A 144,179-nucleotide genomic window follows, 5' to 3' on the forward strand; every position below is an offset into this window, starting at 1 on the left:
CCACTCCAAAACTACTAGAACAAATATCTGAATTCAGCAAAGTTGCAGGATACAAAATTAATACACCGAAAACTGTTGTTTTACTATACACTAACGATGAACTAGCAGAAAGAGAAATCAGGAAAATAATTCCATTCACAATTGCATCAGGAAGAATAAAATACCTAGGAATAAACCTAACCAAGGAAGTGAAAGACCTATACCCTGAAAACTATAAGACACTCTTAAGAGAAATTAAAGAGGACACTCACAAATGGAAACTCATCCCATGCTCTTGGCTAGGAAGAATTAATATTGTCAAAATGGCCATCCTGCCTAAGGCAATCTACAGATTCAATGCAATCCCTGTCAAAATACCATCAGCATTCTTCAATGAACTGGAACAAATAGTTCTAAAATTCAAATGGAACCACAAAAGACCCTAAATAGCCAATGCAATCCTGAGAAGGAAGAATAAAGCAGGAGGGAATCACACTCCCTGCCTTCAAGCTCTACTTCAAAGCCACAGTAATCAACACAATTTGGTACTGGCACAAGAACAGTGCCACCAACCAGTCGAACAGAATAGAGAGTCCAGATATTAACCCAAACATATATGGTCAATTAATATACAAGAAAGATTCCATGGATATACAATGGGGAAATGACAGCCTCTTCAGTAGCTGGTGTTGGCAAAACTGGACAGCTACATGTAAGAGAATGAAATTGGATTGTTGTCTAACCCCGTACACAAAAGTAAACTCAAAATGGATCAAAGACCTGAATGTAAGTCATGAAACCATAAAACTCTTAGAAAAAAACATAGGCAAAAAATCTCTTGGACATCCACATGAGCAACTTCTTCATGAATATATCTCCCCGGCAAGGGAAGCAAAAGCAAAAATGAACAACAAGTGGGACTACATCAAAGTAAAAAGCTTCTGTACAAAAAAGGATACCATCAGCAGAACAAAAAGACACCCTAAAGTATGGGAGAATATATTCATAAATGACAGGTCCGATAAAGGACTGACATCCAAAATATATAAGGAGCTCATGTACCTCAATAAACAAAAAGTAAATGATCCAATAAAAAAATGGGCACAGCATCTGAACAGACACTTCTCTAAAAAAGAGATTCAGATGGCCAACAGACACATGAGAAGATGCTCCACATAGGTAATCATCAGGGAAATGCAAATTAAAACCACAATGAGATATCACCTCACACCAGTTAGGATGGTCAGCATCCAAAAGACAAACAACAAATGCTGGCGAGGATGTGGAGAAAGGGGAGCCCTCCTACACTGCTGGTGGGAATGTAAACTAGTTCAACCATTGTGGAAAGCAATAGGGAGGTTCTCAAAAAACTCAAAATAGAAATACCATTTGACCCAGGAATTCCACTCCTAGGAATTTACCCTAAGAATACAGCAGCCCAGTTTGAAAAAGACAGATGCACCCCTATGTTTATCACAGCACTATTTACCATAGCCAAGAAATGGAAGCACCCTAAGTGTCCATCAGTAGATGAGTGGATAAAGAAGATGTGGTACATATACACAGTGGAGTATTATTCAGCCATAAGAAGAAAACAAATCCTACCATTTGCAACAACATGGATGGAGCTAGAGGGTATTATGCTCAGTGAAATAAGCCAGGCAGAGAAAGACAAGTATCAAATGACTTCACTCATCTGTGGAGTATAAGAACAAAGAAAAAACAGCAGCTGTCTCACAGAACCCAAGAATGGACTAACAGTTACCAAAGGGAAAGGGACAGGGAAGGGAGGGATAAGGGGAGAAAGGGGCATTACCATTAGCACACATAATGTAGGGGGGTGGGGACATAGGGAAGCCAGTATATACAGAGAAGACAAGTAATGATTCTATAGCATCTTACTATGCTGATGAACAGTGACTATAATGGGGTAATTGGAGGAGGGGTCTTGATAATAGGGGGAGTCTAGTAACCATAATGTTGTTCAAGTAATTGTACAATAACAATATCAAAAAAAGAAAAAGTGTTAGGAAGAAAAAATTGATACAGTAAACATTACATATTATGTATACTCCTTTGCCTTTGGCCAGTATCTACATAAATGAGCAATTTCAAATCTCTGGTCCATGGATGAAACTTGATAAATAATTTTAGGCTGTGCAATACAATTCCAATCAAACAACTCATTTCCTTCACATTTCTTATGATGTACCAGAGAAATGGAATCTGGTCCATTTGGTACAATATTAAAATGACATTTAATGTTTACTCTTAATGCCTTAATTTTTTAATAAAATAGGTAATGAAGCATGCTATTTAATAAAAGCATTTATTGTGAACATTGTACACTGTAGTTTCTTAATTTTATTTATGTTACAAGGAATTTAAAACACAATGTACCTGGCCATTACTTCCTTTATAATTAATTAAATTATATGATTAAATGTCTCATGTGTAGTACTAATTATTTGTTGAGTCTATTACACCCTTTGGCTATATTTTTGCATTTGAAACAAATTGCATTACCCTCCTACTTGTCAAATGTTGATGGATTTAAATCCTACAGGGATTTAAAAGCCACTGTAATGTTTAAATTGTATTACAGATTGCAAAATGTATATGTACTGTGTATGAGTATGAATTTCTACTTAGGCTTAATATCAGACTTGTAACAATAATTATAACAATATAATAATCAGCAGCAGCAATAAGGCCTAACAAAAATATGGATATAAATATGGATATGGGAATTTATATAAATATAGTGGTTAAAGAGAGAAACAGATAATAATGCTTGCACTAGGTGTACTACTTTACACCTACACAAAACAAAAACCACACCAAAAAAATTCTCCAGAATTACTGGATGTTGAGAAAACAAGGACAAATTATAGGCTACCACATTAAGCCCTGAATAGCATTTATTGAGAATCATTCATGGAAATGTAACCAAACACATGGTTTCCCTCTTACCCATCATATACTAGAATATTTCATAGAAATCTAAAAGAACCAAATATTATACTCTAGACTTCAGGGGATATATACATAACAGAAAGGATGTTGTCAAGGCCCACCTTTGACCTTTTCATATGTAATATCTGCATTACAAGAATGGTCTGTTTCAAGAAATAACAAATGTTGGCAAGGATATGGAGGAAGGCAAACCCTCATGCACTGTTGGTGAGAATATAAGTTGGTGCAGCCATGATGAAAAAGAGTATGGAGGTTTCTCAAAGAGTTAAAAATAGAAATATCATATGACCCAGTAATTCCATTTCTGGAAATTTACTCAAAAACAACAAAAACACTAATTTGAAAAGATATATGCATCACTATGTTCATCATAACATTATTTACAATAGTCAAGATGTGGAAGCAACCTAAGTATCCATCAATAAATGAATGAAGAAAGAAGACATGGTATTCATAAACAAGGGAATACTACTCAGCCATAAAAAATAATTAAATCTTGCCATTTGTAACAACCTGGATGGACCCAGAGAGTATTATGCTGGTCAGACAGGGAAGACAAATACCATATGATTTTACTTATATGTGGAATCTGAAACAACAAAACAAATTGACAAACAAAACAAACAGACTCAAATACAGACTCAAATAGAGAACAAAAGAGTGGCTGCCATGGCAAGGGGGAAGGAAAAAATAGGTGAATGAGATAATTTCCATTTATAAAAATAATAAATAAATCATAGAGATTAAAACTATGGTATAGGGAATATAGTCTATAATGTAATATGTACAGTGACAGTTGGTAATTACACTTAACATGGTGAGCATTTTGTTATGTACGTACCTGTTAAATCACTATGTTGTATATCTAACACCAATATACTGTATGTCAACTATATGTCAATAAATAATAAATAAAAGAATGGTTTGTTTTTGTCTTAAGGCACTTGGTTTAAGACAAACCTCATTCTGTGGTTTCAGGGAGAAGTAAAATGATAATCTTTCCTCTTAACTTCTTTAACCAGTTGGAATCTCTGGAAACAGGTACTGAGTTGGAATAGAAATGCAAATTCTTTATTGGGAAGTAACACGTATTAAAAGGAAGCAGAATTGGGCTGGGGTTGTCGTCCCATTGCAATTCAAACCTGACAAACTCTTTGCCAACTCAATGGGAAGCTTATTAGCAGAATTCCACCTTGCTCAGTCATGGATTTTGGTTCAATCTCAGACAGAAAACCATCCCCTCAGTTTGAAAGCTGAGGCAAACAATCAATGGCCTCACAGACTATCACAGGGGCTATCAGCTAACCAATGGTCCTTTCGGGTTGGCAGCACATACTTTCCTGAAGGGAGATCTAAGCAGCACAATTCCATGTCTGCCACATTTCTCAGTAAAATCTTAATGAGATGCATTCCTAGTTCAGGATTCAAAACCTTTTGGTTTCAATTCCATGATGTGTCAGGGCTGCAGATTCGCTTCTTTCCATAACCCTCTTCAAAACAGATTTCAAGGAGGTTCTCCCCATACCTCCACATGCTATGTAGTACACATCCCGCCAGCCCCACTTGCCAACCTGGAGGAGGGCTTTTCCTAACAAACAATACTTCCTGTACCCAACAGCTTTTTTTTCTTTTTTTTTTTCAAAGAGGAAAAGGTCACTTTCCTTTTTTTCACAAGATTTACAAGAGATTGTATCCCATTGATTCCTCCTGTGTCATACAATTAAACATGTCTGCCATGCCCTAAGTAGCCAAACCTTTGCAGTCATACACATTTTACCAATTTCATGATATCTGTAGAAATACAGACATTTGAATCCCTTCCTATGAATCACACAGATGGGTGAGAGCATTGCATTACTAGCCTCAGGACTTTGTTGGGGTTGATAGGAGATCCTTGTTTGTTTAAAGTTAATTACGTCTATCTTCCATAATTTTCTTATATTTCTCAATGCCACCTGGGAAAATAAACTTAATTTCCTATATTTGAGGGTTTCATATAAACAACAAGTAGAAGAAAAACCATGTTAGTGGTTTAATATTTGGCTCTGAAAGCTCTTACTACTCCTCTGTACCCAGAGTTCCTGAATTCGAGTGTCTTACAGAACAAATTTCTATACAGTTGTGTAAGCTGGGTCCTGCCCTTGGGCACTGAATGCACAGTGGGCACAGTTACATGCAGGGATTCTGATGGGTCCTCCTTCTCCTAGGGCAGCTTATTTGAATTCTCTAGGCCTTGTTATTTTTTTTTTTCTTTTCTCTCTCTCTCTTTGTGGAACTGTGATAATAATTTTATCCATTTCATAGAATAATTGTAAGGCTCAAGTGAAGTAGTTCCTGTAAAGGATCAGCACTCACCCAACACAGTAAACACAATGTTAAATACCATTGGTACTATCAGGATATCAACTGTACAAGAACAAAACAGTTCAGGCTTTTTTACATTATGATGTTCAGATTACAAGGAATTCCATGGCATGACCCATCCAATGGAGGCAATAAACTCAGTATGTACAATTCATATATTTATGAATAATCTAAGAATAGTGATCCCACTTGTGTGTCATAACCTCTGATACTAATGATAGTGGTAAAAACAATAGTTTAAATGATTTTTAAGTCTATATTTATCAATCTGAATTATCTATTATCCACCATTATTAACTCAGACCCCTAGAGATCACACTCTTTTTCATTTGTTTAGTAATTGGCTATATGAGTTTTGATTCTTCTACAACCATTATATTGCCATCGTTTTGGTCTCTGGGAATATAATTTAATCTTCTATTATGGGTAAATAGAATGTTTTATCTTATTTCCTGTCTAGAAAGAGGAAACATACAAGGACATTAAAATAAAATATCTAACTATTTGTATTGGCACTGGAGGGAGACATAATTTTCATTAACAATTTTCCTCTACTTTGTCCATCCTCTTTTTACCAAAACATTAAATAAAATACTCAATTGTGCAGGACAAAAGATGGTGTGTATCTTTGTGCATGTATGTATATGCATTCATGTGTGGCATTTACTTTCTCAGAACAGCAGTTACAAAGAAAGTACAGCATGTTTTAAATCACAAATTTAAAAACTAAGTGAATAATGCACTTAATATGATCTCTTTCCAGAAAAACAATTTACATTTACAAAATGAATCTAGTTATTACAATATGAATCAAGAATAGGGTGAGGATATTTTTATCTCTGGAGAAGAATGTATATATTAAATTCATGAGAGCTAGTTTAATTGTTTACTAATAAAATTATGTGCTTGCCAATTTTTGAAACTGGTATCACATGTAAAAATATATAGTTTACACATAGGACTCTTGCTGAATTTTTAACACATACAAATATAAAAAGATAGCATGAAAATCATATACAAATACATGGGGTTATCTAGATACCTATTAAATATCTTCAATTTTCTGAGCCAGTTTGGGTGCTTGGAAATACAAAGATGAATTATTTTTTAAAACCTTTCACTTAAGAAATACACATTATTGACAGCTACATATATTTTATGAATTGTTCAACAAAATATTTGGGCAGATTTTAATAAAATATAATTTATATATATAAATATATATATTAGTATCAATTAGAACACAACATTAAGAGCAGGTGGTAGGAGACTGTGCAGAGCTTGAAATGGTAGCAGCAAAGATAGATTACAAAAGTGTCACTCAGGCTCAAGAGGTTTATAAACGAATGAACAAGTTCTAAATTAGAAGCTGAAGTCCTAACTGGCAAAATCAAACATAAAATCCAATTGGTTCCTTAATTATAATTGTTCTTGATTATCTATATTATTTTACATATAATCACATTCTAGCTCTAAGCCAGCCTTAGATGTAAGTTCCTTGAAACTACTAGAAAACCACAAGGAAAGTAGTAAGCTGAAAAGAACAAAGAGAACACAAACCAAAAAAAGGACAAAATATTTTGAAATTCAAACAACAAGGAAAAGAACCGTCTATTTCTAGCTCAAACCAAATTTGCTTCTAAGAAATGGGAGGGCAAGGCTTCTAACACCACCCTTGATCTCATCACTGCCTTCTTTATTTGAATAGAGTTTGGCCTTGGCATTCTTTAAATGAAACATCTTGCTAGAGATTCAGGTCTGGATTAATGACTAAAAGAAGGATACCTAATCATGAATCTGCCCTCATCTGGCCACATGAGTTTGGATGATCTGATTCACCTTTACAAGATAAAGGTTCCTCACATGTAAAATGAGAGAAAGAGGTTCAATAGCCTTGAAAAGAAAGTACTTTAGACTCCAACAACTTACAAGTCTATTATTCTGATAGAGCTTCCGCTTTTTAAGTTCAGAATGGTACATAGAGAATACAATAAGAAACACACCAGAAATTCTCAAGTGGGTTTGCTATACAACTCTTGGCCAAATGGTATAGAGTTGTTAGCTAAAAAGTTTACCCTCTAGCAAAGCAGTATCAAATAGATTTATCAACACTTCTAATTTTCACCTTCTTGCAAAAGCATCTTTGTTCTCTGCACTTAAAAGAAATTGTTCCTATTAAATTGTTCCAAAGCTTAAGCAATAAATCAATTGTTGGTTTTTCAATTAATGCTATAATCATTAGTTATATTTTTTAAATAATGTCATCAGAAGGACCATCATAAATGACCTAACTACCTAGGAAAGTTCATAAGCAAATGGGAACATTACAAAAAATAAAAACACTAGATACAGTATATCATTTTGCTATCTCTCCAAGTTGTTCTTCAGCAAATAGAAGACCTGTTATTTCCTACTCTTCCTAAAAGAAAAAGACAGAGAGATAAAAAGAAATCATCTGTTAAATTGTAATTCTGCCTTTGATATCTTTTATTCTGGGAAGCCCCTCATACTATATGCCACCCATGCCGATAGTTACTTCCCTTGCAGACATAGGACAAAGATTAAAACATTCTTTTTAAGAGTCTTTTCTTATTATTACCTTTCCACATGTAGAGAGGATGACTTAATTTCTGGAAATGCCATATGTATAAGCTTTACGAGAAAGAATGTTGTTTGGGGGAAAGAGAGGCATTCGCACTTGGAACGGTGCTTACTAATTTTTGACTGAGAATCCCTGAAAATCCCTAAAACACTTCATCTTTGTCCCTTTTGAGAAAGGATAGACCACAAACTTAAAAAAAATTGCTTTCCAGACATAAATTATCACCCAAAGCCACCAAAGTGTTAACACATTTATAAGCAATAATATGGGAATGTTACTCACTGAAAGAAATCAATCCTCTCTCTAGATTCTGAGTGATTACTTATTAAGAGATTTCCTTTAGATAAAATACTTAACAAGCCTTGGTTATAAAATGGGGATGACAATTATTATTAGGCTAAAATGAAAAGATAAGATAAACTTTCAAAGCTCTGACTAGTTTTAAGATAAAGGATATTATTCCTCAAGATATCCAATGTTGTTAACAGCAAACCATTCTTGGGGGAGTTGATGAAACAACTGGACAAAATAAGTAAGAATAGAGAATATTTTAATAACATAATTAATCAAATTGACCTAGTTGATGTTAATAGAACACTATACCAACAACTGTTGAATATACCTTCTTTTCAAAAAGACCTATGTGCAAAATAAGCCATAGTCTAAGACATATGTGAAACTTCAATAAATTTCAAAGAATTTTTAAAATATAGCCTATCTCTGAGAACTTGGAATTGAATTATAAATCAAACAAAGATACCCAAAACAAACAAATATTTCATAATTAAGGAGAACTTTACTTAAAATGAAAGAAAATTAAAGATGATGAAAACACAACATATCAAAATGGATGGGATGTAGCTGATGCAATCTGTAGAGGGGAATTTATTGCTTTAATTCCTCTAACAGAAAATAAGAAAAAAGTCAATAATACTCTTCAGATTTCTTGTATGTGCCTAGTTAAAGAAGAGCAAATCAAACTAAGGTAAGTAGCATAGCAAATAACAGAGATAAGAGAATAAATCAATGAAGTACATCACATAGAAAAATAAATATTGGTTCTATAGAAATACAAATAAACTTGATAAACTCCTAGAGATATTATGAAAAGAAAAAAGAAAAAAAACATAAATTGGTAATAACAGAAATGAAGAAATTGCTATATATCCTAAAAACATCAAAGGATAAAAAGAACACGTTTATACCAGTAAATCAAACAATTTATATAAAACTGACAAAGTTCCTGAAAAACAACTTACCAAACTTACAACAGATGAAAAAGGAAGCATGAATAACTTTATAGCTGCTAACATGAGGTATACAGTACTTTAATAATGAGATATTCAAATGAACAATTGGGACATACAAAGAAGCTCAACCATATAAATTATCAAGAAAATTAAAACCAGATGCTATCACTATAAATCACTAGAATTGTTAGAATTAGAAAGACAGACCACTTTTCAGTGATATGGAGCTCCCAGAACTCTCGTGCATTGCCATTGGATATAAAATGCTATGATTTCTTTGGAAATAATTATTCAGTGTTTTATGAAGTTACACAAGCCTTTACTATATAAACCATTCATTCTATTCTCAAGCATTTACACAAGAGAAATAAAAATATGTGTGTACGTAAGAACGGGTACAAGAAAGTTTACAGAACTTTTAATTATAATAGTTCCAAGTTGGAACAAACTTAAATTTTCATCCACAGGTGAACCAAAAAACTATATTCATGCAATAAAATTGTATTTATAAATTAAAAAGAATAATTTATTTGAATATATACAACTACATTAATGAGTAGAATACACTGATTTCATTAACATGAAATTCTAGAAGAGGCCAAGGTAATCTACACAAAAGAGAGCAGATCAGCGGTTAATGGGGCAGGACCTGTGGGGCACTGGCTGCAGAGGGAGCACGAGGGAATATTCTGAGATGATTAAAAAGTTCTGCATCTTGATTTTGGTGGTGGCCTCATGCCTGCTTATATTTGTTAAAACTCTTCAAACTGCATACTTACAATCATCACATTTTATCGAAATTTTACCTCAAAATAACTGAATAAACACATTGAAGTATACACAAATAATACTTTAAAGGTAACTTTGCAAAACATAAGTACTCAGAATGAACAGTGATATTTTTACTCTTGCTCTTTTTACCATTGAAGGATTGGAAAGACAAAATGTCTCACTGGCTAAAGATGGAGACTAGAAACCTGAAGACTACGTATTCTGAATAAGGATATCAGGGGAATGACTCTATGAGTCACTAAGAAACTACTTTCAATCTCTCCAACTCTGGGTTTGCAATGGCTACCAGACTCACCATGTAGTAAGCACTTGTTTTAATATTAAGCAGAATCTCAAACCTAAGAGAGGTAAAAGTATAAAATTGTATAAATCTCTGAGATAAATGTGTTTCCCATACTGCATTTTTTAATTAGTTTTATTTTGGTATCATTAATCTACAATTACATGAAGGACATTATGTTTACCAGGCTCCCCCCTTCACCAAGTCCCCCCCACATACATGTAAACAGTCACTGTCCATCAACATAGTATGATGCTGTAAAATCACTACTTGTCTCCTCTGTGTTGCACAGCCCTCACTGTGCCCCCCCCACACTATACATGCTAATTGTAATGCCCCCTTTCTTTTTTCCCACCCTTATCCCCCACGACCCAACCATCCTCCCCAGTCCCTTTCCCTTTGGTACCTGTTAGTCCATTCTTGGGTTCTCTGAGTCTGCTGCTGTTTTGTTACTTCAGTTTTCTTTTGTTTTTATACTCCACATATGAGTGAAATCATTTGGTACTTGTCTTTCTCCGCCTGGCTTATTTCACTGAGCATAATACCCTCTACCTCCATCCATGTTGTTGCAAATGGTGGGATCTGTTTTTTTCTTATAGCTGAGTAATATTCCATTGCGTATATGTACCACATCTTCTTTATCCATTCATCTACTGACGGACATTTAGGTTGCTTCCATATCTTGGCTATTGTAAATAGTGCAGCGATAAACATAGGGGTGCATCTGTCTTTTTCAAACTGGAGTGCTGCATTCTTGGCATAAATTCCTAGAAGTGGAATTCCTGGGTCAAATGGTATTTCTATTGTAAGCATTTTGAGGAAACTTCACACCGCTTTCCACAATGGTTGAACTAATTTACATTCCCACAAGCAGTGTAGGAGGGTTCCCCTTTCTCCACAACCTCACCAAAATTTGTTGTTGTTTGTCTCTTGGATGGTAGCCATCCTTACTGGTGTGAGATGATATCTCATTGTGGTTTTAATTTGCATTTCTCTGATGACAAGCGATGTGGAGCATCTTTTCATGTGTCTGTTGGCCATCTGAATTTCATCTTTAGAGAACTGTCCACTCAGCTCCTCTGCCCATTTTTTAATTGGATTACTTGCTTTTTGTTTGTTGATGTGTGTGAGCTCTTTCTATATTTTGGATGTCAAACCTTTATCGGATCTGCCATTTATGAATATATTCTCCCATACTGTAGGAAACCTTTCTGTTCTACATACTGTAGGATACCTTTCTGTTCTATTGATGGTATCCTTTGCTGTACAGAAGCTTTTCAGCTTGATATACTCCCATTTGTTCATTTTTGTGTTTGTTTCCCTTGCCAAGGGAGATATGTTCAAGAAGAGGTCACTCATGTTTATGTCTAAGAGATTTTTGCCTATTTTTTTTCTAAGAGTTTTATGGTTTCATGACTTACATTCAAGTCTTTGATCCATTTCGATGCTTACAAGAATATTTTGTGTATGGGGTTAGACAGTGATCCAGTTTCATTCTCTTACATGTAGCTGTCCAGTTTTGCCAGCACCAGCTGTTGAAGAGACTGTGATTTCTCCATTGTATGTCCATGGCCCCTTTATCGAATATTAGTTGACCATATATGTTTGGGTTAATGTGTGGAGTCTCTATTCTGTTCCATTGGTCTGTGGCTCTGTTCTTGTGCCAGTACCAAATTGTCTTGATTACTGTGGCTTTGTAGTAGAGCTTGAAGTTGGGGAGTGAGATACCCCCCACTTTATTCTTCCTTCTCAGGATTGCTTTAGCTATTCGGGGTGTTTGGTGTCTCCATATGAATTTTTGAACTATTTGTTCCAGTTCATTGAAGAATGCTGTTGGTAGTTTGATAAGGGATTGCATCAAATCTGTATATTGCTTTGGGCAGGATGGCCATTTTGACGATATTAATTCTTCCTAGCCAGGAGCATGGGATGAGTTTCTATTTGTTAGAGACCTCTTTAATCTCTCTTAGGAGTGTCTTATAGTTTAAAGGGTACAGGTCTTTTACTTCCTTGGTTAGGTTTATTCCTAGGTATTTTATTCTTTTTGATGCTATTGTGAATGGAATTGTCTTCCTGATTTCTCTTTCTATTAGTTTATTGTTAGTGTATAGGAAAGCCACATATTTCTGTGTGTTAATTTTGTATCCTGCAACTTTGCTGAATTGCAATACTAGCTCTAGTAGTTGTGGAGTGGAGTCTTTAGGGTTTTTTATGTACAATATCATGTCATCTGCAAATAGTGACAGTTTGACTTCTTCTTTAGCAATTTGGATTCCTTGTATTTCTTTGTTTTGTCTAATTGCCATGGCTAGAACCTCCAATACTATGTTGAATAACAGTGGGGAGAGTGGGCATCCCTGTCTTGTTCCTGATCGCAGAGGAAAAGCTTTCAGCTCCTCACTATTCAGTAGGATGTTGGCTGTGGGTTTATCATATATGGCCTTTATTATGTTGAGGTACTTGCCCTCTATACCCATTTTCTTGAGAGTTTTTCTCATTAATGGATGTTGAATTTTGTCAAATGCTCTTTCAGCATCTATGGAGATGACCACGGGGTTTTTGTCTTTCTTTTTGTTGATATGGTGGATGATATTGATCAATTTTCGAATGTTGTACCATCCTTGCATCCCTGGGATGAATCCCACTTGGTCATGGTGTATGATCCTTTTGATGCCTTTTTGAATTCGGTTTGCTAATATTTTGTTGAGTATTTTTGCATCTACGTTCATCAGGGATATTGGTCTGTAGTTTTCTTTTTTGGTGGGGTCATTGCCTGGTTTTGGTATTAGGGTGATGTTGGCTTCATACAATGAGTTTGGGAGTATTCCCTCCTCTTCTATTTTTTGGAAAACTTTAAGGAGAATGGGTATTATGTCTTCTCTGTATGTCTGATAAAATTCCGAGGTAAATCCAACTTGCCCGGGGGTTTTGTTCTTTGGTAGTTTTTTGATTACCGCTTCAATTTTGTTGCTGGTAATAGGTCTGCTTAGATTTTCTGTTTCTTTCTGGGTCAGTCTTGGAAGGTTGTATTTTTCTAAGAAGTTGTCCATTTCTCCTAGGTTTCCCAGCTTGTTAGCATATAGGTTTTCATAGTACTCTCTAATAATTCTTTGTATTTCTGTGGGGTTCGTTGTGATTTTTCCTTTCTTGTTTCTGATTCTGTTGATGTGTGTTGACTCTCTTTTCCTCTTAGTAAGTCTTGCTAGAAGCTTATCTATTTTGTTTATTTTCTCGAAAAACCAGCTCTTGGTTTCACTGATCTTTGCTATTATTTTATGCTTCTCAATTTTATTTATTTCTTCTCTGATCTTTATTATATCCCTCCTTCTGCTGACCTTATGCCTCATTTGTTCTTCTTTTTCCAATTTCGATAATTGTGACATTAGACCATTAATTTGGGATTGTTCTTCCTTCTTTAAATATGCCTGGATTGCTATATATTTTTCTCTTAAGACTGCTTTCGCTGCGTCCCAGTGTAGTTGGAGCTTTGTGTTGTTGTTGTCATTTGTTTCCATATATTGCTGGATCTCCATTTTAATTTGGTCACTGATCCATTGATTATTTAGGAGCATGTTGTTAAGCCTCCATGTGTTTGTGAGTCTTTTTGCTTTCTTTGTACAATTTATTTCTAGTTTTATGCCTTGGTGGTCTGAAAAGTTGGTTGGTAGGATTTCAATCTTTTGGAATTTACTGACGCTCTTTTTGTGGCCTAGTATGTGTCTCTTCTGGAGAATGTTCCATGTGCACTTGAGAAGAATGTTTATCCTGTTGCTTTTGGATGTAGAGTTCTGTAGATGTCTATTAGGTCCATCTGTTCTAGTGTGTTGTTCAGTGCCTCTGTGTCCTTACTTATTTTCTGTCTGTTGGATCTGTCCTTTGGAGTGAGTGGTGTGTTGAAGTCTCCCAAAATGAATGCATTGCATTCTATTTCCTCCTTTAATTCTGTTAGTATTTGTTTCACATATGTTGGTGCTCCAGTATTGGGTGCATATATATATTTATAATGGTTATATCCTCTTGTTGGACTGAGCCCTTTACCATTATGTAATGTCCTTCTTTATCTTTTGTTACGTTCTTTATTTTGAAGTCCATTTTGTCTGATACTAGTATTGCAACACCTGCTTTTTTCTCTCTGTTCTTTGCATGAAATATGTTTTTCCATCCCTTGACTTTTAGTCTGTGCATGTCTTTGGGTTTGAGGTGAGTCTCTTGTAAGCAGCATATGGATGGGTCTTGCTTTTTTATCCATTCTATTACTCTGTGTCTTTTGATTGGTGCATTCAGTCCATTTACATTTAGGGTGATTATTGAAAGGTATGTACTTATTGCCATTGCAGGCTTTAAGTTTGTGGTTACCAAAGGTTCAAGTTTAGCTTCTTTACTATCTTACTGTCTAACTTAACTCGCTTATTGAGCTATTATAAACACGGTCTGATGATTCTTTATTTCTCTCCCTTCTTATTCCTTCTCCTCCCTTCTTCATATGTTCGGTTTTTGTTCTGTGCTCTTTTTAGGAGTGCTCCCATCTAGCGCAGTCCCTGTAAGATGCCCTGTAGAGGTGGTTTGTGGGAGGCAAATTCCCTCAACTTTTGCTTGTCTGGGAATTGTTTATTCCCTCTTTCATATTTAAATGATAATCGTGCTGGATACAGTATTCTTGTTTCGAGGCCCTTCTGTTTCATTGCATTAAATATATCATGTCATTCTCTTCTGGCCTTTAGGATTTCTGTTGAGAAGTCTGATGATAGCCTGATGGGTTTTCCTTTGTAGGTGACCTTTTTTTCTCTCTGGCTGCCTTTAATACTTTGTCCCTGTCTTTGACCTTTGCTAGTTTAATTATTATGTGTCTTGGTGTTGCCCTCCTTGGATCCCTTGTCATGGGAGTTCTGTGTACCTCTGTGTTCTGAGAGGCCATTTCCTCCCCTAGTTTGGGGAAGTTTTCAGCAATTATTTCTTCAAAGACACTTTCTATCCCTTTTTCTCTCTTCTTCTTCTTCTGGTACCCCTATAATGCGGATATTGTGCAGTTTTGATTGGTCACACAGTTCTCTTAATATTATTTCATTCCTGGAGGTCCTTTTATCTCTCTCTGCATCAGCTTCTCTGTGTTCCTGTTCTCTGTTTTCTAGTCCATTAACGATCTCTTGCATCTCGTCCATTCAGCTTTGAAGTCCTTCCAGAGATTGTTTTATTTCTGTATTCTCCCTCCTTAGTTCTTGCATATTTCTCTGCAAGTCCATCAGCATGGTTATGACTTTTGTTTTGAATTCTTTTTCAGGAAGACTGGTTAAATCTATCTCCCCAGGTTCCTTCTCCGGGGATGATGTAGAAGATGTCAAAACTGTCTGGGTTAGTCCTGTCTGGATCAAATTTTTTTGCCTTTTCATGTTGATAGGTGCATTGGTGTGCTATTGACGCGTCTGTCCACTGGGAGAGTCAAGACTCTTTCCACTTGGCTCCTGGCCTTTCTTTACTGGGACCACTGGGACCCCTAGTGGCTTGTGTTGGGCAATTGCATGTAGTTTGGGTCTCTGTATCTTGCCCAGCTGGTATTGAGGAAGCTCCCTTGCTGTGGGCGTGACCAGCCTCAGGCTGCTGCTCTGCTATGGCAGGGCCCCGGAGGAGTAATGGATGGGGGATGCTGTTTGGCTGTTTACCTCCATAAGGGTTCTCAGAGCTGTTGCCCAGGGGGTTAGTGTGCCCGGAGTTCCCTGGAATTTCCAGAGGCTGGACTATGACCCGGGATGCCTCCATCCAGCTATGGGGTCCCTTCCCTTTAAAACTTTCAAAAAGCACTCGCTTTTCTTTATCACAGGGGCGCCGGCTTTGGGACCCACTCACAGGTCTTACTGTCCTCTTTCCCTTAGTATCCAAGAGCCCACGCATACACTGTGTGTGTGCTCTGGTGCGGATGGCTGGGGCCCGGTGTTTAGCAGTCCTGGGCTCCCTCTCCCTCCCCGCTCCGACTCCTCTCCTCCTGCTGGGAGCTGGGGTGAGGGGCCTCAGGTCCCGCCAGGCTGCGGCTTGTATCTTACACCTTTCACCAGGTGCTGGTTTCTCACAGGTGTGGATGTAGTCTGGCTGTTGTCTTGTGTCTTCTGATCTCTCTTTTAGTGATAGTTGTATTTGTTGTATTTTCAAAAACTTATATGTTTTTGGGAGGAGATTCCCACTGCCCTACTCACGCCGCCATCTTGACTCCGCCCTCTCCCATAATGCATTTTTTATAACTAAGACATTTTTACAAATAAAACACATAAGTCTTTCCCTTACCAGCCCTCAGAGAAGATGCCAAGCCTTTTCTCTAGAAAAGCCAGTTCCCTTTTTAGTGACCAGACTTGATATACTGTTTGAAAAGTAATATTCTACCATTAGGGAAAATAGGCAGGTCCTATCCTCTACACTATATAACTAACATCTTTCTCTGCTCTAACAAATTACCCAAAATGTGGGGAATTAAAAACAACACATATTTGTTGTTTTTTACTTCTCTATATTAGAAGTTGGAAATGGATCTCACTTGGTTAAAATCAGGATGTTAGCAGCAATGTATTCCTTCTGCAAGGTATAAGGGGAATCTATTTCCTTGATGTTCTCAAATAGTAATGACACTCCCTTCCATTTTCAAAGCCAGCAATGGCTGGTGGAGTCTTTTTTAAATTATATCCCATTATTATTGACTATTCTGCCTCCCTCTTTCACTTTTAAGGGTTCTTGTGATTATATTGGACCCATCCAGGTAATACAGAATAATCTTCTGATTTCAAGGTAATCTCATTAACAACCTTAGTTCTATCTGCAACTTTAATTCCCCCTTACCATGTACTACAACATATTTAGAGGTTCTAGAGATTAGGATGCAGACACATTTGGAGGAGGGGCATTATTCTGCCTACTATACACACTAAGGTTTTAAAAACACAAATAACTCTGAGTGATATGGAAAGACAAGGCCTCTAATGCTCTTGTACTAAGAATCTTGCCAAGTGTCATTCAGATGTAGCTGGAGATGAGAGACAGGACACACAAGACATAGAGAACAATTTTACTTGTTTCTTCCTTCCAGGCAAATGTATAGACAGAAAGCAGATTGGTGTTTATCTTGTACTGAGGATGGGGGTGGGGTTAACTGTAAGCAGGCATGAGAGAATTTTGGAGGGGGGGTAGTATGATTGTTCTAAAATGGGGTGTGGGGTGATCATAGATCTTTATAAATTTGATAAAAACTAGTGAACTCTGAATCTTACAGTATGTAAACAATACCTCAATAAGGATATTAAAATTTCCACTTTGCCTTCTTATACATACATTTTATTAAAATTATAAGAAAACTATCTGCTGAATAAAATACCTAGGAATAAACCTAACCAAGGAAGTGAAAGACCTATACTCTTAAAACTACAAAACACCAATGAGAGAAGTTAAAGAAGACATCAATAAATGGAAACACATCCCATGCTCATTGGTAGGAAGAATTAATGTCAAAATGGCCATCCTACCTAAAGCAATCTACAGATTCAATGCAATCCCTATCAAAATACCTCCAGCATTCTTTAGTGAACTAGAGCAAATAGTTCTAAAATTCATATGGAATCACAAAAGACCCCAAATAGCCAAAGTAATCCTGAGAAGGAAGAATAAAGCAAGGGGAATTACACTCTCTGACTTCAAGCTCTACCACAAACCCACAGTAATCAAGACAATTTGGTACTGGCACAAGAACAGATCCACAGACCAGTGGAACAGAGTAGGGAGTCAAGACACTAACCCAAGCATATATGGTCAATTAATATATGATAAAGGAGCCATGGATGCACAATGGGGAAATTACAGCCTCTTGAACAGCTCGTGTTGGCAAAACTGGACAGCTACATGTAAGAGAATGAAACTGGATTATTGTCTAAACCCATACACAAAAAAGTAAACTCAAAATGGATCAAAGACCTGAATGTAAATCATGAAACCAGAAAATTCTTTCCTGAACGCATCTCCTCGGGCAAGGTAAACAAAATAAAAAATGAATAAATGGGACTACATCATGCTAAAAAGCTTCTGCCCAGCAAAGGACACTATCAGCAGAATAAAAAGGCATCCTACAGTATGGGAGAATATGTTTGTAAATGACATATCTGAAAAGCGGTTAACATCCAAAATATATAAAGAACTCATATGCCTCAACACCCAAAAAGTAAATGACCCAATTAAAAAATGGGCAGATGATTTGAACAGACAATTCTCCAAAGAAATTCAGATGGCCAACAGACACATTAAAAGATGCTTCACATCACTAATTATCAGGGAAATGTAAATTAAAACCACAATGAGATATCATCTCATGCCCATTAGGATGGCCAACATAGAAAAGACTAGGAACAACAAATGCTGCTGAGGATGCGGACAAAGGGGAATCCTCCTACACAGCTGGTGGGAATGTAAGCTATTTCAACCACTGTGGAAAGAAAGCAGTATGGAGGTTCCTCAAAAAAATCATAATAGAAATATCATTTGACCCAGGAATTCCACTCCTAGGAATTTACCCTAAGAATATGGAAGCCCAGTTTTAAAAAGACAGATGCACCCCTATGTTTATCACAGACTTAAATATTAAATATTTACAATAGTCAAGAAATGGAAGCAACCTAAGTGTCCATCAGTAAATGAATGGATAAAGAAGATGTGGTCCATATACACAATGGAATATTATTCAGCTATAAGAAGAAAACAAATCCTACCATTTGCAACAACATGGATGGAGCTAGAGGGTATTATGCTCAGTGAAATAAGCCAGGCAGAGAAATACAAGTACCAAATGATTTCACTCATCTGTGGAGTATAAAAGAACAAAGCAAAAAATGAAGGAACAAAACAGCAGCAGATTCACAGAACCCAAGAATGGACTAACAGTTGCCAAAGAGAAAGGGACTGGGTGTGGGGGGATGGATGGGAAGGGAGAGAGAAGGGGAATAAGGGGCATTATGATTAGCACACATAATGTAGCTGGGTGGGCACGGGGAAGGCAGTATAGCACAGAGAAGACAAGTAGTGATTCTATAGCATCTTACTACGTTGATGGACAGTGACTGTAATGGGGTATGTGGTGGGGACTTGATAATGGGGGGAATCTAGTAATCACAATGTTGCTCATACTTCTATGTTAATAATACCAAAATAAAAAAATTTTTTAGTAAAAAAAAATATATATATATAAATAAATAAATGAAAACTACTTGATGTAGCTGAATATCTAAAAGGCATGAGACAGAGGTACTCCCTTTTTGAGCTTTTTTAAATTTGTCCATTTCTTCTACTTTTGCTAAAAAATACACTTTTTCCTCAGACTTAAATATTAAAGAGACAAATAAGCATTAATCTTCAAAGAATTTGTGCATGTTTTCAGATTTGAGGAATTTCCTACAGGTCTCCTTGGCAGCAGAAAACCATGTGAAATCACAGCTCTCTGGGAAATGACCCAAGGGTATCACCTTGCTAACATCCTTCAAGAGTACTTACTGAGTGTCATTTTTCAAGGACTCAAATGAGCCACCATACATGTAGACTTTTGCTGATACCCTTTTCTCTTCACACCAGGTGATCGCGTCTTGCCAAAGTCATAGGGCTACAAGAGTGAAGTGGAAATCCTTGCTGACTACGTTCTCTAAATGTGATCAGGAATGGCACCAAATAAAAGTTCTTTCTTTTTCCTCCTTTTCCCACCATTCCATTCACAAATAAACTATGCTAAAGATATGACCAGAGAGCAGAGTTTTGAGAATGCATGACCTGAAGAGGAGGCACAGAGCTACTCACACACCCTCCCAACATGCAGCAGGCTAATATGGCATTGAGCTGCAACACAGATCAGGCAGGAAGCCTTCACTAATGTTCTATATGCCTGGAATAACACACTCCATCCTCTCTTCTCTGGTCATTCATGTATTTCCAGTTTCTGCTAAAAAGTTACTTATTTAGAAAGCTCTTCATCTGTTATTCTGCCAGTCATTATCTTTGTCACATATTAAAGTTATGTGCTCATTTGTATGATTAGACTGTCTGCATTCATCACCTTGTACATTATCATATATATAACATTTCACATACAGCCTGCAACACAGAATATGTTACATAAGTATTTACTGATTAAATGAATAGATATGGAAATGATTGAAATTACAGTGTCAGAAGACATGATGTGCCATTTATTAGATATTGATTATAGGGCAAACCACTTAACATTGCTTCAGGTTCCTCATCTCTAAAATGGGAAAATAACTTCTTTTGCTTTTATTAAAGAGTTACATGAAGTACTTCCATTTAAAAAATAAAAAATGAATTAATTAAAATTTTTAAAAACCTAGAGACAAATATGAGGAGCAGATGTTCTTGATAGCAAATTATCAATAAAATTATGTTAAGGACTTTTTTTTAAGTTAACTTTGGAAACATCTAAACCCCACAGAAAGACAAGAAATATACATCCTATCAAGAAACACAGTAGATAAGTTAACCCACAGGAAGTAATGAATTGCTAATTTTTGCTATTAACCTATATTTACTAAGTCAAAGAAAATAACCCATAAGAACTTTATATATAGATCCAAACTATGGACAGAGAAGTTTCAGTGCCTCAGCATCTCTTTTCCTTTGATATATGGTTTATCCAGCAGTGTGGATGTATTGAATTAGCAAAGTTTTAAGTTTTACTCCATCCCAGGCTTTCCTGCTCGTGCTATAACTCAGCAGGTGGTGAAATGCTCAGGTGCCCTCTTAGAGCAAACGTGGCTGAGGGAAGTTGCAACCAGATCAACATTCCCAGTATTTAATAAGTGACATCCAGAATATTATCCCAGGTGTCACAACTGCAAGCCTTGAAATTAGTCATATGCCCTGAAAGAATGTTGTATAACTAGGCAATTCCATCAAAACTAACTTTTATCTACTGAGTGGTAGATAATACAGGGAGACAGAATCTTTTGGATTATTGATTTCATATAGAATTGCAAATCAAAGCATCACTGATTCATTTTCTTTTAATATCTTCAACTCTCAACCATGCATTTCTCTGAATTTAATCATAGCCTGTTGGTAAATAAAACTGCAGGATAATTTCAGAAATGGTGGGTGTCAATTGTGGAAGGTAGTGGCAGTTCAGGAAAATGATATCTGTGAGAATTGCAATTACATAATTCTTACCTTAGCTATATTCCATAGCTCTATCATTCGTCTTTCTTTCTGCTACCCACAGGTTCATTACCTAGAGGAATAAAAATAAAGAAATACAGAGTCTTTGGTTAAGGTCTCTGAAACAATTCTTCAGTGATTCAAACTAAGGCTATCTTTCTCACTTAATGCTTAATAAAAGTCACAGGTAATGTATACTTCAATTGCTGCATAAGTGCAGTATAAGTTGTTCTCAAGAAAGCAAATATTTAACCCATCGAGAGGAAAACATTCAAAAAACTATCTTAGCTAACATTTTTACTCCTCGGTATATCTCTCTAATACATATCTAATTTGACTTGTGTGCAATTTGATCAGCTTTGTCCAGAATTCTACCTCTTTGTTGTTTTATAGGTAATCCAGGGGTTTGACACCCTTATTTACCCAAGGTTGGTCTTAACCTTAAGAATACTACTTCGACAGTCATCTGTTACAATCTTATTAAAGGATTTTTGGAAATTACTAAAAGTCTCTCCAAATTTTCTCTCAGCTAGCCAAATTCCAATGTAAGTGGTTCATTCTTTGCCTGAGATTAGTTGCACTAACAAGTTTGATACCTGAAATTAATTATAAGCTAGTAGTATCTTAATTTATCTAATCACTTCCTGTCAGGAAACACAGTGGAGAAGTTAATCATAAGGGAGTGATAAAATGCTTATAAGATATTCAATAACTAACAGCTATCAAACACTCCATTCCAGCCACTATATGAGGCACTTAAATGAAATACAATGCTAAACAATATTATATCCAAACCAAAGGGCCCTGTTACAATGAAATGACTTAATTAGAGGTCTCTGAGGACACCAATGAATGAACTAGGAAACCAGTTATCTGATTTTCACTTGGTAAACTTTATCATCAGATTTGCAAGAGTCTACTTATAGAAGTACCCAAAATTCAAATAATAAAACTTCAAGGTTCTCTATGGCAGCTGAAATTCATGCACTATTCCAAAAAGAAATGTATCTGCTCTATTCTTTTTCCTACAGATACAACTGTCATAGATTTGATGCTGATTCATAATTTGTCCCTTTATTGCTTATTTTGAAACTTTCACTTGACTTGAATCTGGATTATAACAAAGAATTTGGCTTTTCAGTAAACTGCCTATTTGAAACACTGGGAGAAACAGATAAATCACATCCCTTTTATAGGTCACATCAGAATTATGCCCAATAACATTGGTGCTAAGTAATAAATTTGGCAGTTTCAATGTTTTCAAGATGTGATGATTGTCATGTAAGTATGTGCTAATTGGATTCATTTTCTCAAGCTATCTCTAAAATGTATGTATGGTTTGAATATAGTGTTTAAATAATAAAAGTATACATAAATAATTAAAAGTATATTTATGCATGTTTCTATATGTTACATGACTTCACCCTCCCAACTCTTGAAAATTTGAAACAATTTTAATTTTTACTGTGGAAAGCTTCAAAAAACATTTAAAAATCATTTCATAGTCAATATTGCTTCATTAACATCTCCAACCAGGGGATATTTCATATTCAAGTTTGCTTCTGAATAATTTCGCCATGACCCTAGCAGAAGCCTTTGATAAGTCTCTTACTATCTGATATGATAATATGTTCCAGGATTACCTTGTACATTTTTTTGCATCCTGACCCAGAAAAAAAAAAAACATTTCTCCAAGGAGCACTATTCCTTTTATTGGAAAATGCTATATAGACACTACATCTTAAGAGGCTAAAGATTCCTAGTGGTTGGTCATTGTTTTCTAGCTTTTTTCAGTGAACAAAGATGAATAAATACTAATTTTAAACAGCAAAATACATGTCACTCCCAATTAAATTAAAAACTACAGGATTTTACTTAATCCTTTCAATTTTACAAGGGTATCAAACTTTTTCCCATGCTTAAAATCCTATCCTCAACACCAACATAAATACTTGCTTTATTGCACAATACACACACACACAAAGTGTACCTAATATATATAACAAATATATATACAGCAGTCTTAGAATAGCAATAGCAATACTTCAACTAACACCAGGATTGCTAAAACAGTGTCATGTATTTTTGCCTTCTTATGATCTTATTGAATACTCCACTAGGCAAGCATAGATAAATTACTGGATTTAAAACCACCTCAAGTAATCCCTCCCTGGATGGTAAAACTCTGAATTGATACATGGGGTCATTCATTTAATTTAGCTTTCAATTTTATGTGTTGCTTTTATTTAAATTCATCTTATAATTATTAAAAAAGTAGCATGGTTCCCAAGTTAAGGGTAAAGAAAAGATATTTAGACAAGCACAGCTACTTTATCTCTTCCAGCTTCTTTCTTTCCTAATAGTACCCATTGTTTTTAGTTTTTTTTCTTCCATTTTCAAAAATATAAATATATTACACACACACACAAATCCCTTTAGATAACGGTAGCATACATTTTTCCATCTTTCTTTTTATAGTTAAAGATATATACTAGAGATCACACTTATAATGAATACTAATACTAATTCCTGCATGGTATTAAGTTATTATATGGTTATACCATAGTTGATTTAACTAGTCCTTAACTGATGAACATTTGTTTCCAGAATGCTCTTTTAAAAACTGCTGTAATGGACAGCCTTGCATATGTATCTTTTTATAATTCTTCTACATGCCAGAGATTTCTATAAGTGAAATTTCTGGATCAAGGGGTGACTGTTTACGTCACATTGCTAGAAATTTTGAAGTTATGCACAGAAATACTGTACCATTTCATATTCTTACCAGAAATTTACAAATCAATCAGCTTTTTTTATTTATATGGAAACTGATATTCAAAAATTTAAATGAATTTAGAAAACTCATTCTTTTACCAGTCTTTTTATAGTCTGTCACAAAAGTGTCCATTTGGAGATACTGTACATCCTGCTTAAAATACCAGCTCAAGAAATGTAAACTAAAAAATAGGGCCAGAAATACTGTAATGTGGCATGACAATATATGTCTTGTGAGCACTTCTTCCTAGAGTTTTGTAGCAGCCACTGAATGGCATTAAGAAATGAAGTGACCTGACTAGATTCATAGTTAGAAAAATATTTCTACAAATAACTCAGATATTTCAGGTTGCAATGTAAAGAATGAATTCATCTGGTAGAGAGAGAATGTGGATTTTAATAAAAGATGAAAGGCTGGTAAGTTGCAGAAATGAAAAGATAAATGATTACGATAGAGTGAATTATGCAACACTGTCCACCCATCCCTACCCTGGCCCTGCCAATTCTGTATTGAGGTCCTAACCTTCAATGTGACTGTATTTGGAGATTGGGCTTTCAGGACATAATTAAGATTAAATGAGGTCTGAGGGTAGGATTCCAATCTGATAGGTCTGGTGACCTTAAAAGATCTCCCCAGCCCTCTCTGCACACATGGAGGAAAGGCCATATAAGGACATAGAGAGAAGGCAGCCATCTACAAACCAAGAAGAAAGCTCTCATTAGAAACCAAGAAGAAAGCTCTCATAGAAACCAGATATGCTGGCACCTTGATCTTAAGACTTCCCAGCTTCTAGAAATGTGAAAAATAAACATCTGTTGTTCAAGACACCAAGTCCATGGTATTTTATTATAAGAGCTCAAGCCAACTAATACAAGGGTCAAATGGACTAGATTAAATAGTAGCAACACTTCTCTCATTCTAGGGGAGACAGTGTATTAATCAGGAGAAAAAGGTACTTCTATATGTGCAGTCCCTTCAAATGTCTCCTTTCCACTGAGAAAGAGTTTAGAATAATTTCTGGAGTGTTTCACAATTTCAGGTGTCCCACACCACCATTTATCAGTTATCATGTTGTCTCTTGGTTTTCAGATTATTGGGGTTTATTAATTCATTTAAAAATATTTATTATACATCTCATATCTTCCAGAGACTGTACCATCTGTTGAATAAGGCAGATACAACCTACACCCTTTTAAAAGAAAAAAATCTGCTTATTGCTCCTAGCTCAATTAAATGTATATAATTTTGGTGCTTCTAGGTTTTTCAGATATTTTGTTGCTTAAATTGGGGAGGACATACAGAAAAGGGGTAATATAATGTAGTATTTTCTTTCATTTATAACACAAACAGAGTGAACTCTGAACTATAGCTATAATATTCTAAAATCCTTTTTTCTCAATAAGGTAAGTCCACAAAATCCCATTTATTTCCTCCTTGACACTGGAGCATGAGTATAGAAGTATGCCTAAAAAAGAAAATACTAAATTAAATGTGATTTTTATTACTAGAAAATTGGTATTTGAATGATAATATTCAAACAGACTGAGGAAATTCACTAATAAGGTAGCAATAAATCAATTCTTAGTGGATAACATGTTAATTTGATTTTTAAAACCTTCAATTCTCAATCAGCATACATTCAGACGAGAGATCAATGTGCGTTTGTGGATTAGGCATCCCTTGTTCTTCCATAAAAAGGCTGAACCAGCATGCCCTATCATTAACTGTGAGAAAAAAATGGCCTTTCATGAGATTTGATACTTGGAAGACAGGAATAGACTGTGTTTAAAAATATAAATATTTGCTTTTATCATCTAATGAACATCTAGGAGTACCATATTCTCAGCTCTTTCTAAAAGACAAAAACATTGTCCGTGCAAGTTATATTTCACTTTGTGTTTCCAGTGTGTTTCTATCCAACAAGTGAAAACAACACATTTAAATAATAGGAGATAAACCTGTTTTCTGATCAGAGAGAGAGAGATAAAAACACTGGCTGGTGCTACCTCTGAGTGGTGATGATACTGTGATATGACCACCTGAGGGGAAAATCAGGTAATAAGGAAAGGGAGATAAGCTGCTGAGTTACAGTGAGTGTAAGATGGAGACACCACTCAGAACGGCTCTTGACATGACACAAGCACCAAGATAGCAAAATAAATACACAGTGAGGAGTCACAGTGTCTCATATGAGTTCACCTTTGCCCTTTTTGCTTTCACTTTCCAAATGGTTTCGGGTTGGGTAATAAATTACACAGAACTCAAGCAATGTATAGTCATGTAAAAAAGGAATTTGACACAGCTAATTATAACCCAGTAGGTCTGATTTTTTTAATACTTAAAACCTTATTCCTAGGGAGGAAAGAAACTCTTTAGAAAGTATTGGATTGAGTTTTGCCCTCTGACACTGCCATTGTCCCTGATTTTGAATTTTTCCAAACAAGGAAGCCCAAATTGTTTTCTCTTCTTCCTCCAATAAAACTCTTTAAGAATCCCATTCTATTCCTGTTTCAGGTCACATATTCACTTTCCTGTAGTTAAATTTCTTGACATAATGCTTGGAAAAGAAGCTCAATTAACTTCTGGCCTTTAGTCTGTTGTGAATGGATCAGATATAAACAACCAAACAGGTCATTAATATTTGATAAGGTATATAAGAACTTCTCTTGTTAAACAAGGGAAAGCCCTTTGGGGAAACATCCTGTGTTCATAATCAAATGATTCTTTGTTACAGTCACAGCTCTGCTGTCACCAACAACAGAACTCTGTTCAATTTCATTAACATGTGTAAGCCTCAGTTTCCTCATTGGTACAAAAAAGAAAAGGAAAAATATGCTAATTCTTATCTTACATGGAAATATTTTTTTGAGTATGAAAAGAAATGACTATGCCACATGGAGAAGCTTACTAAATTTCTATTATTTGGAGGTGAATCTGTTTCTATCAGTTTTTATATAATGGACATGTTGTACATTAAAGTATATGGCAAGTTCTATTATCCCCTCCAATTATTTGATGACACTGGACAGGGTTGGGCAAGGGGAGTACAGTTAGTGGAAATAAGAAAGCATCATTGCTGAATTCTCCTAATGTTGAATCTCAGAATACAGGAGCTTGGGTCCGACTTCCGTGAACTCAGTTAGCCTCAGATCAGTCAATATCCATTAGAATTGTTGTCAAACATTAGAATTGCAAGTGTGCCCTTTAACTGATGAGGAGCTAATAAGTTATTACTACTAACACCAACATGAACTAAATAGTTGTATTTATAGATGCAGTCAATTCTCTTTTGATAAGCAAACACAGTCTCCCCCAGCAGTACAGTAAATTGGGCAATCTCCATAGGCCCCATCTTCAGCCCTGGTTGGAAACTCAGGAAGAACCATGGAGGAGGAAAAAGGAATCACCATTTAGAGCTAAATAATCCTGAAGAGGTCCATGAGGCAAAACCCTGCATTAAAAATCCAAACAACCAAAAACTGGCATCAATACCCTGACCAACTCATTTATTTATTATTGAACAGGTAGTTACTGAGTCACTAATTTGTTATGACCAGTCCTGTATGCCTTAGGATACAATGTTAACCAAGATAAACAACAGTCCTGCTTTGTGGCATTTCCAGTGGAGTGGGGAAGAGGAACAGGTAAACAGATTTCATAGAGTAAGTGCTATGTGGGAGATAAAGCAGAATTAGAGACAGAGTGAAAGAAATTGGGACAAACATGTTCTATTTCAAAGAGACTGAGGAAGAACAAGTCTTTTAGGGAATCAATATTTGGGTAGAACCTTGGAAGATACAGATGAACTAGCCATGGTGATACCTGGAGGTTTGCAAGGCAGAAGTTAAAGATATAGAGCATTTTGTTAATGGCAATTTGTGAGTTTCAGGTGGCACACTGAAGCCTTTGAAATGCTCTGGAAGACTGGAAGAGTGAATTAGACCAGGGACCTCATCATTTAAAGAAGCAATATTATTAAACTTTTTATCCCAAGTTGAAATTTTACACATCAGCAAAATGATACTTAATGAAAAGTGGCATTATGGAAGTACCTTTGACATAGTGTTATATAGGATGAAGCAGGATACAAAATTTTGTGTGTGTGTGCACATGTGCATGTTTGTTCAGTATGAGAAATGCTCCTCTATGTATGGAAACCTTTTGGAGAGAACATACAACAATGAAAACAGTTATGCTAAGGTGTGGAATTATTTAACTTTTCCTCTATTTTTAATCTGCAAAATTTAAAGTCAATATTCTATCTTCAATTAATTGTCCCCACCATGTTAAATAACTTTATTGTAAACAACTCTTTTAAAGGGCACATACATTCAAAAGATAATACTCACTTTTTATAACAGACATAAAATGAGGGAAATTGACACATCCTGTTACAGTTATAAAAACTTCACCATATGATAAGTTGATTCTCCAAAGTGACTAGTGAACTAACTAGTAACTATTTTGTTACTACTAACAAAATAGAAATAGAAACAAGGTAAAAAGATGTCTAAACTAAAAGAAATGTCTAAAATAAATAACCCAACTCTAGTTTTCTCAGCCACTCTTCCTACCTAATGATTACTTACAGATCATTATTGTCTCCTCTCTAAAATGGAATGGGAATCTATATTAATAACATCCCAGAAATATCATATGAACAATAACTGATTTTTAAACATAACATTATCAATTCAGAATTATCACTCATGATTGTCATCATTATCTATAGCATTAAGAAAATTCACTTGTTTCTAAGACTTACTTTGTCCACATGAAACGATTTATTTTGTATTTCAAAAAATACAGAAATGCAAAATGCAAAAACAACTTGCCTTTAACTAGAGAGAATAAAATTTAATTTCAACTAAAAAATTCTAAATGTTTCACTTCAACACACACTGCATTATAAATGTATTGTTTGTTTGCATATTAAAAAATTACATCCAAACCAAATTGGTAGTGATTTTGCTAGTGATGCTCAAGGTTGAGGCTAGAGATCTGAGATTAATATCCTAGATACTAATCTAATGAAGAAAACCCACAAACTCCAAGATTTGTCAGTTTGATTTATTTGCAAACTCATGCTCATTTAGCAAGACTTGTCTAACACATTTTCATTTTATGGAATATAATTAATTGGCTCTTGCCCAAAATAATAAACACTTTTTTATTTTTGTGGTGTGGGATGGAGCACACTTCATGAAATGCTGACTCACTTCCAGTACAGTATCTGGAACAAGAAAGGCTTTGGTATGTACTCTGGATAGTAAAGTGAGATTATTGAAGCCTGTCTCTATAGAGCACCAGGATGTGGATTAAATGCAAATTGTAAGAAATGTTTTATGTTTACTATATTGATTAAAGCAACCAGGTATTTCAAATCATTACCTGGAATTGTTTTAAAAAATGTGCAGGTGCTTCCCAGATTTTAGACTGTAAATTTCTTTAAGGCCTCTAGTGATGTATTGAGAAATTTGAACCTCATTTTATCCAGTATTTTAATTCATTCTAAATAGCACTACAAACCAATATTTGTTAAATTCCATATTCTATACTCCAACACAGAAACATTAGGTCTATTATATATACCTTTTCAGACTCTACTGTACAACCTCAGGACCAGAATAGAAATAACATAAGCAGAAATAATTGAAAAATCTATTATTATTGTTCAGCACTGTATTAGTTTCTGATTACTATTGTAGCAAATTAATACAAAACGGTGGTTTAACATAACAGATTTATTCCCTTGCAGTTCTGAAAATCATAGTCTAAACTAGGAGCATGGCTGTGCTCTTTTGGGAGGGCTCTAGGGAAAAAAATCTGTTACCTTGCCTTTTCTGGCTTCTGAAGGCCATCTACGTTTGTTGGTTGATAAGCTCCTCCTCTGTCTTCAATACTAGCAGTATAGCATCTTCCAATCTCTGTCTCTGAACTCCACTTCCAGTGTGGAATCTTCCCTATGGTTCTCCTTCTTTCCTTATGATTACATTGAGCTCACCAAGATAATCTCTTTTCCAAGATCCTTAATCATGTTGCATATAAAGTAACATATTTCACAGATTCTGAGGATTAGGATATAGACATATTTGAGAGGCTATTGTTTAGCCAACAGAAGTGCACAAAGATATGGTATTTTTCACCAAGAAAGACATGGTACCTTTTATATGTGAATAGCTGGTTTGACCTGGCTTAACTGCTATAAAATTCAAAAAAGTAAAAGTAATTTCTTACCCAAGATAGGCCATCTTTTTAGTAATTGTTGGTAATTACTTGTGCTTATAAATTGTTTTAGGCACTACGCCTTTCCCATACAGAACAATCAATGCCATAATATAGTAATCATTAAATAATGAAATATTTAATCACGTGCAAACACTTTAACTTGAAACTTCTAGAAAACACAGATACAATAACATCAATTAATCAGTATATATTTCTTTGGACAATGGCTATTGTTCCATGTACATTTCAAATTTGGGTATTTTGTTTCTAATAATAACAGCTATTCTTTAGTTAACACATGATACAGTCACACCACCATCTGTCCTGATATTCAGATCAATAATAGCTTTTCTTAAATTTTCTAGCAAAATACAAAAATGTATATATTTTGAAGATAAAATTGTTTATTAAATGCTTTAACCAGTTCACAAATCTGACTAAGTATACTTTCACTTTTGGTCCTTGAAATTATCTCAGAGACAATGTTTTGGGTAATACATTTTATTATGAAAGATTTAGAAAACTTTAATAAACCAAAATTCTCACTAAATGCAAATAGGCTTTCTGACCAGCCTTAGCTTACCTTCCTACAAACCTGAACAAGTAACATTCCATGATGAGTTGGGATTGAAGCTGGTGACTGCAGATACAGATGAACAAAATGTCCAATTCTCTTCATAATTTACCATATCCCTAAAGGAATGTTTGTAAATTCCATGTCTTCTAAAATATGGCAATAAGTCTTCTGGCAAATACCATTTTGCATTTTAAGCAGTAGACATTATAGCACTTTCAATACCAATTATTTAATCAGACAGTCTTGATAACTAAACCTTTCCCAAGGTACCTTCTCAGAATACCTACTGTCATTGCATAAACACAATGTTCCTTTTTCTACATGTTGGGCTGTCACTTCAAGAAAACTAGAACTGTTTGAAACCTTTACAATTATTATATTCCTTTTGCTCATGCTCTAGAGCAAATAATATTCTGCCATTACAAATTGCCTTCAAATAATCCACATTTTCATTATATTTTAAGAAAGAGGAATGTTTATTGATGACTTCTGGGAAGATATTGGTATGAGCAAATATTCCAGGAATTCCATATTTTATATTTCCATTAAAATATGCATTGATGATAAGAGTCTCCACTTCTTAAAACATAGTATGTAGGAAGTACTGTGATAGATACAACATATTTTAACATATTTAATTCTCACAACAAACCTCTGAAAGGATAAAACTGAAACACTGGGAGATAAATTGCTCAAAGTTACTTAGCTACAAAATGGCAGAGCTAAGATTTTGGCTCAAATCTATCTGATATCAAAGCCTAATTGCTTAAAGTACACACCTAGGAAAAATCTTCCCCTGAAAGCCAGTATCAAGTATAAACCATATTCAATGTCAACTTTCCATGTATAATAAAGATATAAATGAAAACAGAAATTGTTAAAATGCAGATTATATCTATATTTTTAAAATTAAAATACTGAGCAATATATATATATATATATATATATAAGAACACTTATTGTATTTGAAAAGTTTAACTCTGGAGAAACATAAATAATAAAGTGGACATCACCCTCAGGGGCAATACCTATACTTCTATTGTACTGAAACATACATCTGAGGTGTTAAAATTCTCTTCTCTAAAAATGATTTGTTAAACTATTTAGAAATAAATAATTCCAGGTAACACCTGAAATCATATCTCCGAGTTTAGGGTCAAGAAATCCACATTGAGTATGTACAGCAAACTACCATTCCAGAAGTGCTAAAAAATATTTATAAAATTGATAGCTTTTTCTTTTATATTTGCCTGGACATTAGGGATCCACAATTAAGTAAGTTGTTTCATCGAACTTTATTTTTTACAAATAAAGAAGGAGAATGGCACTTCACAAACTATGTGCAACAAATAACTATAACCTTCAATACATAATATAAGGTCTACCAGCATTTCAGTCCTGCAATCACTTCACACCTTCCAGCAGCTCAGTCAGTCAGTGCAGCTTGAAGATCAAAGGAAAATTCTGCACAAACTCAAGCTTACACAGAAATGCACTCCTTCTGCTAAAATACATCTTTCAAATGTATTGATTACCTGAAGAGATGAGATGAAAACTGCATCCATTTTTCCAGCTGGAACAAGCAAATTAAGAAAGACAACACTACGTCTAGCTTGTTTTTCACAAAACCAGGTGTGCTCAGTGTTACATCAATTCACAGTTCTGTATGTGAGAAAACTGAGCTCCTAGTTTTATCAGATTCATCAGGGGAAAATATTTTCTTTCCCTTTAAGAATGAATATTTTACAAATCTATTAAATTACGAGTTTAGCTACAGGTTATTTTGATTGAAATAGGAAGATAAATAGTCCAGTTTACTTCCATTTTCAAATGGCCATTTAAAAGAATTTCAACTATTGAAGACAAATGGGGAAAGAGGCCCAAGGACATAAAAGCCTGTGATCAAAACTTCCCAGCACAGTAGATACTAGAAACTGGTCTAGGTTATTGGAAAATATATTTCACTGATAGCTTAAAATCATACTTTAATGAACCAAACATTTATAGAACCTTCTTAATAATACAGCACTTCCTAATCTTTACTGCCTAATTAGTTATGCAGAATGGTTAGGATCATTTCTGCATTATTAGGCAGAATTAAATACCTAATATACCAATTCATAGTGCCAGCAACTCAGCATTTTAACTCAAAGAACTGTTTTAAAATTTTTTTAATTTAAATTTAATCTCTAAAACATGTTTCATGTTTTTAATACAGTTGATGAACAGCCAACACATAAATCCAAAACATACAACATCCCTTGACAATATAGTCACAATATAACCATATATTCTCAGTTACTGATCTTATGACACACTGTTCTTTTGTTATTAACGAAAAAATTAATTTACATTTAAAAAAACTATGTGACATACTGGCAAATATGAGAGTCCTCAAAGAAACAATCCCAGCAATATGCCAGAATAAACTAGTATAAAAGGATAATCCTGTTGCTAAAGCAAATAAAAACACTGAACAAAACATGTGTTATTAACAATAAATTCATCACCCTGCTCTGTCGGTCCTTTCCCTGCTTCTGACCCACAGACAAAGGAGAAGATGCGATGAGATATGGAAGACCTGAAAGAGCCACCATGGGACTCAAGGCATAACAGCGCAAGAGTGGTGCTGAGAGGGCACCCTTCATATTTATTGAGCAAATACATGTTAACAACAATAGAATTCTGTGTGGGGGACTTAATAGATAACCATTAACTAACTCTAAACTTAATCCTCAGCAGTCTCCTGGGGCGCGACATCTTACATAGTATTGAAACAATAGCAAGGGCAATTAGGTCACAGAAACTGTTTTGGTCTTGTTTGTTCTGTTCCTGATCACTTATCAGGAATTACAGGAAAAATAATCAAGTCATATATGATTATACATTTGATTTCTATACTTGATTTATATATTAATCCCACACTGCTCAAAAGAAATAAACTCAAAAACAAATCCCATGTGCTAGAACCAAAAAAGAAAACTGAAAGTAAGAATTGTAAGCAGTAGTCAAAATTAAGGCCTCTGCCAGGACAATAGGACCTCACATAGGACTGAGGAATGGGTGTTAAAGCCCAAACTTGGACAGGTGTGGCCTTAGGCCTGAAGTAGATAAGGTGTTAGATTTGAACCATACAGAAAACACAGCACTTCCAAGATATGTGAAGTCTATAAATATTACAGCAGACATGGTAAGGAGTCAATGGGCAATGTGTAGGGAAGGAAAATTAAAATGTTGAAGACATAAAATTATAAATCATATACAAAAGCAGCCTAACATTAGAGTTAACTGATAAAATGATAGAATTAGAGAATTAGCACCTTTAAGAACCTGTAAAACTAAAACCATCTTATAGCAATCATAAATAAGAAAATTAAAAAGTAAAACCTAATTAGAGATGAGAAGGAATAAACACCATGAAGAAAAGAATTGTTAAAAAATGTAACATGCTGGTTTGAAAAGCAAATAATTTTTTCAAATACAGCTACTGAAAATTCAAAGTATAAAGTAAACAGCTGGTTAAATGTAATTGGAAAGGAAGTTAGTACATTTGAAGACAGTTTAGAAATGCAAAGCCCCAAAAGAGTTGAAAGTGTTTTTAGATTAGAGATACATAATACAGAGGGTACAAGAGTATACATTTAAAAGCAGTCTTAGAAAAAAAAGAATGAAGAAAATTAGAGGCAGTCTTTATTTGCAAAAATCATGATTATGATTATTTCTGAACTGAAAATATGAACCCACAATTTTAAAGAGCACAAAAAGACCAAAGTTGAATATATTTAAATAAATCTGTGTTTAAATACATGGCGGGAAAATTCTGAATACTGCACAAAAGGGAAAACCTTAGAAGTAACTAGAGAGAAAAGGCAGATTTCCAATAAACAGATTGACACAATACTCTCTTCTGCAGAAAGACTACGAGAAGACTGTAGGCAGTAAAAAATACTAGACTATATTTTAAGCCTTCAAGATAAAAAATTTAGTAAATGATTCCAAAAAATAATAATTTTATAAAGTCTGTATAAATCACAGATCTTCACCAAAAGAAGACCATGGCAGGCAGAATAATGGCTTCCAAAAACATCCACATCCTAATCGTCAAAACCTGTGACTATGCTAACTTCCATGGTAAAGGGACTTTGCAGATGACAGTAAATTAAGGATCTTGAGTTGGGGAGATTATCTGGGTTATTTGAAAGGATCTAATGTAATCACAAGAGCCCTCAAAAGGGTCAGAAAAAGGAGCTGTGACAACCATAGCAGAGGTTGGAGTGATTCATTTGATCGCTGTGAAGACAGAGGAAGCCTCCACGAGGCAAGGAATTCAGGCAGACTCTAGATGGCAAAAAAAGCAAGGGAGTAAATTCTGCCCTACAGACTGCAGAATGAGCACAGCCCTGCTAACAACTTGGTTTTAGCATACAGAAACAAACACCAGACTTTTGACCTTCAGAACTGTGAGATTATCAGGTTATACTCTTTTAAGCCACTAAATTCATGGTGATTTGTTATAGCAGCAATGGGAAACTGACAGTTACATATAACACATATTCTTCCAAAAAATATGGAAATTGAACTATATATATGTATACATACTGTGTATATATAGTATAAATTTGTGTGTGGGGGTATATAGTACACAGACAGTATACAGATAGTCGAGAGATGGAGACAGAGAGACTGAGCATCATGTATATATGGTACTCAAAGTTAAGGTATTGTCTTGGAAGAGAATAAATGATTAATTTTATGTTGTATTAAAGAGAGTATACACTTAAAGATTTAAAAGTAACTTCTAAAATAACAGTAAAAAATATAATTTTGAAACAAGTACAGGAGGCAATATAAGAACAAATAATTACTTTAGTAAGTGCATAAAAGGGAAATAAAAACTAAACAAAAAATGCAGAAAAAGCATGATAAACAGAAAACACAAATCAAAATGATAAGAGTAATTCCAGATATGTTAGTTTCATAACAAGAAAAATGAACTAAACTCACCAATTGCCATGGGGTTGGCTAAGGCCTTCCATGAGATTCTACTGCAACCAAACATGGTATGAGATAGCAGCCAATTATTAAAACTTTCACTGGTGGTAAACTGGAATTCTTCCTTCTAGCAAATGTATCAGGTACTTAGGAAGTTTCAGAAAAATACTAATCATAAGGACAAAGGAATTGGAGAGCTGTTGCTAAACACAATTGACACCTTGGCAAAAAAGAAAACATAAGGCTGGGACTGGTGATGTAATGAAAAGCCATCTATGAAAGCCAAAAAGTCCCCTAAGTAAGAGCATATAAAAAGGTTCTTATCCCCATCAATGTGAGAGCAGAAAAGGTCACATGCAACCTCAAGACTTAATGTACAGAATGACAGAGGAACAAAGAAGGCACAATTCTCAGCCTCGATGCCAAACTCAAGGTCTTTGTTGGAAAAGAATGGGATCCTGAGACCAAGTTGTGAACTTCTGAATTGATGCACAATTTGCACAAATTTCTTTAAAAATGTAGTCAACACATAATTTAAATAATCCAAGGGGATGTTGGACTATTTTGGATGCCTAATACCTCTCCAACACTATAAAGCAATTCCCAAGAGGAAGTTTATTAAATTAAATATTACCTGTCAATATCTTGTGGTCAGCACTGAGCTGGCAATGCAGAAGAACTGAACTGATCACGTTCAATGGTCTATCATCATAGAGTTCAAGGCTTTAAAATAAAGGGATAGGACTTAAACAGGGTAGTAAGAGAAGTGAGACAGACACCTCTTCTGAAAACCACATATAATATAAAAATACAGCAAATACAACTAATCCTGAAAGAGTGACTGGAAAAAAGATTGCCACTGCCTACATATGGAGAAAAGAAACCTCACAGAAAAGAATAAAGTAGCAAAGCCACAAGCCAGCAGGACCCAAGCAATCCCCCCAATCCAGCTCACTGGAGAGAGGAAGAGAAAAGGAGCAGGGAGAGGGTACAAGTCCAGGACTGCTGAACACCCAGCCCAGGAGATCTGCTCCAGGAGCAGAAACCCATGTTATATGGTGCTATGGAGATTAGTGGGGAGGGAAAGCAAAGACAGGCAGAATACTCAGAGAGACTGAGATTCCAGCACTTGTGGAGAAAAGGTAACCTGAGCTGGCGTTGCTGGACAAAAGAAAGTGGGCACTTTGAAAGACTTCCAAAGAGTGAGAGGGCTGCTAAAGGGGCAAGTATTACAGAGAGCTTACCACTCAGGAGAAATGACAGGTGCACAAAATCATCCCAACACACTCAGCCCAGCAAGTTGGGAACTCTCAGGAGCTTCAGGGGCTCCATCCCCTAGACTAGAGATGCGTGCTGAAGTGCCCCACTATGATAAACAGCCTGCTGCTACTTCCGCCTGCTCCACACTGGTTCACAAATCTGCTGCCCCCGCCATTGTGCCAGGCCAGCCGGAAGGCTACTTTGCCTACAGCAGCTACAGGGGCATAAGGCAGAGGCTCCTCTATGCACACTTGACCCACTGGCCCCAGCAATGAAGACAGACACTATAACCAAGAAGCAGAAAAGAGTTCTTTCCACCTGACAGGAATGGGCATCGCTCACCTGTGTTCCACGTCATTGCTCCAGGGACTAGGCAGCTTCAGAAAGCAGAGCTTCTGGGCACTAGAGGCAAAGACTACACAAAGTTATTATTTGAGAGAAATCAATACAAAAACAAATATGAAATAGCAAAAGAGCCTGGTACAAATCAAAATCCCACAAACACCAGAAAGAGGGCCAATTGAAACTAAAATCACCAATGTTCCTGATAAAGATTTCAAAATAAAAATCATTAACATGCTCATGGAGCTACAGAAAAATCATTAAGACCTCAGGACGAACTCAGGAAAGAGACAGAAACTTTGAAAAATACAGTATTTGAAATGAAACACACATTGGAGGGATTTAAAAGCTGATCTGTTGAGGTAGAGGAGATGATAAATGAAACAGCAATTAGAGAACAGGAATACAAAGAAGCTGAGGCACAGAGAGATAAAAGGATCTCAAGGAATGAAACATTAATGAGAGAACTATGTGGCCAATCTAAATGGAATAATATTCACACTATAGGGGTATCAGAAGGAGAGGAGAGGGAAAAAGGGATAGAAAGTGTCTTTGAGGAACTAATTGCCAAAAATTTCCCCAATTTGGGAAATGATATAGTCTCTCAGACCATGGAAGTCCACAGATCTCCCAACACAAGGGACCCAAGAAAGACAACACCAACACATAAAATAATTAAAATTGCAAAGATCAAGGACAAGGACAGAGTATTAAAAGCAGCCACAGAGAGAAAAATGACCACCTACAAAGGAATACCCATGCAGTTATCATCAGACTTCTCAGTAGAGACATTACAGGCCAGAAGGGAGTGGCATGATATGTTTAATGCAATGAAACTGAAGGGCCTCAAACCAAGAATACTCTACCGAGCAAGGTTGTAATTTGAGTTTGAAGGAGGGATTAAACTATTCCCAGATAAGCAAGAGTTGAGGGAAGTTACCTCCCACAAACCATCTCTACAATGTATTTTAAAGGGACTGCTCTAGATGAAAGAGCTCCTAAGGCTAAATAGCTGTCACCAGAGAAAATAAAACCATAGTAAAGGAAGTAGACCAATTAATTACTAAACAAATGCAAAATTAAATCAGCTACACAAAGTTAGTTAAGGGATACCCAAAGAGTACAGAGTATAACACCTAATATATAAAGAGAGGAAGAGAAAGAGAAGGGAGGGAAAAAAACCCATGTTTAAAACAGCATGATAAAAAGGTCACTTTGAATGTTACATAGTAAAGAAGCTACTCTTGAAACATTGGTAACCATGAAACCAAAGCCTGAAATGGCAATAAGTACATAACTATCAAATAATCACACTAAAGGGACTGAATGCACCAAACAAAACACACAGTTATTGAATGAATAAAAAACACAAATCATGTCTATATGCTGCCTACAAGAGACTCACTTCAAACCCAAAGACATACACAGACTAAAAGTGAAGGGATGGAAAAAGATATTTCATGCAACTAACAGGGAGAAAACAGCAGGAGTTGCAGTACTTGTAACAGACAAAATAGACTTCAAAACAAAGAAAGTAATAAAAGACAAAGAAGGACATTACATAATGATAAAGGGGACAGTCCAGCAAGAGGATATAACCATTATAAATATCTATGCATCCAACACAGGAGCACCTATGTATATGAAACAAATACTAACAGAATTGAGAGGGGAAATAGAATGCAATTCATTCATTTTAGGGGACTTCAACATACCACTCACTCCAAAGGACAGATCCATCAGACAGAAAATAAGTAAGGACACAGAGGCACTGAACAACACATTAGAACACATGGAACTAACAGATATCTACAGAACACTTCACCCAAAAGCACCAGGATACACATTCTTCTCAAATGCACATAGAAAAATTTCCAGAATAGATCACATACTAGTACACAATAAGAGAATCAGTAAATTCATAAGGACTGAAATTGCACCAACCAGCTTCTCAGACCACAAAGGTATGAAGCTAGAAATAAATTATGCAAAGAAAGCAAAAACCCCACAAACACATGGAGGCTTAACAACATGCTCCAAAATAATCAATGGATTAATGACCAAACTAAAACAGAGACCAAGCAATATATGGAGACAAATGAAAACAGTTCAGTGCAACACCTACTGTGGGATGCAGGTAAAGGCAGTTCTAAGAGGAGAGTAGATAGCAATATAGGCCTATCTCAAGAAAGAAGAACACTCCCAAATGAACAGTTTAAATTCACAATTAATGAAACAAGAAAAAGAAGAAGAAATGAGGCCCAAAGACAGCAGAAGGAGGTCCATAATAAAGACCACAGCAGAAACAAATAAAATGGGAAGAATAAAACAATAGAAACAATCAGTGAAACCAGGAGCTGGTACTTCAAGAAAATAAATTAAACAAACCACTAGGCAGACCTATCAATAAAAAAATTGAGTGTACACACATAAACAGAATCAGAAATGAGAAAGGAAAAATCACTATGGACATCACCAAAATACAAAGAATTATTAGAGAATATTATGAAAAATCACATGCTAACAAATTGGATAACCTGGAAGAAATGGATGATTTTCTAGAAAAATACAACCTTCCAAGACTGACCCAGGAAAGAAACACAAAATCTGAACAGACATTACAGGAATGAAATTGAATTGGTAAACAAAAAACTACCTAAGAAAAAAAATCACTGGACCAGATGGCTTCACCACTGAATTTTCTCAAGCATTTAGAGAAGACCTAATACCCATCCTCTTTAAAGTTTTCCAAAAAGAAGAAGAGGAGGAGGTATTTCCATACTCATTCTATGAGGACAACATCACTGTAATACTAAAACTAGGCAAAGACACCACAAAAAAAGGAAAATTACAGACCAATATCCCTGATGAACATAGATACAAAAATACCCAACAAAATATTAGCAAACTGAATTTAAAAATACATCAAAAAGATCACCATCATGATCAAGTAGGATTTATTCCAGGAATGCAAGGATGGTACAATATTCAAAAATCCATCAATATCACATAGCACATCAACAAAAAGAAGGACAAAAATCACATGATTATCTCCATAGATGCTGAAAAAGCATTTGACAAAATCTAACATCCCTTCATAAAAACTCTCAACAAAATGGGTATAGAGCACAAGTACCTCAACATAATAAAGGCCATATATGACAAACTCATAGCCAACATCATACTTAACAGTGAAAAGCTGAAATCTTTTCCTCTAAGATTGGGAAAAAGACAAGAATGCCCACTCTTCTCCCTTTTATTCAACATAGTACTGGAGGGCCTAGCCATGGCAATCAGACAATACAAAGAAATAAAAGGCATTCAGATTGGTAAGGAAGAAGTTCAACAGTCACTCTTTGCAGATGACATGATATTGTACATAAAAAAACTAATAATACATCCAAAAACTACTAGAACTAATAACTGAATTCAGCAAAGTTTCAGGATACAAAATTAATAAACATAAATCTCTTGCATTCCTATATACCAAAGATGAACTAGCAGAAAGTGAATCAGGAAAACAATTCCATTCACAATTGCATCAAAAAGAATAAAATACCTAGGAATAAACTTAACAAAGGAAGTGAAAGACCTATACCCTGAAAACTACAAGACATTCATGAAAGAAATTTTAAAAGACACCAATAAATGAAAATACATCCCATGCTCATGGATAGGAAGAATTAATATTGTCAAAATAGCCATCCTGCCTAAAGCAATATACAGATCCAATGTGACCCCTATCAAAATACCAACAGCATTCTTTAATGAACTAGAAGAGTTCTAAAATTTATATGGAACCACAAAAGACCTCGAATAGCCAAAGCAATCCTGAGAAGGAAGAATAAAGCGGGAGTGATTATGCTCTCCAACTTCAAGCTCTACTACAAAGCCACAGAAATCAAGATCATTTGGTACTGGCACAAGAACAGAGCCACAGGTCAATGGAACAGAATAGAGAGCCCAGATATAAACCCACAGACATATGGTCAATTAATATTCATTAAAGGAGCCATGGATATACAATGGGGGAAATGAGAGCCTCTTCAGCAAGTGGTGTTGGCAAAACTGGAAAGCTACATGTAAGAGTATGAAACTGGGTTGTTGTCTAATTCCAAACACAAAAGTAAACTCAAAATGGATCAAAGATCTGAATGTAAGTCATGAAACCATAAAATTCTTAGAAAAAAATAGGCAAAAATCTCTTGAATATAAACATGAGCAACTTTTTCCTGAACACATCTCCGCAGGCAAGAGAAAATAAAATGCAAAAATGAACCAATAAGACTACATCAAACTAAAAAGCTTCTGTACAGTAAAGAACACCATCAGTAGAACAAAAAGACATCCTACAGTATGGGAGACTATATTCATAAATAACATATCTGAAAAGGGATTAACTTTCAAAGTATATAAAGAACTCACACACCTCAAGACCCACATACCAAATTACCCAATTAAAAAATGGGCAAAGGATATGAACAGACACTTCTCCAAAGAAGAAATTCAGATGGCCAACAGGCACATGAAAAGATGCTGCACATCACTAATCATCAGGGAAATGCAAATAAAAACAACAATGATATTTCACCTCACACCAGTTAGGATGGCCAACATAGAAAAGACTAGGAACAACAAATGCTGGCAAGGACGCTGGAAAAGGGAACCCTCCTACACCACTGGTGGGAATGTAAACTAGTTCAACCATTGTGGAAAACAATATGGAGGTTCCTCAGAAAAGCAAAAATAGAAACACCATTTGACCCAGGAATTCCACTCCTAGGAATTTACTCAAAGAAAACAAGATCCCACATTCAAAAAGACATATGCACCCCTATATTTATTGCAGCACTATTTACAATAGCCAAGATATGGAAGCAATCTACGTGTCCATCAGTAGATGAATGAATAAAGAAGAGGTAGTAGTAGAGATACACAAGAGAATGTTATCCATCCCTAAGAAGAAAACAAGTCCTACCATTTGCAACAACATGGTTGGAGCCAGAGGTTATTATGATCAGTGAAATAAGCCTGGTGGAGAAAGACAAGTACCAAGTGTTCTTACTCATTTGTGGAGTATAAAAACAAAGCAAAACTGAAGAAACAAAACAGTAGCAGCAGACTCACAGCCTCCAAGATGTGACTAGTGCTTACCAAAGGGGAGGGGTGGGGGAGAGTGGGTGAGGAGGGAGGGTGAAGGGGATTGAGGGGTGTTATGATTAGCACACATAAGGGAGATGGTTACGGGGAAAGCAGCATAGCACAAAGAAAAGTAGTGACTCTATAGCATCTTACTAGGCTGATGGACAGTGACTGTAATGGGTTGTGTGGAGGGGCTTGATAATATGGTGAATGTAGTAACTACAATGTTGCTCCTGTAAAACCTTCATAAGATTGTATACAAATGATGCCTTTATAAAATAAATAAATCAATAAAGGGAAAAATAATGGGATAAATCATCAGGCTGCTTCACAGTGATGAAAGCAAGCTCATAGTGTTTGGAAATTGAACTGTTTTAAAAATATATCTATACCACCTAAGTAAAACACATCATATGTGCTTGGCTAAAGGATACAAATGTGAATCAAATATGAGTTCCATTCTCAACAACAAACTTAAAAGATTACATACAGGTAGTAGATAAACACTGCCCAACCCAGAGAGGAGATTAATCTGTACTGAGCAGAAAAGATGTTGTCGTTTTTTGAGAGTGCATCCTTGCTTGCCTTAAAACTGGGTTAGGGAGAAGCAAATTTTGTAAGGATCAAAAAGCCATGCTGAGCACCTGCTTTAATTTTTAATGCTCTGTGAGGGCCAGATATGAGATCACTTCTGGAAATGAGATCACCAGATCTGGAAGTGATGTCACCAGAGATGTCCCCACCAGAACCGGAAGTGACAACACCAGATGTGAGATCAGCCTGGAAAGTGCTATCATTGTGAACCTGTGTGTATAAGCTGTGCTCAGAAATAAAACTGCGTCACTTGCCCACCATCTGTGGTCAGTGAACCTTCTGATCCCAACTTTGGGTTCTGTGTCTTTCTTGCTATCTTTGTATTTTTCTTAATCTCCTATCCACTCCTCTCAGGTTCAGCTGGTTTGTAGAGCTGGTCTCCACAAAGCTCTATGGAGTTTACAATATTTTGGTTTAATTACTGACTTTCTTCAAAGTATTTTAAAGATTATTCTCCACTTCCTAAATTTGAAGACTGTTTAAAACACAACCACAAACTATGAATGGGAGAGAATTTATAGTAAAGAAACATGTATCTATTTTTTAAGAGAAGAATAAAGGAAACAAAGTGTTTTAAATGTATTAAACCTAATGAAGGGAAAGCAGTTGATGACCTAGTTCTTTTAAAAAGAGGAGGAGGGAGAAGGACGTGATAGAGACCCTTTATTTTTATAGAAAGTGGGAGAAGGTAGGCCTACCAGTCAGAACCTAGCGTTATCTATCATCAGGTATCCCCTTTTTCACATTTTCTCCTGGCGAAGTCAGCACAGTCTGCCTTTCCAGCTCTTAGAAATGGCTTTCACTCTCATGATGTTCACACCTTTGGGCCTGTAGGCATCTATAATCTGACACTAGGTCCAGCCCTTGCTTGAAAGAAGTTATCAGAGGAACTGCTAAGTCAAAATTCCCTTTCTTACCTCACTGATCTGCTGGTTCACCTTCTCCACCAGGCCATAAATACCAACCTAAATCCAGGACTTTAAAACATTTATAAGTATTAATTTCTGTTATTTTTTCTTTTCACTTTCTCTCAAACTTCTAGAGTTCTACCTCCTCCAGAAAGCGCTGATTATATAAGCTTTAGCTATGGTCTTACAAACTCTTATCCAAATACTCACTTGTCCATAAATTCCAATAGCTACATGTTCCTCCAAGGCTCAGTGCCCTCTGAATGACAACCCACACTAGATCTTCAGTGATGTGCACACCCCAGTATGTGAGTTCTAAATAATCTGGGACATGGGGAACTAGCTTCATATTTTCTAATTGGACTGTTTCACTCCATCTGCTGCCAGATCTACCTGGACATATATTTCAGGCAGCCTTAAAAAATACTTATGCTGAAGAGAAGACCATAAATAATTTGATAGTTATGTTCTCTATGTTTTGTTTACTTGTTAATTTTTATGGCCTCAGTCATATAAGAGCAGCTAATAATCTTCTCTGCTTTGGCTTTTTGTGAACATGTACCATGAAAGAATTTTATAGTTCCATTAATAAGTCAAAATAAAATTTAATCAAAGATATAAATACTGTGGACACCCATCTGCTTGGACTTAACTACCTAAATTTTAACGTGTGATTTTGTATGCCAAAGACCAGCATTCCCTGTGGGTGGGTTGTGTATGTGCTTGTGTGAATATGAAATTGAGACCTTCTTAACTCCAAGGTAAAAAACGCTAATGCTGACCACATCAGAAAGGAACATTTGGAAAGCAGTGTGTATTTAAAGAACATTCACTCATCCGATTTTTCCCATTAGGCTTCTGTTAAAATCTTTCTGATCCTGCTTGTTGGTTTTATGCGTCTCATACAAATACAAAAAAGCTGCTTGTGCCTTGAGGCTGTATCTATGTGTATTAGTGCCATGAGTCTGTTGGAAGCAGACACAGGGTACTCTAAGGCCAGGAAAGAAGACTTACTTAAAATCAAAACAATAAAATTCACAGTTTCCTTTAAGAAAAAATCTATCATCTACATGCACATGCACATGCATATATATACATACATATATACACAAAATCTTCTGCAAAGGAAAAAATAGCCAGTCAGAAAATTACACTTTCTTCCTTCTTTTTTTTTGGTCTTCTCTAATTTTCAAAACAATTCTATGATTATTTAAAATAGAGATTGTAATTAGCCAGAAGATTTCATCCATTGATATGGACCAAAACAGTTAAGAATATAATGGAACTTACAATAGGCCAGAGTAATTTCAGTATCCTTGAACCAGTACTACAAGAATGTTAATATGCACAAAGTGACTATAAAACAAAGGCAACACATATTAAGAAAAACTATATGCAAACAACGCATTCAAGAGAAAAAACAAAAGTGTTACTATCTTAAAACTGTAAATTTAAAAATTACCAGTTGAATTTGTCTTCTTCGGCAAGAAATCCAAGACTTTCTTCTGGATCATAACCCATTACCTAGCCACATATACCTTAAGAAAAGAACTATATCCCCAACTCCCATATTCTCATTTTTTCACTCAGATGATGCCAATCCCCTTCCACTTTTGGGTCTTTGCACCTCTTTGCCAGATCTTTGCATGGCAGCCTTCTCTTCGTGATTCTGTCCCAGCTCATATATCCCCCAGCCCTCGGAGAGTTCCTCCCTGAGTGTGTAGGCTGGCACAGCCATTCCCAGACCATCCTAACTGAAGTACAGTGTTCCCTGTCACTACTTATTACTTTGATTTATTTTCTTCTCAGAGCTTAGTAATATCAAAACTATTTATTTATTTCCTTATTTACTGTCTCTCTCCCTCCAAAAAGATGGGGGCTCTTGAGAAAAAGGTTCTTGTCTACCTAGCTCACTACAGCACAATGGCACATCACATGGTTAAATGGATTGTAAATGAACCATTCTGTAGCCCCAAAAGACTGATCTTTACCTTCCCCTTGCCAGAGGCTGCACTGTGTTAAAAAAAAAACAATATTGAGAAAGACAGAAATATGTACCTGTGTTCTGCATGAACCTTTTTTCCCCCTCATGAACAAACAAACTGTGTGAGCATATATGACACTGACTTGGCTTGCGTAGGTCAATATCGATATGCACATGATTTTGAAGAGAAGTGCAACTTCCTATAAAAAAGATAAGTAATTCTAAATGCTCAAATTTGACCCACAAGGCCTTTTTGACTCCAATAATGCTTCTTCCTTTTACAGACTGCGCAGACATAGTGTCAAAGTTAAAGAGATTAACATAAATTCAACATCTGCCATTTTCACAATAATTTATTTACAAGCAACTAAGTATAATTTGATTCAAAAACTTCAAAGCAATGAAAATGGCTGCCATTATGTTAAGATATCATTTAACACTGTACATTTTTCTGTTCTGTATATTTCTACATTCAATACTTCATGTAATCCTAAAACAACCTTTTCAAGTTGGTAATACTGTTCTTTTGTTTTTCAATTTAAAAATATATATATAAGGTATTTGAGAAATGAGACCATTGAAAAGTTAGAGAAATGTTATTGAACTCAAGGCCAATAGTACTAATGCAGATGGTGGAACAGGATGTTTGGAATATAAACAACTTCCTCTGATCACTGCATGTCTGCTTCTCTTTCTTATTTCTCTCTCTCTCACACTCTCTCCCTCCCTTCCCCTCTTAATCCTTCCCTCTATCCTCTCTTTCATTGCTTTTCTATTCACATTTACCTTTAGTGTCTACCTTCTTTCCATAGTCCATTATCAAAACAATATGTTTGGCTAATTGAGAATTGACAAAAATGCCCATGTTCAATGAATGCTTAAATATATGTGCATTCTTTACAAAACTCTATACAGGTAGTATGGCTCAACAAGCATGAAATAATTTATTTTTGCTGTTTTGGTAATCACTCATACATTTTCATAAAAGATTCTTCTTCACTCACACTTTCACTCTGCTCACACTTTCTCTGAAATTCTTAAGACTCCTGGGTTTGTTCATATTTGTCTTTCTAGAATTTTTGCTTAAATATTAATTTTATGTAGTAACTGTCCCCCTTCCTAAACCTACTAATAATATCACCTCTTCAGAACAAGGTAATATCACATCTTCTGAACTCTGAACTCTAGTATCACCTCCTTTGAACAATTATCTTTAAGTTTATGTATTGTATGTCCCTTATTCATTAATTTCTTCTAACATATTTATGTATGTATAAATTTTGAAGGTAGGTGGTTCATACACATTGAATCACTCACTGTGTGAGATGGTAACATGAGGCATTAATCAAGTGATCCAGAATAATGTAAATTTAAGGTAAAAGTAACATCTCAGACAAACCTCATTGGCTAAATACTCAACAATATACATATACATGGATTTAGTACCAAGATCTGAAAAGAAACATTCTTCCAAAAGTGTCATAAGATTTCAGCAAATCATGGTACTTGATTTCTATCAGAAATAAAATGGTACCTTAGAGTTTAGCTCTTTCTAGCACATGAAGTGTTATGTCACACCAAGATAAGAAAGGTTGCAGCAGGTAGTTATTTTGTTTCTTAGTTTAATGGTTAACGGCTTTTTCTGCTGTCAGAATTTTTAAAGCCATTAATTTTATGTGAGGCCCTTTATTTTTTTTTACTTTCCTGAATATTAATTAAGTTAGTAAATGTGTCTTACAACCACATCTCAGTATGAACCTAAAACAGTATATCCCTCCCATCACATTTATTCAGGCTCAGCCTGCTCTTCCATTACCCAGATGACAAGCTGACACAGTACAGAGCTTTAATTCTGTGTTTTCTTAGTGAGAAAATAATGATACAATGGATAATTTATGTCCTCACTTCAGCCAGCATTAAGTCAGGGCCCCGAGCACTCTAACAGTTTGGAGGTCTTTCTCGTCTCAAGTCCATAGCATGCATAGATTTCGTTAATAAAAAAAACTATGCACTATTCAAATGAAGGATATCAAATACAAATACGTTGTTTCATTTTATAAAAACACACATTACATCTCACTAGAAAAAGCTGATTAGGATTTCACATCGTGTCTCCATATTAAAAAATAAATATATCTTCAGGCACCTAGGGGATGGCTCAAAAAGTATTAAGTTAGAGCTGCTCTCTACTCTTCTATAAGTATTCATCTAGGCTTATTTGGAAGTATAACTCATGGTGATTTACCTGATCATCCTAGAACATATATTGCAAGTATTTCAAATAGTCTTTACAGCCTTCCCATATCCAATTTCCAGAGGTTTGCCCACTTTCTGCTTACTGCAGAGCACATTAGCTTCTCAGTCTCTTGAGTTTTCAGTGAAAAATGGAAAACTGAACAAATGTGTCTTTTTTTCTTCTCAGTCACAATTTCTCTAAAATGATAATAAAAAGCACATAAAGGTATAAACCTCCAAATTGTTAGAGTGCTCGGGGCCCTGACTTAATGCTGGCTGAAGTGAGGACATAAATTATACATTGTATCATTATTTTATCACTAAGAAAACACAGAAATTAAGGAAAGCATAAGAAGACCATCAGTAGAAGGTAAAAGGGAAATAAATTTTTAAAAAAAGCTGGAAGAATAATAACCAGCAAAGTGGGCCCGAGGAACACTTTCTTTGACTTTATAAGGTAGAGGATATAACCCAGAAGGAGCAAATTGGTCTGGCAGAAAGGCAGAAAGCCTCATATCAGAACTACCGGATATCAAAGAAATAGGAATGTGGCCAGAGGCACATGCATTGCATGGAAAAGTTGACCTCTGCCTCATTCTTCTCCCAACCAGAGTGCAAAAAATGCTGAGCAGTTATATAAGCTCCTCAGAGACATAATATGGTGGGAGAGAGATTCAACTCAAAAGAACATGACTATTTTCCAAGCAAAGACCTCTCTTATTACTGGAACCATCTGCACAGAGGCTAGTTCCCCAAATAATTACATGGAAGTGAGGTCCATTCCAAGGTCAGCCCCACCCAGAACAGAGCCCTCCACCCAAGGAGATTTTTCCAGTGAATAGAGAATTGGGAGAGAAACTCCAGGAAGCATCCTCAGAGAAATATTAAAAGATATTTAGTCCATAAAGCAAGAAGAGCATGTTCATGAAAAGTGAGCAGAAAACTTTTGACTTAAAACCTACAGAAATTATGAAATAAATATTGCTTTAGAAGAGATGGAAACTAATTCTGACAGAGAAATCAGAGAACTAAATTTAAAATACAGATGATATCCCCAAGCAGTCCAATGCAAGAACTAATAGGCATTCTACAAGGAAAGAGTGGAAAAATCAAACCAGTAACAGATGAGAAATACTATAGTTGAAATCCAACTGTGATCTTGGCTCACTTCTCTTCTAGTTGTAATTTGCATCCTCATTCTACTTTCTGTTTTTCTCAACATTTCAGACTGGAATGTGTTTTCTTTAATCCATGATCTACCTTACATTATATTAAGTAAATAGGTATACCAAATGTCCCCATAAAACCACATTAAACATTTTTCTTCTAAAAACATTACATATTCATATATATCTTCTATATATGAATGCATGTGCTATATGCAAACATCTATTTTCTAGATAAATTTCCTTGTAATTCTATGTGCACTCTATTTTTTACAAAAATACTTATTTTATAAATCAATGAAATTCAAGACATTTATAATGATAATTGTTTGCAGTGCAATCTTGAGCCTCTCATTAAAGGCAAATTAATTATGTGTATCAGATGGTGAATGTCAATGTCACATTGTTTTGTGAGGAATCTTTTGAACTTGCAACCTTCTCCTCCACTTATTCCTGTGATTGATTAATTTTTCCTGTTCTTAGTCATCCAATCCTGCTTTTAAAAAGGTCTGTTATGGCTAAAAGTTTCTACATATAGGAAACATATATGTATGTGTGTGTGTGAGTACATACATATATAAGCATATACATTCATATGTTTTATTTAAAATAGTAATCATAATAACTTTATACTGCCATGGTAAATGTCAAGCCTTCATTAAATATTAGCTCATTATTAAGACCCTATTGAAAAATATAAAGAAGAGAGAGAAGAAAAAATAAATTATAACAAAACTATTATTAAAAAACCTTCAGTAATCTTTTGAAGCCACCATTGTAGGCCTCTTTCCACATATATATGCATGTAGAAATCATTTTTATATAATATAATTATAGATGTTTCCACTTTTGAATAATTAAATTTTAATTATTTCAGTACAACTAAAGGAGGTGACTAAAGTAAAAAGTTTTCTGAATATTTTCCACAAAAATACAGCTTCTGAAAAAGCAATAATTCTGAGGATAAAAAGAAAGTAATATTAGGATACTGAAGAAAGTATTTTTGGACTCCATGTTTAGATTTCATACCTCAGTATTGACTGCTCAAGGTATGAAAGTTGAGAAAATTATCAATCAACTCTTTCCAACTGACCAACTCCTACCTTCCAATACTGTGTTTGGAAGTTTATCATTATTTCCACTTTGTTAAGTTTGTAATATTTAAATTATTTCTCTAATGAATTCCCCCTCCCCAGACTTTAGACTTATTTCTATACTGCCCGACATTTTAACACAATTCAGTTTGAACAGCCTGAGATGGATTATATTTCATTTTTAAGTATTATTTTTCACTTCAGAAAAGTACATGAATGCAATTTTATAAAAAACCATTATTAAATTTTTCAATTGTGAAATATAATATACACAAAAATACTTAAAACAAGTAATTATATGTAATAAATGCAAGTCAACATCCTTATAACCATGTCAAAAAATAGACCATAACCCTTATCATAAGGCTCTTCTCCTCTAGAAGTATACCACTATAGTAACAAGAATGATAATTATTTACTTTTTTACATTCTATAATTTATGTACCTATCCCTAAGATATTACTTAGTTTTACTTCTTTTGAATTATATACAGAATTATTTAAACATGTTGTTTTTGGATCTTGCTTCTTCTTTTTGGATCTCAAACATAAGTTTAAGAGATTCATCCATGTTGTTTTGTGAAGTGGTAATTTGTTCCCATGACTATACAACTTATTCATCCACCCTATTTTTAATGATCATTTGTGTTCATTCCAGTTTTTGTCTATCATGCATAATGCTGCTGGAACATTCTTCTATGCCTATCCTGGTGTTCATATGTGCAAATTTCTCTAGAGTTTACACCTAGGAGTGAAACAGCCAGATCACAGATAATGCATTACTTCCAATTAACTAAATAATGCATTGGTTTTCCTAGTTAAAATGAACCTGAGCAATTTTTTAATTCATTCATAGGCTATTTGGGTTTCTTTCTATACAAGGTGCTATTTATCTACTTGGTCCTCTCTCTTTTCAATACTGGTTTATTCTTTCTGCTCAAAAAAGAAAAATTAGTTGGGCTAATTCCTTCTTATCTTTTAGATCTTCAATGTAAGATGATTTTGTTAAAATTCATTCTAAGAGCTATTTGGTTATTGTCATGACAAGGTTAATCTAACTAACCTTCAAGAGGAAAATCTTGTTTTTGCTCTCTAAAAGCTTTGAAAATCTTCTCTTAAGCTTAATGTTCTCAAATTTCACAATGTCTCTCACAGTACAGAGTTTTGTGCTGGGCATGTGGTGGACTCTTTCATTCTGAAGGCTCATGTCCTTACTCTCTACTAACGGTTGGTCCTCATTATTTGCAGATCCCTTATTTCCCAATTGACCCACTTGCTCAAATTTATTTGTAATCTCCAAATAAATACTTGAGCACTTCCATGATTATTCATGGACATGCACAGACCAGCAAAACTTGAGCTGATGGACACACACATTCCCAGCTAAGGTCAAACAATGCAAAGCTCTACCTTCTTATTTCAGCTCTCATGCTATAAACAAGTATTGCTTCCTCAGTCTGTTTAGTGCCATGTTTTACTCACATGTGTACTTTTTCTTGGTGATTTAATAGGTTAAAAATTTTCCTATGTTTAATGCTAAAGTACTGTCTAGTGCTCCTAACTGCAAGGCTGTGATGTCCTCTTTGGAGAAAACATATTTGTTGGATAAGCTTCATTCAGGCACAAGTAAAAGTTCTGTTGGCTCTGAGCTCAATGTTAATGAATCAACAATAAGGTACATCCAGAAAAAGGAAGAGGAAATTCATCAATCTGTGGGTGAGACCACGCCAGAGAGTGATTATTAAAAAATCTATAGTGTATAATGAACCCAGGGCAAAGATAAGAAAGTGGCTAAATTTGTGGATTCCTAAGGTATTGAACCCTTTTTGTTTGTTTGTTTAAAGCATAGTGGATGGCACTGTTGTGAGGTTGAAAGCCAAAGAAATTTATAGTCACATTACCAAGGATCAGGAAAATGTTAAACCTTTCTCAACTAGTGCTGGCTGACTTGGATATTTCAAAAGGCAATACAGCATGAAAAATGCTAAGCTTGCAGGTGAGGCAAGTTCCACAAGTCAAGAGACTGTGGAAGAATCTTTAAAATACCTGCTAAGTTTTATTCAAGATAAGAGTTTTATGGAAGAGCAGGTTTTCATCAGTGAAGAGACTGCCTTGTTTTACAAGGATTTTGTAAGCAAACTCACATAAAATAAATGATGTTTGGGCTAATAAAAATGTTGTGGCCAGAGGCTTCTAGAAACCTAACCCTGTCTTTTCCCTAGGAGCAAAAGTTCAGTATTCACTAATTCAGGGTCTCTGGTAACTTTCTAGAACATTACTATGGCAAACAGTGAGAAGAATCTACCACATGTAACAGAAGTTCCAGCTAAAACTAAACTTTACAGTTCCCCTGGCAGGTTGACCAAGATGTAAGGTCATCTCAAATGTATGTCATTAATTAGAAAAACAACAAAAGAAATAAAGAGTATTTAAAATGGACAGAACTTTACTAACCCTAATTCAGGGGAATTTAAAAACAACTGGCCTATTTGAAAGTTGTTCAGCAGAAGACAAAGAATGACATGTAAAGGGAAAGGATAAAACTTGTCTATCAGAAAGGCTGTAGTGTTTGTAGAGTTTGTAGAGGACAAATATCTTGGGTATTTCAGACACACTGTCTATACAGTGATCAGTATCAATAAACCAAGTGTTCATGAGTCCAGAATCTATTGATTGGAGTTAATATATGGAAGGATCAGTGATTTAGGAACTAGCTCAGTATCCTAGCGGCATGTGTAAATTGGCCTATCTGCTATGAACATGGCAGCCTACAGCAATGAATATTTCTGCTGCCTCTTGGAGAAAAACAACTAGAGCCCACTGAGAAGGAATATGATGGGTGTAAACAGAGTATTTGAGGGAATTGAGCCGGATTCACCTGGGGAAAGGAGACTTGGGGAGGAACATAAAGGGCATCTTAGAGTGGTAGAGCATGTGGCAAAGTGTGTATGTTAAATTTATTTTTATTCCTTAAGAGGGTAGAACTGGAAGCAATAGTTGAAAACTTACAAAGAGGAGATGTCAACTATTTATTGTGGATAACACTGAACATATATATTCACTCAATATTAAAACTAAAGGCATTGAAGCATTCTGTCTTTCCCTTCACTGCAATAATTAACCAGAAATATAGTAGTGCTTTGTCAGGGAGGCTTTGCAGGGAATTTTCCTTTGGGTAGAAGGATGTACTAAATGATGTTCAAGATTCTCCTAGTTCTAATTCTCCAGTACAGTGTATATTTTTATCATTATGAAAATGTACTAACCCAAGTCAATAAATAAATAATGAGGTAATGAGCAATGTGAGTGGACAGAAAAATTGTCAGTTAGGTAAACATGACCTTTAATAAAACACACTTGCTTTATATAAATTATTTGCCTGGGGATCTTGCTACATTACTCAGAATAAAGGAACAATCCCTCTTTTAAATATGATTCAGTAGAGAACAATAAAGCAAAAACAATCGTATAGTGCATAGCAGCAGTAACCACCAGGGTAATTGGAAGAAAGGAAGGATGGATGCACAGGATTAATTAAATTACAAATGCAATCACCTCAGGGAAACTAAACACAGGCTACAGAACAAACAGTCATTCATCAATAATTGCACTAAATTAGTCATTCGAGAAGTTTAAAACTTGGTCGTCTAGAATTAAACAGAACTGAATTATACTGATGCCACCATTTGTGTCTTTGCATCCTAATCTCTAGAAGTGACATCCCTCAATCCTGGTTTCCTCATTTGTAAAAAAAGTAATAATCATAATAATAATGCCTCATTGAGTTGCTATATGGATTATATTACACAATTAATGCAAAGGCCTTAGTACAAACCAAGCGTAGAGTATAACCACCAAAAACTTTAGCAAAAACAGTATCAACATAAATAATAGTAATATCATCATATCAAGCTGGGGACAAATCAAGTGACTTCACTGAAAATACAACATAAGACCAGTTTCCTGAAAAAAGGCTAAGCATTACATATGAAATGATGGGAAGGGAATATTCCAGATAACCAACATACTGTGGGGGAAAAAAAAACTTGCAGATAGTATGTGAGACAAGACATAGTTCACTTGCTAATCTGATGATCAACTCCAGTAAAGCAAAATTAATGAAAACTCCACTTTCCCATTGCTCTGATAAAGATTTGCTATCATCATTGACTCCTCTCTTTATCTGATATTTGCTCAATGGGTAAGTCTTGTCTGCTTACATGTTTTAAAAATTGTATTTAAAACTACTTTTTTAAATTAGACTACTTGTCACCACTGTGACTGCCACCATCCTAATTAAAGAAAACATCATCTTCACCTTATGTGATTATTGAAATACCTTAGGCTAAGAAAACTTATCCAAAACTTATAAATCAAAAAGGAGTACAGCATGTCCTTGCAGTGTCATACAGGAGCATTGTTTTTAAGCCCACCCAACAAATATTGAATTCTGACCAAGACAGCCTTAACATTCCACTGAGGTTGACTAAACTTTAGAGAGCCTTCTTCCTGTTCCAGGTCCTTGACATCACTTTTAGAACTCCATTTCAGAAAATGTGTAACTGTAAATTCTTTCTCTATCCTTTTGTGATGTATGTAAATCTTTTTATAAAGCTTCTGGACAGTTTTATGACCCAGGAATATCTTTCTCAAATACCTGGGAACCCTTCTTTTGAAATATATTCTTCAAGGACAAGAGAGAGGCTGTCACCCATTCTCTGAAGTAGGGCAGGACCCTAACTTTAATGGGTGTCAATTAACAAATACAGAAGGTTCCCTAATTACAGAGCAAAACATTTTGAAAACACAGGAATAATTCAGTGTACTAGAAGTATTCCATTGATCAATCTCCCCACTAACATCCTCCCGTATTTTTCCACTCACGCGCCTCAGTGATTAAAAATTATCCTGCTTTTTGTTTCAGTGGAGCCAAATTAAGACTTTAGTTTTGGCTATCTACCCCAATGCAATAGCCTTGAATAAAGTTTTCCCTGCCTGTTTAACTTTGAATCTCTTTTTGCTTTGCCATTCTCCAAGAGAATGTACATGTCTGACTTTATTAGATTTTGGTAAGCTCTGTGAAGGTCTTCATGCTGTAAATATTAGTTCGTAAATTTCTCCCTGGTAGAAAAGATGACCTAAAAGTTAAGTTTTAAAAAAATAATCATCTCAAAAAAATATTTTAATCATTTTAAAATCTAAAGTTTATTTATTGTAAAAAAACTCTCCAAAAACTAGTAGTAAAAGACAATTTCCTAGACCTGGTAAAGGCATCTACAAAACTCCAACAGCTAACATTGTACTTAATGATAAAAGAATGATGTTTTTCTCCTAATATCAGGAATAAGACAAGTCTGTTCTCACCACTTCTATACAACACTGTACACTGAAAGTCCTAGCCAGTGCAATAAGACAAGTAAAAAGAAATTAAAGTCATCGTAATTGGAAAGAAAATTACATTTATTTAAATATGACACAACTGTGAATGTAGAAAATCCTATAGAATCTATGAATTAACTACTGGAACTGATAAGTGAGTTTAGCAGAATTATAGGATTCAAGATACATAACCTAAAATCAATAATATTTCTATGCACTAGTAACAGACAAGTGGAAATATAAAAATATTTACAATGGTACCAAAAATATCAAATAGTTAGGAGTAAATATTTCACAAGATGTAAAAAACCAGGACACTGAAAACTGCAAAACTTTGTTAAGAGGAATTTAAGATGACTTAAATAAATGGAGATAAATACTATATTCACGGGATTAAAAAACTCAGTATTGTCAAGAAAGCAGTTCTCACCAAATTGATCTATAGTTTCAATGAAATCCCAATCAATATTCCAACATGCTTTATTTTCCAGAAGTTGGAAAATTTTTAATTTCTAACAGAAGTGCAAAGTACCTAGAACACCATAATAACTTTGAAAAAAACTGCAGACACTTGTCATCTGTAGCTCTTAATATTCCTCTCCTTGTCTCTTTGATCCTTTCCTCTGCCCCATCTTCTCAGACTTCTGGAACTCCCACATGACATATGTTAGACCTCCTTCAGTATCTTTTATATTTCTTATGTGTGCCCAATATTTATTCTCTCATACCAATAAAATATTTATTTATAAGTGACATCTTTTGGCATCAACATACAGAGAGAGCTCAGTAAACTGAATTTTGCACATACTGAATGGAATATAAATCTCTTCATCCCTGGGAAAGTGAAAAGAAAAGTACTGAGGACAAAGGGTAGAAAATTTAAAATGATGAACAATGTGGTGAAGTTTAAGGGCAAGTATTTATATCTCACAGGGAGGATTCATGAAAGTAGTCACAGTGGAGAACACAAGAAAGAATGACCAATTTTATTATAGTGAGTTACAGAGATAATCAATAAGAAATCAAGAATAACAATATAATTGTCAAAAATAGAGGAATTAGGTAGAGGGAGAGCATAAGAGAGAGAACCCCTCATCCCTCATAGCAAGAATCTACAGAAAACACCCAATGTTCTTAGTTCAATAAGTGAATATAAAAGAACATCACTAAGCATTATAGTGCTTCGTAATCACAAGAACTAAAAACAGAAACTATTTAACACTCTTTTTACTGGAACTTGGTTGTGAGCAGAAGTATGGGTAAGTACTTTTAATATGCATTTCAGTGTTATATTTTGTATCATTATGTGAATACACAGTTTCAACTTTAAGAATTGAATTGAAATAATTTATATCTATTTTGCAATGAGCCACACTAGGTATGATACACAATTGGATAAAAAGAAAAATATGGACTTCAAAATGTAAATAAAATGAAACGTTTCAATAGAAAATAAATATAATTCAATAAAATGAGTTTTAGCAATTATAATAATCAGAAATGCAGACAAATATGTATATCCAATAATGTTTTACCCCCCAAAATAGGAAACTAAATGTTTGACAATGAGGAAATTGTTAAATACATTATAAAATACTATAATATGAAATGCAGATCTTTAAAGTCATGTTTTTGAAGAAATTTAATTTCATAAGAAAAAAATAACAAAAGAAAATCACCACCAAAACGTATGTACATAAATAACACAATTGACAATGAAGAAATACATATGTAAGACTGGATGCAATCTAGTCACTAGCCATTCTTCAGTGGTAAGAATACATGTGATTTTCATTTTAATCATTACAGCTTTCTATAATTTTAGTTTTTTGCATCATAATACAGTAATGCCTTTACAAGAAAAAACAATAGCCTTATATAATAAAAATGAAAAAATACAGTAACTGATGCCTAGAGCTCAGAATGATGCCACAAATCAGTCAGCATTTCTTATCAATGTGCAAGGTGCTATTGATTTCCATATCCTGCCAGCTGTCTAACTCAATTTGATATTGCTGGGTGCTTTATGTCCCCACTTTATTCACAAAACATTGGTTAATTTGCTCAGTGAACTCTGTGTCCTTGATGTTTCTTAAGTTCTAAATTGCAAAAGAGCTTGTGAATTAGACAATAACTAGTTTTCTAATCTCCTGACACTATGATGCAGACTCTGAATTAAATTCAGAAGAAGCTTTGTGGCATGGGGAGCGATGACCCTTTTTAATACTGAAATAAAAATTGATTTTCTCAGACAATTGAGTTGAGAAGAGGCCAAGGATGTAAGAATCTTATTTTTTATACACAGAAAGATAATTCTTAGAGAAAAAAGTGAGAAGATAATTTTTAGAGAAAAAAAGTGAAATCCTGAAAATTTAAGTAATAGACAGACATATATCATTTTTTAAATATTCCTTAATTTAGGTATCTCAAGTTGACCCTTAGTTTGGAGTGAATTTTCTATTTTGTAGATTATTTCTTCACAAACTGTGCAATGAAGGATCTACTTTTCATACTGTGGGTAAAGTTGGAATATTTCCAGAATATCTGGCGTGGCCTTAGTGCATCTCCATATCAATAGGTGTTTCTAAGGGGTGGATAAAGTAATCCATCTCCACATCACTAGATAATTACAAGGGAGAGCAAGGGCACATCTGGACCACAGAGGTTGGGTGGGGTCCCTTTTTGTACCCAGTTCAGAGAGACACAGGCAAGCAGAAGTGGCTGACTGCTTGCAATCAATAAACGGGTTTCTCCCACTCTGTTTCTCCCTTTGACTGATTTCAGTTCAAAGGTATTTTGCCCCGGGCTGGGAAAACATTTTTCCCCCAGAATTACACGAACCCATGGTGGGATGATACTTTTGAAGATATAATACAATAAATCAGTAGAAAAATTATCACGACTATACATCATGCAATGCTAATTTCAGTAACAGCTTCCAAATATTTACTATCATTTTCTAAATTTATCTTGTGAGCCAATATACAAAAAGTTCATATATCATACCAGTACATGACTACCCTTCTGGTAGTGCTTGTCTTGATAATTATGGACATTCTTGCACAAATGAACAGAAATCCCCCCTATTAATCTATGTAATGAGTCTTAAAATAGTAAATTCAAAAACTATATACATTTAAAGAAACAATCCATCTGAGTCTAACATTTATCCCCAGTTTCAGAAAGTTCTCGATAAATGCATTCACTTGAGTTGGAACTATTGCTAGCTGTGGATTAAAAAATAAATAACGCAAGTCCACAGAAATACCTTTTCTGGATAAGTACTAGTAAATTCTTGTTCTCTGTAGTGACAACAGAAAATAACACAAAAATTAAATGGGTAATAATTTTCCTTTATGACACATTTAGTTATGACCTCTGGTAATACAGACAAGTGACCCTATTCAAGCTTATATGTTTCCCATGAGTGTCTAAAATACATATACGTCCAAGGTTGCTCTATCTGTATTTATTGTCTTTCTACATATTTACATGCACACACATACAGTATACGCATACATATTTTTTCTGGAGGATGAATTACTCAAAACATGATCTTTGGAGTTGGAGATAGGGTTTGGATTATGCCATTAACCAACTGTGTGACTGTGCTCTAGCAGTTTGGCCATGCTGAGCTTTAATAAAATGATTGTAATTCTCAAGTAGACAGCATGATCAATGCGATGAAGTACGCAAATGTTAACCATAGAGTTTGGCATAAGAAAACATTCAATAAATGATAGGTGTTATTACCTATTAATTACTATTAATATACTCGCTGATTACCAGCTACTGAACATACTCCAATACAGAAGTAAACTTCACAGTCCCATGTACACCAAAAAACAGTCATGATTACAGATACAAAGTCTGGGATGTTTGGGGCTGTTTCCCATAACAGATTTGCCTTTGAACTCACAGTTCAGAGTTTGGTTTGCTTGTTATTTTTTAAGCAAAGATAAGAAAATAATCATTTTTTTAAAGGTTGAGTTATGTGCTGTTTGTGGGGTCTGCACCTTCTTGTCTTTTAAAAGAAAGTCACCTTCCAAAATCAGATATTAAAGTTCATTTTCATGCTGATTTTCTTTATGTCAGGGAAAAGTGTCACTCAGTCTAGTTTCTATCACACTGTGTGTTATGTTTCAGAGTCCAAACCCACAATTTTATTAAATCACTTGAGAACTGGATCCTCCTAACACTCACTGTTAATTTTGGTTCTATTTTTATATTTTCTACATCAAGTGATTAATCACTAATCCAGAAGACAGAAACCTTTTATCTGAATTTTCTTTCCGCTATGCACCTTAATATGTTGTCTCATTTCTTTCCAGCTATAATTGAATGACTAACAATCTGTCCATATGGCTGTCAGTTTTCTTTCATAAAGCAATCTTTTTTTTTCCATTCTTAGTGACTTGTATCCATTAGTGACGTGTACCCATTCTAAATTTTGAGTTTTTAATCCTTGATTTAAAACCCCAAGATGAATCACTGGGGAGGCACTGTTTAAAATACATATATGATTTTAATAAATTAAGATGACGGAGTAATTCAAAGTCAGACTTCCTGAGTTCCAATTTTAAACTCAAGCATTGAGCTGTGGGACCTATGAGGAAGGGACTTAACCATATTGTTTCTGTTTCCTCCTCTGTAAACTAGGGATAATAATAGTGTGTCCTTCATAAAATTAAGGATTATATGGTTTAATAAAAATTAAAATAGTTTATGCTGTGCCTGTATACAGTTAAGCCACATAATAATAACAACTATTATTAATATTCTATTTTTCATGTGTGGCCTCCCAAGCAAGAATCTGAAGACTAAATTCAGGTCTCTATATCTTCATGGATCCTTTGAGAAGATACTAACTTCATGTTTGCCTGTATATCTAATCCTAATCCAAGAGTACTCTGCTTCATGGAAACAGTGGCCAGAGGGTCTGATGCCTTTCCATAAAATAACCCCCCCTCCGATCATAGATTAGATAACTCTCAGCTTACTCTTTTCCAGTTCCTTCGAGGCTTAAGAATAAATATTAAGTGATACTTATAATATGCAGTGTGTGTTGGCTTCCCTTCCAACAGTAAGAAAAGTCCTAAGAGTGTGGAAATAGGCATCATATTTATAAGTATGACCATGAGATGAAAAGCAAGAACTTTACATAAGACATCAAAAACATAAAATGGTACCAGTTCACCTCTAATTCAGCTCCAAGGTTCAATTTCAAAGTATAAGCAACTCCTCAAATCTTGTTGGCTTTTCTCAGAAATTCATAGAATAAAATTTTTCATATTGTCCACTGAACACTGACACTTCCATATGGAACCATGTTTCAATTTCCAGCATACAGAATTATAAATCTGGATCCATCAGTCAGTGTTCTTTGCTGTTTCAGTATTTTACTGCCTTTTCACCTCTGATTTAGTGAGAACTTACTGCCCTCAGAAAACTCTTCACTGCAAACTGCTAACACTGACTATTTACAAGATGTGCTTTTAAATCTTTATTTTGACTATACTTATAGCTAAACATAGATGGCAAAGATATATACAGATATTAAACTTTTGTAAGAAAATACCAGAGGAAGGCCATGAAGAGGTCTTCCTTTAAAGAAATGGAGAAAAAGGAGGGAAGGAAAAGTAGTTTGTTCATATTTTCTGAAATAAAATTTATCTCAGCATTTTACCAAGATCTACAGGAAAGAAAAAACTTATAATAAAGGTTTTAAGTCTCATAACCTGCCTTCCCATTCCATCCACTATGCATTCTGATTCAAACTCTAGACTAATATTCTTGCAGCAAAATTGCCATAATTCCTCAAGTTAAAATACCTCAGGTTCCAAAGTATTCTTGGAGGACGTACTGAGTCAGAGCATCTACAATATGAATCTGGTCATCTTATTATGTCAGAAAGTAAAATACTTTTCAAAAAAATGATAGGGGCTTGCCCCAAGGACATAGCAACTGGCTTGAAAAGGCTCTCATTGGTGAAATCTGAGATAATTTGTTTTTTCCACACCTCCAAAGAATGACTATAACAAATTACAAAATGTAGAAAAAGGACAAAAAAACATGAATCTGCACCAATAGTAATAAACATAAAATAAATAAATAGAGTAGAAGGGAGACAGAGCTACTCTTTACAATACTAATGCTGACTTGATCACAATTAGTATCACCAATGAGGAATAGATTGTTCAACTTCAAATGTGACACCCTAAGAAGTACACAGCATCACTTATATGTAGCATCATGTTCTAGCCAAAAATGCATAATATGAATTTAATCATAAGGGAACATCAGAAAAAATGAGGAGCACTTTATTTTTAAAATATTGACTGTACTATTCAAAAGTAACACACTAATAAAACTTCAGAAATTCTATAATATATTCTAGATTAAAAGAGATGTGATAACTCCATGCCATACCTAAGACTAGATTCTCATTGGAATAAAAAAAGTGCTAAGGACATTATTTATTTTATACTTATAATATTTATTATACTAAGGACAAGAACTGAAACATGGGTAAAAACTTGGATAGAAGTATTACATCAAAGAGAAATTTGCTAAAGTTGATAATTATGTTCATAAGAGAGTAATCTTATTCTTAAGAATTACCCAATGACATATCTAAGTGAGGTAATATTTACAACTTATTCTCAAATGATTCAGAAAAAGGAGGGTATTGTAGATAGATAGTATATTTAGTTTCTTATGCTCACCGAACTGAGGTCCCACTCCTGCCTGGCGGTCAGCTAAGAAACTCAGTTCCTTAAAACCACTCTCACTTCTTTTTACTTGATCCATCTTCAAACCCCAAGAGTGTATGGAATTCTCATGATCCCCTCTTCCATAAATCTCTCTGATTTCTGACTTTAAAAGGTCTTACATGATTATATAAGACCCATCAGGGTATAACCTGTATCTCAAGGTCATCTAACTTGGGAATTTAATTACACCTGCAAAATTCCTTCATGGCAGTACCTATATTAATCTTTGATTGAATGACGAAGAAACAGGAACCAGGGGGCTGGAAGGAAGGCATCTTTAGAATTCTGCCTACTGCAGATATAGATAGATAGAGCAAAAAAATAATAAAGCAAATGGGTAAAATGTTAATAAGTGGATCTGGTAAAGTGAATAAGAATATTTCTATACTATACTTGTAATTTTAAGTTTGAAAATATTTTCAAATATATTTAGGGTTTTACAGTAAACATGGGTAATAATAAGGTCCAAACTCTTTTTTTCAATTTTTGTTGACAGTTACATCTGTATATTATCTGCAGATACCCAAGAGAAAAGGCATGTTCTCCTGCCACCTTACTTTTTCTTCATATTCTTTGCAGGTTGTAGTGGTTGAAATGTTCCCAGAATGAAACAAATTTAATCCCTGGTAGAAGAATACTCAAGAAAACAAAAAACAAAAAAAAATATTTAAATACAGCTCTCTGCCATAGAGGGTATGCTGCATATGCCCCTTTTCCTCAGGCCTGTGTTTTTCAGGAGAGGAGAGGATTCTCTTCCTACCTCTTTTGAGAAAGGAGGCCTTCAGGTAAACTACTTGAAGAGAGAGAACTGTCTGTAAGAAGGAAGCTAAAACTCAACCTCAGACTGAATGATTGTTGACATGTGAAAGGTCATACATGGACTAGACTGCTCAATGCTGTTAGTTTTGTCAATTAAAAAAGATATTTGGAGTATCCTGAATTTTGAGGGACATGAGACAAAAATATACAACATTCTAAATGATCAGCATAGACAACTCAAGTGTTATTCCCTCTTGGGCTAATTTTAACTTACAAGAATCCTGTCCAGGAAGTCAGTGTGGCAGAGTAACCCTGTCTAGCAGAAAGAGTCTGTGGTGTGTCAACAGGCAGAGAGAAAGTTCAAGGAGTTAAAAGCAATCAGCTGGAGACTGCACCACCCGGGGTCAAATAACTGCATGTAATGTGAAAGATTCCATGTTGGGGGTCTCTAGAGAATGCATTAAACCTTCCAATGAGAAAGAGTCGTTGTTTGGATATCTGCCCAGTAAGATGGTGTAACAGATAAAAAATAATGACAAAAAGTTTCAGCTATGATAAATGATTTCCCTTTGGACCTGGCTTCCTTTTCTCTCCTCCCTTTCCTGATCCTGCAGGAATTGGAAGTCACAGTGACCATGGGAGGCAGAAGACTCGCAAACACTGCAAGTCCTACAGCCTAGAAATGTGTATATAATTTTCATGAGGAAATTTCTGAATCTTTAATAATTGGAGATATTACATAGCTTATGCCCAGTTTATGCCCACACAGTGCTAGATGTGACCTTAACCAAGATACCTTAAAAAAAAAACTCAGAACCTCTATTTTATCAATAACATGGGATGAGAATAATAGTACCTATTCATTGGTTTGTGAGGAAGATTAAATGAGAATGTCAATAGAAAGGGTTTAACTAAACTCAGATACATTATAAAAATAAATGTGAGCTATCATGATTATTTTCTACACCTGCCAAGAAGGCTTCTATCTGAGAGAGGAAAGTGTAAATCAGCACATTCACACTATTTTATTCCTTCAGTCTCTTGAAATTTGGGTAAATTTCTTTTTTTTTTTGAGTGGGTAATTATTATTTTAATTGGGATTTTGGAAGATGATTCAAGCAGATAGTAAATCTGGAGGAGGGAAGAATAATTACTGTTTAATAATAATAACAGTTATTGAGTGATGAACATGACTCAGTTCATTTTCCCTTTCCCACTTGTACTACAAACCACTCTGTAAATTTGGAATAAAATAAATTCTAGAAGACTTTATACATATATAATACAGAAGAGCTCATACCATGGAATTACTATCACCAAACCAGTTCAATGCTGTTTTGGCCCTTCTGACAGATCAACCAAACCATGTTGTTATGGGGAGCAAACTGTCGTACTAGCTACTCCCAGTTAATTTACTACAATTTTGATAAGCAAATAAAATTTAAGCCATATAACACATGGTACAAAATTATTACCATATCCAGAGCTTAATATCTGAAGGAAAACCCGCCAAAGAAAGGAAATATTCGGCCCTAGAAAACAATTAACTATCCATGGGTTTCCATTTAAATTGACAACCTCATGACTTACAGCACTTTTATCTCAACTCCACTTTATAAAGAATGCCCTAATTTCAGTTCCTAGAGAATTTTCCTTGTGTTAAGACTTGAAGAGTAATGACCTTCTTTACAAGCATTACTCTTTAGTGTAGTGGAATCAGCAGGTACCTGTGGAAAGGAAATGCCTGAAAAACAACCTCTGAAATGGTATTAAAGTTTCTGAGAAACCTCAAATTGAGTATTGCAAAATATGGTCCCCTTTACTGTAAAACATTTAAAGTTGGTCTCTTGGTATTACATGTATGAATTGTGTGTCAATATGTTATTTTAAACATGGCAGCAAATGGAACAGTGTTTTGGTTTTGTCTTACAGACTAAGAGAAATATCTGATGTAAGTAGATTGAAAAGCTCTCATAAGAATCAATGGTTGTTTAAATCTCCAGTCAGGCATCAGTCCCTTTAATTCAAAATGTATACTCACTAACAGAGAAAAGAGAATGCAATTTAAATGGCCAAACATAATATAAAGAATTCTGGATTTATAAGACCTACATCACTTTGCCCTAATCAATCTCCCTGATGAAATTAAAATCACTGCAATATAACATACATGTAATACTTAAGGAAAAACTTCACTAGAAAATTCACCAAATCAAGAAATACCAAGATTAGTGATGTCATTTTGAATTGAAATACTCAAGACAGGTACAAGTAGAGAGGAAAAAGAGAGAGAGTTATCAAATTAAAATATGCAGTGTAGTAAAAAGAAATTGAGGGTAGCCACCAAGATAGTTGGATTTTCTACCTCTGTCAGTAGGTAGGGAGTTACAGTTTATGCACTTCATTTTCCCCATCTCCAAGAACACCAGTCTCCTGTCCTTCCTTACAAAGTGGTTTGAAATGTCTATTAAAACACAGGATGGCATTGGGAATGCTCACAATACAATGCTCAGTAAAAACAGTGGAATCTAAAATTGCATGCACAGTATGATTTCTATTATACATAAATAAAAATGGACATGTGCATCTGAATAAATATATGAGTAAGTAAGACAAAAGAAAGAAATATAGTTATTATCTCTCTAAGATGGAGTAAGCCTGATCTTTTGTTCTCTATCCAATATTTGGCAAGAAGGCATTCTGGTGAGGGACCATATTCTTTCAGTGTCATACAAGGGCTTTGCTTAATTGCCTTTGTGAAGCATTTTTCACTTTTATATTTCCTATTTGAGTATTATATTTCCCAGTTTAGGTGTAAATTTTTGTTCAGCAAAAATAGTAATCCTAAAAATTCTGATACTGCCTTTAAGAGAAGATCTAAACCAAACCAGTTTTGGATCTAACCTATCAAACTTACTCTAATATTCTTTTTATATCCAGTTCCCCAAATGCTCTTAGAATCAACCTTATCATTTTACTACTTCCCTTGTTAATTTTAATTAAATTAGATGTTGACATGAGTTCATTTATAGTTGTGTGAGTCATAATGTCAACATTTTGAAAGTATACTTTGGCAGTACCTTTCAATATTTTCTAAATTCACATTGGGCCTTTAATAAGTCATGCTTTTAAATTTTAGATCACGGCTGGCATTGTGTTTTTAAGATTTACAAGCATTATGTTAAGTAAAAAGTATGAAAATGGAGAGGTGCTGAGGAGATTCCAGGTTATAATGAAAATGGGTTAACTACTTTCTGAATTCCAGCACTACCCTACACTAACTGTGTGATCTAGGGGGAAAAGCAACAAAATATTTGATTGCTCTAGAATTCAGTTTCCTCATCTCTGGAGCAGTGATAATTCTATTATTATTAATATCACTAATTTTCTATATTAGGAATAATATTAATTAGTCTAATGATAACTTTTTAAATTTTGTTTCTCTTGGTTTGTTCCTTCTCCAGCCCTCATACTACTCAATTCTCAACCCATTTTCATATAAATATTGCAAGTTCAGTTCGTATTAACTACAAGAAAACATGGCTGCTTTCACTCCCTTTAGTAGGTCACCTACTGGTGAGCAAGCCATTCTCTTCCTCACATTCCGACGGAAGCATCATAGTTTTCAATGTACCATTCACGGATTCTCTGACATATATTTGTATCAACTACTAATTCACCAAAGGAGTGGCTACAGTGGAAGTAGAAAAACCAAATAAAGGTTGAAACATGGTTCTGATGGGCACACCCAACTAGCATTGACAGTAGTTCCTACAGCAGAACTGGGAGGAAAACAGCTAACTAAATATTTAGTAAACCAAAGTCTTCTAAATCAGTGGATACCAAATATATTTGGTCACAGGAATCACATTAGGGTCCAGCACAGACTTTTGAATTAGTACTAGGAGGATAGCACCAAATAATTTAAGTTTTTAGCTATGCTTCTAATAGTCTCACAAATAAGTGTAATTATCAGTCTGATTGTTTTTATTTTTATTTTTTTTAATCATTGGAGGACTTTAGAGATGCATTATAGGCCCCAAATTTCAAATGACATTACTTCAGGTCTTGTGTCATGCAATACACATGTGGAATTACAATCCACAATTCTTTGAAAATTTTCCCTCATAATCATGGAGAACTTAAATCAATGTAAGCTGATAGCCAGAACTGTTCTCAAATGAGTTGTAGTCAATGCACCAGTGAAGACAAAAGCAATGTCTACTGTCTTTCAAGCACAGTTTATATTTTACAACAATGCAACTTCTTGGGTAACTGAGTAATCTTATCAATATACCTTAAGAAAGTCAGGCTATTATTCATAAGATAACTCAACTACTGATATCCTAACTGTAGGACAGACTGCCTTGTACTCTCTCATATGTTCACTGAATTCACTGAATAAATAGAACATGATAAACTTTGTTTTTGAATTTGCTTTCATCTATGCGTCAAAAATTATCTTCTAGATTAAAAAGCAAAAGCCATTAGACCACCCTGACATTCCCCCTCTCCAAATTAAACTAGATTATAAAATTCTTGAGGGCTACCAAGTTTTGTTCCTCACTATTCTTATACAGTATCGACAACACGGTAATATCTTAATACATGTTTGTTGACTTGGCATAGCACAATGTCCCCTTTTGCATCTCAGCACACTTCATCTATATCACCAGACATTTTCTTAGTTGTTGTAAAATAGCGAATTTATAAGACAAGGGAAGGAAGAGAAGGATTTGGTTTGGCTTGTTGTATTAGATGCTCTAAAAAAAGAAGTATGACCATGCTTTAAAGAGAAAGACAGAGTGACAGATTCATTCATAGCTGAAATTAAATTAGTCTAATCTTCACTGCATAAAATTTGCTTACTTCAGTCATCCCAAAATGTTTTTTGCAGAATTCCCTGATTTTGTCCTTATTTCTCCTTTGCAAGTTCTCTTCTTTATTTAGAATAAAATTCTTGAGCAAGGAACATATTATATTTGAACATGTCTCCACAAAATGGCAAAAAAAAAAAAAGGAAAGGAATTAATGTTTCTTCATTGGGTTAATAATGAAGTTTGAATAGGTTAATAAAGCAGCATCAGACCCAGTGTATTATTGTGAGAGAAAATAAATAGGTTCTTTGGTAATGTGGAATGAGTCATAAATTTATTTAAATGTCTCACAACTCTTTCTAGCTTTATTTAATACATATGCAGGAAGTAAGGACTGTATGTATAAGGCAACAAAGTAGAAAACACACAGGTTCTTTTGCTTTTCACCAGGCAGCTTAATCTTCCAATACCATAGAATTATAAAGAAAAGCACAAAGAGTGCACAGCCAGCAAGAGTGAGATCTTACACAGCACTGAACCAACAGAAATATAGTGCACTGAGTATTTTTATAACAGAAGACATTAGCAGTTAAGATTTTTAAACTGTTCATTTAACCTAAATACACATTTTTTTACAAAATAAGAAATACTGTCACTTTAATTTTTGACATATGACTAAGGAACAAATGTACTTTGCATTTGTTTTACTTCATACCATGTGAAGTATTCAAGCCATACTATGCCATTTGAGCCTCATAAAAAAAAATCTCTATGTTGCAGGAGAAGGCTTACCATCCTCATCCAACAAACAGGGAAAGGGATGCTCATAGTAATTTAGTGGTAAAAATAGGACTAGCACTCCAACGTATGATTCCCATTCCTATACCATTTCCAACAGTTTTAATAATCTACATAATAATTTTAAAAACATTTTTAAAAAGTTTAGACCACCCATTAAGATTCAAGAAAAACAAAAATTATGCTCCTTCTAAAACATGAGTGAATCCATTAATGTTTGAAAACATTTTCAAAAAAATAAATAAGGAATTTTGGTGGAAAGATAAAATATATTTCTAAGAATTTTATTTAACTTTTTTTTCCTTACATAAAATTTTTAAGCAGGAAAGTACTTTCATAAAGTGAAAACAGCACTCACATTAAGAATAAGACGATTACCAGCAACAGAAACCCCGTCCCATCCCCATCTTTAGTCACTACATCCCCGAGGGTAATTACTATAATGACTCCTTAATACCACAAACTAGAATTTCATGTAAATGGAAGTATGAAATTTATTTGTGTGAAGTTTCCAAGCCTATATTCTATAATCTAACCATAAAGCATATTTCTTCTAAAAGTAACTCTGTATCTACAATATATCCTATATATCTAATGTTTTGCTTTAAGATCTTGTATTTAAATTCTAGAAAAAGTATTGGCTTCCCATGCTCATTATATTTCAATTACTCCATAAAGATGAGACATTGTTCTGCCTGTTTCTAAATCCTTCCCCATGTATTCACAGAACCTGACCCCTCCTGCCCAGACAGGGAAAATCCAAGCTTTACATACCCAACTCCACTTCCCGTTTTAACCCTGTGCCATTTTAATCATTTTTTTATTTCACAAATTATTTTAGGTATTAGCCCTTCAAGAAATCAATATTTGTTTACCAAGTATTTGTCCTGCCTTAGTTATAAAATATTAATATTGTGGGAATTTCTAGCAATAGAGCAAGACAAAGATGAAAAACGAATTCAAGAAAGAGGAATTCTAGCAACTACTGATTTATACCTGAGTAGATTTTTCCAAATTTCTTGTCTCATCCTGAAAATCATGAATAAGGAATCACAAATAAGGATAACTCTCATTAACCTTACATATTGGTTGATTGGTCACCAACTAAATAAATGTTGCAAAAGTCTAGATCATAACCAAAAAAGGATCAAATCATCCTTGTGGCATTTGAAAAGCTATCATACGCTCAGCTAAGTAGTTTTACTGACTCCAAATACGCCAAGGTCTCAGGACATAAATTTTTCAAGATTGGCACAGTGTAACAGAATCAGAGTGAAAATTAAAGGTAGCATGAAGGTTTTTTTGTCTTAACATTTAATTATTTCCTCCTAAGAGGAGAATGTAAAACTATAAGCCAGCAAACATAAGGTCAAATCTCAGGTCCTCCTATAAGCCTCACTTTTTACAATTGTGAATTGCCAATAATGATGCACTTCTTGTCTATTTTATCTGAGTCCACTATCTTGTACTTCTTTGCTATGCTCACAGCTCTGGGAGCACACATACATTCTATAAATATTTGCTAATAATGAAATTATCACACCCTACAAAAGGAAATTCAAAGATTAATCCAAATCCAGACATTAAATATATAACATTTTCCACAAAGAAATGGTCACACTAGATTTCCTGAAAATTTTTAATTACCAAATGTATAAAAAACACAAGTAATGATGAGAGCTTCAATCATTGGGAAGAGTGAGGCTGACCTTTTAGGTCTTTTCAGTCTCTCATTGGAATGACTCAGATGAGATAAATAAAAGAAGAAAAAAATGGTTCCCATTTCCATTCTTCCAGTCTGCCTTTTTACCAAACAAAAAAGAAAGTATACATCCCTAATAAAATCTAATTCTTGGCCTTAAAAAAATGGTTGCTGGTAAAAATTGCTCACACTATACCACAATTCTGACAGAGTCCATTTCTTCCTAGTTTTTAGAAATTCCAGTTCCAAATGCAAATGAATATCAGTGAAGCTGGTGATGAAGGAACATCACACCAACATTTGAATAACCTTAGGTGTTTGACTAATAATATAACTCTCACCTTCAAAATATTTTAAAGAATGGCTATGCCAATGAAAAGTAAAATTAGAATAACACATGCAATAGGTCAGTATATTTCACATTTATATACATAGTTTTAAAGCCTTGAATCAGAACTATACTGTCATTTTATTTAAAAATAAGAAGGAGAAGGTGAAGTAGTAGTAATAGTAATAGTAGAAATATGGAATGAATGTGCTCATATCTGGAGGTCTGAAGAATGAAGGAAAAACTCTAAGGGAAATTTTTTACATCTAGAACACCAAAGTACAGCACCACTTCAGCTTTAAGGAGTGTCACAACAGGGCAACAGATCAAGTTAACATTTTAGTTCCAAAGAGGATGCACCCTATAGACTAAAACCACTGAGGCAGCTGCACTGGATAAGGAGCTTTCCAGGTACTTTATGCCAAGCAATGTTGTTTTTAACTGTCTTTTAAACTTTCCTGATGGAAAGTTTTCTTACTTTGATTTTCTGGTATTCTTAGAGAATCATTAACAGTATTTAATTACTCCTGATAGTTCAGGATCATTTGAGGTATACTTTATACAATAGTCTCAGAAGCTATTACTTCTAGAGTGACATCAGCAACACGGTGGAAATAGGAGGCTCTTGACTTTTCCTCCTCTCATAGACACACTGAATAATCAGCTAAATGTGGATCAATCCCATCCGAGAAAAATCCAGAAGCCAGAGAAAAGACTCCAACACAGTGGGTAACTGAGGAGAATACCCACATTGAGTTGGGTAGGAAAAGTTGACACATACTTGTGCCATAAGCACCACTCCCAGCATAGCACCTCACAATCAGAGGGAATCCCCAACTTCCAGCTTCTCCCTGAGGAGCGAAAGGTTTAGACTACATATCTAATGCCCCAACTTTTACAGCTGCCTTCTGAGGGGCTGGATCCCAAATCACAGCTCTGCAGTGGCATTAAATACATTCACATTTTTGTGCAATAGGAATATTATCTTAAAAGAAAAAATGAAATGACAGAACTATAATGTATTTCCCTAGCTGCATTACATTATTATTTACATACATTATTAATTACATTAAGGATTTCCATCTAAGAGTCAGTGATGTCTGTACCAGCTTGGTTTAAGTCACATGCTGTACAACAGAATAACTAGAGCCCATTACAGGAAGTTCTAGCATCAGTGTTGATGGGGAGGCTCAGGCAGAAGGAAAGCAGAAAAATAAAGGAAGCATCCTCCATAAGGAAGAAGAGTAGAATCAACTGGGACCAGATGGAGACAGATCATCACTAGGAAAAGATAAATGACGCTCCTTGGAGATTGGCAGACAATCTCCGGTACAGGTACACTTTCACATTTATCTCCTTTTTTTTCTGGACTTGGCCTCATTCAGTGCACCATGCTATGGCTGACAGATTAACATTTCCTTCATTCAGGTAATAACTGGCCTTGGCTCCCTCAATTAACAGCAGCAAACATGGTTCAAAGACTGACCCAGACCACTGACTCAGCAATTTGACCTTTTTCTCAGTACAAGAGGAATTTTTTGTTATTAGACAACTCAAATTTCAAACTGTTAAATACAAAATTGACATTTAGACCATAGCATTCAAATCCTGTTTAATAATACTGAAGTGAGATCTTAAATAAGAAAATATAAAATTTCTGGATGCTTTCATATGAGGATGGGTAATACATGCAAGTTGCCACTTTGGCCTCCCAACTAGGACATACATCGCAATGATCTTGCCACTTTTTGTCTCTTGACCTGGACAAGGCTGTCACTCTCTTGTAGCTAATGCTCATTCTATAGATGAACTTGGTTGCCATCGCTACTCCAGAATATGCTAGAATAACCTGAATACACACCAGGTATGACAAGTGGCAGAATTGTATATTCTGAAATGTTTAGACAAAAGTCAGATTAACAGTGTATTATGAGAAACAAAATAGCAATCAAGTCGCTTTCATCAAATAAGCAGTTTTTCCCATACCAAAGCTTAGGAAGTCCAAAGACATTTCCAAATGCCTAATAATGGAATTAAATGAAAAGAAAAGCTATTACAAGAAATTTCAGCAAATATTTTGCAAAGCATGAGTTTCCCATTTATCTGGAGATCTTTAATGATTAAAACCAACATCCTGAGTCAAAATTGCCAAGGAACATATTTAATGGAGGGAAGCAAAAGCTTCAGGAAAATCAACTGTTTGATAATCAATACTAAAAATCTATACTTTAAGCAAATGGTCACACGAAGACTAAGATGTAATAAGGGCCCAAAAGAAAAACAGACATAACAGCACATAGTAACTTGTCCAGGAGACTCAGAAAAGGCCCTTCAAGACAAAGGCATTGAAATATTTTAGCTAAATTATTTCAGGAAAATAATGCTTAGTGAAAACAAAAATGAGCACTGATTTCAGGAATTTTATATCTTTTATATTTCATTGTTTATGAAGGAGGCTGCAGAACCTACATAGTTCCTTCAGAGATTAATTTCTGTAATATTCACAATGTTCTGTTTCATAGTGCCCTACATTTTAGAACCACATATGATTATCACAATCAATATTTTAGGTCAATAATGTATTACTGCACTGATCAAATACAATAAAAAAATAAACTCATGAAGATTTCAGTATCCTTTAATGATACATATTACACATGTGCCAGTAAACAATGAATTGATGTAGTAGCTAACAGGAACCCAAACAGCTAGAAGGGATAAATTACCTACTAAAATGTGAACTTTGAGAGAAAATGCACAGACCAAGATGTCTGCATGATCCCAGAAAAAGTAAGTCTGTGAATTTCTTCCTAATCACAGTTAATTCAGGTAACCAAGTGTTGGAAGTTAAGTATACTGACTCCAAAAACACATTAAGCATGTATGAATACAGTTATATATTCTTAGATGAGTCATTTAAATTTGCTCATCCTTAGTTTCCCATTTTTAGAGCAGGAAAATAATGGTACCTCTCTCACAAGGTTGCTACAAGGTCTAAGTAAGTGAAACAATGTGTTTAAAGATCCTGGCATATAGTGAGGTGCTCAGAAATGTTAGCTGCCATTAGCTCCTAATACTACCTACTGGAGACCTTCCCTCTTTTCTTCTTGATGCATTATCTTCTTATCAAACAGGCTTTAGGAGCTGTGTAGTATGTGTATGTGTATTTCATCATGTGTGTGGAGAGACAGTTTTAAATACAGAGAAGAACTACAAAACTAGAAGATAGTATAAAACTACAAAATAACCTTGGTACAATATTCTAACCAAAGTGCAGAATTTATTCAGATTTCACCCTTTTGCCCACTAATATCCCTTTTCAATTTCAGATCCCACATTGCAATTACTTATCATGTCTCCTTAATCTCCTCCAGTTTATGACAGTCCCTCAGCCTTTCATGCCCTTAACACTTTTGAAGAGCACTGGACTATTATTTTTTTAAATGTCCCTCAATTTGTGTTTGCTTGTCTGATGTTTTCTCATGAAATTTTGCATTATTTGGAAGAACAGCACAAAAGGGATGTGCTTTTCTCAAGGCATAATATCAAGAGGTATATGATATTGGTATGTATTACCAGTGATGTTAACCTTGATCATTTGGCTAAGGTGGTGACTGGCAAGGTTCTCCCCTGGAAATTTATGGTTTTTCTCTTTATAATTACAAAATAGTTGGGGGAACACATCTGAGGCTATGCATATAACAGCTCAACTTTCACCTACACTTTCAGTATCCCTCCATGGAGCTTGCCTGTGACAATTATTACTGTGGTGTTCCAATAGTGATTTTATATTTTTCTCATTCCTTATATATTTATTAATTGAAATTTTTCTCATGAAATATTTTTTTTCATTTCTCAATCATTTATTCAGTTATTTATATGAGCCCATGTATATTTATTTTATTCTTTGGTTTATAATCCATTATGATACTTATTTTGCTGCTCAAGTTGCTCTAACTGTGGCAATTAAGAATGACAACATTAGTTTCAGAGCCCTTTTAATATACCTCCATTTTTGAAGTATATTCTGTGACCACAAGATTCTCGAGAACCAATCTTATTTTCCATGCTTTAGTCCTGAAATCAACCACTTCTCCAAAGAGCACTGGTCCTTTCTATTGTAAAATAGTATTTAGAAACCAAGACCTGAGTTCACTGCTACGGGAGCATCATCGCTTTAAATTCTTCTCAGTAGACAGAGCTAGGAAATACAGGTATATGCATGATACTTGCACACAGACGCATCTCTATATTTCTGTATCTACTTATCTGTGGCTATTTATACATTACATTTAACTTTTTAAAAAATGCGTTCCTATTGGTAACTCCAACTCCAGCCTAGCAGGGCAGGGTTCATTCTAGCCTTGCCCCTTTCCTTATTTTAACTTTTTTCTCCAGAAGAGAGAAACTAGCCTCACATTACCCATAATATATTCATTTTTTCAACCCTTGTATACAAATAAAGTCATTTCAAAATTCCTAATCTAGATTCCTAAGAAAAACAAATTACAAACTATGGTCTATTGTTTGGATACACTTCTTTTCGTCTTTAGCTTCACAGTATCCAGCCAAACCCTTCTAATGTTATTTAGGTCGGTTACCTCTCCATCTGCTTAAGTGTGGATACATGATTCCTTTATAATACAGTTCGATTTATTCACCACAGTCTGTATGCCTCTCACATACCAATTTTGATTTGGTTCCATATAGTAAATATCGTTTTTGTGGTGGGCAGTTCCATAGTATTAACAAATACACAGAGTAAGGTGTATACCACCACAGTTCCATACAGACCAGTACCATTATCCTAACATTTCTGCCATCCCACACCATTATAAAAACTCCTCTTCCCATTCCCAATTCCTGGAAGCTACTCATGTGTTTTCCACCTTACAGTTTTGCCTTTTCCAATGTGCAGTGAGGCAATATGTAGTCCTTCAGTATGGCTTCATTCACTGAGTAAAATGCATTTAAGATTCATACATGTAGATGGGTGATTTAATAGCTCATTCATTTTTCTTACCAGGTAGTATTACATGCATGGATGTGTCTCAGTTTTTTTTATCCTGAGAAAAACAAGGATCAGCCCCTGAAGTCCCGAAGCTCATCTGAAGCTCACAGATAGGTCTCGATGTTATTGCAAACTGATCCAGTGGTTAGAGCTAAGCCCCACTGTTCTTCTGTTGGCGTAAACAATTTTATAGAATATCCACTTCAGGCAAAGTCACTGTGCAAGCCAAAAAAAAAAAAAAATTCTACTCTCTCACTAAGTAATTGCTACTTCTTTCCCAGCTTTAGCTTAACCTTGTATTTTTCTGACCTCTCTATATAGCTATAACTTACTGAGATGCACAATCATCAAATCACCTCACTTTCTTACTTCACCTAATCTAGACTGAACCTCTGCTTACTTAGACACTCCCCAAACAAATTAGTCAACCAGAGACCAAATTGTTGAACCAAAGACCAAATCATGAAGTTCTTTCTAACACCCTTATATTGAGATGCTTCATAGTTCCCTGGGTGACCACTCTCTCTTACTGAAATGAAGAATAATGAATAATAAACCCAACTTGCTCAACTAAAGGTGTGTCCCTCATGGTCTTTGGCTGAAAAGCATTGAGTCTGTCTCATTACTAGTTGAAAAACATCTAGACTTTTTTCCAGTTTTTGGAGGTTATGACTAAAGCTGCTATGAACAACTGCATAGAGTTTTTTGCATGAACATAAGTTCCCATTTCTGTTGCAAAGATTTCTAGGATTGCCAGATCATGTGATAGGTGTATGTTTAACTTTATTTTTTTATTTTATATATTCTTAGAGACATGTAACAGTATCTCAATGTGGTGTTAATTTGCACTTGTATAATTAACACTATTGAGCATCTTTTCATATGGTTTCTCATCTCAAATCTTCTTTTTTGAAACATCTACTCAAATCTTTTGCCCATTTTAAAAACTGGATTGTTTTCTTACTCTTTAGTCTTGAAAATTTTTCATATAGCCTAGATACCAATACTTTGTCAGAAACATGATTTGCAAATATATTCTCCCATTCTGTGGGACAATTCTCTTTTCATTCTCTTACAGAGATGTGTTTAGCTTCTGCAATCACTAAGCTAGTCTCATGATTTGTGTACGTTTCCAAATAGTTGTAATTATTTAATAAAAACAACCTTAACCAAAGAATTAGAATACAGACATAGGGTGAGAAAAATAAATAAGAATGGAGGTTGGAGAGAAGTGGGGTTAATACATTAAGCAAGAGAGAAACCTTTCACACTGACTACTGAAGATTATGATTTAATCAACTCAGAAGCGGAGATCCAAGTGCGTAAAACATGCATCACCGACACAACGATACAACACAACGACGACCTCTAGTGGCTTCCCACCACTCTTATATTAAATCCAAACCCACACCTCACCTCGTTTCTGCTGGCCTTCTTGCTGTCCTTTGTGTCTGTATCAGACACATTACCTTTAATTTTGTTTCTCAGACACATGAAGATCCTTTCAGCCTTAAGACCTTTCCTCCAGCTCTTAGCTCTGCCTAGAAGACCGCATCTTCATGGCTGCTTCTTGTTGTCACTTAAATGTCAACAAATGCCAGCTTGTCTGATGAATCTTTATTTAATTTATTTTTATTGAAGCATAGCTGATAAACATATTATATTAGCTTCAAGTGTATAACATAGTGATTCTATAGTTATAATCATTATGAAATCTTCCCCCCAACTAGTGCAGTTAATGTCTGTCAACATAGAAAAGTTCTTACAGAACTGTTGACTATATTCTCTATACTTTCATACCCGTGACTAATCTATATTATGATTGAGATTTTGTACCCCTTTATCCCCTTCACCCTCCACACCCATCTGCCCCAACCCCTCCCCCATGGTAACCACCAGTCATTTCTCAGCGTCTCAGAGTCTACTGCTGTTTCATTTTGGTTTGGTTTGCTTTGGTATATCAACAGAAAGCACCTGAACTTGTTTTTCACTCTTTCACATCACCTAGCTTTGTTAAATTAATAGTACATATCACCATTTGAAATCACCTTGCTCCTTTGATGATTTTTTTTTTAACTATCTGTGCTCTCCATCCCTAGCCACTAGAATGAAAACTCCTCAAAGGAGGGGAAACTTTCCTGCAAAAGCACTGTTGTAATCCAGGCACAAAACCCAGCCACATAATAAACACTCAGTAAATATTTTTAATGAGTAAATAACAGAATAAATGATGAAGTGATAAAAAAAAATGTCCATTATAATGCTGCCTCACATTCCTAATTTCCTGAACAGAACTCGAATTAATAGATACTGAACATGAATACATTAGCCTTTACTAAGAATTTGCTTTTCATACACAAAAATGAAATCAACTGATAAAATTACATTTTCAGAATTTTTAATGAGTGGGAAATACTCATGATATCTGAACAAGTATAAAATATTTAAATAAAATAGTAAAACAGAATGTGACATAAACCTAATCAGATGTATAATTTGTACATTTAGAAGATGAATGTGTATGTGTATATATACATATGTGTGTATACAGATACATGTGGATGTGTGTATACACACACATATTTAAGAAAAAATGTTAAAAATAAACAGAAAATTTTTAATACATTTTCTGCTCTAGGCAGTGGTATTATGGTTATAAGATTTTTTTGTTACTTTACTAAGTTTTTTATAACTCATATTTTCTACCTGTAGAAATAAAAATAAAAAACTTTAAGGATCTCTAAGTCATAGGATTAACCAACTGCTCTAGTCTTTACTCATCTCATTGTGTTTTGAATTAGAATGACATCATTTAACCTGGTTCATCTATGGAGATACTTTAAAAATAAAGATTGCAAGGCCCCATATCACTGACCTAATGAATCAGTCTCTTTAGGGATGGAGACTGGAAACCAATGTTTTAATAAAACCGGGGGTTTTGATAATCAAGCAGGTATTTTTTAATTGTTATCTAAATAACAGATGCAAATGCCTCATGCCCTAATCATGGAATGCCAGTGCTGGCAGAGATATTAGATGCCATCTACTGCAGAAGTCATATTTTATTAGAAATGGAAATTAAGCCACACAGCTAAATATTCACATAGGACATCACCCCAGGTCTCCTGATTTCAAATGATCTCTGATTTCACTATCATGCATCCTTAAGCTAAGGCCTTTGAGTCTGTAACTCTTTTCTGGAACCATTTTCAATCTGACTCATTTCCTAAAACAGCAAAGAAGTTTGCCCATTTTTCACAGTAGTGTTCTTTGAAGGATGGAACAGAAACATCACTTCACGGAATTTAAAGCAGCTGCCAGTCATCACACAGTGACAACTCTTAGAACTGCTGTCTATGTCTGTCAACCCCAGTTAGCAGGAAGTAAAAGGACCTTACTTTTATAGGCATTAGAAACATGGCTAAAAGTAGAATGTGAAATAACTGAAAACTAATGACACATTTAATGTATTATTTATGCACAGTAAAGTGTATTTGTGGAAAAAATTAAAAGCCTGTATCAAAATTGAAATTTTTTAAATATTATTTTCTATTTTTGACCAATAGTAAATAGAGAACTGATGGAGCTATAAATAACTGGATTCAATATGCCTACAGAGATTTTATTTTCTATCCAGGATCTCAGAGTAGAACCACCAGAAAGCAGTAGAGAAAGCATGCTGGTTGCAGATGAGCCAGCCTGAAGGTGAAATGGCACCATGCGTGTCTGTCTCAGATCCCTGCCCAGACATCCCAGATGGCCACCTGTAACCTAATGTTCCCCAGCTATGCCCATTGAGTCTGGGCAAGGAAAAATATGAAATCCTGCTGCTTTTCCAGAAGTAGTACACAACTTCTCTCCATTCCGGAATAAACCAAATGGGTTCATGAGGTTTCTAGTATTCTGCTGTCCCCAGCCTCTTCCCCTCCCTTTCTCCTGACCGTCTCAGCTGCAGGTGGAGTTGAGTCTGAGGCTATGCGGCATTAGGACAAGACTCTTGAAGGGAATCAAATAGGTCCCAGGTCTTTAACCACTCTGGCTCTGATTGGAAGCATATACAAATCCTCTCTGGAGAAAAGTATCCCCAAGTTAGCATCATAAGATTCTCACAGGCTAAAATTAAGCAAAAATAAGCTCACCACACAAGACCATAGAATCACAGAAAAATTAATTTGTCTTTCTCTCTCTCTCCTTCCTCTCTTGCACATGCCCACCCTGAGTCAGGGTACACATGCTAGAAAGGCCATGGAAGGACAAAAAGAGAAGTTGGCCAAGTGCAAGCAAGGAAGGGACCCTCACCAGGAGCTGAACTCTGCCAGCAACTTTGGGCCTTCTATCTTGGACTTTTCAGCCTTCAGAACTGCGAGGAAATAAATTTGTTATTGAAGCCAACCAGTGTGTGCCAAGCAGACCAACAGTAAAAATTCTTAGAAAAGCATTAAAATATTATAAATAAAGTATATAACTTCCAAATTAGAAGAGAAAAACAACCTAGAATAAGAAAATGTATAAATCAATGCACAAGAGGTAAATAAGTCACAAAAGACAAGACACAAACAAAGCATTAAAAAAAAAAAAAGACAGTAAAATCGTATCCAAGATAGTAATCACAACTAAAAACAAAGTAAACTCCCAATTAAACATTTAAAGTTTGGAAAAATAATTTGAATATACCCTTTATAAGGAAAAAGAAGTATTAAGTACTAGGCAAATACTAGCCAAAATATAATCGTGTCAAATAACAAATAATTTGAGACAAGAAGCCATCCACCACAGCAGGGCTCTTCATCTTGGCATTACTGACGTCTGGAAGAGCTCTCCTGTGCTATGCAGGTTGTTTACCCACAGCCCTAGGCTCTATCCACCAGATGCCAGTTGAACCCCCATTCAGTTGTGACAACCAAACATGTCTCCAGACATTGCCACATATGAGCATCCCTGCTAAGAGTGACATTCCTGGACCCCTCTGCATTACTTGACTCACTCTCCACAGAAGAGTAACAGTTTCTTTATTTGGAAACCTTAGCAGAAAGAACTGCCTGCCTGGTAGGCCCACCTCCTCCCTTTCTTTTACAATCAGACTGCCTGCCTGCCTGCCTGCCTGCCTGCTTACAGAGAAGTATTCATTTTGATGTTCAATGTCACATTTGTGACACTGAAGCCAATGCTCCTTATGACTGGATAGGAAACTTAATTCAGAAATATGATATAAAATAAGACCATTTAGCTAACATACTGATGGTATTTTCCAGCCATCTGTATCAGCAAAACATATATTTTGATCTCCATATGTCTGACTATCATATATCTCACCTGGTTTCAACTCAGTAAAAATGAGTGTTCTTAAATGCTCTGAAACTCAAACAAAATGAGTTTCCTTATTAATGGTATTGATAGTCTTTAAAAAGAAGGAAACTGCAGTTTGAAGATTAAGTGATGTGTACAAGATTTCATAACAGTAAAAGTAGAGATAGGTTCAAATACAGGCCTGTCTGCCTCCAGAGCCAATGCTCTTCCAATTATTCCAAGTCTAATTTCATACTCTCTTGTTTAACATCATTCAGTGGTTCCCCCTAACAGTCTTTTATCTGTTCTTTAATTCAAATATTTAATTGGTTAATATGTGCCATACTTTGTCTATTAAATAATTAACAGAATAGAGACACAGCCACCACTCTAATGATCTTATGTACACTGTGACATACAAAGAAGTGACATTTAAAATCAAATGTTAGATCGAAATAAAGGTCGAATACATACAGAAAGCACACCTAACATCAGTCTGGAAGGTGAAAGAAAGCTCGGCAGAAGAAGTGACATTAATTAATGGACAGGCAAGGGTAAAGGCAAAGGGAACAGTGTATGGTGCAAAGCATCCAAAGTCTGAAAGACCACGGCCCGTTACCTCCGTCTGATGAGAACCAGAGTAGGAGGGCTCTGGTGAGGGATCAGGCTACAGAGTGAACCAGGGACTAGGTTAAGAATTTATGAGCTGTGTATTTCAGAGTTTGAACTTAAACCCCAGCAAAGAGAAAGCCATTAACTATATTTTTAAGCAACGTATTGAAATAGTTATTTTTCACTTTATTAAAAAGATCCATCTGTTTCCAGAAAGAGAGAAAGAGAAAAATCAACAAATCCAAGCACAAGACTATTCCAAGTAAGAGATAAAGGGGCCTGAATAGGCTGGTGGCAGTGGAATAAAGAGCCATGGAAGGAGTTTCAACATCCTTAACAAGTAAAATTAATAAACCTTAGGAGGAAAGAATTAAGCAGTAAGTTCACCCAGCTTTCTGAGTGTACAGTACCATTATCCATGCACATGAGGAATATAGAAGGATTTCACTGGGGAGAACACAGCATCAGGGGAAGCCTAGGAGCTCATGGCTGCTTTAGTCTTAGGTTAGCTTTAAGTGTCTTTGGAACACTTACATGAAAATGATAGAAAAGGAGTAAGATATTAATTTCCATCCAGCAACAATCTTTTGAACAGTTTCTGTGTATTACACTCTATATTAGGCACTGTGAATGCAGAATGAGGAATAAGATAACAAGATACACAACAATAGAATAAGGCACACCTTTTATCTTCCCTCATGATTCTTACCATCTAGTAAGGAAGACATTGTAGAACAACTAATTGTAAGTATACAGGTGAATGCTATAAAAGGCAAAGTATATAACAAGGTGCAAGAGATGTAACCTAATTTTAAGGTGTAAGAAAGGCCTCCTTAAAAATTGATAACAAAAAATAAATCTTAAATTACATGCCTAATCTATAAATAAATGTTAGTCCTATATGTTAAGCTTTATTTTTAATTTATTTCATAATATGACATACCAAATAGTGAGATCCTAGCCTTTGAAACATGCTATAGTTCTTTATCTTTGTGGCAAGAATCTAAAAGGTATGTGTATAGGCTAATTTACTTTTTGCAATTTACTAATTTCCTGAGCTTTTTATGCATCAAATATATTCTTGAGTGATTTCTATGAGCCAGTTGTCCAGCTGGAGTATCAGAGATGTTATATAAGCAGTGAGAGATGAGATTGATTGAAGCTAAATTATTTGAGCCTTGACTTAGAATTTAAGTTGCTGACCTTGTCCAGATAGACATTGTGGAGTTCTGGAAAGTTTATGAGCTGGTAAATGTCATGGTCACAGTTCTGACATAGAACAATTAATTTGCAAAAGCTTTCCAGATAATCACATGCTAGTATTAAGGCATTTTGATGTGTTTAAAGCCTGTATACATCTCACATCATTGTGAAATATTGTTTAAGAGGCTTATGGTACAATATTTAAAACACATATTATCTTTCCATTCATTACAAATTTAATCATTGGTTTCATAAAATGCATTAATAGTGCATAACATGAAACCATAGATTTAATTGTACTATCAATATCCATGCAGAGGTCTAAAAATACAACAAGGATTGTAATGAAGGGTCTATAAAGTTTCCAAACTTTCCTCCTCTATTTAGTGCTCATTAGAATATCAGGCAAAATAAGGACTTCGCTTTTTTGTTTTCTGCCCCAGCTAATTAGCTAGAATTCCTCTCTCAAAAACCATGCAAAAACATTGGAATTAGTAATGGCACCTCTGTAAACAGATAATGGGAAAGGTGGTGACAGTACACTTTTCCATACTGGTATACAATGAACACTTTTTAGGATTTGGCATGAAATCCTTAAGAGGTCTAGTTTAGATTCTTTAGGATTTATATGTGGTGCTGAAGGTCATAAGGTGCTATAATTCATTAGTACCAGACAGGATCAGAGACTTCTTTGACAAGAGTGGCAGCTGTCAGTTGTCTGTCAATAACCACATGGGTAAGGTGGAGAAAGTATGGATTTAGTATTAAGAGTGGGATGGCATAGGTGGAGGAGAATTGGGAAGTTTGGAATCAAACACAACCTCAAAAAATGCTTGCTCTCTAATCAAGTTAGACCTGACTCTGACCCTTTCTTGACCTTATCCAATGGCAGGGAGGACAATTTAGGGCAATTTAAATCTCTTAACCTCCTGTATTCTACATTTAACTATCCAGAACATGAGAAGTCCTACTTATAGGAAAGTTACAGGTTCTCTAACCATGGGATTAGGGAGACTTCTATATTTGTCACCTGTCTGATTTATTTAAATTTCATACAATGAACTTATGCTTCTTTTACAAACAAGGGAGAAATTAATTCATTTAAGATTCCCTCTCTCACTTAGCATATATAAATATTTCAACAGACTCAGAATTACCTACAAGTTTTTTAAGGCTATTATAATGTTAATAAATTCCTAGGGAGCCACATATTATCTTTTTAATAGTTTAAAGTTATAACCTGGACAGTCTTCTGTGACTAATATAAATGAAAGAGCAAGCATTTTGGAGACCTTATTAACAGAATTCTTTACCTTGGAGCCAAGAGAAGAAAAATGCCAGAGGAAAAAAATTAAATGATAGTATACATCATCATCCAGTTGTTATCAGAATTCTCCATTTGACCAAAAATTCTAAACTTTTGTGTTCTAAAATACAATAAATTATCTGGATATACAGAGTCAGCCAAACAATACAACCAAATAATTACTGGACAAGAACTTAAAGATCCCTAATTAACAGAAATGCTCTATTATCAGAAGATATCAAAAAAATAATGACAAAAACACAGTTTATACATTCATACCGATAATGTTAAGGTCTAATATTGTAGTGACCTTACAAAGGTCTATGCATCATCTCATTTAATCTTTACTACAACCATATGAAAGGTTACTTGTCCCCTCCCCATTATACAGATGTGGAAACTGAGGCTTGGAGTGAATGAATGACTTGCCCAAAGGTGAACAAATAGTTAAGGAGTACAAAAGGGATTTGAATCAAGCTCTATCTAATTCTTGACCCATTATCTGAACCACTATTATCAGTAGTATTTATATGTTAGTGGATCAAAAAGGCATAAGTTTTATTTAACATTATTTGAGATTTTAAAAATCCAATCATAACTGAATTGAAATTTCAGTGACTGATAAATTTGGATATTTAGAAAGAGCTGATAAAATATGAGAGTATCTCTATAATTTATGTGTTCACATGCAAATGTGTCCATAAGTCAATCATTTGCACAGCTTCTCTGCTCAAGTCATTCGTATTTCCTGAGCGACTTCCCCTGGTGTTCCAATATTCTTCTCTTTGTTAGTCACAAAATAGCTCATACCAGGAATTCTTATCTTTCTTTGGAAATAGACCCCCTTTAAAAGTTGTATGAAGCTATGTGTGTTCTCCATTGATCCCTAAATGTGCATGCGACATTAAAAACAGTGCTTAGGCTATTTCAGGGGATTCACTTGTCCCCTGAAACTAGGGTGAGCACCTAACTGGTTTGCCCAGGACAGTCCCAGTTTATTCCTGTTGCCAGTGTCCTAAATGTTTGTAGTAGAGTCCCCAGTAGGACAATAAATTATGTGGACTCCCTACTGAAAAACCACTCAGGTTAAAAATACATATCCATCCTTCACTTTATTTTTCCTCTTCATCAAGATTACATTTGCCTTTCTTATGTTACTGTAGCCCGTTGGTACAAGGGATGACTTCTTCCCATAAAAGATTTTTAGTATGATTACCATCCACCCTGTGGGCAGATGATACTGATCAGAACAGAGAAAATCCAGTTGGCCAGGCACAGAGACAAAGAGCTGAAGTTTTATGCAGATGTATTTGAGGTTGGCCTAAGAGCAGGCATCCAGAATTTTGAAAATTATTTCAGTAGTAGCAAAAACCCTTCCAATAATCATTTCAAAATTTTACTAGAAGAGAAATTGCTATAGTGAATGTCTTTAGGAAAGTTATGCAAGTGCAAACTTCTCACCCCTAATAAAAGGCTAGCAGGTAGACAAGGGCACATAAAAGTATTGAACATGACAATGTGGAATCAACAAGAGACAGAAGAAGAATCTAGGTCGATTTGGAATTATTTCCTCAATCACACTGGTTAAGGATTATCATCCAATTTTAAGAAAGGAGTAACTGAGCCTTATGACAAAATCTAGTATATATCCTTGAGGTGTTATTACATATAAATCAAGTTTTAAATAACATAATTATCTTTAAAAAGGCAGGGTAAAATTATTTTCACAAGCTCTCTACACATATTCTTAAAAATCCCAAGATACTCTTAAATTATTATCATGAAGAGTTGGACACTGCACAGATCATGAGGTCTAGCTCCCATATATGTCAAAATTAGGGAACAGACTTCTTCATAGAATCACGTATTCACAAGGTTTATTTCTCTCTGGGTGTAATACTTGTTAAAGGCTGTGTTGTCTATCAGGTATCATACAAGACACTTGGTTCCTTTTAAAACAGAGGTATATTAATGGCATTTTAATGCCTTTTAATACCAGGTATTTAGATATGTTCAGTGCAAAATATTCAGTTTTCTTATATATTTTTGATTGTGTAGAAACACATTTTACAGAAACACACATATATATGTACACTAAAATACGTGTTTTATTGACTTTGACTTAGAAAAATTGGCTACTACACTCTTCTGCCAATTATGCATACGTTACTACCTACTTTGATTATGGTGACCAGCATTCAAACACATTGGATCTTGCTTATTTCTAGAGACTACAACAGAAAAACCAGTAACTTAATCTGTGTGGTTCATGCCTACCAGGGAAAAACAAAGCAAGAGGAAATAACAAAAAACAAAGCAGGAGGAAAATGACAGAATGCCTGAATGCCTCTATAGAACCTTGTAATAACTACTGTAGATTTCATAGATAAATGGCTCTGTGTACTACAGATTTTAAATGATAAAATGAGAAATGATAAAAATCATTTTCTGTAAAATTAAGAAATAACTTTGAGAGGAAAAGCTTACTCCCCTCTCTCAGAAAAATAACCCCCTTAATGTGCATGATGGCATGTTATGACTTCACTTAATGTGTCGTGCTACTGAGCCTTTTTTTTTCAACCTTCTGCAGCACGACTCTATAATGGAAAATCCAAGCAAGTTTCCTGCTGTAATCATTTCACCTTATTCTCAGATGCATTCCATTTCAACTATTTTCTAACTGCATTAGAAAATCCCACATTTCCTATCAATATATTTGTTTAATCATAAACAATCATGTCATTTTTAGGTATCCTGAAACTCCAACTTATGATTTCAGATTGAAAGAAAATAGCCTAGCAAAAAATTATACCAACACACTAATTAGAAGATAACACTAACACATATATTGTATTTATTACATCTAAACATCATTCCAAACATTTATAAATATTAACCAACTTACTCTTCTCAACAGCCCTACAATTAACTTCATTATTATTTTTTAGAAATGAGGAAACTGAGACAGAGAAAGGTTAAACAGTTTGCCCAAATTCACAGTAAGAAAGAAACTCCCAAGATAATCTGTCCCCTCATATCTGTGCCCTGAATTATTATTCTCTTTTGCCTCTTCTAATAGCACCAGCTTTTGGGCTACTCACTTCACTTAGTGTAATGTTAATGCCAAATCCTCTTGCTATTAAAAGGTCAACAATTGCAGAATGAACCATGAAGGTAATCAATTTTTTAGGAAAAAGAGAAAATAGCTAGCAAGTTGCCTATGGCTTCAATTTTATAATAATCCTGGTTTCAGAAAATTTCAAATGTAAAACAATTGGAAAAAAATGGTACAAGTCCCATTTTCGTGTTTCCAAATATTTTAGTGAAAAATAGTGAAAGAAACCACTGTTCCACCTGCTATTGGAATTAAACTGTTATTCTGATTAATCATGAAATTTCTAACTTTTTAGTATTTATTAAAAAGGGCAGAAAAAAATGATGAAGAGGAAGAGGAAGAAGAGGGTGGGAATAAGAGAACACTTCAAGTTCCCAGGGGATTTCCATTTCTATCCCACAATAATCAAATTATACCATAATATTCAGCATCATAAACAATGAAAACAGCAACACTATCTAGCGACTATTTTGGCAAAGCACTCAAAACTGTAACAAAAATAAACCCCTGTACAGATAAACTCTTAACCTGACTAAATAAAGCATGTTGTAAATACTAAATTTATATAAAAAAATTAAGCTACTATATTTGGTTGTCACTAAGTGTGTGTGTGTCTTCACAATTATGCTGATATTTTCTTATGAATTTTCCAGATCCTCAAAGACATGATCTCCTAGATCGTAAAACCTAATTTTACTTAACTTTGCTGAAACCTAACTGAGGAGGCTGCTGGGAGAACCCATACTTTATCTGAGCCTTAGTGCTCAGGAAAAGTGCTAATGGCACAGGGTATTTTATGCTACACAGTCACCTTTGTCTATCCAGACAATTCAAAACCATCCCCAGACTCCACTTCCATCTTCCCCAACACACACACACATGCCCATTTCTTTGGGGAACTGCCTCTCCCACATCACCACATATCCATGTCATTCTGGTGAGGCTTCTAATCATATCATCACACTCATTAGCCATGGTTTGGGATGATGTCTTAAGCAAGGCCATTCACACCCCTTATCCCATATTTTTACATATTTTATCTGAGGAAGATGTTTTTCTCTTTGCTCTGAGACTACCAAACTGTAATAATACATGCCCAGAGTTCTCTTCATCCATTTCCTCTCTTCCACATGCTTCATATAGAAATAATCTGTCTGCAGTAGAAGAGTTAAGGGCTGCAAAAAGTTTAGGGGCAACAGAATTGGCCAGCTGCCCCAAATTAGAGGACAAAGAGTCCTCCACGAGACTGCCCTCACTTTTGACAGCAACTGCACGTTCTAGAGGTTCCAAAAACCACCCTCATGTTTGAGGACACACAGAACTCACTGATAGCTATTATTCTCACAGTTGTAGTTTATTACAGGAAAAGGATCTGATTAATATCAGCCAAGGGAGGAAGCACATAGGACAGAGTCAGGAAGGTTACAAATGAAGGGTTTCTGCTCCCTTCTCCCCATGCAGTCAGGATGCATCACCCTCCTGGCATTGATGTTCTCATTGCATCATTACCCAGGTAGCTCTTGATTTTCACTCACGCTCACAGTAATGGAATGTGGGATTGGGAAAGAACTAAAGTATCTTGGAGCCATTGCAACTAGCATGCCTTAGAATAAAATGTCCAGTTTCAATCAGGGATGTGCCAATCACCTGAGAAGATTTCTTTTTTTTAAAGAACATAAACTTTCTTTGGCAAGAAGGACATACTGAAAGGGGGAAAAAGGATGGGGTAAATAGCAGAGCAATTGAAATTTTTTTTTCTTTTTCTTTTTAAAAATGTTGTATTAAATAAAGTTGACATAATATTAGTTTCAGGTGTACAACATAGTGATTGTACATTTATATACATTACAAAATGCTCACCACAATAAGTGTAGTTATCATTTGTCACCATACAAACTTATTACAGTATTACTGGCTACATTTCCCATACTGTACTTCTCATCCCCAGGACTTACTAGTTTTATAACTGCAAGTTTGTACCTCTTAATCCCCCTCACCTATTTCACCTATTCCCCTAACCCCCCTCTGCAACCATACCAGTTTGTTCTCTGTATTTACAATTCCATTTCTGGGTTTTGGTTTTTCGTTGAAATTTTTTAAGTATATATTCTTCAGGTTCCACTCCAGACCTCATATATCTGTGTTCATACTTATGTTGGTAAAGCCCCTTGAGTGATTTCATTATCTACCTCCAATTAAGAACACCTGCCATTATATTAATTGTTTTTCTCTAAACAGATGTCTCAGCAAAGACACAGAAAAACTCTGCTGTGGCACTAGAGCACTTTACAAAGCCATAAAGAATCTAATGGCTAGTATATCACAGGAACTCAATACATGTTTCTTATATGTGATGAATAGATAAATGAGCTGTATGTCATTCTAGGGCCACGTGGCATTCATCCCCCGTGAGCTGTGTTATGAAATGCCCTGGTGCACAAGGAAACTGGGAAACAGAGTTCCTGGTGCTGTCATGTGTTTCCTTCTAATCTAACATTGGCTCTAAGAGAAGGAATTCTCCTCTCAAACTCATTATCATCAACGGAGCATTCAAGACTCCACGGCACCTTTCAGTTCAACCTGTATTTACTACTTACCATGAGTTACGCAAGGTGGAAGGACAGAGTGGGGCAGGATACAGGGAGAAGCAAAAAGCTTCAAGTTATAGGACAAAGCCATGATCTTTATTAAAGAGCCTTCGCTTATCTATTGTGTGTCAAACTTGGTAGACCTGGCCTGGTCTGGCCTGGATAAAAGGTGGGTTGTCAGTTTAACAAAGCTTCAGTGCTCACATCCAGAGAGTGATGGCCAAACGATTTCTGAGTAAGAAGGCCAAAGCTGCTCAATTTTAGGTAAGTAGACTGTAGTACACAGAATAATGTAACCCCTGTCCCCAAAGATACAGATCCTAATCCCTGGAACCTGTGAATATGTTGCCTAACATGATGAAAAAGACTTTGAAGGTGTGATCAAATTAAAGATCTTGAGATGAGAAGATTATCCTGGATTATCCAGGTAATCCAGTTGGGCCAAAGTAATCACAAGGGTCCGTAAAAGAGGGAAGCAAGCAGGTCAAAGTCAAAGAAGATGTGAGGAGAGAAGCAGATGCTGGACTGGTACACACTGAAGATGAAAGAGGGGCAGTGAGCCGAGGAATGCGAACAATCTCCAGAAGCTGAAAAAGGCAAGCAAGCAGCTTCTCTCCAGGAGCCTCCAGAAGGAACACAAGCCTGCTGAGGCTTGATTTTGCCCCATAAAACTTGTTTCAGATTTTTGACTTTCAGAAATGTGAGATAATAAGTTTGTGTTCTTTGAAGCTACAAAATTTGTGATATTTAGTTTCAACAGCAATAGGAAACTAATCCATTTGCACAAACTCAACCATTGAACAAAAAGCCTGAAGCAGTATTCCATAAATTTGAGGGAGCACAAGGATCTCTCCAGTTTCTCTTCCAGAGTAGAATTAACCATGAAAGGGACCCATTCATAACACTTACAGAAAAATAACAGCCCTCTAATTATACCACTTTTACCTCATTCATTCTTTTTCAGTTAAGCAAAGCAGAACAGTGAATAGTTTGTGTTTATTTTGTTTTATGGTGTTGTTCTGTCCACCCTTCAGTGCCCATTCTTTATTCTTACCCCCTTCTAGGAAAGTACCCCTCTTCAGTCCCCATATTCTTGGCTGTGTCAAATCCTGCTATAAACTCCAAGGATAGGCACATTATGTCATAACTATCTAATTAGAACCTTCTATACCTTTGACTACAATAACTGGTTCAGGAATAAGCATATAATCCATGTCAGTCCACTGAGAATCAGCCTCAGACTTTAAGCTGGTGCCAAAGGGAAAATGCAGTGCTGGAGTTGCTGGCGTGTTTCTTTACCCCACAATGAAGATTCCTGTCTGAGAAATGAAGGTCATACAGGGAGAAGCATAGTGAAGAGATGGAGAAAGGGATACAGAGAGACAGGGAGACTGAAGCTCTGGTACCAGCTGTGTACAAACAAGATTGCTCCCTTTGAACCCTTCAGTATTGTGAACAAATCAATTCCTTTGCTGGTTTAAACAAGCTTTGAATGGAGGTTTTGTTATTAAAATAGCTAGAATCCTGCTAACACAAGTAACACAAGAGCACTCAGATTCCAGAGTATGAAGCAGGCTGGGGACCCAGCTGGATCTCAAGAAGTATAAATGATACCAGTTTCTCTGTCTTTGGTTTCAGAGATCATGGAAATATCCAAACACCTTCAGGAAAAAAACAAGGATCCCTCACCTATTCACTGATGCCTGAAAAGAAAGAACAAACTGGACATACCCCAGGGGAGAGACATTTATGGCTGTGGTCAACAATATGATTTTATCATTCAAATTCAGACACTTTGAAAATAAAAAGGAGCAAAAATGATAATTATGTCCAGGCATAGACAATGACTGCCCCAAACAAAACAAGCTATATGGTTATCCTACCCAGGACTGCTGAAGCAAACTAGTATTCTTGTCAGAAGACTTGAATTCAAATCCTGCCTCTGTCACTACAGGATCGCAGGCCCTTTAGCACGTGGGGTTTTCATTTCCCATTTTAACACAGTTGAGATAAAACTCTCTATCACAATGGTTAGTATAACAGTCAAAAGCTATAAAGAATATTTAAGTACTTACCAACCACAAAGCCTCATGCAAATTAGTCTTCTTCTTATTTATCAGAATCTGATTTTGTTAGGAAAAAGTGTACTGCAGAGATGAAGTGAGACAGGAAAGGCAAAGGATGATTGATGGTGGAGGGTGGCTCTGAATACCTAGCCTAGAGTTAATACTTCTTTGTCCGGGGGGCAGTGTGCTTTCTTAAAGGCAGCGGGCACCACCTAGAGGTAGCATAGGTACGTTAGGCTAAACTGGCACAGCTTCTGAGTCTTTGTAATAAGGGCATTTTGTAAGCATTTCCATCAAAGGAATTGATCATTGAAGAGCTGGCAGGTTGCCCAGCTCTACAACTGGAGTGAACTCTGGCCTTACTCTCATCCATTTAAATATTATGTGATCATCTTAAGAAAACATTTCTTAGTAATTCTCTCCTTTTACTTCCTTTTACCTAACTTGGATGCGAGCCCCAGCTCTCCCACCAATAAGCTGTAGAATCCTAAGAAATTCACTGAAGCTCTGAAATGTGGTTCCCTACAGTAAGAGTGTATCAGAATCATTAACAGAATATACTATGTATCCCACTTTAACTCAACATCTGGCTGCCACCAATTACCTTAGGAAAATTATTTGCCCTTCAAAATTTTTGTTTCCTCAGCAGTAAGATGAAAAATAACAATAGGACCTATTTCATAAATTATTATGGGGATTGAATGAGATGCTGTGTGTAATGCGCTTAACCCAGCACCTGGCTAATGGAATCCATGCTTGATAGCTGCTTATTTTCTTTTCTGAGTCCCTCTTAGCCATAACTTTCTATAGTTAAAATAATTTAGTCTAAGCCCATACAAGTGGGATTTATCTAGCTCTTAAAATTTATGTGGCCATTGGCTTAACAAGTCCATCTTCCTAAACACAGATTCTCTCTAAATTTTTCCCTCACCAGCTGACTTGAAGATGTGTTACCCTGTCAATTGCTGACGAGCACACCCATGATCTGCACCCCTTGGAATAACATTTTAGCACTGGAGCAAAAAACCTAATTAAGCAACTAAACTCAAAGAAAGTATCTAAGGAGAAGCCCATCTGCCTCCAAATAATCTCTGCCTCTTAATTCCATGCAGATTGGAATTTGCAATGGAAATTAGATCGGTGCCATGTATATTTTTAGATCAGAATATCCAACTGGGCATATTTCTTTAGATTTAGCATGTACAGTATTTTAAAAAGTTGTCTAGTAGAAGAGTTCAAACCTTTTTTATGCAGCTGTTACTTTCAGTTGCAGGAAGATAAGAAATTTTAATTATATGGTGAAACATTTTCATCAGCAGCTTCTTAAGAATACCTTTTCTAATATATAAATTGGCCATTTGTACTGCTTTATGTCTATTCCCCCTATTGAAAATTAATTAAAATCCAATACAAATTGAATAGCTTAAAATTCCAGGTCAAAAAAAAATACAAGGATCAAACTCATGCTGTCATTCTGTCATTTTTATCCTAGTCCACACAACTTCACCAACTTGACATCGATTGAGCAAGGATTGTATTCAGTCTCACAGAGCTGAGCATGCATGATTCCTCATGAGCATATAAGGTTTCTTTTAAAATGTGAGAAGGAAAAAAATTAATAAGGCAACTCAGGTATTATTTTTGTCTCTTCTGTTAAGCTTACTTTATAGAACAAACCCAATGATTACCAATTACACAAAAACCTGAAGAATTTCTGTAGTGTTTAAAGTATATAGACAAATGTTAATCTTTAAAAAAAAAAAAAGATCTAGAAATAGTTTGTCTCTTAGGACAGAAGGGCCCTGGGAATCTGCAATATTACCATTTTAACCCATACAAGAAATAGACAAGATTTAAAACTTTGAAGACTGACACCAAGGATGCATTTTTTTCTGTTCTTTCTTTCTTTTTGCTCAGATATGTTTAAAAATGAAATATACAGTTTTTAAATATACCATGCAGATAGTGAAAGTAGTTTTCATTTATACCCATCTGATGATGCATTATTGGACATCCACCCAAACCTCACATGGACCTAAGAATGATGAGACTATAATGGTCAGGGGAGAAAACCCAAATTGATTAAGAAATTGATGGAACCACCATCCAATGGAAGACATTAAAGAACCGAACAAATGTTGATTAAAATCTTGATGCAAAGTCGATGAAGGCATAGCAATGCAAACAGGGTTTTATGAGCCCTATGATTAAAGATTAAGACAATACGCATTTGACCTTTTGGAGACCACCTGATATTATAAAGGGCATCAATTTGGAAATCAGGTTACAAGGTTTACACTCCTAAGGTACACATTACTAAAGAGTGCATTCTAAACAAGTTGCTTAATTTTGTTAGGCCTCAGATACCACATATATATCAGTCAAGGTAGTTTTCTTTGAAATTTTAACTCAAGGTACAAGGAGGGGATTTAGGTCGATGCACTCTGGTGAAGGAGAGGGGTCTAGAGGAGTAACTCCCTAAACTTTAATAACTGCTTTATTAAATAATCCTTATGGTCCATTTCAGTCTTGACACTAAAATACATCAACCCTATGAAAAACACCAAAGTGTTCAACATTTTAGCAAAATTATGATGACAAACACACAGTGGTTCAGAGAGAAAATGCAGGGATGTTTACAGTTCATTTATAAACTCTCTGGTGACATAAAGGAGAGCAAGTGTGCCATTCCACAATGGATCCTGCGGTGCTTCTCTAATGAAGAGTTCAGTGTAGCAAATGACATGCATTGTTAGAAAATGAAAACAGAAGTCATGGATGTGGGCACTTTATGCAAATAGTGAGCACCTCTGAAGAGATTTCCCAATATTTTTAGAAGATTTTTTTTCGCTATCTGTTGTTAAGACTGGCCTATACTTGTAAAATGCATGAGAAGATATAACTTAGTGCTCAGAAGAATTCTGGAGTCATTGGGGGCTTGTATTCTCATGACACTCCTGGGATTCGGATTCCCCCATAAGAGCCTTTTTGACTATTTGGGTAAGGCTCACATTCAATTATTCCTCCAAACAGCTATTCAATGACTGTACCTGAAGAAGAGAAATCCTGCAAAACCATTTCTAAACAACCCATTGATAAATACACAAAAGCCCCAGTCTTCTGATTTATATTAGAATTGATATTACATCATTCTCAGAATATAATTTTCAGATTGCAATTGATATCTGTTGCAGTTTTAAAATATATTTCACTCTTCTCATGTGTCATTTAGGACTTATCAGTTACAGAATCAATTTTAAGAATAGAAGAGTATTTGAACATGGCTACTTTTCAGCTTCAGGTTTACAAATCATGTTGACCATCAAAAATATTACTGCTCCACATGCATGTAGATGACATGTTATTTTAACTCAGCCATGATGAGATGGTTTTCCTCATTTTTGTGCTTTTAAAAAAATTCCTGTAAATTGTCTTATTAATCTAAATATATAGTAGTAAGCACACTAATAATTGTTTAATTGATTGATATGTAGTTCCATTACCTCATTAAAGAGAGGACATTTCATTTATCTCTGGTATTTCTGCCATCTGTTATGAACAGCTACATATACATCAGAGTGCCTACATACACATTTCTTCCTGTTCACAGGTATCTTAACCTTATTCACATCAGTAGGAGACACAGTAATATCCATGGCCACACACTGGAGGCCTTCTTCACAACAAGAATAGGGTTGCATAAGCTCACAGATATAGAGAATAGATTGGTGATTGCCAGTGATGGAGGGCAGGAGTGGACAAAATTACTCAAGGGGGTCAAAAGGTACAAACTTTCAGTTATAAAATACTTAAGCCTGGGAGATGTAATGTACAGCATGATGACTAGTTCATAATAGTGCACTGCATATTTGAAATGTGCTAAAAGAATAGATCTTAAAAGTTTTCACCACAAGAAAAAAAATTGTAAATATGAATGGTAACAGATGTTAACCAGGTTTATTGTGGTGACTGTTTTGCAATATTTACAAATATCCAATCACTATGCTATACATCTATAACAAATATAATGTTGTATGTCAATTAGACTTCAGTAAATTTTTTAAAGAAGAGTAGAATTAGTTTGAGTGCCCCCTTTCCACTGCTTCATTTCTCGTCACTCCCATTCAGTGCTAAGACACTGCACATTCTCAAATCAGTGACCCTAGTGAAGAAATAACCATTAGTGGTGGTATAAGAGCTGAGAAAGTGACATCACATGTCAACAATAAAACTGTGTTTTAAGCAGTTCAGAGCTTTTCTCAGAAATATTTTTTTAAAAGATCCTGGAAGAAAACAGTTGAGTGAGTGAAACCAGTATGAGAAACAGCTCTAAGAATGAGGATAATGTGCCAGTTTCCCTTCCCCAACTAGTTTAGTTTTTGCCTCCAGTCTGTACAGTCCTACTCCCAAGTCAAAAAATAATAAAATAAAATACAAAATAGGCTCCTTTTTATTTAAAATATAACCTTACTAATGAAAAACAAAGTCTCCAGGAAATATCCCAATGACCTTTCCAGAGTTGTGTTTTCATGAGAAACACTAAAATTAGTAGTACAGTGAAAGAAAAAACAAGGTTAACAAAACAATTTCATTCCCCTTTCATGGGAACATGCCACTGCAAGTACCTGCCCTTTCATATTCTGCTCCATGAATCTTGAAATTTCCTCTACCACCATGTCCATGAGCAAAGATCATCATCTTTCAAGATGCAGAACACTCAATATTTCTTCAAGAAATTAGTTCTCCATTCACTGTTTTCTCCAGTGAAATAGACTGAATGCTTGTGTCCCCCCAAAACTCATATGTTAAATCCTAACAACCACTGTGATGTTATTAGGAGCTGGGACCTTTGAGAGGTGATTAGGTCATGAGGGCAGAGCTCTCATGGGATTAGTGCCTGTAAAAAAGAGACCCTAGAGAGCCCCTTTCTCCTTCTGCCATGTAAGGACACAGCAAAAAGATGGCTATGATCCAGGAAGCATGGCTCATCAGAGAGTAAAGATAAGAGCACCTTGATCTTGGACCTCCCAGCCTCCAGAACCATGAGAAATAAATATCTGTTGTTTCTGTGGTATTTTGTTATAGCAGCCCAAAAAGACTAAGACATCCAGTGAGAACAGAATCACTGATTTGTGCATATTCAGTCATACTGCTTGTATTCTTTTATTACAATAATAAATTTATTCTGTTAGCTCTCCAACTAGATTATAAGCTCTTGGGGAAAAGTTTGTCCTATGTATTTTTTATCCTGTTTTTTCACACAATATGTGGCATAGAGTTGGCATTTCGTAACTGTAGAATGAATTATATAAAAAGAATTGCAATGAAATCATTATAATGAACAAATAAATTTTCAGCTTTTTAAAAATATTTTGCAAGAGCCATAACATTGAAAACATTTTCCAGGTACTCTACCTTTTTGTCATACATAAGGAATTTGAGGCCAAGAGACTATTTGCTAATGGAATACCTAAGTTTGGGACCTTTCTCCATTAACTCCTATATCACACTTTTTTTCCCATTTGTCATCACATTTGGACAATCATTAAAATAGAGAGTAAATGAAAATCCATTTGCCTTTTTTTTTTCTAGAAATACTTTCTCAATAAGAGCAATATTGTGAGGGTTTACCAAGAGCAAGTTACTGAACTAATCCCTGAGAACTAAATGAAAAAGTATAATCCATTCTCCCTGAGTTCAAAGAAGTTTTATTGTGGCCAAATAAAAATTGTTTTGACTTGTATTCTAGTTTCTCTTTCCCATCATTACAATAGGAACTAAGGCAGGGAACTTGGGTATTTCTTCTCATGACATCTTCAAATCAGTTTTGCCATGTTTACATGTAATAAATGGCATGGCTATTTATCATTGCATATTATAGAGACAGGAATAAAAGGAGGAGGGAGGAAGGGAGGGAGGAAAAAGAAGGGTGACAATTCTTTGTTCCAAGTCTTCAAAGACCTGGAATTAAAATTTTCACATTTCTGTTTTAATCTACTTTTTTATGTTCTTTTCCTATTCCCCTATCTCTGAATGTTTTTCTTGTAGAGATCATAGGTGGTTACACTGCTACCAATGCTATTAAAATCTGTATACTTTCCCCCCTATTTGGAACTTCAGAATAAATACTATAATTACTTACTCTTATTGATGTTTATTGCCCTGCTGCAGTAGTTCATTTACATGCATATTTCCTGAAATGATTTTCTTGCTGAGATTTGGTTATATTAGTTTAAATCAACAAATGTTAAAATAATAATTATGGAAAATATTGATGACAAACTTCTCTAAGAAACTTAAGTATTATTTTTGTCACCTAATTATCCCAGAGAGGTAAGTCATTGGCTTTCATAATCTGCAAACTATAGAAAGGGGATACACAAATAATAGAATGGACTTAGAGAAAAATCACTTAGCATGACATGGAAAAATGAGAAAAATAATTTAAAAATCTATGGCTTTTATAATAAGTACATTAAAGTGCATTAAACTGTCAAAATTTATTGCATTTTAGTGTAAAATACAAGAATGATTAAAATGAGAAAATAATTTTAAACCAAGTTCTCTTGAAATTACAAACATTTATTATGTACCTAATAGGCCCTTTCTTTACTACATATTATACACAGAATTAATCCTTGTAGAAATTAAGAAGGCCTATGAACCATTCTCATCCTTTTAAGGATATTTAAAATAGTTGGTTTAAAATTTCCTTGGCTATAAAATATAGTTAAAGGATATGTAATAAAAGAAATACAATTAATGTCAATGAGAAATGGCACTATTATTATTCCATATTATTCTCAAATTCCCTCTTTCAAGGCTGAAAGGATAAAGCTTTAGAATGGGAGGACACTAATATGTGAATGAACAGTGTTACTGATAATACACTTCACTGCAAAAACCTGTTACCGTGGTAACACAACAATCCAAGGCAATGTTGTATTGCTCTTTTGTCCATGAAACTTTAGATAAAATATGATATTAAAATTGACAGACCAACAAGATCAAGTTTCCTAGAATCACAATTATGTATAATAGAAAACAATAGCACACTTTATATTTTTAAAACTGTGTAAAAATATCACACTGACCCTGTGTGATCTTGGAGAAACAGGTTGACTATTTAGTGACTGGTCTGCTCCATTTCTAAATGGGCATCAACTTTCTACAAGCTGACAAAACTGCTCAGAGAAGAGTGACACCCTATTCAAAAATGGTTACGGAGTATGGAAAATGAAGTACATCCCAGAGAATGAAGCAAAGAGCTATGGAGAACAATGGACTGGTGAGTCACTCCCAAATAAGAGAACTGGATCTAACCAAGGAACAGTCTCTGTCATCAGAGTAGGAAGACCTAGCAGCCCTTTCCCAACTAGATTTCACCATTACTATGGGAAAAAATCTGCTATTTGTTTCATTCTTCCTTTTGAATGGCTATGTCTCTTGTGATTATACTTCCTCAGTCTAACCCATACATTGGGTGCATGTGATATTGATGAACAGGTTCCTAGGTTTCTGGATGAATAAGAGCACATCCTCACTTAAAGTACACCATAAAATACTGGACTGTTAGCTTGACGCTATGATTGAATGAGATTTTTTGTGGGCCCTTTGAAAAAGATGAATCTATTTTACACTGGGAAGGCACATAAATAATTTTAAATGGTAGACTATGATAGATTGGTTGCATGAATGTCAACAATTAATGCTGTCCTTATAACCACGCTCTTTGCCCTGTAAATTTCTAGTCTCTTCCGTTTATGACTCTGAGATAAGCCTGCAACTTGTTTTAGCTAATAAGATGTTAGCAAAGGTGCTGTTATCAGAGAATTGAAAAAAAAAACGTGCATTTCCACATGCTATTTCATACAGTGGTGCTTGTTCTCTCTTGACTTCTGCCATCACTATAAGCATAAGCAAGCCTATCAGAGGTACATGAGAGGTGACTGGGAAAAAAGATGAGGTCATTCTAGATGTGTCACAGCCAGCAGACACCAAAACATGTGAGAGAACACAGCCAAGGTCAGCAGAAATGTCAAGCTGACTAATACAGAGATCTGTGGAAGCATAATAAATGGTGGTTGTTTTAAGCCAATAAGCTTTGGGATAGCTTAAGTTGCCATAACTAACTAATATATCCCCACTGGCATCTGGGACTAAGGGTTCAAGTCCTAGATTTGCCCGGTATTAATGATTCAACTATAGCCAGTTTCCATGGAGTCTTGTCAATCAACTATTTTTCAAAAGGGAGACCAGCGTTTAAGGAGACCATTGTTGGGCATATTAACCCTAATTTCTCAGCTCACTGTCCTGATCACAAAATGTGTCCTCTAAGCAAAATGCCCTCATTCCATTATCAATCCTCTTAAAGCTGTGAGGAGAAGAACTGAGAAACCAGAGGATAATCAACAATGCTTGATAATCACCATCAGCATGCACCATTTTTATGAAGTCCAAAAGGCATACACTCTCAAGTAAGGGAAGTATTAGTAAGGCTGTCACCCACAGATGTAGCATAAGGCTAAGGAAAGTCTGGCCCTGTATGATTTCTCTCAGGTATCCTCCAAAGATCTCTATCATTTCAGAAGAAGGAGAGAGCCACCCAAAAAGTTTCTCCTCAACCTTGGGATCTAAGACCCATTGTAGGCAATCACTTTCATTTGCCAGCACTACTGCATGGGGTGTACATCAAGTTGGCTAAGAAGTTTCAGGAGCACAGTAGGTGTGTTAGGAGAGTGTTGTCTCTCTCCCCATTAGTGGCAAATCAGAAACAGATGACCAAAGAAAGTCATCACCCATGAAAATTGTGACAAAGAATTTGGAATGCTCTTAGCGGCAATTCTAGAGAATGCTAATTGCAAGTGTACCCACTTCCAGCCTCCATAGAATTCAGTGTTCCCCTCTTACTAGGCAAGGATCTTTTTCTTTTCTGGGTTGTATCTAGAGCATCTGCCCAAGAGTGGTCACCTCAGTGGGGACCCGGGCTCTAATCTGAAGTACACTAAATTGTACTCTTAGCAGAGTGAGAAAAACCACCATGGGGCTTACATAGCATAGTGTTTGAACCTGAAAATAAATAATCATATAAAACAGAACAAAGGTATGTGTGTATCCATAATGGGTATATTCTGTCTAGGGGGTCACCTCAAAGTGCTTCTGACTACACCTTTAGCCTCTGTCTATGGCACAGAGTGCAACCAGATTTCTCTCACAATAGGGGTGGAAGCAACGTTCTCCCATGACATACTACCACTGTTTCTTCATCACTAGTCACACCAGACGAGGGGCTGTGCCTGCCTAATAATGTAACTTAAAATCCCATGGCCAGAGGCGGAGCCAACATGGCGGCGTGAGTAGGACAGTGGGAATCTCCTCCCAAAAACATATATACTTTTGAAAATACAACAAACACAACTAGCCCTAAAAGAGAGACCAGAAGACGCAGGACAGTGGTCAGACTGCAGCTACACCAGCGAGAACCCAGCGACTGGTGAAAGGGGTAAGATACAAGCCCCGGGCCGGCGGGACCCGAGCGCCCATCCCCCCAGCTCCCGGCGGGAGAAGAGTAGGCAGAGCGGGAGGGAGACGGAGCCCAGGACTGCTGAACACCCAGCCCCAGCCATCCGGGCCAGAGCGCAGACACAGTACGTGAACAGGGGGCCCTGGATACTGGGGGAACAGGGAGTAAGACCTCTGAGCGGGTGCTGAAGCTGATGCCCCTGTGACAAAGAAAAGCGGGGGCTTTTTGAAAGTCTTAAAGGGACAGGGACTTAACAGCTTGACGGAAACAACCCAGGTCACAGTACAGCAGCTGGAAACTACAGGGAAAACCGGGTGCACTAACCCCCTGGGCAACAGTTCTGAGACCCCTCACGGAGGCAAACAGTCAAGCAGCCCCCCCATCCATTACCCCACCGGGCGCTGCGAAAGCAGAGAAGCAGCCAGAGACAAATTCCGCCCACAGAAAGGGAAATTTCTCCCTTCCGGCCAGGCAAGACACAAAGACCCACTCTACACGCAATTACCCAGCACAAGCCACTAGGGGTCGTAGTTGCCCCAGTAAAGAAAGGCCAGTAGCAAGTGAAAATTTTGGCCCTCCCAGCTGACAGTCAATAGCACCTGTCAACATGAAAAGGCAAAAAAATATGATCCACACAAGACTAACCCAGACAGCTTCAGCATCTGCTACATCTTCCCCTGAGAAGGAATCTGGGGAGATAGATTTAGCCAGTCTACCTGAAAAAGAATTCAAAACAAAAGTCATAACCATGCTGATGGACTTGCAGAGAAATATGCAAGAACTAAGGAAGGAGAATTCAGAAATAAAACAAGCACTGGAAGGACTTCAAAACAGAATGGACGAGATGCAAGAGACCATTAATGGACTAGAAAACAGAGAACAGGAACGAAGAGAAGCTGATGCAGAGAGAGATAAAAGGATCTCCAGGAATGAAAGAATTTTAAGAGAGCTGAGTGATCAATCTAAAAGGAATAATATAAGAATCATAGGCATTCCAGAAGAAGTAGAGAGAGAACAGGGGATAGAAAATGTCTTTGAAGAAATAATTGCTGAAAATTTCCCCAAACTAGGGGAAGAAATGGCCTCTCAGACCACAGAGGTACACAGAACTCCCATGACAAGGGATCCAAGGAGGGCAACACCAAGACACATAATAATTAAAATGGCAAAGATCAAAGACAAGGACAAAGTATTACAAGCAGCCAGAGAGAAAAAAAAGGTTACCTACAAAGGAAAACCCATCAGGCTATCATCAGACTTCTCAACAGAAACCCTACAGGCCAGAAGAGAATGGCATGATATACTTAATGCAATGAAACAGAAGGGCCTCAAACCAAGACTACTGTATCCAGCACGAATATCATTTAAATATGAAGGAGGGATTAAACAATTCCCAGACAAGCAAAAGTTGAGGGAATTTGCCTCCCACAAACCACCACTACAGGGCATCCTACAGGGACTGCTCTAGATGGGAGCACTCCTAAAAAGAGCACACAACAAAACACCCAACATATGAAGAAGGGAGGAGGAGGAATAGGAAGGGAGAGAAATAAAGAATCATCAGATTGTGTTTATAATAGCTCAACAAGCGAGTTAAGTTAGACAGTAAGACAGTAAAGAAGCTAACCCTAAACCTTTGGTAACCACAAACTTAAAGCCTGCAATGGCAATAAATTCATACCTTTCAATAATCACCCTAAATGTAAATGGACTGAATGCACCAATCAAAAGACACAGAGTAATAGAATGGATAAAAAAGCAAGATCCATCCATATGCTGCTTACAAGAGACTCACCTCAAACCCAAAGATGCGCACAGACTTAAAGTCAAGGGATGGAAAAAGATATATCAAGCAAACAACAGAGAGAAGAAAGCAGGTGTTGCAATTCTGGTATCAGACAAAACAGACTTCAAAATAAAGAAAGTAACAAAAGACAAAGAAGGACATTACATAATGATAAAGGGCTCAGTCCATCAAGAGGATATAACCATTATAAATATATATGCACACAATACAGGAGCACCAACATACCTGAAACAAATATTAACAGAACTAAAGGAGGAAATAGAATGCAATGCATTCATTCTAGGAGACTTCAACACACCACTCACTCCAAAGGACAGATCCACCAGACAGAAAATAAGTAAGGACACAGAGGCACTGAACAACACACTAGAACAGATGGACCTAATAGACATCTACAGAACTCTACATCCAAAAGCAACAGGATACACGTTCTTCTCAAGTGCACATGGAACATTCTCCAGAATAGACCACATACTAGGACACAAAAAGAGCCTCAGTAAATTCCAAAAGATTGAAATCCTACCAACCAACTTTTCAGACCACAAAGGCATTAAACTAGAAATAAACTGTTCAAAGAAAGCAAAAAGGCTCACAAACACATGGAGGCTAAACAACACGCTCCTAAATAATCAATGGATCAATGACCAAATCAAAATGGAGATCCAGCAATATATGGAAACAAATGACAACAACAACACTAAGCCCCAACTTCTGTGGGACACAGAAAAGCAGTCTTAAGAGGAAAGTATATAGCACTCCAAGCATATTTAAAAAAGGAAGAGCAATCCTAAATTAACGGTCTAATGTCACAACTATCAAAATTGGAAAAAGAAGAACAAATGAGGCCAAAGGTCAGCAGAAGGAGGGACATAATAAAGATCAGAGAAGAAATAAATAAAATTGAGAAGAATAAAACAATAGCAAAAATCAATGAAACCAACAGCTGGTTCTTCGAGAAAATAAACAAAATAGATAAGCCTCTAGCCAGACTTATTAAGAGGAAAAGAGAGTCAACACAAATCAACAGTATCAGAAATGAGAAAGGAAAAATCACAACAGATCCCACAGAAATACAAAGAATTATTAGAGACTACTATGAAAACCTATATGCTAACAAGCTGGGAAACCTAGGAGAAATGGACAACTTCCTAGAAAAATACAACCTTCCAAGACTGACCCAAAAAGAAACAGAAAATCTAAACAGACCAATTACCAGCAACAAAATTGAAGCGGTAATCAAAAAACTACCAAAGAATAAAACCCCCGGGCCAGATGGATTTACCTCGGAATTTTATCAGACATACAGGGAAGACATAATACCCTTTCTCCTTAAAGTTTTCCAAGAAATAGAAGAGGAGGGGATACTCCCAAACTCATTCTATGAAGCTAACATCACCCTAATACCAAAACCAGGCAAAGACACCACCAAAAAAGAAAACTACAGACCAATATCCCTGATGAACGTAGACGCAAAAATACTCAACAAAATTTTAGCAAACCGAATTCAAAAATACATCAAAACCATCGTACACCATGACCAATTGGTATTCATCCCAGGGATGCAAGGATGGCACAACATTCGAAAGTCCATCAACATCATCCACCACATCAACAAAAAGAAAGACAAAAACCACATGATCATCTCCATAGATGCTGAAAAAGCATTTGACAAAGTTCAACATCCATTCAGGATAAAAACTCTCAGCAAAATGGGAATAGAGGGCAAGTACCTCAACATAATAAAGGCCATCTATGAAAAACCCACAGCCAACATTATATTGAATAGCGAGAAGCTGAAAGCATTTCCGCTGAGATCGGGAACTAGACAGGGATGCCCACTCTCCCCACTGTTATTTGACATTGTACTAGAGGTCCTAGCCACGGCAATCAGACAAAACAAAAAAATGCAAGGAATCCAGACTGGCAAAGAAGAAGTCAAACTGTCACTATTTGCAGATGACATGATACTGTACATAAAAAACCCTAAAGACTCCACCCCAAAACTACTAGAACTGATATCGGAATACAGCAAAGTTGCAGGATACAAAATCAACACACAGAAATCTGTGGCTTTCCTATATACCAAAAATGAACCAACAGAAAGAGAAATCAGGAAAACAACTCCATTCACAATTGCATCAAAAAAAATAAAATACCTAGGAATAAACCTAACCAAAGAAGTGAAAGACTTATATTCTGAAAACTACAAGTCACTCTTAAAATAAATTAAAGGGGACACTAACAGATGGAAACGCATCCCATGCTCATGGCTAGGAAGAATTAATATCGTCAAAATGGCCATCCTGCCCAAAGCAATATACAGATTTGATGCAATCCCTATGAAACTACCAGCAACATTCTTCAATGAACTGGAACAAGTAATTCAAAAATTCATATGGAACCACCAAAGACCCCGAATAGCCAAAGCAATCCTGAGAAAGAAGAATAAAGTAGGGGGGATCTCACTCCCCAACTTCAAGCTCTATTATAAAGCCATAGTAATCAAGACAATTTGGTACTGGCACAAGAACAGAGCCACAGACCAATGGAACAGACTAGACAATCCAGACATTAACTCAGACATATATGGTCAATTAATATTTGATAAAGGAGCCATGGACATACAATGGCGAAATGACAGTCTCTTCAACAGATGGTGCTGGCAAAACTGGACAGCTACATGTAGGAGAATGAAACTGGACCATCGTCTAACCCCATATACAAAAGTAAACTCAAAATGGATCAAAGACCTGAATGTAAGTCATGAAACCATTAAACTCTTGGAAGAAAACATAGGCACAAACCTCTTAGACATAAACATGAGTGACCTCTTCTTGAACATATCTCCCCGGGCAAGGAAAACAACAGCAAAAATGAACAAGTGGGACTATATTAAGCTGAAAAGCTTCTGTACAGCAAAAGACACCATCAATAGAACAAAAAGGAACCCTACAGTATGGGAGAATATCTTTGAAAATGACACATCCGATAAAGGCTTGACGTCCAGAATATATAAAGAGCTCACACGCCTCAACAAACAAAAAACAAATAACCCAATTAAAAAATGGGCAAAGGAACTGAACAGACAGTTCTCCAAAAAAGAAATACAGATGGCCAACAGACACATGAAAAGATGCTCCACATCGCTAATTATCAGAGAAATGCAAATTAAAACTACAATGAGGTATCACCTCACACCAGTAAGGATGGCTGCCATCCAAAAGACAAACAACAACAAATGTTGGCGAGGCTGTGGGGAAAGGGGAACCCTCCTACACTGCTGGTGGGAATGTAAACTTGTTCAACCATTGTGGAAAGCAGTATGGAGGTACATCAAAATGCTCAAAACAGACATACCATTTGACCCAGGAATTGCACTCCTAGGAATTTACCCTAAGAATGCAGCAATCAAGTATGAGAAAGATCAGTGCACCCCTATGTTTATCGCAGCACTATTTACAATAGCCAAGAATTGGAAGCAACCTAAATGTCCATCGATAGATGAATGGATAAAGAAGATGTGGTACATATACACAATGGAATACTACTCAGCCATAAGAAAAGGGCAAATCCAACCATTTGCAGCAACATGGATGGAGCTGGAGGGTATTTTGCTCAGTGAAACAAGCCAAGCAGAGAAAGAGAAATACCAAATTATTTCACTCATCTGTGGAATATAAGAACAAAGGAAAAACTGAAGGAACAAAACAGCAGCAGAATCACAGAACTCAAGAATGGACTAACAGGTACCAAAGGGAAAGGGACTGGGGAGGATGGGTGGGTAGGGAGGGATAAGGGGGGGAGAAGTAGGGGGGTATTAAGATTAGCATCCATAGCGGGGTGGGAGAAAGGGGAGGGCTGTACAACACAGAGAAGACAAGTAGTGATTCTACAACAGGTTGCTACGCTGATGGACAGTGACTGTAAAGGAGTATATAGGGGGGACCTGGTATAGGGGAGAGCCTAGTAAACAAAGTATTCGTCATGTAAGTGTAGATTAATGATTAAAAAAAAAAATGCAGTTCCTATGTGGTGACCTCTAATGAGTTCTACACAATGATATAAAGGACATATAAAAGTGTAGGCAAAGGGGCTGTTTGTGTTTATACAGAGGATCAAAGCCTAATTGGGCTACCCCGAAAATGAACTAAGATATGATACGAAAAAGAACTTCCAACATCAGCACTCTCGGGAAGACTCATGACAGAAGATGAACAGAAAAAAAAAAAAAAAAAAAAAACTTCAACAAAGATCCACACACTGTCACAGGTGTAGATGCACTCATCCCACCAGTTCCTGGACTTGCCATGGGAAAGATGAAGGAGATATCTAAGCTGGCCTGTGCATACAGTAAAACAAAAATTGGACTGGATCTATTCTGTTGGAACTCAACCAAGAATTAGGAGAAGTGCAAATTGTAGCACTCCAAAATCTTACAACCACAGACTATTTATCGTTAAAAGAACATATGGGATATGAACAGTCCCCAGGAATGGGGTGTTCTAGTTTATCTGAATTCTCTCAGACTGTTTAAGTTCAGTCGGACAATATCCACCATATCATAGATAAGTTTTCACAAATGCCTAAGGTGCCTAACTGGTTTTCTTGGTTTCACTGGAGATGGCTGGTAATTACAGGTATGCTTTGGTTAGGTAACTATATTCCTATTATGTTAATGTGTGTGCACAATTTAATTAGTCGTTTAAAACCTATCCATGCTGAAGTTACTCTACAAGAAGATATGTCAAAGAAATAATCAATCTTCCCATGTTTTCTTCTGCCTGCTACTTCTGTAGCTTTTCTTCTTCCTACCTAATCACAACCTTTAAATAGAACTCGTGCCACATGTCGAATTTACCGAGTATCATAATTCTTCCAAGTGGTAAAGACACCTCAAGACAAATGCTGGGCATAGAAGCCACAGGGCATAAATATGCAAAGAAGTAAAAAGCTAACCTTTTCAAACAATAAGGCTTCTCTCTCACTTACCAACTTCACATTTCCCTGTATGGCCCCGGAAGATGACTGGTTAGCCAGAGACGGGTAAGATTCCTCAAGGGAGGAACAACCTAAGACAGGCACAGTCACAGGGGGCCATCTGGTGAGGAAATGGGGAGCAGCAGAGGTGAGGCTTAGAACCTCCCCCCTCATGTTCTGAGAGAAATCTTCTGCATACGTGGATGTTTTATTGCCCTCGTCTAGCGCGGATTAACGCATAGTCTACAGGCACACACCTGATCATCTACATTTGCTCTCTTACAACACTAAACTCTGTTTCCTACCTTTATCTCGTATCTACCTACCACTTCAGCATTTTATTAAAAATAATAATAATAGAGAAGTGTGGTATCCACATATAAATCAAGTTTAAAAATCAAATGAATATTCATATTTGAACTGACTGTTTATAGTTCATAATGCATGAACAAAACCGAAAGCTTCTGTGATGACTGCCCTTGCACTGTTCACCATGTAACTTATTCACTATGTGAAAATTTGTACTCCATTTAAGAATTTGTTCGTTATGCATCAGAAGATTGGAGACTGACGAAAATTGGGCTTGGGGTGGATTAATGATTGTGCATTGAGTACTGACCCCCCTATACAGAGATTTGTTGTGGTTAACAACTATTTGATCAATAAATATGAGAGATGCCCTCACAATATATATATATATATATATATAAACACACTTCCAATTGTAGAATAAATAAGTAACCGGGATGTAATGTATAGCATAAGGAATATAGTCAAAATATTGTAACAACTTGGTATGGTGATACCTGGTACCTAGAAATATCATGTATATAAATGTTGAGTCGCTGTGTTGTACACCTGAAACTAATGTAATGCAATGCTGTTGTCAACTACCCTTCAATAAAAAAAAAAAAAAAAAAATCCCATGGCCAGACCATCAGAGGGCTTCTTGCCAAACCTGACTTCCAGCCTGCCCTGAATCTTGGCACTGACCTAGACTGCAAGAGCACTGGGAGCAACACCCCCTTCTCTTCCTCCTTTCTCCATGAATTTTCCCTGATAAATGCCACTCCAGCACACAGTGTGCGTATGCTGCCTCGCCATTTCCCCTCATTTGTAGGACAGTCAGCAAGGCAAGACGTACCTCTGGTCAGGCCCTGATCATGGCTTTCTGGAAGCAGATTGAGTCTAGAGAACAAGTGACCTTAAAGGAGGGAAAAGCATTGGGTGCAAATCAGCCAGCTTTTGAGATATGTGGTCACTGTACACTCACACGAACCAGCTCCACTTATTCTCTAAAAATAGGAAACCCAGGGCAATAAGATCACCTGAAATAGAATTGCTTGGCTGTGATTAAGTGGGAAGTGTTTCTGTGTGGGGATACTATAGGGTACAAAACTTGGCTTTACCCATTGCCAGGTCAGAATTCAACTTCATCAGACATGTTAAACTCAGTTACACTCCGCATCTTCTTTCTGAATTGCCAAATTCTTATTGCCATTCTCTCCTCTTATGCTCTCTTTGTCACTGTCAAAATAAGCATATTAAAAATCCTGTTCTCTCACTTTAATAAGGTTTCATGAGAGAAAAGGTATAAATATGACTAATTAAACCAAAGGTTTCAACTGACTTTTCTTATAAAGAAGTCCACCACATTGGCAAAAACATTCAGGGTCTTAAGCTCAGAGAAGTGGTGTGGCAGCAGTCATGCATTTCCTACAGTGGCAAGTTAGGACACCAGGAAACATAATCATTTCAGCTATGTGCCTGTAAACCTTCCGCAGAAACTATTCTCTGGCTCTATCTGTTAATCTATAATGTTTCCCAGAAGCCCTAGTAAACACAGAGTCCATAGATCTTTTCATACCAGAAAGAGTTAGCTCAGAGGGGAAAAGCTTCAGTTGCAGGAACAGTAATTAAATCCTGTGCCACACAATATTAGTATCTTGAAAATTGAAATTATGGGGCACCAGCTGTTGGCTCTAACTTTATTTCTCATAAATGCAAAAGTATACATTAATACCCTGCAATATTGAGTGCTACAAGATGTCGCCCAGCACTGTCAGTGAATAAAAATAAATGGCATTTGTATGTTTGTCATTCAGTGCAAACAGATACTTCCTGTGAAGTACACCTGACATATTTGCTAAGTAACTTTATGTTGTAGCCAGTATGAATGCTTTGAAATTACACATTTAGATGAATTTTAAATATTTTTTAATAGGATTTCTTACAATATGACTAGAAAGTGAAACTTGGTTCTAGCTGTGTGATCTTTAAAAACTCTTGTTCAATTTCATCAAACAGCAGTTATTTTAATGAAGAACACTCAAAACTTCCTTTTCTTTTTTGTAGCATTTAAACCAATATCTGTTTGGACTTTTTAAATTTTCCTTTTAAATTGATTCCTCTGACTTCATGGAAACAGCAAAGCACACTTTTCAAATCCCCAGTCCACAGGGGTCAGACCTTCAAATTACACTTTTTTTCAGCTGCTAATAAGTATTAAGTCAGCAAGGAGCCAAGTAAAAAGGTCAGGTATCAGAGGTGTTGTTTTAGTGAGTATTGTTTTCTGGCAGGATCTATACGGGACCTGCTATTTATGAAAACAAATAATAAAGATAAATAAAAACACAACTTTCCCAGTCTTTAAAAACTAAATGCAGTTGCTATAGTGAAAAATTTTCACCAATTAAAAACATCATCAGATTAATGGTACTATTTTTAATCTTTGTAAAAGTGGAATTACAACTCAAAAGTATGAACCACAACTATAGTTCCCATAGGAACTAATGAAATCACTTCAGTAGGATTCTACTTTATTGCTTCTGAAGATTATAACAGATTATAAATATGATTCAGTTTAAGTTAAGGGTTAATAAACTAAATTTTAGCAAAGTGTATCATTTAAAAATATTCAGATGATCTGACAAAGTATTATGATACATAACAAGTTCAAAAATAAGGCTTTCTAAGAGTTTAACATTATCAATCTTTCTGACTCTATCCTTGGCCTAGATATTAACTGTTACATATTCTATTTTGATCTGCTCTTTACTTGTCTTTGTTGGGGTTTTACTATTCACCTTTATTAATTTTATCCTGAATGTGCATACAAAGTGTTCTGGATCAAAGACAGATTATCATTATTCACATAAAAATAGTGGCATCCCCCTCTTACAGCACTTAACTATGTTTTCTACCTTTACCTTGCATCTACCTACCACTTCACCATTTTATTTAAAAATAATAATAATAACAATAATAAGGGAGAAATGTGGGATTCACATATAAATCAAGTATAAAAATCAAATGAATATTCATATTTGACCTGATTGTTTATAGTTCATGATGCATGATCAAAACCGAAAGTTTCTGTGATGACTGCCCTTGCACTGTTCACCATGTAAGAACTTATTCACTATGTAAGAATTTGTTCACCATGTAAGAACTTGTTCGTTATGCTTCAGAAGATTGGAGACTGTTGAGAATTAGGCTTGGGGTTGATTAATGATTGTGCATTGAGTCCCCTATACAGAATTTTATTGTTGTTAACAACCATTTGATCAATAAATATGAGAGATGCCCTCTCAAAAAAAAAAAAATAGTGGCATCCCTATTCTTTCCCCTTCAGTGATGCATGGAAGACCGATTAGATAACTTACACATACAAATTTCAAAGTCTCTTTTTCAGGTGAAAAACAGAGGAAATCTGACTCTATCTGCTAATTTACAGGAGAAAGAGGTAGTTATACTTCCTCCTCCCTTCTTGAAAAGAGGGGGAAGAACCTTTGCTCTTGGAGACTGGATGAAAAGGATCTTGAGATCTCACTCTAAACTTTTGGGACATAAATACGTATCTTCAAGGACTAATAAACCCAGTGTCTCTGGCTTTTCTGACCTAGGGATGTCTCCAAGGTTTAGAACATTTTCTTCCTTGAGAGGTAGGCATATACCTCTGGGATTTGGAAAATTTGTCTAGAGTTCTCTTACTCTACAGTTGTAAATTAACTTGCTTTTACCCTTGCATACCAAGATTTCAGCAAAATTTATTCAAAAAGTCCCAACTCTACAGACACACAAAAATATTTCACACCATACTTGCTAGCTCCAATAACTGGCAGTATGAATTTTCTTTCAGCATTACCTCTAGTGTTTCCCAAATACCTAATAAACAGGCAAATATAACCCCTTCCCTTAGAAAATCTAGATGTTATGCATGCTATATTTAGTTCATATCATTAATAAAAAGTTATTTTAGCCTAATAAAATAAAGTCATCTTATTTTTGTTATTTTATCTTACAAGAGTTCCAGACTTCAGAAAGAAATCTGTAAAATAATGAATGTTACTAAAGAGACCACTTTAAACTTCCTTCATCATGTTTCCCTCACTAACTTTGAATCAGCTCATTTCCTCCTTTCACATGAATTTGACAATCACATGCCTTTTTTCTTTTTCTTTATTAAAACAGTTAACTGATTACTGAATTTTTCATACCTATGACATTTTCAGAACTAGCATATCCTTTAATTAGACTTGAAGGATTAGTCCTGCTCTTTGTAGCAGTTCATTTCATTATCTTTTTCAGATTTCTATGTGTCTAAAAATTATATTTCCTAAGCTTCATAAAACCAAATTTACATTTAAATACAATTCATTTTGCAGAAAAAAAGAAATCCTTTAAAAGTATGGTTTAGTCTAGCTTTAAAGGTAGAGCTACAGGATTATGGCAAATACAAAATGGAGCATTTATATTAAATACAACACATTTCTGCCTACTGCTATCCATGTGCTAATTAAGACTGATTACCTCTAATTCATGGTTTATCAAACTAAGCCAGATTAGTCTTTGAGGACTCAGTGACAATATAGAAGAAAATAAAAATTATACAGTTTTTCACAAAAGGTTATGTATTATTTCACAGAAGACAGAGAAGATGCTGACTTATGCAGTCTATAGAAAACAGTAAGTCTTTGACTATTATTTAGGCACACTTATCTATCATAATTCTACCTTTGTCCTCAGATACAACATTTGAAAATAATTAATTACCTTGATAAAAATTTAATTATTCTGATTCTAATTATAGTATAACTATACCAGTTGAAAATAAAAACTTTATTATAAACTAGTCTGGAAACAAAATCAATGAAATCAAAGACATGGACCCAGATGAGTTTTATATGTCATCATTGGTTATGTAAATTTGATGATGACAGAAAACAAATCTGGGAACAAATAACAATATAAGTCACCATAGCAGATCAAGGATAATACACAATCCCCAAATGACTTAAAAATAAAAATCTGCTATTTTCTCCGAAATGAATAGTACTGTGACATTTATTTTTATAAAACCAGGATACCTTGGTTTGCAAGGAAGACATACACAAAAGTACTTCTACAAATGGAGACTTTCTTTAATTAGGATCTTAGGGATATAAAGAAGAAAGCTAACACAGTAGAATCTCTCAAGAAACAGAAACATTTCATAATTATAAAATATTTTCCATACTTCTAGTCTTAGAGGAACTCTGATGATTAAAGAACAATTTAATAGCTTTCTCTTCTGACACAGGTATCTACACTCCCTGGATGCAGGTCCCATCATTGTGATAAGTAAATTTTTGCTCTGCCTAATCTACTCTTTATGCCCAACAACTGTCAGTTTCGGTAAAACATTTCATGGAATTGTTTTCTTATCATTTACAAAAAAAATCCTTCAGAATCTTCAAGTACAGGATTATTTTCCAAGTTTATTTTAATTCAAAGATGTGTCAAAATTGTCTCATCAATGTTTGTATCAATATTATTAACAAATGTAAGTTTGCAAGCATTAGCAACATAATGCATGCCACCCATAAGACTGAAATCTTTCAGGAAGACTTAGTGCCTAATTCTCCAGTAACTGGAACAAACAATTCCTTTTGTTTTTGTTTTTATTTTTTCCCAAAAGCATTTATACTTACTCTACAAGGAATGTAAAATTGTAAAATTCCTTGTGCACAAGGCTGAATTTCACATGAGGGAAAAGTCAATTCTGAAAACATTACTTCCCATAAAATTTCAGAAGGGGTGTGTGCTAATCATTGCTTAGGAAATATAAAATTTTAACTTTTTTGTAATTAAGTTTGACTGCAATGCTCTTATACTGACAGTAGTAACTGAATCCATCAAATACAGTCTCTGGTTACCCATGTTCAGACAAATTACATGCACCTTTTAAAACATCTTGGACATTCATTTTTTTCTAGTCACTATTGATTTACATTGTATATGCTTACATCATTAGCATATCTGTAAATAGGTAACCTATGCTCAGTGTTCTTAAGACATCTTGATTATCTCTTGCCTATACCTACTGTTGTTTCTTTAAAAATCTAACACCAATAAAAACCTGTTGCACTAACACTGTAAATCTATGCAGAATTTCATTGGATATTATCTTAGCAAGTATACTAATATAATTTGCAGCCTTATGATCAGCAGCAACTCTTAAACAACAAATCTTCAAGTAATTTACACCTTGAAGCTTCTGAAATTTGAGCATCCAGTATTTGAATATTCACACTCACAACGTTCTAGTTTATTTTGTGACCCATACACCAGTCAGTAACTCAGGTTCACTTTCTGGTTTGGGGGTCTGCTCACTCAACACACAACTAGAATCTCAATTTTGTTTTTTATTTCATTTTAGTTTTTCTGTACCATCACTTTTTTCCCTTTTTTAACATTAGTTTTTGTTTATCATCATCACTGAGAAACTTCAACACCTTGTTTTTCTATTTCCTTAAGTGATATGAAGTCATATTTCCCATATCATATTCTTCAGATATTTTAGTTAGATATTCCATTCATAAAAGTCTTCTTAAAGACTTAAAATGATCAGACTTGGGCAGTAACTCCATTTCATGCACTGTGATTACAACAAATGTTTCCTTTATTCTTTTTCTCTGTAAAACATGGTGAAGTGGGTGCAGGGGAAGCTTTAACACCTGTTTACTTATTTACATTTTCCCAGTGCAATTAAACTCAAAGTTACCAGAAAAATGAAAGGAAATTAAATGTCTGTGAACAGCTAATGAAAGATGTATAACTATACATTCCAGTCCAGTGCTGGTGCCCACTTAGCTTTAGTACCAAACTTATGAGAAAAAAAATGTACTATAGAGCAATTTAGAATTGTGGAGTGGTCTTTTATTTATGAAATAGGCATTATAATTACTACCTCCATTTTACAGATAAAGAAACCAATATAGAAAAATTAAGTCAATTCCCTTTGTCATGCATATAATATAGGCAGTAAAGACAGGCTTCAGATGGGCAGTCAGAGACCCTATTCTTAACCTCTGAACTAGACTGACTCTGTTTCTCTAGCCATTTCAACTTCTGTTCTCTCTTGTTTCTTTATCATGTTCCATAAGTGGCCCATTTGTTCCAAGAAATCAACACTATTTTACCTTTCACTATACCCATGGAAGTGATTCAGAATATGTCTACATTCAAAAGAATATTGATTGAATTCTGTACAAAAGCTATTTTTTATCATTTAAACCAAAGAATCATCAGTCTGGGCTTCATTTTCACCTAAGCACATAGATATTCAAGTTTGATTCTCAAATTTTTGTGTGTAGGAAACTATAAACATATCAGTTATAATTTGGAAGGTAAGTAAGTAGAAATATAGTGATACAAAGCAATCCCATAACTAAAGATTAGAGAGTACGATAATAGGAAGATTATCGTTTGCATGTTCTAAAAATCATCAGGTTAAAAAAAGGATGTTAGGTATACAATCTTGTTTCTACTTTTACATAGCTGACAAGAACTTTCTGTACCATTCCATTTCTTCCTACCCTTAATCTTAATAAACATATACATGAACCCACACACAAAAACATACAAAGCACTATGTATATACTTTGCCACATGATTAACTCTCATTGATTTGGAATATATTACTTATGTATTTAAACTCTCTAGAAGCTTGGATTTCGAGGTCTTGTTTAAGAGTTTGTAGGTAGTTTTTGGATGTAAACATACTGTTTAAACTTCATACTCATGTTTTACATCTCTATTTTAGAACATACTGCCTCCAAATATTGTCACTGCAAACCTTCTGTTATTGCAGAATGATAGAATATAAATTTTTGTGAAAAGCATGTTATGATGGGAAATGCAATGAAATGAGATTGGGTTCTCACATTTTATCCCTAATTCTGCCACCAACTAGCTATGTGACCCTTCTTCCTGAGTAACTCAGATAACAATAGATGTAATATGACTTGTTTTCTAAAAAAGAAAACTTTCCTACAAAATATGATTAAAATATACTGCTATGATTGCTAATGTAATTTGGGACATTTGAAGAATACATAAAAAGCATGAATTAGATTATTTTTAATAAAAAAGAAACCCCAGATAATCAATAGAAAAACCCATTTCAATAATATTTTTGTGTATCTGTCTCAGTCAGCTCAAGCTGCCATAACAAAATACCACAGACCAGTTTAGTAAAACAAGAGGAATTTATTTCTTAGAGTTCTGGAGACTGGGAAGTTCAAGATCAAGATACTGGCCAATTAGATTCCCCAGTGAGGGCTCTCTTCCCTGCTTGCTGACAGCCACCTTCTCACTCTGTCCTCACATGGCAGAGAGAGGAAGAAACCTCTCTAGGCACTAACCCTATCATGAGAGCCCCACCCTCATGACCTCCCCCAAACTTAATTACCTCCCAAAGGCTTCATCTTCATATACCATCACACTGGGAGTCAGGGCTTTGACATAGGAATATTAGGGAACACAATTTAATCTATTGCATTCTGCCTCTGGGCCCTCAAATTCATGTATATCTCACATGTAAACTACATTCATTCCATCCCAGTATCTGCAAAAGTCTCAACTCGTTCCAGCCAACAACTCTATAAAGTCCAAAGCCTCATCTGAATAAACCAAAATCATATAAAATGAGTAAGATTCAAGGTATGACTCACTCTGAGGCAAAATTCCTCTTCAGCTATGAACCTGTGAAGCCATACAAGTTATGTGCTTCTAAAATACAATGGTAGAACAGACATAAGACGGACATTCTATTTCAAAATAGAGAAATAGGAAAGAAGAAAGAGTGATGGTGCCGAACAAGTCCAAAATTTATCAAAGCAAATTCCATTAGATCTTAAGGTTTGAGAATAATCCTCTCTGGTTCTATGCTATGCCTTCCAGACCCACTGGCACAGTGGTTGTGCCCCCCAGGCTCTGCTAGACTGGAGACAAGCTCCCAAGATTCCAGCTTACTACCATCTGTCCTGTTGGAACTGAGGCAGTGCCCCACCCACCCACCCCCATCTGGAAGCCAAGGAGGCAGCTCTGAAGATCTCTGAGATGCCTTCTGGATCACTTTTCCTTTGGCTTGAAGAATAAATAGCACACATTCACAGCCAAACAGCCCTATGGACCAGTACTGTAGTATCTGAGAAGTCTGACACAGCCTTCCTTCATTCATCATGTCTTCATCCCCTTCGGTTCAAACTGGCAATGTTTCTCAGATACAATCACAGAATCTATTTATACACTGATAGTTCAACCACACCTTGGTGCTCTCTTCCAAATACACCTTCTCACTTTTTGCAATATGAACAGATTGAATATTTTCCAAAATTTTTGGTTCAGTCCCTTTTTATTTAATAATTCCCTCTTCAATTTATTTCTTTCTTCTAGCATTTTACTAAAAACAGTTAGGAGGATCCAAGCTATTCTCAACACTTTGCTTAGAACTATCAGATAAATACAAATTTCACTGCTCACAAATGTTACCTCCCACAACACACTAGAATATGAACATAATTATCCAAGTTATTTGTCACTTTATAACAAGGATCACCTTTCCTTCAGTTTCCAATACTATGTTCCTCATTTTTTCTGAGACCTCAACAGAATCACCCTTAACATCCATATTTCTAGCATCACCTCAAAACTCTTCATTACCCAGATCCAAAGTCACTTTCACATGTTTAGATATTTGTTACAGCACCACCCCATACCTTGGTACCAAAATCTGTCTTGGTCCACTCAGGCTGCTGTCACAAAATAACATGGACTGGGTGGCTTAAAGAACAAGAACAGGAATTTATTGCTCACAAACACAGTTCTAAAGGCTGGAAAGTCCAAGAACAAGGTGCTGGCCAGTCACTCTCAAGGTGTTCCCCACTCAGGCTCTCCATTCTGGCTTGCTGATAGCAGTCTTGTTGCTGTGTCCTCACATGGCAGTAATAAAGAGGAGGAAAGCTCTTTGGTGTCTTTTCCTGTTAAAGCACCAGTCCCATCATGAGGGACCCACACTCATGCTCTCACCTAAACCTACCTCCCAAAGGCCTTATCTCCAAATTCTATCACACTGGAGTTAAGGATTCAACATATGAATTTGGGGACACAATTCCATCCATAACAATGTCCATCCAGTCTTTATTTGTTTTAAAATTTTATTTTATTTCATAAGACACACATATTTCCATTCAATTTTACAAAACACAGAAGCATAAATTCTTTAGAAACTTAACAATGTTCTTTAACCCCCTCAATCCCACACCTCCGTGATAAATCAATTTAACAGGCTAAGCTGAATTTTACTCCACTTTTTTCTGTTTTTATAAATATATAGAATTATGTATACACTTATGCAGGATGTTCTATTTAATTTTTAATGGGATCATATTTTACATATTTTTCTACAACAGATCCATTTTCTGTACATGTAGTTCTACCTCATTCTTTTTAATAGACAAATGATAATCCTTAGTGTTGAGGTAGTAAAATTGCTCAAACTTTCTCCATTTAATAAAATTTCAACTTGTTCCCAGTGTATTGCTACTAAAACTCCTTATACATAATAAAAATCCTTAATACATATATTTACATTACAAGAATGTTTTAGAACATATAAATATGCATTATTCTTGCATTTTTCATGTAGTTAATCTTTTCCCCAGTGATCAAGAAGCACCTGTCTCCTAAAGGGTAGGGTTGGGAGTGATAGGTATGTTCAAACAAGAACACAAGAGGGGTAATTAGTATTCAGTTTCTATCCAATATAAAACTTTTGAATCCTCAGCAAAGCAATCTTCACCTCGCAATAATTCCATTATATTCCCTCTTTATATAGACAGACTACAAGATTATAGAGTGATATTACATCCACAGAATCTAGAGAAGGAGACAATTAAATGCAGAGATGGAAATCCCAAAGCTCTCCCCCTTGCCTCTTCTTTATTGTAGAGAAAAGAAGGAAAAGAGAGGAAGAATGCACTCAAATTCCAGGGTTTCCTCTCATCCTAGCTGAACTTCCAGGCATGTGGGGAGGCAAGGGGATTTATTTTGTAACATACAGATAGGTTGGGATGGTCCACAACATTGGATCTATGTCACACTTGTAGGTGGGAGCCTTCAAGTTTTTGGAAAAATCCTGAGTGTGACCATTTCACACATGACCAAGGTGCTGGTACACCAGCCATGGCTGAACAGGTAAAATGGAGGTAGTGTCCCTAATTCTCAATGCCATATAGATCAAGAGACCTGGAAGTGACTTAAGTGTATAAGTAAAGAAACTTGGAGATATGGGTGGCCTGTGAACTCTCAGAAACCTACAGTTAGTGTGGAAAAGCCACTTTAAGATGGGAGTCAATGCCTGGACCATCCAATGCCCTTCGATGGGTGCATGGATAAACAAGCAGCAGTTCACCTTTTAGCCCCTAAAATTCAAACACGCTTTTCTGAATCTCTGCTCTTATGGCTTCACCAAGTTAACTCAATCTGTGTTTACCCACTCTGCAGTAACTGCAACTCACTCTCTCCACCTCTGAGTTTTATTAAAGCTACATTCATAGCAACATTCAATGAACTAGTAAGAATCAACTTCATCCCTCATTCCTACTTGCACAATATTTTACATAGCCATGATTGAACTGCTCAGGCTGCCACTTCTTCCCACATAATACAACTGATGCGGTTGACACTGACATTTTACCTGCTTTTCCAGCTGTCTGACAGTGATAACGCAGCAGCCTCGGATCAGAACATAGAACCACATATCCACTTACTGGTGCGTGGTTTAGGAGAAGAAAAATCACCTTACTTACCAAGACCCAAAGGTATTCTTTCCCATTAGAAAACTTATTAATTATTGCTACTAACTAGAAAGCATTGGGTTCTCAAAGGATCTTACTTAATGAGGCATTTGACTTTTAGCATACATACTTATTGCATCAACAAAATTAAGGTAATTTTTAAAGCATTAATTGTCTCTTAAAAACGTATTACCAGATAATCACACTGTAATCTATTCTCAATACTGTGTTGTCAAAGGTGCTCAAGTTCGATATGGTGACATATTTAATTAGAAACAGATTTTTGATGTTCTGAGAGGTTAGGTCAAAGACACAATAATTATTTTTCCCCAAATAAAAACTCTGTATAATTCCCACATTCTTTCTAAATTGAGAAAAATTACTCAGGAAAAAAATTTATAGTTTCTTTAAAATGAACTATCAGGATATTTTAAGGCTTAGCTATTACTGAATCAGTATAAAAACATTCAGTATATGGAATATTGGAGTGTCTTGACAGTACCAGAAAATGACTAAACTATTGGTATATTGCCAGTTGTCTAGACTAGGGGAAAACTTAATCCAAAATCTCAATAAATGTGGGGGTTTTTTCAAACTCATTTCTAAATAAATAATTTCCTTAAAATCAAATACCATAATTAAAAGTAAACAAAGTTTAATTTCTTGTAGTTTTCAAAATGTCAGTATCTGTAAAAACAATGTATTATAGCCACATTATACATTACATACAAACATGACAGGTATTGTTTTTAACTTGGCATAGACTTCCTTTTTCCTATATTACTCAGTATTTGTTCCTGGTTGCTAATTGAGAACAGGGGCAATCTTTACTTAAAAACCAAAGAATTTCTTACTGTAAAAAAGAAATTGTAACATCTAAATCACCTTCTCCTTCTCTTTGAGAGTTCAGAACTTGTAGAATGTCTTTAAGAGCTTAAAATAATCCAAAATGGAACCATTATGCAAGGAAAGACTGTGATTCCTCCTCACTCCACTCCCAAGGAAAGGAAGTTTCAGAACCCAGGGGTCTACAGCTCAACATGTGGCTGAAGCTATGCAGCTCTAGCCTCCAACACCCTAGTACTGCTGCTAAGCTCAGGACTCTCTGGGGCACTGGACTATGAAATATAGAGCTGGACACCTGGGATGTCACAGCTACTGTGCTATGGATCAACCTTAGTTGAGACTGAACAGTTTTCAGGTTTTTAAAATTTAATTTTACTTTACTAAAAAACATGTTTACATTCAATTTCACACAATACACAGATATACAGTTTTAGGAAGTCAATAGTGTTTCTCAACTCCATCAATACCACACCTGTCAGGCAACTAAATTTAAAAGGTTACGTGAAGAAAATCTTTTCCCTTTCTTTCCCTTCCTACCTGTCTCAAATCCCACTGAAGACGGCAGAGACCTCAGCTCAGCAGGTATTACCACACTGTCTCGAACTGTATGATGCTGACTCAGTTCAACAGTAGTTCTCCAGTTCTCTTTCCTCAAGTCGTCCACTGTCAAGGACACTTAAACTGCATCACTGTGATTTCTCACACGTAAGTTCTAAGAAACTCTGACTGTGGGGTTGGGGATAAGTGGGAGAGGGTAGCAGTGGCAGTGGGGCTTGCACATGTGGGCCTGGAGCTGCTCCCTGGGTATGAAGCCAGTCACTGCCCATCCCTGGAGAGCATGCCTGGGCCATTACTGCACCACAGGTGCACATCCAGTAACTGCACAGATTGGACCTTCCTGGAGACCACACCTGGACCTGCTGCCTCCCTGCCAGTGTGGACCCCATTGGTATCCACTAACGAGCCCCTACAATTAGGCCCTTACAGCCATGCCTCCCTGAACCCACACCCTGAAAGCCCTGACAACAGGACCCTCCTGGCTTACACTCACTAGGCTTCTGGCCAACCAGCCAAAACCACCAGGCACATGCAATCTACCCAAGGGGACTCCCCTCCTTCAAGACTGGGAGAGGTTCTAATTCATAGAAACAAGCACAGAAAGTCAAAGAAAATGTAATGAAGGAGAAATATGCTTGAAACAAAAGAACATGACTAAACTTCAGAAAATGAACTAAATGAAACCATTAATCAATCTACCAGATAAAGACTTCAAATTAATAATTATGAAGATGCTCACCAGACTTGAGAAGAGTGGAGAAATTCAGTGAGAACCTCTACAGATAAATAGAAAATACAAAACAGAACCAATCAGAAATGAAGATACAGCAAATGAAAAATACACTAGAGGCAATCAACAGCAGATTAGAGGATACAGAAGAACAGATCAGCAATTTGAAAGACAGAGTAATAGAAAATACTCGAGCAGAACAGCAGAAAGAAAAAATGAGAAAAATAAATGAGGATAAGTTAAAGGAGCATGGGAATAATATCAAACATCCAAACATTCACATTATAGGAGTCTCAGGGGGAGAAGAGGGAGAAAAGAATAGAAACCTCATTCGAAGAAATAATAACTGAAAACTTCCCTAGCCTAGAAAAGGAAATAGACTTCCAGGTCCAGGAATCAGAAAGAACCCCAAACAAGATAAACCAAAGGAGACCCATAACAAAACACATCACTATTTAAATGTCAAAGATCATACAAAAAGAGAGAATTTTAAAGGCAGCAAAAGAAAAGCAATGAGCTACCTACAAGGGAAACCCCATAAGGCCATGAGCTGATTCTCTAGTCAAAACTCTACAGAGCAGAAGGGAGAGGTATGATATATTCAAAGTGCTGAAAGAGTAAAAAACTCCAACAAGAATACTCAGCCTAACAAGGTTATCACTCAGAATGGAAGGGAAGATAAACAGCTTCACAGATAAACATAAGTTAAAAGAGTTCACCCCCACTAAACTGGCATTACAAGGAATGTCTAAATAAAAAGACCTTAACAAGAAGCAAGAAAAATGGCAAGTGAAAATTTCACTGGTAAAAGCAAACATATACCGGTAGTATTAGACCAGTAACTTAAAAGCTACTATGAAGATCAAGAGGACAAAAGTAGTAAAATCAATTACATCTAAAAATTAGTTAAAAAATCACAAAATAAAAAGGTGTAAAAGAAGGCACTATACATGAAATGTGAAGGAGAGGAGTAAAAAGTGTAATGTTGTTAGAAGGCATTCAAACTTAACTGGCCATCAACTTATCTTAGATTGCTATATATGTAGGAGGTCATATAAGAACTCCATGGTAAACACAAGCCAAAAACCTCTAATGGATACACAAAAAACAAAGAAAAGGAAATCCGAAGGTAACATTAAAGAAAGTCATAATTTATAAGGGAAGAACAAGAGAGGAACAAAGGATCAGAGAAGTACAACAAAAACAGCTGGGAAACATTTAACAAAATGTAATAACTATGTATCTATCAATTATTATCTTAAATGTAAATGGAGTAAATGCTCCAATCAAAAGACAATACCCCACTTATTTGCTACTTATAAGAGATTCCCTTTGGAACTAAACCCATACAAAGACTGAAACTGACAGGATGGAAAAAGATTTTCCATGCAAATAGGAATGAAAAATAAGCTGGAGTAGCAATATTTGTACAAGACAAAATAGACTTTTAAACAAAGAGTGTACCAAGAGACAAATGACATTATATTATGATTAAAGGCACAATCCAGCAAGAAGATTTAACAATTGTAAATGTATATGCATCCCACAGAGAAGCACCTAAATATATAAAGCAAACATTAACAGACATAAAGGGAGAGACTGAAAGTAATATAGTAATAGCAGGGAACATTTAACACTCTACTTATCTCAATAGATAGATCATCCAAACAGAAAATCAATAATGAAATAGTGGACTTTAATGACACATTAGGCCAAATGGAATTAACAGTTATATACACAACACGATATCCAAAAACAATAGAATACACATGATTTTCAAATACAAACGGAACTATCTCTAGAATAGATCACATTAGACCACAAAGCAAGTCTCAATAAATTTAAGAGGACTGATATCATATTAAGCATCTTTTACAACCACATTGGTATGAAAGTTGAAATGAATTATGAGGGAAAAAGAGAAAAAGCACAAACACATGGAGGCCAAAGAGCATGTTAGTAAACAACCAATGGGTCAACAAAGAAATCAAAGAAGAAATTTAAAAAATACTTGAATAGTGAAAACAGAAATAGAGTGGTTCAAAATTTGGGGGATGCAGGAAAAGCAGTCCTAAGAAGAAAGTTTGTAGCAATATAGGTCAACCTCAAGAAGGAAGAATTATCTCAAATAAACAATCTAACCCAATACCTAAAGGAACTAGAAGAAGAAGAGCAATACTGAAATTTAGTCAAAGAAAGGAAATAACAAAGATCAGAACAGAAGTAATGAAATACAAACTAAAAAAGCAGTAGAAAAGATTAATGAAACTAAGAGCTGCTTTTTCTAAACTATAAACAAAATTGATAAAATTTTACCTAGACCCTTCAAGAAAAAAAAGGGAAGACTCAAATAAATAAAACCAGAAATAAAAGAGAACTTACAATCAACACCACAGAAACACCAATGATTATTAAGAGAGTATTATGAAAAATTATATGCCAACAAAATGGACTTAGAAGAAGTGGATAAATTCTTACAAACACACAATCTTCTAAGACTGAACCAGGAAGAAATAGAAAATTTCAACAGGCCAGTTACTAGTAATGAAATTGAATCAGTAATTTGAAAATTCCCAACTAACAAAATTCCAGGACCAAAGGGCTTCACAGGTGAATTCTACCAAACATTTGGAGTTCACACCTCTCCTACATTATTCCAAAAGTTGCCAATTTCATTGTATGAAGCTGGGACTTCTCTGGTATCAAAACCAGACAAAGACACTACAAGAAATAAATTATAGACCAATATACTTGATGAACACAGATGCAAAAATCCTCAACAAAATATTAGCAAATCAAGTTAAAAAATATATTAAAAAATATATCAAGTAGGATTTATACCAGGGATACAAAGATGGTTCAACATCCACAAATCAATCAATGTGATCTACCACATTAACAAAAGGACATGTAAAAACCATATGATCAACCCCAATAGATACTGAAAAAGCACCTGACAAAGCTCAACATCCATTCATGATAAAACTCTCAACAAAATGGGTATAGAGGGTACATATTTCAATGTAATAAAGGCCATATATGACAAACCCACAGCTAACATCATACCCAATGGCAAAAAGCTGAAATATTTTCCTCTAAGATTAAGAACAAGACAAAGAATGCCCATTCTCACCACCTGTATTCTACATAGTCCTAGAAGTCCTAGCCTCAGCAGTCAGACAAGAAAAATAAATAAAAGACATCCAAATTGGTAAGGAAAAAGTAAAACTGTCACTATTTGCAGGTGAAATGATATTCTATATAGCAGACCCTAAAGACCCCAACAAAAAACTATTAGAATTAATAAAGTCAGTTAAGCCACAGGATACAAAATCAATGTACAGAAATTTGCTGCGTTTATGTATGCAAATAATGAAGTAGCAGAAAGATAAATTAAGAAAATAATCCCATTTACAATTGCATCAAAAAGAATAAAATACCTAGAAATAAATCTCACCAAGGAGGTGAGATACCTGTACACTGAAAAGTATAAAACACTGACTGAAGAAATTGAAGTCAACACAAATAAGTGGAAAGCTATTGCATGCTGATAAATAGGAAGATTAATATTGTTGAAGTGGCCATGCTGCCCAAAGCAATCTACAAAGTCAATGCAATCCCTATCAAAATACCAAATGCACTTTTCTATGAACTAAAGCAAATAATCCTAAAATTTGTATGGAAACACTAAAAACCACAATTAACCAAAGCAATCTTGAGATAGAAAAATAAAGCTAGAGGTACCTGCTCCCTGATTTCAAGTCATACTACAAAGCTACAAGAATCAAAACAGTATAGTACTGGCACAAGAACAGACACATAGACTTTGGAATAGAATAGAGAACCCAGAAATAAGCCCACACCTATAAGGTCAATTAACAGATGACAAGGAGGCAAGAATATACAATGGGCAACAGGTAGTCTCTTCAACAAATGGTGTAAGGAAAACTGGACAGCAGCATACAAAAGAATGAAACTGAATTACTCCCTAACACCATAAATAAACTTAAAATGGATTAAAGACCTAAATAAAAGACCGTAAACCATAAAACTCCTAAAAGGAAACACAGGTAGTGAACTCCTGAACATCAGCATTAAAAATTTTTTCTAGATACATTTCCCCAGGTGAGGAAAACAAAAGCAAAAATAAACAAATGGTACTACATCAAACTAAAAAGTTTCTGCAGAGTGAAGGACACCATCAACAAAAGAAAAAGGTAACCTACTATATGGGAGAATATATTTGTAAATAATATATCTGATAAGGTCTAATATCAAAAAAAAATAAAGAACTCATACTACTCAATACCAAAAAAAACAAATGATCTAATTTAAAAAATGAGCAGAGGAAGTGAATAGGCATTTTTTGAAAGAAGACATACACATGGCCAACAGACAAATAAAAAGATGTTCAGCACCAGTAGTCATCAGGAAGATGCAAATCAAAACCAAAGTGAGCTATCACCTTACACCAGTCAGAATGGATAGTATTAACAAGAAAAGAAAGAACAAGTGTCGGAGAGAATGGGAAGAAAAGGGAACCGACAAACACCACTGATGGGATTAACTGGTGCAGGTCTATGGAAAGCAGTATGGTGGTTCCTTAAAAAACTACGAATAGAATACCATTTGATCCAGCAATCCCACTCCTGGGAATCTACCCAAAGAAAACAAAATCATTAATTCAAAAAGATATATGCACCCCTGTGTTTATTGCAGCATTATATACGATACATAAGATATAGAAGCAACTAAAATGTCCATCAATAGTTGAATGGATAAATAATATGTGATACATATATACAATGAAATATTATTCAGTGATAAAAAGAATGAAATCTTGCCATTTCTGACAACATGGATAGACTTAAAGGATATTATGCTAAGCGAAATAGATCAGTCAGAGAAAGGTGAATACCATATGGCTTCACTTATTTGTAGAAACTGACAACTAAAACAAAGGAAACAAAATCAGACTCAAACACAGAGAAAGGACAGTTGGTTACCATGGGAGGTGTGGGAGACAGGTAAAATAGGTGAAGGGGATCAAGACGTACAAATTTCAAATAATAATTTATTAGTCACAGAGATGGAAATACAGCATAGGAAATAAAGCTCATAATATTTTAATGTCTGGATGATGACAAATGGTAACATTTATCATGGTGAGCATTTAAAACAGTATGTATCTAATAAATCACTAAGTTCTTCATCTGAAACTAATATAATATTGTACATAAATTGTATTTCAATAAAAAATAAAAAGAGGACATTCTCCCAGAATGAAATGAAAAGTTTGGAGTCATTGATAATATTAAAATAAACAGGATGTTATTTACACCAAGCTAGTACATGGGACAGAAGTATATGATAGTTATTTCTGAACTCTAACTCCACTTCATCATAAATATACCAGAAAAATAACTTGGAAGTAATTCATTGGAAATAGAAAAATGAAACAAGATTTTAAAAATATTTAAGTAAGAGGCAGAGCCAAGATGGCAGCGAGAGTAGGACAGTGGGAATCTCCTCCCAAAAACATATATACTTTTGAAAATACAACAAATACAACTATCCCTAAAAGAGAGACCAGAAGACACAGGACAACAGCCATACTACATCCACACCTGCGAGAACCCAGCACCTGGTGAAAGGGGTAAGATACAAGCCCCAGCCCGGTGGGACTCAAGCGCCCCTCACCCCAGCTCCCATGGGAGGAGAGGAGTAGGAACGGGGAGGGAGAGGGAGCCCAGGACTGCTAAACACCGGGCCCCAGCCATCCGCACCAGAGCACACACACAGTGTATGCGTGGGCTCTTGGATACTAGGGAAAGAGGACAGTAAGACCTGTGAGTGGGTCCCAAAGCCGGCGCCCCTGTGACAAAGAAAAGCGAGTGCTATTTGAAAGTCTTAAAAAGACAGGGACCCCACTACTCGATGGAAGCATCCCGGGTCACAGTCCAGGAGCTGGAAATTCCAGGTAACTCTGGGTGCACTAACCCCCTGGGCAACAGCTCTGAGACCCCTCACGGAGGTAAACAGCCAAACACCCCCCATCCATTACCCTCCCAGCCCCCACCATACCAGAGCACCAGGCTGAGGCTGGGCACACCCACAGCAAGGGAGCTTCCTCCATACCAGCCGGGCAAGATACAGAGACCCAGTCTACATGCAAATGCCCAACACAAGCCACTAGGGGTCGCAGTTGTCCCAGTAAAGAAAGGCCAGAAGCAAGTGGAAAAAGTTTTGGCTCTCCCAACTGAAAGAGGAGTCAATAGCATACCAGTGTACCTATCAACATGGAAAGGCAAACAAATTTGATCCAGACAAGACTGACCCAGACAGCTTCGACATCTTCTACATGTTCCCTGAGAAGGAACCTGGGGAGATAGATTTAACCAGTCTTCCTGAAAAAGAATTCAAAACAAAAGTCATAACCATGCTGATGGACTTGCAGAGATATATGCAAGAACTAAGGAGGGAGAATACAGAAATAAAACAATCTCTGGAAGGACTTCAAAGCACAATGGACAGGATGCAAGAGACCATTAATGGACTAGAAAACAGAGAACAGGAACGCAGAGAAGCTGATGCAAACAGAGATAAAAGGATCTCCAAGAATGAAAGAATATTATGAGAACTGTGTGACCAATCGAAATGGAACAATATCCGCATTATAGGGGTACCAGAAGAAGAAGAGAGAGAAAAAGGGATAGAAAGTGTCTTGAAGAAATAATTGCTGAAAACTTCCCCAAACTAGGGGAGGAAATGGCCTCTCAGACCACAGAGGTACACAGAACTCCCATGACAAGGGATCCAAGGAGGGCAACACCAAGACACATAATAATTAAAATGGCAAAGATCAAGAAGAGGGACAAAGTATTAAAGGCAGCCAGAGAGAGTAAAAAGGTCACCTACAAAGGAAAACCCATCAGGCTATCATCAGACTTCTCAACAGAAACCTTACAGGCTAGAAGAGAATGGCATGATATACTTAATGCAATGAAACAGAAGGGCCTCGAGCCAAGCATACTGTATCCAGCACGATTATCATTTAAATATGAAGGAGGGATTAAACAATTCCCAGACAAGCAAAAGTTGAGGGAATTTGCCTCCCACAAACCACCTCTACAGGGTATTTTAGAGGGACTGCTCTAGATGGGAGCACACCTAAAAAGAGCACAGAACAAAACACCCAACATATGAAGAATGGAAAAGGAGGAATAAGAAGGGAGAGAAATAAAGAATCAACAGACTGTGTTCATAATAGCTCAATAAGCAAGTTAAGTTAGACAGTAAGGTAGTAAACAAGCTAACCTTGAACGTTTGGTAACCACAAACTTAAAGCCTGCAATGGCAATAAGTACATACCTTTCAGTAATCACCCTAAATGTAAATGGAGTGAATGCACCAATCAAAAGACACAGAGTAACAGAATGGATAAAAAAGCAAAACCCATCCATATGCTGCTTACAAGAGACTCACCTCAAACCCAAAGACATGCACAGACTAAAAGTCAAGGGATGGAAAAAGAAATTTCATGCAAACAACAGAGAGAAAAAAGCAGCTGTTGCAATACTAGTATCAGACAAAACAGACTTCAAAATAAAGAAAGTAACAAAAGATAAAGGACATTACATAAAGATAAAGGGCTCAGTCCAACAACAGGATATAACCATTATAAATATATATGCACCCAATACAGGAGCACCAACATTTGTGAAACAAATACTAACAGAATTAAAGGAGGAAATAGAATGCAATGCATTCATTTTGGGAGACTTCAACACACCACTCACTCCAAAGGACAGATCCAACAGACAGAAAATAAGTAAGGACACAGAGGCACTGAACAACACACTAGAATAGATGGACCTAATAGACATTTACAGAACTCTACATCCAAAAGCAACAGGATACACATTCTTCTCAAGTGCACATGGAACATTCTCCAGAAAAAGAGCCTCAGTAAATTCCAAAAGATTGAAATCCTACAAACCAACTTTTCAGACCACAAAGGCATAAAACTAGAAATAAATTGTACAAAGAAAGCAAAAAGGCTCACAAACACATGGAGGCTTAACAACATGCTCCTAAATAATCAATGGATCAATGACCAAATTAAAATGGAGATCCAGCAATATATGGAAACAAATGACAACAACAACACAAAGCCCCAACTACTGTGGGATAAAGCAAAAGCAGTCTTAAGAGGAAAGTATAGAGCAATCCAGGCCTATTTAAAGAAGGAAGAACAATCCCAAATGAATGGTCTAATGTCACAATTATCGAAATTGGAAAAAGAAGAACAAATGAGTCCTAAGGGCAGCAGAAGGAGGGACATAATAAAGATCAGAGAAGAAATAAATATAATTGAGAAGACTAAAACAGTAGCAAAAATCAATGAAACCAAGAGCTGGTTCTTAGAGAAAATAAACGAAATAGATAAGCCTCTAGCCAGACTTATTAAGAGAAAAAGAGGGTCAACAAATCTCAACAGAATCAGAAATGAGAAAGGAAAAATCATGACAAACCCCACAGAAATACAAAGAATAATTAGAGAGTACTATGAAACCCTATATGCTTAAAAGCTGGGAAACCTAGGAGAAATGGACAACTTCCAAGAAAAATACATCCTTTCAAGACTGACCCAGAAAGAAACAGAAAATCTAAACAGACCAATTACCAGCAACGAAATTGAAGCGGTAATCAAAAAACTACCAAAGAACAAAACCGCTGGGCCAGATGGATTTACCTCGGAATTTTATCAGACATACAGAGAAGACATAATACCCATTCTCCTTAAAGTTTTTCAAAAACTAGAAGAGGAGGAAATACTCCCAAACTCATTCTATGAAGCCAACATCACCCTAATACCAAAACTAGGCAAAGACCGCACCAAAAAAGAAAACTACAGACCAATATCCCTGATGAACGTAGATGCAAAAATACTAAACAAAATATTAGCAAACTGAATTCAAAAATACATCAAAAGGATCATACACCATGACCAAGTGGGATTCATCCCAGGGATGCAACGTTGGTACAACATTCAAAAAATCCATCAACATCATCCACCACATCAACAAAAAGAAAGACAAAAACCACATGATCATCTCCATAGATGCTGAAAAAGCATTCGACAAAACTCAACATCCATTCATGATAAAAACTCCCAGCAAAATGGGTATAGAGGGCAAGTACCTCAACATAATAAAGGCCATATATGATAAACCCACAGCCATCATCATACTGAACAGCGACAAGCTGAAAGCATTTCCTCTGCGATCGGAAACAAGACAGGGATGCCCACTATCCCCACTGTTATTCAACATAGTACTGGAGGTCCTAGCCACAGCAATTAGACAAAACAAAGAAATACAAGGAATCCAGATTTGTAAAGTAGAAGTTAAACTGTCACTATTTGCAGATGACATGATATTGTACATAAAAAAACCTAAAGACTCCACTCTGAAACTACTAGAGCTAATATCAGAATTCAGCAAAGTTGCAGGATACAAAATTAACACACAGAAATCTGTGGCTTTCCTATACACTAACAATAAACTAATAGAAAGATATATCAGGAAGACAATTACATTCACAATAGCATCAGAAGGAATAAAATACCTAGCAATAAACCTAACCAAGGTAGTTAAAGACCTATACCCTGAAAACTATAAGACACTCTTAAGAGAAATTAAAGAGGTCACTAACAAATGGAAACTCATCCCATGCTCGTGGCTAGGAAGAATTAATATCGTCAAAATGGCCATCCTACCCATAGCAATATACAGATTCGATGCAATCCCTATCAAACTACCAACAGCATTCTTCAATGAACTGGAACAAATAGTTCAAAAATTCATATGGAAACACTAAAGACCCCGAATAGCTAAAGCAACTCTGAGAAGGAAGAATGAAGTTGGGGGGGATCTCACTCCCCAACTTCAAGCTCTACTACAAAGACACAATAATCAAGACAATTTGGTACTGGCACAAGAACAGAGCCACAGACCAATGGAACAGAATAGAGACTGCAAACATTAACCCAAACATATATGGTCAGCTAATATTAGATAAAGGGGCCATGGTCATACAATGGGGAAATGACAGTCTCTTCAACAGATGGTGCTGGCAAAACTGGACAGCTACATGTAAGAGAATGAAACTGGATCACTGTCTAACCACATACACAAAAGTAAATTCGAAATGGATCAAAGACCTGAATGTAAGTCATGAAACCATAAAACTATTAGAAAAAAACATAGGCAAAAATCTATTGGATGTGAAAATTAGTGACTTCTTCATGAATATATCTCCCCGGGCAAGGAAAACAAAAGCAAAAATGAACAAGCGGGACTATATCAAGCTAAAAAGCTTCTGTACAGCAAAGGGCACCATCAATAGAACAAAAAGTTACCCTACAGTAGGACAATATTTTCGTAAATGACAGATCCGATAAAGGCTTGACATCCAAAATATATAAAGAGCTCACACACATCAACAAACAAAAAGCAAATAATCCAATTAAAAAATGGGCAAAGGAGCTGAACAGACAGTTCTCCAAAGGAGAAATTCAGATGGCCAACAGGCACATGAAAAGATGCTCCACATCGCTAGTTATCAGAGAAATGCAAATTAAAACTACAATGAGGTATCACCTCACACCAGTAAGGATGGCCACCATCCAAAAGACAAACAACAACAAATGTTGGCAAGCTTGTGGAGAAAGGGGAACCCTCCTACACTGTTGGTAGGAATGTAAATTAGTTCAACCATTCTGGAAAGCAGTATGGAGGTTCCTCAAAGTGCTCAAAATAGACTTACCATTTGACCTAGGAATTCCACTTCCAGGAATTTACCCTAAGGAAGCAGCACTCCAGTTTGAAAAAGACAGAGGCACCCCTATGTTTATCGCAGCACTATTTACAGTAGCCAAGAAATGGAAGCAACCTGAGTGTCCATCAGTAGATGAATGGATAAAGAAGATGTGGTAGATATACACAATGGAATATTATTCAGCCATAAGAAGAAAACAAATCCTACCATTTGCAACAACATGGATAGAGCTAGAGGGTATTATGCTCAGTGAAATAAGCCAAGCAGAGAAAAACAAATATCAAATGATTTCACTCACCTGTGGAGTATAAGAACAAAAGAAAAATTGAAGGAACAAAACAGCAGCAGAATCACAGAACCCAAGAATGGACTAACAGTTACCAAAGGGAAAGAGACTGAGGAGAATGGGAGGGTAGAAAGGGATAAGGGCGGGAAGAAGAAAGGAGGTATTATGATTAGAATGTATAATGTGGGGGGTGGGGGAAAGGGGAGGGCTTTGCGACACAGAGAAGACAAGTAGTGATTCTACAACATCTTACTATGCTGATGGACAGTGACTGTAATGGGGTTTGTGGGGGGGACTTGGGGTAGGGGAGAGCCTAGTAAATATAATGTTCTTCAAAAAAATAAAAATTAATTAATTAATTTAAAAAGAAAATAAAACATAGGCAAAAGTCTCTTAGAAATAAACATGAGTGACCTCTTCTTGAACATATCTCCCCAGGCAAGGGAAACAAAAGCAAAAATGAACAAGTGGGACTATATCAAGCTGAAAAGCTTCTGTACGTCAAAGGACACCATCAATATAACAAAAAGATACCCTACGGTATGGGAGAATATATTCATAAATGACAGATCTAATAAAGGGTTGACATCCAAAATATATAAAGAACTATGTACCTCAACAAACAAAAAGCAAATAATTCACTTAAAAAATGGGCAGAGGAGCTGAACAGACAGTTCTGCAAAGAAGAAATTCAGATGGCCAACAGACACATGAAAAGATGCTCCACATTGCTAGTGATCAGAGAAATGCAAATTAAAACCACAATGAGATATCACCTCACACCAGTAAGGATGGCCACCATCCAAGAGACAAACAACAACAAATTTTGGTGAGGTTGTGGAGAAAGGGGAACCCTCCTACACTGCTTGTGGGAATGTAAATTAGTTCAACCATTGTGGAAAGCGGTGTGAAGTTTCCTCAAAATGCTTAAAATAGAAATACCATTTGACCCAGGAATTCCACTTCTAGGAATTTATGCCAAGAATGCAGCACTCCAGTTTGAAAAAGACAGATGCACCCCTATGTTTATCGCTGCACTATTTACAATAGCCAAGATATGGAAGCAACCTAAATGTCCGTCAGTAGATGAATGGATAAAGAAGATGTGGTACATATACACAATGGAATATTACTCAGCTATAAGAAAAAAACAGATCCTACCATTTGCAACAACATGGATGGAGCTAGAGGGTGTTATGCTCAGTGAAATAAGCCAGGTGGAGAAAGACAAGTACCAAATGATTTCACTCATATGTGGAGTATGAGAACAGAAGAAAACTGAAGGAACAAAACAGCAGCAGAATCACAGAAGCCAAGAATGGACTAACAGTTACCAAAGGGAAAGGAACTGGGGAGGACGGGTAGGAAGGGAGGAATAAGGGTGGGAAAAAAGAAAGGGGGCATTACGATTAACATGTATAGTGTGGGGGGGCACGGGGAGGGCTGTGCAACACAGAGAAGACAAGTAGTGATCTTACAGCATCTTACTATGCTGATGGACAGTGACTGTGAACAGGTATGTGGGGGGACTTGGTGAGAGGGCGAGCCTAGTGAACATAATGTCCTTCATGTAATTGTAGATTAATGATACCAAAATAAAATTTTAAAAAATATTTAAGTAAAACAATGTGAAAAAGTATACATATGTGGAATCAGAGCAAAGTTAAATCCCAATTTTACTGACTACTCAGAATGAGACTTGGACATATCATGAAAACTTTCTGGAGCTCATGTTCTTGATCAGTAAAATGTGAATGCAAGTGATGATCCTGAAAAGTTATTTTATTTAAATGAGATAATCAGCTCTTAAGAAATATATTAGTCTTATCTTTTTCCAGCTATACTATGCCTTAAAATAATCAGCTCACTATTTTTTTGCATTGTACAATGACATGGAGCTAGCATCAATAAAAAAGCAAAATAATATGGATGTCACATTTACAATAATATTTATTAATATATGTTTAACAATCATATAATAAATTTTAACAGCAAAGTTGAATCCAGAATTATCCAGTTCACCTGTCATATTTATCAACTAAAACCTTACCTCCAACCCTGGTCAAGACCCAAAGCATTGAAGTGAAGAGCTACAAATCTTATAAAATGTCATTAAAACCAAAATCCATGTAAAATCAAGAAGTCATTGGGACAACCACTGTCAGTATCACCATGATAGAAGCCAACCTGATTCTCAGGGAGGAAATCAAGCTTAATTTTTAATCCTATGAGTTCTAACAAGTGGTGGGAAACATGGAGAGGTACCAAGACCATTACTTGGAGAAAGCCAACCCGAATCAGACTTTCCAGTCACACTCATACATGCGCAGACATTCCCATGCCAAACTGAGATAGGAAACGTGTCTGTAGTCACCTGTGGGCTATATATGTTAGTTGTAGGAAAAGGATGGTTATAAAAGAACATAAAACAGTCTGAAAAATAGCAGCTATATTTTGCTCCTTAAAAGTATTCTTAATAAGGCAAAAAAAAAATGAAACTAGAAGTTTGCACTTAATTGAGTTGTTGAATCCCCAACTCTGTTTTTGTTCATTAATTGTTTTAATCCAACATCTGAGGTGAAGTTGACATAGCCAAAAATGATAAAGTCAAGAACAGAGGAGACTGAAATTAAGACAATAGCTACAGGAGAGGATCTTAAATTAGATGATAGATAGATAGATAGATAGATTAGATAGATTAGATAGATAGATAGATAGATAGATAGATAGATAGATAGATAGATAGATAGATAGATAGAAATAGAGAGAAAGATCTCTGCAAATGTACTACTTTCTTCTACTGCAGACCTCTGATCATTGCACCCCAACTCATTTTTAGAGCTTTCAAAACGTATTTCTCTATTATACTTATCTTTTAAAAGGAAATATTTAAAACAATTGTGAAAAAGGATTAACATAAAATCTAAAATGATAATGTCCCTTGGTAATAAACAGATTTGCCTTTTACATGAATCATCTGTAAGTCTCTTTTTTCATCCTTTTTCATCCCTGGCTAATCACTTAACAATGTTAGCCTTAATAAAACCTATTAAACTGTATTTTACACTAAATAATTTACCAACCAGAATTTTTTGAAACGATTATTTTGTGAAAACTGTTTTGCAAAGCTATTCCCGTCTTTAGTATGCTTATTTTTATATATCCAGCAACTGGTAAAGTGGCTAGCACGGAGTTTTCTTCAATAAATCAATGAATGAATGGATAGATGGATGGATGAGGGTCCTACAGTAGCAACTGAACATTCTCCAGAGGCCAGTGTATTGGGTGTCCGTGTTGCTCTGTCTTCCTTCCTCTTATAGTGGAAGAACTGTTGATGCTTCTACCTAAGGCCAACCCCCACCTTTGTGCACTAGGTCCCATGCCCCCTGACCTTGCTCTCCCACATCAGCAGGTTTTCCCTTTTGATTGGATTATTCCTATCAGTGTAACAACATAAGGTAATTTTTCTCACCTAAATGAATGACTAATCAGTCAATGAATCAATCAATTTTCTTTACTACTTTCCCAACTTCTCTGCAAAGCAAAATTCTTGTGTGAGCTTTAACTAGTTGAGGACTATGATTGGGTGCATCCCTACAATCTTCTCTGGCCTTTCCCATGCTTGCTGACATTACTGCATAGCCTCCTTAGCTCTAGGAGTAAGGAGTTTATCAGCTGCCACTCCTAATGTATGAAAGGTTCTCCTGTCTTCTCTCCATGCTCAGTGTATAGTGCTCTGGCATCCATACAAGATGCACTTCTGCTCCTCTAGCTGACTCTTTGGGTCCCCAGTTTCCTGAACAACTTCATCTGTTCTAGGTGGACTGATCCCCTGCTCTTTACATTGGACTCTTCCTCCACTTCTTACCCACCTTTTTTTCAATTAGCCCCAGCAGTTCGCTTCCTGAAACGAGAGGAACATCCCCTTCACACTGCACTTTGATCAAACAGTACTATCATATGCTCCAAATATCAGAAAGAGATTTTGGCAAAAGGTATCTTATTTTCTTTACATTTTTCTTTATTTGTGGCTTTGGCAAAAGTTATTTGGTTTTTTATATTTATATCTGCAATATAATCTGTTTAGTATACACTGTTGTTTTTAAAGTCCTCACTTCCCTAATTGCATTGGCTCATCCTTCTTACATCAAGCTAGTGCATCTTGCTTTCCTTAAAAATAAGTATCTTCACAAGAGCATCTTTGACCTTCATGGATGTAGCACCTAAAGGCCTCCTCTGCATGTGCTGAAACACACCTATGTTCAGGCTACTCACAGTATGAGCTTTAAGCCATATGCTCCTACTCTTACATGTGTCAGCATTCCCAAATAAAAACTAACATATATGAATGAACAAAGTACAATTATTATTGGTTCAAAGTACCTAATATTATTTCCAGGGCCTAACAGTGAAAAGTTCTAAAGGAAAGAAAGTGGAAGAAGAGTACTAGTGAAAAGAATAGAAGAAGGTACTGAAATGTTACTCATCTTCTCTCATTCCAACATTCTGCACAGTGAAACCCTCTCCAGTCTCTCAGGAGCAGGTATTCTAAAGGTCAGTGTTTCTCAACATCTCAAACTCTGGCTTGTTCTTGATGAATTACATAAGAGCTCTTACAGATCTTTCATATTACATCATTCAAAATTGATTAAATATTACGAATAAATATAAATCTAAAATAAATGTGAACACAAAAAGCTATCTTTTGTTTTCAAACTAACATGCTCTCCATCACCATGAGCTGAGTCTCCTTAGCAGAGCATGGCCCTCTTCTAAGTTGTCACAAATTCTACTTCGGCAGCATAACAATCAGAAAGATAAATATGTATAGAGCTGGAATAGGGAAACTATAGGAGTGAAAGTTTCAGATGAAGCAAGGTAGACAGAGAAGACAAACAAAGTTATTGGCCATAACATCAAATAGATACAAAGGAAAGGATGATAAACATTCATGCAATTTCTTTTCCAGGCTTAGTGAAAGGGCAAAGTGATGTTACATGGCAAGGTGGTCATGGTACTATCACAATAACACTGTGATAACAACACAAGCCTTGAACATATGTACTCCTCCTTTTCATGGAATTCATCAGGTACCCTAGGTGTATGAATCATGCTATCTCATAATCATAGTACTCCAGCACATTATCCCATATGGACCTGCCTCCTCAGCTCACCTGGCCTCATCTCACCTTTACTGGGTAAAACTCTGTCCTCTGAGAAAGATGTTTGTTTTTAGGAAAGAAATTTAAAGAAAATAAGACATTTTCAATAATGTGTAGAAGTAGAAGCAGAGTAGCTCTCATTCAAAACAAACACTAAATGATCAAATGAACAAGACATTACAGCTGTAAATGAAGTCAGATGGCATTACACTGATAGAAATATTAGACCAATAAATTCTGTAGGGTGAATCATCATATCACATAAAATGAACACATTCCTTGACATAGCAGGACAAGGAACTGTTGTAGCTTTGCACCAACATTAGATCCTATCTTGGCTATGTCAATCATTTTAACCTGAGACAGTATTTTACCTTTTCAGACCAGTGTTTTTCATTTTAAATTGAATTAATATCTACCTTGCATAGTTGTTGGAGGTTTAGATAAGGGGACACATTTGAAAGTACCAGACAGGCTCAAACTATGAATACTGTTGTTGATTTTCACTTTTCCAGATTTATACCCAGTTTCCATACTCCAGAATCCAAAAAAAACTGAAGGCAATTTTAAAAGTAGCCATATTCTGGTAGTTGCACAACTCTGTAAATATATTAAAAATCACTGACTTGTACACTTTAAAGGGATGACTTGTATGTGATGTGCATTATACCTCAATAAAGCCAACTTATACATGTGTACATAAATGTATGCATGCATAGTTATACATGTATACATAAATACTCCTTTGTATTTGTAACTTACTGACTCAAATACAGATGCTGAGGGACACAGAAGCAGTTTCAATGTTTATGAGTATGTTAATGAGTAGAAGAATTTCAGGAGCAAGATAATGAACCTGGGTCATAAAGACAAGTCACAGGGTTGAAAGGAACTTATTCTCCAAATAAACTGAAACAGTCGCTGTCCAAGTCAAGCCATAAAAATTACCTATCCTCCTAGGCAGTTGTACAGGACCCTCTGCTCTGCAAATTGGGGATCATGACATTGCCACCAAGAGTTCATTTGTGCTGTTGGTGTGAAAGGCTCTATATAGATGTGAAGTAACATTGTTATTGCATGTAGCCCACAGGCCTCAGCATGGATATGCACAGTGTCAAAAGCAGTTTTTCCCCAACCTGCTGCTGAATGAAAATTGAAAAGCAACATGGTGTTATTATTACTATTATTCATTTAAAGCTTGTCACATTTTATCCTCTAGTTGATTACATATTTAACTAAACATGTGACTGATGTCATGACATGGCAACATTCTTCTATTCTAAGATTATTCATAAATGAGAAAACTAAATAAGCAGTCAGTATTTTGACCTTGTTTCATATTATGACTTTCTGAGAAAATACAGGCCATGTTATTTTCTTAATTTTACAATCATAGGATGTCATCCTCACCTCCTAATAATTTCTGCCAATTATGCTTCAGAGAATGCATGTAAATTGTTTTAATTATGACTTATTCCTCCACATCCATGTCCCCTTCCTCTCTAGTTCACATATCCCAGACCTGACCCTATTCCCATTACCCAGCCTGGCCCATTCCAACAGCTTGCAGCTAACAACACATATCCTACTACCCCTCACTTTGCAGTCAGTCTTCTCCTAGGTTCAAGCTTTCTTTATGCTCCTGATTTTTATTTTCAGTTATTGTTTTAGTGGTGTTGAAGTTTTTCCCTTCTCCTGTTCTTTAGACTTATCAACTGATCTTGAATTTTCCAGATTGATCCACAGTGTTCTCTAAAATATCTTTCCTCTGACATTTTCAACTCCTGACTGCTGCAAGTAATTTTACTCACATAAATTCAGGTATTAAAATATAAAAAACACAGGTTCTATTCACCATGGCCAGCAGCCTTCACACACTACAATGCAAGGAAGAAGGGGGACCCCAGACAAACCTTTTCCATTTGCCAAAAGACCTTTATCTACTAATTCTGCGAGTGCAAGTCCAAGATATTAATCGGGACATTTATTGGACTAGTGTCAGCATGACCCTAGCAAAACATGGTTTATCAAAGTGATTCCCTGAATAAAATCTACCCCACAAACATCATGTTCAAGTTCAAATTATTTTAAATGACTTACAAGTGGTTTTAACTTTCCAGCATCACTTTGAGCTCCCTGGTCTCTAACCACTGTACTCCATTCACAGGTAACTGACTACTACATATTCTTTCATATCTCTGTGCCTTTGCATGGGACTCAGATGTAGACAAAGATGGAATACTACTGAGCATTAATTGAAAGCTCTATATTGGAGATACCATGTTTAGTGCTGGGAATAAGATCAATAAGACCAAAATTCTGCTCTTGAGTAGCCCACACTCCAGAGGAGGAAGATAAGTGCATTCAAAAATAATTAAATCTAAAAAATGAGTGGATACCTGATGAAAACCTTGGGAGATGAGTATAAATTTGTTAGGTATATAAGAAGGCAAGAGGCATTTGTGGCAAAGAAAATAACACATGCAAGTCCAAATTCAGTGAGCATTTCCCTTACTTTATTTGTCTTGACCTCTCAGAAGAATTCAACTTGTCTTCAGTCTTGAAACTATGCTTACCCTCTGGTATAGCTGGAAAGAGAAGTAATGGCTTAGGAAGCAGAGTAGAGTGAGCAATGTTCACCATAATGAAGGATAACTCTGAAAAGACAAAGTCTTCCAGAAAAAAGAGACAGATCAAGAAATAGCCAAAAGAGTCAAAAGGCAAGAAGATAACCATCTCTATTTACAAGTGAGATTAAAATACATATATAAACTCATGACTTTTTTCATAAGGTAAGCATGCTATTTGGGAATCTCTTTTTGGCTAGAATAACTTTATGTAGCTCACCTGTAACTTTTCGTACTACAGATAACAATCTTTTTTTTTCCATAATCAAATCGAAATTTTAGAGGAACATTTTTCTAAAACCATTTTAAGAAAATATAGAAAAGGATTAAAGATGGTGTCATGAGAGGTGAGAGAGACCTCTTCTGAAAACCACATATAATATGAAAATATAATTAATACAAATAATCCAGAAAGAGCAACAGAAAAGAAGGCTGCACAACATTGCATACCCCTGGAGAAAAAAGAGACCTCATGGAACAGGGCACCAGCACTGCTCCCCTACGACCCCCCACATGGCTCCAGGGGCTAAGCAGCTCCAGCAAGGAGACCTTCTGGGCACTAGAGGGCGCCAGTACAAACATGAAACATCAAAGGAACCTGGTTCAAAGCAAAATCTCACTACCACCAAAAAAGGATCAAATGAGATGGAACAAATCAATTTTCCTGAAAGAGATTTCAAAAAAAAAATCATAAACATACTCCTGGAGGTAAAAAAGCATTCAAGAACTCAGGGACGAATTTAGGACAGAGATCCCATCACTGAGGACCACAATGGAGTATTTTAAAAGCAGATTAGATACAGTGGAGGAGATGATAAATGAAACAGAAATTAGAGAGGAAGAATACAAAGAAGGTGAGGCACAGAGATAAAAAAGGATCTCTAGAAGTGAAAGAATACTGAGAGAAATCTGTGAAGAATCCAAACAGAACAATATTCATATTATAGGGGTTCCAGAAAAAGGAGAGAGAGAAAAAGGGATACAAAGTGTCTTTGAGGAAGTAAGTGCTGAAAATTACCCCACTCTGGGGAAGGAGATAGTCTCTCAGACTATGGAGGTGCACAGATCTCCCAACACAAAGGACCCAAGGAAGATATCACCAAAACATATAATAATTAAAATAGCAAAGGTCAAGGATAAGTACAGACTACCAAAAGCAGCCGGAAAGAGAAAAAAGATCACATACAAAGGAAAACCCATCAGGCTATCATCAGACTTCTCAGCAGAAACCTCACAGGCCAGAAGGGAGTGGCACGATATATTTAATGTAATAAAGCAGAAGGGCCTTGAACCAAGAATACTCTACCCAGTAAGATTATCATTTAAATTTGAAAGAGGGATTAAACAATTTTCAGATAAGGAAAAGCTGAGAGTATTTACCTCCCACAAACTGTTTCTACAGTGTATTTTGGAGGGACTGCTATAGATGGAAGTGTTCCTAAGGATAAATAGCTGCCACCAGAGGGAATAAAACCACAGTAAAGAAAGTAGAACAGTTAATTACTAAGCAAATGAAAAATTAAATCAACTACCCCCAGAGTCAGTCAAGAGATAGACAAGGAGTACAGATATGATACCTAATACATAAAGAATGGAGAGGGGAAAAAAGGAGGAGAAAAAAAGAACCTTTAGGTTGTCTTTTTAATAGCACACTAAGTGAATTAAGGTAGACTGCTAGATAGTAAGGAAGTTAACCTTCAACCTTTTGTAACCAAGAACCTAAAGCTTGCAATGGCAATAAGTACATACCTATTGATAATCACCCTAAATGTAAATGGTCTGAATGCACAAACAAAAGACATAAAATCACTGAAAGTATAAAAAAACAAGACCCAACTATATGCTGCCTACAAGAGACTCACTTCAAACCCAAAGACATACACAGACTAAAAGTGAAGGGATGGAAAAAGACATTTCATGCAACTAATAGGGAGAAAAAAGCAGGAGTTGCATTACTTGTATCAGCCAAAATAGACTTTAAAACAAAGAAAGTCACAACACGCAAAGAAGGACATTACATAAAGGGGTCAATCCAACAAGAGGATATAACCATTATAAATAAATATGAACCAACACAGGAGTATCTACATATGTGAAACAAATACTAACAGAATTAAAAAGGGGGAACAGCATGCAATGCATTCATTCTAGGAGACTTCAACACATCCCTCACTCCAAAGTACAGATCAACCATATAGAAAATAAGTAAGGAGACAGAGGCATTGAACAACACATCAG

Source organism: Manis pentadactyla, chromosome 8, assembly GCF_030020395.1.
Source record: "Manis pentadactyla isolate mManPen7 chromosome 8, mManPen7.hap1, whole genome shotgun sequence".
Taxonomy (NCBI): Eukaryota; Metazoa; Chordata; class Mammalia; order Pholidota; family Manidae; genus Manis; species Manis pentadactyla.